This window comes from Triturus cristatus, chromosome 4_2 (assembly GCF_964204655.1).
Source record: "Triturus cristatus chromosome 4_2, aTriCri1.1, whole genome shotgun sequence".
NCBI lineage: Eukaryota > Metazoa > Chordata > Amphibia > Caudata > Salamandridae > Triturus > Triturus cristatus.
The window spans coordinates 894,816,585-894,960,763 of NC_140586.1; positions in this window are offsets into that span (position 1 = coordinate 894,816,585).

Here is a 144,179-nt window from a genome sequence, read left to right on the forward strand (position 1 = left end):
AAAACCTTGAGGTCATCCTCATCACATCTGGCTGTTGTCCCTAAGTTTTCCCGCACCCGTATAGGTGGTCGCTTCTTCTAAGTGCAAGTCGCCCGAGTCTGGAACCTCCTGCCGGTGACACTCGGACGGGTGACTGACCTACTTACGTTTAGGAAGTTGCTAAAAACATGGCTCTCTCGAGACCAACCTTAAGTGTCCTCCCCTCTAGGGACAGCAGCACTCTAGTTCTGAGGTTCTCTAGCGCCGGGACACTCTTCCTGAGTAGCTGTGCGCTTTATAAATACCCCTCATATCATATTATATCAAAGACAGACCTCACAGCGTCAGCCCCACCCGCCTACAAAAAGTCCTGCCAGCCTGCACTACTCAGCATGCACAGTTCAAATGACCTAAAGGGACCTGCACCTCCCTCACCTGCACATTCTTCTTAGCCAGCATCCCCTCAATCAGTTGTAACATTGTTGTTTTTTGTCCACTAGAATCCTAGCTTCCCTTTTTTCTGTGCCAATTTCGATGCTCAAAAAGGTCAAAACCATAACTAGACCCACCATCTTTTCTTCTGCCACAGGTACACCCACATCTGCCATGAGCTCCAACATCTGCTGGCAGTACGCAGAGCAGGAGGTCCCACAAAGAAGAAATTGTCCAGATAATGTGTCACTGAGTCAAAACAAATGTGAACAGCCATTGCAAAAAGGAACTGAACTACTCAAATATGGCAACACAAAATCAAACAGCCCATGGGCAGTGTCTTATCTACGTACCTGTGCCCCCCAAACTGCATACCCAACAGCTCAAAAATAGGCCTGGGCAGTGAACTCTGCTCCGTTCACAGAGTTTGCAGAGTTTTCTGCACTCCCTGCTCCGTGGAGCATGCAGAGTATTAAAAAACTCTGCTTCGCAGAGCAGAGTCTTTTCCTCGCTCGCGCTCGCCAGCATGAAGTTGGCGAGCATGAGCGAGGAAAATCCAACGCCAGACCACTCCCCAGTGAGATTTCTCAACTTGGGTAGTGGTGTATAGTTGTGACCGCTCGTGTAGAGAAACCATCAGTTCACATTAAGGAAGCTGCCCCTCGAGTAGAAAATCTACTTGAACGACAGAAAGGAGCATCCTGTTGCGCTGCACATGTTTTCGTTCACGCAGATTTTCCAGCGTGGGTCAAACACCCAGTGCTAGAAATCAACATGAATGGCGCGGCCTAACATACACACCCGCTTGTTGAAATCCGCGTAGCAAGGAGGAGAGTTTTAGTCACTTTGCAGAGTTCCGCGTAAACTCCGCCAGGCCTACTTAAAATCCTGGGTGAACACAGATAGCAGCCTGAATTCTGACTTGATGTCACTCTTCACCAGGGTCGCCCCCGACTCACCTTGTACACCACGTCCAATGCCAAATCTATTGAAAGATCCTCAGCAATGAAATCTTTAATGATCTGGTCCTCCGGCCAGGTCAGGTGCTGTATCAGTCAAGACTGCCCCTTCTCCCTCTTTGGGACCACCCCAACCAGCAAGACAATCAAACCCTTCACTGGCCAGGCATCGAAAGGGTCTGCTATCAGCCCTTCTAAGACCTCCTTGTCCAGCTTACCTTGCACCACTTCTGGGTGGTCTCACACTGACTTCAATCTCTCTACCCATCTCCATACCCTCGGCCCTTCTGACCCCAGTTTCAAGCCATTGCGAAACCCTGACAAACAACTCCTTATTTCCCCGGTTCCCGCACCATTGCAGGCAGTAAGCCAGTCTGTCCAACCCTATCTAATAGCCATGTAAGGCCTCTTGCGGATTTTGTGGAGAGCTGCAGTCTCACACTTTTCTCATATGCTGATGACACCCAGATTGTTGTCTTCTTGTCACCTCAGGAGAAACAGAGTGCCAACGCTTTGAATACCTGCCTCACTAAAGTTTCAACATTCATGAACGTTAACTCCCTAAAATTGAATGGGGATAAGACTGAGACTCTGTTGGTCGGCAACCAGCCTCACCTTTGGGGACCCCATCCGTGGCTCTTGATGCACCTCCAAGTCCAGTACCTGTTGTCAAGAGTCTCAGATTTTGGCTTGACAACAAGCTCTCAATGAACCATCAGATCATCAAGGTTGCGTCCACCTGTTTCGGAATCTTAAGATGGTTAAGGAACATCCTTGGATGTCTTCCATTCTCAGCTGAAACAGTGATTAAGGCCTTGATTAATTCCATCCAGGACTGAAGCAATATTCTTTATCTAGGCGTCCCTAAGGTTTGCCTCAAGCGGCTTCAGATAGTGCAAAATACAACCATAAGACTTTTACTGCATCTCCCTAAATTTACGTCTACAGCCAGACGTCTTCATGATCATCACTGGCTAGCAATTGAGCGGCAAGTGCAATTTAAAGCACTGTGTTATATGCATAAATGTATGTCAAACTCCGGTCCACACTATCTCCGATTGTTTGAGTTGCTCTACAAGACAAATCGTTCTCTGCGTTCCAGCAATTCTAATCTTTCCATAGTTCCCAGAGTGAGGAGATACCGTCAAGGGGGTCGGGCCTTCTCCTACCTGGGCCTTAAGCTGAGGAACTCGTTACCATCCTCTATGAGATCTTGTTGCTCTCTCAGTCTTTTGCAAACTGTTAAAGACCTGGGTGTTCTGATTCAGTGTGCAGCGCTAGTTTGACTTGTGACAAGCTTAGCATTGGGAAACCCTTATTGGGTAGCCACAAGCTTTTAAAATCTGAAATAATAATAAAAATGAACTGGCGTATGAGCCCTTCCCCCAGTACCTGGATTTCCCCACCCACTCCTCTGTACCCCTACTGCTGCAACTGTCCCTCCTACCCCTTGTGCCCCTGCGGCCCCTCCGCGATGTATAAGCGGGTGTCTGTTCGTACATCTTGAACATTTGTGTCTAAATTTACAATATTTATTCAACTCCTCCTACTTGCCTTCTTCATGGTCTGCCAAATGCACTCTGAATTCCTCATTATAACTCACCCAGGAGTACCCCCTAAAGGTGATGTGAGCATTCCGGATCACATCCATGTATTTGAACCACACTACACACCGTTCCAAGAATTACACACAGTACACGCTGGGGTATATCAAGAATGCCGCCTTCCAATTCTCAATGGTAACCAGTACCTTGGGCCGCTTAACTAGCTTGTCCTCCTCGTACTTGGACCCTTCTTTTGCCCTGATTTCCTATGCAACAGTTTAAAGAGCTCCATATATTCCCCTTACCAAATCCCGCATTTGTCACTTTCATCCAATGAGCGCCCAAATGCTTGGCAGCGTTCGAGTACCGCACACGTCTGTGGCGGCTTGGTGTACCTCTGGCTAATCCCTGGACCCTGACTCCCCTGACCTGCTCATCCAAATTCGTTGAAGCTTCCCTTCGAATCCCTCTCTGGCTCCCCAGTCCCGCTCTTGTCAGCGAGACGCTATTTCCTCACCCCTTTCGGATGTCATGAGATCCAATTCCTGACAACAGACACGCTACATTGATTCGTGCCTCCTATTGAATCCCTACCGTGATGGGTTAACATCTACTCTCCGGTTTTTCCACGACCGAGCCCCTCCTTTCCGTACCTCAGCACTCCCTGAATTTTGCGACCCTGGTCCTGAGGATGATCCTAATTCAGTAGGATCGAAACGTCGTCGACCAGTGCCCATCAGCCTTAACTCTTTCCGGCGCCTTCTATTGTTTGGTTCCCCGAATAATTTCGAAAAATATCAAATGAACAATTGACAAATAGTGGATGCTTTCGGAACCTTTCATCTTGTATATATTTTGTAAATACTGTTTTGCGCCACTTGGCTATGGTTTCTTTCACGTTGTCACTTGCGCCGTCACTCCATTATCACGAGCACATTGTGCACTTTTTTCTTTAGGGTTGTTTTTGGTATTCATACCAAGTAGTGCTGTTACAATCTGTATATATTTTTCACTGAATCTTCTCCAAATACATGACGCCTACGGGCGCGTTAATCAATTTATTTGTAGCCTCTTTTGTACTTGCTTTGTGGTCTGTAATGTTTTGTACATACAATTGCAAAGAATTCAATAATTCCTGCTGAGATATTGTTGAAAGTATTTTGCATTTACCCTGATCTCAGTTGGGTCTATGGGTTACACTCCTGTGGTTTTCCTATATTCTCAAATGCTTGGTGATGCGCATGTAGAGCAATTTCCTCACCTTGAACTCCTTGCTTTCTTTCTTCCAACTCTCTCTAGCCCCTGAAGCTTCTTCCTCATGGTCTGCTCCATCCCTTCCTCAACCTGCCCTGCACTCGCAGCCTTCTCCCGCTTCTTCCCACTATCCTTGCCACCACTACCTATTCTGCCGCTCCCCTGTACCTTCAAAGCTGTCCCTGCCTCATACGTCTTTACACCCCACCCCTCGAACATCCACCCTTTTGTAGTTCCACATCCAAATTCCTTCTGCCCCACTCCTTTAGAAACCATCTTAGGCCCTTCCCACCCTGGTTCTTGCTTACCTCGCCGCAGGATCAGCATTCGCGTGGAAACTTGCCATCCAGCCACACCTGCATCTCGAGGTGCCAGTGATCGCCTGCCTTGTGTCCGTTCCTGGGGAGAACTAAATGATACCTGTTTAGCGTGACTCTCCCACCTGTATCTCCACTCCAAGACTCCCATGGGTGCTCCTGCTCAACATTCTCCCCCTCTTCCAATCACCGTTCTCTAATGGTACATGCTGTCATCACCCCTCACACACTCCAACCATGGAGACCCACCTGAGCCCGGCTATGGACCTGTCACATTTGTATCCCACCAATCATGCTGTGGGTGGTGCTCCGTCTTCTTGCGAGGGCCACACCAGACCCACCCGCGCCGAACATGGTGGATGCACCACCAGACCTGTCACCATTGTTGCCACTGTGTTCCCACGCTGCCATCAACCCAGATGTGACAGACCATGCCAACTCTTCTCCTTGGCGTAGGTGGTCCACAGCAGACTCTCCCAAGTCCACCCCACTGCCCACCTCTGCACCTAAAGGGTCTGCGATAAGGCACGGTATGACGGAGAGCCTGCTGCCCCAGAGAGGTCAAAAATCTCCAGACCTAAACTCTTCCCAGGCACAACCCACTCCACCTCTCCCCCTCGCTGTTGCTCCATACCAGGTTGGCCCTGGTAGGGACAGATCCTGGACCCCCCACCCCACCTGACCTCTTCCCTACCAGCCGTCCCACCAGCTACTTCTGAGACCCCCATCTACCTTTGGTTCCCCGAGTACATCATTATCCTGGGGCCCACATAGCCTGTGGGTCCTCGTCTGCTCCCCCACCCCCATGACAAGCCCCCCCCCCCCGACCCGCTGCCCCACCTTCAACTGACCCACCCTCCCTAAGGACCCACATGCCCAGACAAAAATGCTCTGGAGCTCCCGGAAGTGAAAACCTGGCCCGGGGCACTTACCTCTCGCCCTAAATTGCAAACGTGCAGCCCCCGGCACAGCATGGCCCACACCCACGAGATTCACGACCCCGGCCCAGCAACACCCTTCTGCCCCACTCCATACCTGGCAGACTTAACTTGGGGGTCTTTAGGGTGCGGCGGCGGGCACGCAATGCCTCGCAGGCCCTCTGATGCCCATTGCAGCGACGTCAGTTTCCCGGGGGAGTCGTACTGCCCGCCCATCACGGGAATCCTCATCACGACCCCGGAAAGATTCTCTCAGAGGTTCTCTCTCTCTCTTCTTATGCCGCTACCAGCCACCATGTCTACCTTGCAAAATGGTGGCTGTAGTTTTAGCCCAAATTTTACCCCTAAATATCCCTTCCCCTTCCCCTGCCAAAAAGTAGCCCAAAGGCGGCATCAGTCCTTTTGGACTAGACCACTCTGCCAAATGTTCCTGGGGGGCAGAGGTCCTGTGTCATATGCCCCGCAAGCCTCTATATAGTGCAGGACTGTTAAAACTTGTTTTTATTTTTAAATACTATAAAGAGTTACCGTTTGCAAAATCTGAAAAAGTTTAAAAACGCAAAGTTGCAGGTTAGGCACATTTCTAAATAAATTTCTAAATACAGTATTTCAAGTTGAAACTGGCTCTAAGCTCAGGTGAAGATAGTGTTTTGGCTGATTCAAGAGGGAAAAACAAGAGCCAGGGTTGCCCTCCACTCACATAAATTACTTATACAACAAACCCCTGCTCAAGCACCTTCCACGCAGTATAGTCATTCCATTACACCCTAGTTACCCTATCTGTGTATCACAGTGAACCTATGTGGCACAGAGCCTTGCAGAACAGTGAGTAGTGAGAAAAATAGGTCTCAGCTGATGTAAGCAAACAAAGGCAGCAGGGAAAGATCATTCCAGTGCTAAAGGCAGCCATATTGAAAGAGCTAACCACGCATGCGCGGAACAGCAGAATCAAGCTGGGCAGAGCACGTACTACACTTAAACTGCACAAGGCTGTCATACTGGAAGTGATAGAACTGGGTAAACAAAGTAGGTGATGGTGGGCATCCAAGTCCCATGCTTGGCTGGACCGAAATCAAGCTCATGCTGAAGCTTAGTGAGTTGATTCTTATATTCACATTTGAAATACCGATATCAGTAAAAACACACACTTGATGAGAATAGGCCTCCCAAAGGACAGGAGCAGATAGGACCACTCTGAGCCTCAGACCAGGTGTGAAGGTAAGGGATCTGTCGATACTTCGAATTTTGGCATGACAAAAAATGGTGATGCTGGCATGAATTAAAACAGAAGATATATACAGGATGCGCGTCCTGTATATATCTTCTGTTTTAATTCATGCAGCATGGCATTATGTGTGAGGTCCACTGATGCACAAAAGATGCCGCTTCTAGCAGTCGCCCCTTGGGGATTATCCATGAGTTGTATGCCATTCCACCAAATCATTCAAACCACTTTTACCTGTTTCTTCAGAAATAATCCACCTTGCCTCCTCCTGAACAGGATACTTTCTGTTAAGGGGGGCTCACTGCCCTACTGAACCGTCCATTCATAATCGGTGGGTTTTAGTTCATATTTTTTAAATGTGAGAGTAGTTTCCTGTAGAGTCTGCCGGCTTTGATGGTGCTGGTATGTTCCTGGACGCGATTCTTGGCTTTCCTTGTATAGAGTTCCATGTAAAATTGATTACAAGTGCATTTTAGTATATAAATCCCAAAAGTGGTGTTGCACTTTGAAATAGCTTTTTGGAACCAAGTGCGGCCGTTCTTCAAAGAAACACCTTTTGTGGCATTGGTTAGTTAACACAAACTCCTGACCCCACACAGGTTATGTTATATAAATTTATAAAGCGCACTGCTACTCAAAAGAGTGTCCCGGCGCTGGCATAGGGGGAAACGGGCAGACCGAGGGGTTTAGCTGTTAAAAAGGCATGTTTTGAGCTTCTTCTTAAGCAGATCAAGGCTGTCTATAAGCCGCAGATCTCGTGAGACTCTGTTCCAAGAAAGAGGTCCTAGATAGGGGAAGGATCTCCCACCCATTCCGAGACGATCGAGGCGTGCTACCTTTGCCAGGCGTGCCGAAGAAGAATGATGGGTACGGGCGGGGGGGTAAGTGCTGATTCTGTCATTAAGCTATGATGCCCCTGTCCCATGCAAGGCCTTGTACACGAGGACCATGGCTTTAAACGCCACCCTCTGTTTCACCGGGAGCCATGGACTAAATTCTTCTGATTCTGTTTGTGGACACCATTGGCTTTTGTGCCATAGGTATAAGCTGGTCTTTCAGGTATGTGTTCTTTTAGACGCGAATCCTGGAGGAGGTATACAATGGAGTCCAAGGTATGTGCTGATTTGTTTCCAATGACATTCCTTATCTGGGTAGCTCGGAAGTCAAAAGGCAGACAAATGCATTATACAATAGCATCAGCATTTCAGCATCCTAATAAAATAGGAATCAACTGCAGATCCACAACAGACCACAGTGTGGCACCAAACTAAAATCTCTCTGGTCAGAGCACCATGTTTGATCAGTCTTACGACGGTGCTCCTTCCTTACCCAGAGCAAAGTGCCAAACTCAAGATGGCAAATGAATGCCATTACTAGAACATAACCAGGGCCTTCATTCTAGTAATTGTACCACCCGCCAGAGATTATGTGCATTAGGTGATCCACTAGTCAGTGCCATCTAAAGACTTTTTGGGGCCCTGGGCCAGGCATATTTTGGAGGGCCCTTGTAAAGATCCACTATCACGCTAGTTGTGAAGACAAGGTATCTTTATTGTAGAGTGAAAGCAGGTACCTCCAGCTCAGCTTCACAGCTATCAGCAAATACCATCCTTTTCAAAGGATAACATTCCAGCCTGGCAACTGGCTCAACATTCCATCATATGTGAGATAACTCCACACATCTCCCCCTTATATACCCTTTAACACCAACAAAATTCACAAAATATTATTAAAACAATTCGTTGTCAAGAACAGGGAGAGGAGCATGACATTTGTAAACATTACCAGTGCTCCAAGCAGAATCGTCAGTCAGAATGAAAATATTTTTCTTTACAGATTTCACTCGCATTGGTTTAGAAAATTTGCTGTCACCTTTTATGACAATTCCTCCACGCCGTACAACCACCCAATCTCCTACTTTTGTATCGAGACTTTTTAGACTTTTCTTGGCATCATAATATTTCGTTGCAGCCAATTGACGCTGGGCTACTCTACTTTCCACAGCAGTTCGATTGACCCACACACAATCCTTATCTATCAACCACTCAGGAACTTCCTTCACACCCTGCTCACGTCCCTTAAGAGAAATAAATGGCGAAACACCAGTCATAGAGTGCGGTGTCACTCTATATGACCACACAAGCTTCTTAAGTTCCTCATGACACGACAATCCATTAGAAAGGGATAATTGGATGTTTTCCATTATCAAGCGGTTGATTCTTTCATCTAATAAAATTCGCTTGAGGCCTGAACATGGCAACTCTTTCATGATTGATTCCTAGCTTGCATAGAAATTCTTGCATTTCTTTTGACACTAGTTGGACACTGTTATCCGATATTAAAACCTTCGGAATTCCTTCATTCAAGAACACTCTCTCCATAAATGCAATCACCTTTTGCGTATTCACACACTCTGTGGTTTCAACCACAAACAATTTGGATTGGTAATCGACCAGAGCCATCAAGAACTTGTCACGTGACCCAAGTCTGGAGATCGAGCCCAAAAAATCAATTGTTACTCTTTCCCATGAGCGCTTGGGATACGACATACATGCTAAAGGAGGTTGTCTAACCACTTTAGTTTTAGCGGCCTGGGCACATGCACAACATTCCTAGACTACATCCTCTGTCACCATCCATACCCGGCCAGCAATAAGACTGTCGCACCCTTCTTTTAGTCATATTTCTTCCCAGGTGCCCCTCATGTGCAATGTTCACAATTTTACTCCTTAGCCCAACCGGCGGCACAAACGGACACCTTCTCATTAACCTTCCTAAAGCGATCATCCTCAGTGTGACTTTAATTCCAGCCTTCCGACACACATCTTACTACACGTTGCAAGCCTTCATCATTAGACATAGTGCCCATCCATTCTTGTTCACTAAAGGCAGATTCCTCACTACCACCCTTAGACACCACCTCAATTACATCATCCACAGCTGTATCAACTTCTTATATTGGCATCCTGGACAAATAGTCAGCTACAACATTTTTAAATCCTTTAACGTACTCAACCACAAAGTTATATTCAAGCACCGACAGCATCCACCTGGAAATTCTAGGAGTAACACTACCCTCCAAACCTCTGACTCCTTTGAATAAATGAACTAAAGGCTTGTGATCCGTGCGGACTTTAAATAGTAAACCCCACACAAAATATTTAAAATGCTTTATGCCCCAACAACATGCCAGGGCTCCCTTCTCAAACACCGAATTTAATAATTCAGCATCACATAACCTCCGAGATGCAAATCCAATGATTTTCTCTTCTCAATTACTCACTTGAATTAGAACTGCAACAATTCCAACTGCACTGGCATCAGTTGTAACAAAAGTTTTAGCCCTGACATTAAAATGACCAAAAGTAGGAGCATTCACAATACTACTCTTAATCTGGTTGAATGCATGATCACAGTTGTCTTTCCACTCAGATACATCCCCTTTCTTCATTTGCATCCTCAGAGGTTCAACTATTTTTGTAAACCCCTTTACAAACTTCGAGCAATACTCTGCTAAGCCTAAGAATGACTTTAATTGGTCCTTATTATGAGGAGTAGGAGCATCCTTGATAGCCGAAACAATACTTTTCTTAGGCTTGATACCATCTCTGGATAATTCATGTGCCAGATATGTTACACAGCTTTTCTTTAATTGACATTTTTCTCTTTTTATGGTCAGCCCATTGTTCTCCATCCATTTCAAAATCTCTTCCATTACCACATCATGATGTTCATTATCTTTCCCCACAATCAACACATCATCTTGGCAACATGAGACATCATTCATGTCTTCAAATATTCGTTGCATCACCCTCTTAAACGCCGCTGAGGCAGATGCTAAGCCGAAGGGCATTCTGCAATAGCGAAATGCACCCAACGGTGTGACAAATGAGGTAAGATGTCTTGATTTCACATCTAAATCAATCTGATGATATGCTGCAGACATATCGTTTACTCTAAAGATGATACCACAACCCATAGCTGTCAACTTCTCAGAAATGTTGGGTCGAGGCTGCCTATCTACCCAAATGTTTTTAATGCCCCCTGCGCAGATTAAGGTCAACTCATTGCCAATGTAAAGATCCACTTTCCCGCAAGTTGTGAAGAAAAGGTACCTTTATTGTAGAGTAAAAGCAGGCACCCACAGCTCAGCTTCACAGCTATCAGCAAATACAATCGTTTTCAAAGGATAACATTCCAGCCTGGCAACAGGCTCAACATTCCATCACATGTAAGATAACTCCAAACAACTTTGATTTCTGATAATTCAAACTTGCTTGATTCATTGTGTTTGTATAATATGTATGTATGTGATGTAAAGTGCTCTGACACCCTACATTGGTATGAAAAAGGTGTTGGACTTGTCCCTTTCTGTACGGTCATTCCCAAACTTTTTACCTCCACCCTCCTGTTTTCTGGACCTGTTTTTGTTGACTTTTAGGATCTGTGCATTTTACCACTGCTAGCCAGTGCTAAAGTGCCTGTGCGGTAAAATTGGCTTAAACCCAATTGGCTAGTTTATTTTACTTGCAAGACTCTAGCAAAACAGTACCACAGGAGCTCAGGGCTTGTAAATTAAATGCTATTAGTGGCCTGCAGTACTGATTGTGCCACCCACTTAAGTAGCCTTTTGAACATGCCCAAAGCCTGCAATTGCAGCCTGCTTGTGCAATCTTTAAACTGACAGTTCAACCTGACAATCTGACAAAATAAGCCTATTGCTAGGCCTACACCTACCTTTTTTTTAATTAAATAGTTTATTATTTTCCTTTGAACAAAACATATTGTTATTTGATTACACAGTTTTTCCATATCACATAGCAGTACAGCACATGACTCTACATCCAGCCCTTTGAAGACACTTCTACACAGTTTTACATTTCTAATATCAACGCCCCATACTCTTGCCCCAAAGCCTTTCCCGTCAGTCTGTGTCAGAGGTGTCATCTTCCTGTAGTGGCGGCGGATCGCATATGCCTCCTCTAAATTTATTCCATGCCCCCCATACTTTACCCCATTTACGGGGGCATCCACGCCTGATGAATGCTGATCGCTCCACCAGCATGGCTGCATCCATGTCACTTCCCCATGCGGACAGCGATGGTGCTTCCCCCGCCCCCCATTTTTGGGCTATGTTCCGTTTAGCTATCACAATCCCAAACGTAGCCCAACTCTGAGCTTGGCGGTTGAGGTCATTAGGTTCCCACACATTCAACAGACAGCGCCTAGGTTCCGGCTACACCTACCTTTTAAATACATATGTCACCCCTAGGGTAGGTCCTAAACAGCCCATAGGTCAGGGTGCAGTGTGTTAAAAAAGTTCGGCATGTAAGTTTAACTTTTTGTATCCTGCTAGTGAAACACTCTTAAATTCAGTTTTCACCACTATCTCTCCCATATCATAACATTGGGTTACCTTACTGCATTTAATAAGTGATACCTTTCAATTGGGAGCAGATACGAATGTCGAGTTTGGTTTCTAAACAATTTCAATTTAAACACTTCTTTGAAGATAAAGTCGGATTTAAGTCACAATTCTGAAAATGCCACTTTTAGAAAGTTAGCAATTTCTTGTCCAAAACATTTGATGCCTGCAGCATGTATCCTGGGTCACATAACTATGTGTTGCTGGCAGTTGGTCTTTGTGTATTGCTCCCAGAAAGTGGGACAAAAGGGGAATAGGTGTTGGTATCATGGGCTATCTCTGACTTGATAGGGTATGGAGCTGTCACCTACCACACTTGCACATCACAAAGACTCTGACTGAGCACACTCATAAAGGGCTTGACTGACACCTGTCCAGGGCAGGGAGGCAGGAAATTCCAAGCACCTCTTGGGATGAAACCTTCTAGAAGCTTCTCCTGCTTCAAAGCTGGCACCAAGTATAAATATTGGACCCTCAAAACCCAACTCTTCAGTTCACTTTCTGGACCTGCAGAAGTTCTCTGAGGACTGCTTGCTGTTGTGGCCTGCTGTGTACTTCAGAGGACTGCTTTGCTGCACCCCATGGGGCTGTCTAGCTGCATGAAGCCTGTCTTGAACCATCAGAGCCCTGCCCTTCTGTTTGATGTCTGTTCTACTGCTGAGCCCAGGATTTTTCTTGTGTTAAGTTTTTACTATATATCTATTTTGTGTGCTACATAAATACATTATACATTGCCTCTAAGTTAAGCCTGACTGCTTTTGCACAGGTTAATTTAGAGTCTTTTGTGGTTTACCCTCACAGGTATTGCAGCAGTAGTTTGAGCAGGGATTACACCCTACTCAATCAACAACCAAATTTCTCAAAGTGGAGCTATAAAACAAATGAAATGTATGGGAAAGAGGAGCTATGGAGAAATAAGGGGCACTGTTGGCAGGGGGTAATGGTGGACTTCATGGAGAACTGGGTCATTGGGGTGGGAGGCACCAAAAAAGAGTGCCATACCGTGCACCCCAAAAGCTAAAGCCAAACCTGCGATGGGGATTGAGGTGCCGATAAATTGTATGGCACAAATGTAAACATTCAGATCTTTGGCTGAACCCCTGAAAATAAACTTACTATACCAGACACTTCGCAATTTTCAGCACATATCTACATATCCAATTGGCAAGTGCTGAATGCATGTGTGGCACTGTACTGACCGCAAATATTTCCTTTTGTTGCATTTTCAACGCCTGTGTGAGGTCACTGACAAACTTCTGCAGGAGTCTGGTGAAAGACCCCTGTCACAGCTGAAACGTCTGCTGTTCATCAGTAGCAGGATGAGGGCCAGCAAGGAAGTGACGTTTCAGGCTCTCAACTGCACATGACAAATGGCAGCTGTGGTTTGGGCTCTGGGACAAGGAGAGTGTGGTGCAGTCAGTCCTAATACATAGTGGGGGTGGATGGAGTGCTGGCACGGAAAGGGTGGCTCAGAGTAGGGAATGGAGTTTTGGCACTGGGGCCAGTGAACTGGAGTTCATGTAACCCAGCACAGCTGCACAGTTTTTTTTCTCTCAACCAGCAAGTATTTCTAAAACAATTCTGAAAAAAACATGAATATAGCAAAGCTCTATGTGAATTCAGCTTTTGTGTGAAAATCAGGATGTTTGTGAGGCTTTGATATTGCATACTCTCAGTTTTTAGGTATCGCCTACCAGATAGCTTTGAGGCCTATTGACTTTGCAAGTGCTTGTTAACCTTTGCACAAAAGAGCAATTTGACATACCTTTTCAAAGTAAGTGTTGAGTCACCTGCAAGAAAAAGCTTTGCAATGTACACACTTGAATACAAAAATTCATTTGTTAAAGGTGCACCATAGGAACGAAAAGCTATGCTCAGGTGTAAGATAAAGGAAAGCAGGAAACTCCATGAACCATGAGAAGGACAATACTTGGAAACTACACAAACCTATCTCACATAGTAAACTATCAGAATAATGGTGTGTTCGACAATTGTGTAGCCAGAATATCAGCAGCAAAAGTATTGTGAAGGTAATATATATTTAATATTTTTAACTCAGTATATATGTATACTATATATATATATATATATATATATATATATATATATTCACTGAAAAAAACATAGGTTTCAGGGGCGTTATAGTTAGGAATTGGCTTTTAAAAAACCTTAGAAATTCACTGATAAAACCATAGGTTTCAGGGGCGTTATAGTTAGCTGGACATTCCCCTCGTACAAAACCCTAGAAATTCCCCCGTTACAGTTAGTTCAGCTAACTATAACTCGCGCACCCGCAATGCACTGCTGATGACGTCCCATATTACATCACTCATGACATTGTCAGTGACATCACTGATGACATCACTGATGACATCTCAAATGACATCACTGATGACATCACTGATGATGTCATCCATGTGATAAATTAGTGCATCTTCTCACACCCTAATATAACCTTTGATACACCGACTCAAAATTTCAGACGGCCATTTTGAAAACCATAGATACTCCAATACCAATAACTACATACCCACTCATTGACTCTTAGGTCTACATACACCTCCACTCACTCACCTGTACAGTCACTCATACTTACAGTCACTCAGTACAGGACTATCATATGCATTCATACACCTATATAGACACTCACACACCGCCAATCATCCATTGAGGTACTGACACACCTAGTCAGTCATGCAAATAATTTACTCACCTATACAGTTAAACACACTCAAGTTCACTTACTCATAAAGATACTACCACATTCTGACGCTCTTATACAATTACTGATACAAGCACACACTCATCCATACAGCCACTCTCGCAATCACACACTCTCACATGTAGACAGTTATATACTCTTACACACATATACACTGCGTTTCACATATGTAGTTACTGACACATGTACAACTGAGATATACATTCAATCACTAACACACCCATACATACACTCACCCAACCATACAGTCCATCACAGTTGTACTCTTAAAACCATGCACCCATAGAATCACCCACTCACACATCTATGCACAGAGTCAAACACACCCTACCCACACAAACACTCAGGCACCCATACAGACACTCAGACAACCAATCAATAACCCATACATACACTCATATAGCTATTCACAAAACCATATAGCCACTTATACACCAACACACAGACACATACAGACATTCACACAGTTTAGTCACTAGTCTGCAGTAAGATACATTTAATGACTCTCTTATAGAGTCAGTTACGCACCTAGAAAATCATCCATTCACACACTTGTACACCCACTCATTCTTCAACAGGCCTTTCCCTATATATATTAAACATATTAAAACTTTACAGGGCCTAGCGCGCAACCAAGATGGCCGCGTAGGTGCGAGGCTCCCGAGGACCTCCGCGACCTCCTGAATTAATCCTGGCGATATCCTGTCCTTGTTGAGGGGACTGTGTCGGTGAACCCGAGCTGAGGCGCCACCCGTTTTTCGGGTTCGAATCGGACCCCGGACACCGGTGGGAGCACCGATCGAAGGTTGCGGCCTTCTCCGCGCCGGCCCCCCGGATTGGAGTAGTGGGGCGATCCGGGGACAAAGTGAACAACAGCGGCGGGCAAGGCTGGGCGACTCGCGTACCCCGCACTTTCACTTTCGCTTTTGCGCCCTCCTTGCCCTCAAGCGAGGTAGGGTTGCGGAGCGGGGTGCGGTGGTGTGGCCTTGTCAAGGTGCCCGGCTGACCCGCCGGCTGTGGGTCGTCCTGCGGTCCAGTGGTCGCCCTCCCCCCCCCCGGAACCCGTGAACTGGTTTATCGGCCCGTTTAAGGAGATTGGCACGACGGTGGGAGAGCAAGCATGTCCACCAAACAAGATGGCGACCGGGCGAAGGTGAAGACGACCCGCCGTGGCCCGGCGCACCAATCCAACAGTATGGACCGCTACACTCTCCAGAAGGGATCTCCGGAGACATCGCGCACATCCCCGGCGGGCCCGACGGAGGCATCTGCTCAGCCGGTGGATCTGACCCTCCGGGACGTCATGGGCGCCATCGCAGAGATGAAGGCCTCGGTGGACCAGCGCTTCGACACCCTAGCGCAAAAAATAGACTCGGTCCTTGTGGATGTGAGCCTCGTGAGGGCTGACTTGTCCAAAACGAACGACCGGGTCGATTCCCTGGCCCACACCACAACGAGCCTCACGACGGATGTGGTGGCCCTCCAGAAGGAGGTGCGCCGGCTCGGCCAGGCGAGCGCCCTGATGGACCGGCGACTGGAGGATTCCGAGGGTCGGGCCCGGAGGAATAATGTTCGTATTGTGGGGGTGCCGGAGGGACGAGAGGCGGAGGCGGCAGATCTTTTTGTGGAAGAATTGATCCTTACCCATCTCCAGCCCCGGGGGCTGAGTAAGCTTTTTGCGGTGGAACGTGCTCATCGGGTCCCTGGGGGCAGACCTAAGGCCGGTGCCCCGCCACGGCCTCTCATTGCCCGGATTTTTAACTTTCGGGACAGAGACGCTATCCTGCAGACCTCCAGGCAACAGGGACCGGTCAAGCTTGCTAACATGGATGTGCATTTCTACCCAGACTTTACTCCGGCGGTCCAAAAGCAGAGACTGAGTTTTCTCGGTGTTAAACGTCGCTTACGGGACCTGAACCTTAAGTACTCAATGCTTTTTCCAGCTAAGCTGGGGGTGGAGGTGGATGGTCGCACGCACTTCTTTGACCGGCCCGAGGCGGCTGGGGACTGGCTGGACACTCTGCCTGGAGATCGGGGCCGAGGGGGTGGGGGGGGTGCGGTCAGCGGGGAGGGCCCGCCGGATCAGAATTGAGGGGTGAATAATAGGCCTTGCTCTGGACAACATTCCTTTACCATTTATTGATCGTATATGTTCCCCTCCTATGGAGGTCGTTCGGGGTCTGTTGGGGGCTTCCCTCCTCCTCTGGGGGACTAGTTAGTTTTCATCTATGGGGCGACAGGCACACTGCACTTTGGGGGGGCTGTCTGGGCTCATGCAGGGGTGCAGGGAGGGGGGAGTTCTGTTGGGATGGGGGGGTGGCGGGGGTGTGTTGTTTGTTTGCACCGCAAGGCAAACCCGCTACTGTATTGTTGCTCTCAAGATGCTCTGTGGGGGACGACCGATTGTTTCCACGTACGATGGGGGGTAGGGATTTGACTTTGTTGTCATGGAATGTCAACGGCCTGGGGGATAGGATTAAGCGTGGTGTGGTCCTGCAGTACTTGAAACGTATTTCACCAGATGTTGTCTTCCTGCAGGAGACACACCTTATAGGTAACTCCTTTCATGCTATGAATCGGCGGGGCTATCGTTTGGTGGCCCATTCGGGCTTCACTTCGGGCTCGCGGGGGGTGGGTATCATGATCAAGAACTCGCTCCCGTTGGAGATTGATGAGGTGCGCCATGATGAGAGGGGACGCTACACTGTCCTGGTGGGTAGAATGGAGGGTAGAGTGTTTATTTTTATATCAGTGTACGTCCCGCCTGGGTTACAAGCTACTACATTTGCGGACCTGGGGCGCCTCCTCCTGGACCTTCCGGGTGGCCTGCTGGTGGTTGGGGGGGACTTTAATGCGGTAGTTTCTGGGTCTATGGATCGTCATCCCCCTAGGGACCTCCCCCGGGCACAGGCGTGGCTGTCCGGCCTTTTAGACACACTGGGCCTGGTGGATTGCTGGCGCCTAAAGCATCCCGCACAGCTGCAATACACCTTCCACTCGGGTGCCCATGGTAGCCTCTCGCGGCTTGATTACATCCTTGTCCCGGCGGCCTATGCTGGGAGGGTGGGGGAGGTGAGCCATCTGGCGCGGGGTATTTCAGATCACTCCCCATTGCTGTTACATTTTGATGTCGTCCCGAGGGGGGAGGGCAGGGTGGCTCCAATCAATGCATGGTATTTGCGCGACCCCACCATTCGTGCCGACTTGATCAAATCCTTACAGCGATATTTTGACGAGAATGTGGGGTCTGTCCCTTCGGCCATCTCCCTGTGGGAGGCTTTTAAGGTAGTTCTCAGAGGGGAGGCCCTCTCCCTTATCTCCCATGCCCGGAGGCGCGAGCGGGAGGAAGTGACCCGGGTGGAGGCCGAGATTGCGGAACTGGAGGGTGACCTGGGGAGCGGGGTAACGGATGCCAAGCTGCATGTTCTACACCTCAAGCAGGCGGCCTATAGGGCCCTCGTCACGGAGGCGGCCAGGGGCCTCAGTAGAGAGCAGCAGGGGCGATTGTATGATGTGGGTGATAAGGCTGGCAAATTGATTGCGTGGTTGGATAAGAGGGAGAGAGCGAGTCGTGTGGTTCCTTTGATTGAGAGGATGGATGGTGCGTGTGTCACCGAGCCGGAAGCCATTGTCTCCTGCTTCGCGGATTACTTCCGCGAGGTGTACTCCCCGGTTTCCCCCTGCTCGGAGGAAGATTCCCATGCCCTGCTTCGGGACATCGCGCTGCCCTCCCTTACGGTGGAGGACAGGGATTTGCTGGACGCTCCTCCCACCTCGGACGAAATTGCCCTGGCTATTCGCTCGGTTGCATCCGGCAAGGCCATGGGCCCCAATGGTATCCCCGTCGAGCTTTACAAGCTACACCCGGATGTACTAGCGCCCCACCTGCGCGCGATGTTCCTGGCGGCCCACTCGCAGGGTTCCCTCCCGCCGGACCAGCGTCTGGCCACAATCGTGGTGATTCACAAGGAGGGGAGACCCCGTGAGCGGGTCACATCCTATAGGCCGATCTCGCTCTTGAACGCGGAGCCCAAAATCCTCGCCAAGGTGTTGGCCAACCGGTTGGTCGGCGTGGTGGGCGATTTGGTCCACCAAGACCAATCTGGCTTTATACCCCACCGCAACACGGCTCTTAATCTGCGACGCTTGCACGGGGTGCTCGCGCGTGTCCCGTTTGTGCGGGAGCCGGCCATCTTGGCGTCCTTAGACGCCACCATGGCGTTTGACACGCTTGAATGGCCATACATCTGGGCGATGCTGGCGAAATTTGGATTTGGACCGGGATTCATTAGCTGGGTCAAATTGTTGTATTCGGGCCCATTGGCGCAGGTGGTGGTGAATGGGCGAGTCTCGGCCCCATTCGCGCTGGGGCGGGGCACGCGTCAGGGTTGCCCCTTGTCGCCGCTCCTGTTTGCACTGGCCTTGGAGCCCTTGGCAGAGTGGCTACGGTGGCACCCTTCTATCCGTGGTCTCCGCTGGACCCCCGAGCATGAGGACCGCGTATCCCTCTACGCCGATGATATCCTTTTGTATCTCGCCTCCCCGCGTAAATCGCTGATTGTCCTGGTTGATGTTTTGCGCTCCTTCGGTCGTAACTCAGGCCTCGTCATCAACTGGGCGAAATCCTGCGTATATGTGCTTTCCGGGGAGGCTCCGGCCCTACCACTGGACTGCCCGATCCAGATTGCCTCCCAGGGGTTCCGGTACCTGGGTATATATATTACTCTAGACCCGGAGGCCCGCTATGAGCGGAACTTGCTACCCCCCCTCCAGCGCTTGAAGGAGGACGTTGCGCGTTGGCGGCGTCTTCCGCTTTCGCCGCTTGGCCGAGCGGCCTTGTTTAAGATGATGTCCTTGCCGCGCTTTCTGTACGCCCTCCAGAACACTATGGACTTGGTTCCGGCGCGCTACTTCCGTGAGGTGGAAAGCCTCCAGCGGCGCCTGTTCTGGGACGGGAGGCCGCGCATTGCTCTGGCTAAATTGACGCTCCCGTGGTACGATGGGGGGGTCGCCCTCCCGGACATTAAACGGTATTACTGGGCCTCCCAACTAGCTGCAATTAATCATGGCCTTTACGGGCCCGCCTTGAACCCGGCATTTGAAATGGACAAGATGCTCCTGCCCGGTGGCGATTACAATCGAGCGCTCTACTCTGGCGCGCCCGACTCCCGTCTGACGGGACCGACGCGTGTCATGGTGCGTGTCTGGCACGCGGCTAATGCAGCTATGGGGTGGAAGGACCGTTTGACCCGGGCGTCACCGCTATATGCGTCTGAGAGGTTGGGCTCCCTGTGGACATCGAAGGGCTTCGAGAAGTGGGACACGATCGGAATCAGCACGGTGGGAGATCTCTGGACGAAGGGGGGATTCAAAACTTTTGAGACGCTGCAGACGGAGTTTCAGCTGCAAGGCAGTGAGTACTTTCGGTACCTACAAGTCCGCCACGCGCTGGGCTCCGTCTTTCCGGATGTCGCGTCCATTCCGGAGTCTTCCCCCCTGGAGGACAGAGTGCTGGATGGCCATGTCCCAGACAGCACAATCTCCCTTATATATAAAAAACTGATCAACGACAGATCGTGCCTGCTGACTAGTCTCCGCGAGGCCTGGGTTGCCGACGGGCTGGAACTGGACGACGAGGATTGGATTTCCGCGGTGGCCTCTCCGAAGGAGGTGGCCATCCCGGCTCGCCTTCGCTTCGTCCCGGCTCGCCTTCGCTTCGTCCAGCGGGTTTACGTGACGGGGCCAAGGCTTCTACGTATGGGCTTTGCTGGTGACGGATTGTGTAAGCGTGGCTGTGATGCTTTGGCAACTTTCATGCATATACTGTGGGAGTGCCCAAAGGTGGAGCGATTCTGGCGTGGTGTGCATGAGGTTCTGCGTGTGGTTACGCGTGTCGCGCTGTTGCCTGAAGCGAGGAGATGCTTGCTGAATGTGTGGGAACCAAATGACTATTCGGTCCCGCAGACGCGGTGGGTGACTCTGGGATACATGATAGCTAAGCGTGACATTGCTCAATTGTGGGGATCCCAGAGGCCCCCGGCGGTGTTGGCCTGGAAAGAACATATGGATTGGTGTATGTTTCGTGAAAAGGTGGTGTATGTGGCGAGGGGTAAGCCTGGGGCGTGGGTGAAAATCTGGGGCCCCTGGAACGCCTACCGCGGGGGTATTTGTGAGCCGCCACTGCTACCGGCTGCCTCGCCAGCTCCGTCCCCCTAGCCGACCCCCCTCCCTCAGCCGTGGGCACGTGGTTCCCCAGTCCCTGATCTACTCCCATTCCCCTCTTCAGAGTTTTGCTGCTGGTTGGGATCCCCCACTTACGGAGCACGTGCCGTCACTTTGGATTGCGGGTTGCCTTGCGGGTGTGGTTTTTTTTTTTTTTTTTGTGTTGTTCTGTTTTGATAAAAGGAAACCGTATTGTGGGCTTGGAGTTATGCGGCCTGCGCTATTGATGTCTCCTGCTTTACCAATCTGCACCGCCAAGAGACTCTTACTGTATGTATGTCATATGCTTTTGTCACTCTAGCGGCCGGCCGGGTGGTTGTAGGCCCATACCTGTAACTTTTTCAGAATGCAATAAACGGTTTCAAAAAAAAAAAAAAAAAAAAAAAAAAAAAACTTTACAGAAACACAGACTTACTGGATGATGTAATCAGTGATGTCATTTGAGATGTCATCAGTGATGTCACTGACCATGTCATGAGTGATGTAATATGTGACGTCACCAGCAGTGCATTGCGGGGGCGCGAGTTATAGTTAGCTGAACTAACTATAACGGGGGAATTTCTAGGGTTTTGTATGAGGGAAATGTCCAGCTAACCATAACGCCCCTGAAACCTATGGTTTTTTCAGTGAATTTCTAAGGTTTTTTAAATGCCAATTCCTAACTATAACGCCCCTGAAACCTATGGTTTTTTCAGTGAATTTCAAAGGTTTTTTAAATGCTAATTACTAACTATATCAGGCCTGAAACCTATGGTTTTTTCAGTGAATTTCAAAGGTTTTGTAAATGACAATTTTTAATGTATTAATTGTTATACTGATGTTTTTGACACTGATTTACTACATTTTTTTAACTATTTATTTTTAGATCTATTTTTTTTTATTACATTATAATTACATTATACATTACAATACAAAATATACTTTCTCAGAATGAATTGCTTTAGTTTAAATACTTGGCAAATAGGCAACAGACTTTTAAGTACAGTAGTTACAGTTGTTGCAATGGGCAACACAATTTCAAACACAAAGCAACATTGAGCTCAATGTGAATTTCTAGTTAAATGCAATTAGTTACTTTATGGATTACTTTTCTAACCACAGGACTGTATCCTAGATTCAGTCCTTGGACATCTCCTGTAAACAGTTGAGTAAAAGCGCTTTGGTTACAGTAGTAATTTTTAAGGAATATTATTGTATTTTAAAAGTTGACACTTAGAAACTTTTTCCCATAGAATCACCAATGTTATCCATGGCAGAAAATTCACTTAGCAGGTAAGTAGTGTTATCGTTACTTTTTCTTACTCAGTGGTGGATCCTGGATCCAGCACTGGCCAACCTCCTGTAAACAGTTGAAAGAATGTGTTTAAGTCATACAGATGATTTTTTAGGAATATTTTTAGTTTGTGAAAATAGACACTTAGAAACTTTTCTGGTGAAAACCACACAATGGATTCCTATGGAAGGAAATACAAGTTACTGGTAAGTACGCTTAAAATTACTTTTCAGGGTCAGTGCTGGGCTAAAAGATGCAGCCCTGGGTTCTCTCCTGATAACAGGTGAGTAAATCGGGATTCGTAGTTCGGCTGATTTTAGAGGAATATTTGTACAATGGTGAAGGAAGGGGGCGGGGCCTGAGGTGATGTGTGTAAACACGCCCTGTGGCGCGTTTTAAGTTGGGGAATTCATTCCTCTTCAATACTGAGGTCCCCTGGGGGCCAACTAGCCCACCAGGTACCTCCAGTATGCGCTGAGAGCCCCCCCCCATAATTCTGATAAGCCCCAGGGCGTGGCGGTCCCCGGGGCTGGGGGGCCCCTCTGGGCCCTCCATTATGATAAAGATATTGCCCCCAGGACTTGCCCCCCCCGGGACTAAATAAAAACGAAGCGCAGGAGCCCGCGCTTCGGTTTTTTTTTCGTCAGCGGGATTTGCGGACCCTACGCACATCCCGCGATTTAAAAAAAAAGAAAACTTTTTTTTTGGCCTTGGGGGTCTTTGTGGGACCCCCTGAGCAGGCCTAGGGGTCAGGGTGTTTCTACCCTGCCCCCTTGTCGCGTGTTGCGCCTTTTTTAAATTTTGCTTGTGCCTTGGTTCTACCGAGGCACAAGATGGCTGCCAACACTTCCTGATTCAGAGTATTGGCAGCCAATTAGCATTCAGCTCGTGCTCGGGAGGGTGCGGGGAGGGTGCGGGGAGGGTGCGCGGATCCTCCGAGGCCATAGATGTATATGTACTTTTAACTCTAATTTTCTTAGGAACTACTGAACGGATTTACACCATTTAAGCAAAAGGCACGAGTCTGAACTGAGGACTACCTCTTTGCCAAATTTGGTGTAATTCCGTTCAGCAGTTCGGGATGTAGCTGCGTCAACAGGTCCTATGGGAAAATGCATGGGGAAAACGCGTTTTGGGACCCCCCTTTTTTCTCGGCCCCCGCTTGACGAATCACCATGAAAGGATAGGAGTGGACCGGAGCTGGCCAAAAGTTTGGAAAATTTCGCGAAGATTCGTGAATCGGCGCCAACGTTATTCCAAATAGAATGTTGCGGATTTCCTATGGAAAATAGGTCCTAACTATAACTACCTACTGGCGACCACCAGTTGGTAATATATATATATATATATATGGATATATATATATATATATATATATATATATATATATATATATATATACATATATATATATATATACATACACATATAAATATATATATATATATAGTATATAGTATATATATTCCATGAATAAAATAAAGGTTAAAGATACGTTCTAGTTAGGAATGCTTAATTTATTATTTCCATGCTAATGAAACTTAACCTACACATACATAAGAGATTCTAAAGTTATACTCATAGCTTATATTTAGAATTTACACACCGCCTTCCAATTGCTATAAGTCGCGCACCTTCATATGCTGCAGCGTGGAACATCAAATTCCCCCCTTCGTCACAGACCAATTACTTCAACATCAAATTCACTCATATACATTCAGTGGTGGAGCCCATTACACCAATACTTACACTCAGTTGATCTGTTTTCCTAGGGAAATAAGCTTCCAAACGCTGACATGTAAGGAATACCTTTTACCATACCCTAAACACATTGACTTCAAACCTAAGATATCCCTCTCATAAGGAGATGGATCATTTAGTTGTTTTCTATGATTTTAGTGACTAAACTCATCTATCTACACATTACTTCTTTATCCTAATACTCTTCTTCAAATAATCGACACAACACATTTGTCAATTAATCAAGTATTCTTAATCTAAGACATTTTGCAAGAAACATTAGAAAATCATCATCAGCATTTCAGAACATCATATTTACCTATTCTGGCTAAAGTTGTCCTCTAAGTCAGTCAGGTCAAAGAAGAATTTTACTCAGCAAAGTTAGGCCGCAATTCAGTCTCTCAAGGATTCAGGATAACAGCTGTCCAGCAGTGTCACCGTCTTCTCCGTCAGCATAACGTCAGGAAATCGAGTTCGTCAAAGAAGAGCGTGTTGCGATAGCAATTTGTTCAATTCCCTACCTACTTTTATAATGAAAATAATGTCAAAAAGTATCAAGATCGGGGTTTAGAAAGTCCTGATTGGTCGACTTGGGGTAAGGCGATAAAGTTCTCAGGGTGTCAAACGATGAACTCATCGTACTTGCTGGTTCCGTTTTTTAAATCAAGCATTGTCTTTGGTATTGGCTAGGTTCCCGGAGCGTCCTTGAAGGGTACATGTTCTCCCGGGGTCAGGTCCAGGCCACTGCTGGCCACTGCTGCTAGCGGTGACGCATGCGCACTTCACCCAGAACCTCGTGTTGTCAGGGCAGTCACATTTAACGTCTTGGTCAGCCATCTTGTTTAGGCAGAAATGGTCAACTTAAGCAAAAGAAACACAAAAACGTAATTAAAACATAGAAATTACTAATAAAATGTTATCCTCTTGCTAATACCCATATGTGTGTGTATTTATCTAGCAGAAGCAACACTCAGAGCGGTTTATACTTACGAAATAAAGCACAAATCACAAATACATCACCAAAGCAACATATAACATGCAGTATTCTATTTTCCTTCTATTAATATGCGTACTCAAATTAGTTTACAATTAGTATAGCCATGCAAGGTGCAATTCCCACGTGTAATTCTTTTGTTAATATAATTGGTGAGTTATCACTTCAAACGGATTTATAATATTACAATTAATAGATTATTCGAATTATTATAAACATGCAGAATGGGGGGGGGGGTATACAAAATGTTGTACTACCCGCTCCAGCAATCCCCCCTTTGGTGATTATATCATCACACTAATCAAAAATTTTGTATCCCTTTTACGGAAATTTAAATTGATTTCTTGTTTCGTTCATATTTCAGTTTCCCCTGTTTCTTCTCTTTTTGCTGTTTTATCCATGCTATCCTTTAACTCTTCCAGTTCTATTTCTTCAAATTCTCTTTCTTGTTTCTTATCCCTTCTCCTTAAGTTTTCTCTTTTTATTCTTTTCTGGTATTTATTCTTTCTACAACAAATACAACCTAGTCTAATTATTAATACTAAAGTAATTACACATGTTACTGGAAATAATATCTTACCTATAAATGTACTACCTAATTTTACTACAAAGTCCTTAATAGCTGATATTTTCTTACCAATCTTCTCCCAGACACCTTCAACCTCCAGTGGTACAATTTTGTCATGCAATTCTGTAATATTCTTAATATAAATTTTCAAATCTCTACTTTCGTCAGGAATGTAAGTACAACAATGTTGAACTTTCAGCATTCCACAGACTCCACCCTCTTTTGCCAATAATATATCATGGGCAAGTCGATTTTGCATTTCCATAGCACGCATGGCAACCATTTCAGTATTCACCAATAAGAATCCTCCAGCGGTCCTTGTTGACAAGCGATCCACTACTGTTGAAAGTTTTCTAATTTTATTTGCATACAGAGATATTCCCACTGCGGGTATCAGTGCCCCAAAAATGTCACCCACAATCTCAGTCCAAGATTCTCTCTTACTACGTGCTAAATAGTTACCTAAACTATGTACACCATCTTCTCCTCTGTCCATGTGGAAAATCTTTGGAAAAACCAGGCCAACATAACATATGCCATACCAATGGTCTGGCAAACGATAATATGCCCTGTTCGCACAAATGAAATACAGTCCTGGAAAGACTGGATCTCTTCCACCTTTAAATCCCCATCCTCCCATGATTCGGTATGTATCATGGAACACACTATTTCCTAGAAAATAACTGTCATACGCCATCTGATTCCTTCTTATACACAATTTCCCTTTCTGAGGCCAATCTAAAGCCATAGTTGGACTTGTTTCCCCTCTCAAGTGCGTATCCGTTTCTAAATCCCAAACTGTTTTCTCCACTTTCCCTTCTGAAGCCTTTCTTTGCATTTTCATTCTCCTTTCTTCAACCATATCCAAAAATGTCTTGTCTTCTTTCTTTAAACTGCAAGTCAAGTTATTTCTAAATATATATTCTAAGGTTAATTCTTTAGTCTCTAAGAAAAATTCACCTAATACCTTTGTAGGTTTTACCTTGTTTAGTTTGTTAATTGCTGGTACGTGTGAAAATATAGAATCTACATCTGAAAAATAATACTCTAATTTACCTGTTTGATAAAATAAACTAGCTATTACACTACATGTTATTCCATATGTTACAGGAAGGTGATGATAAGTCACTCCTTCAGATACAGATGCAGGTAATTGCATACATACGTAGCAATACCTTACGTCCATTGTTTTGACATATTCCTACAACAACTTTGAAAACACATTGTTAGAAAAATCTGTTATTGACCTATCTTTATGTGAATAGTATTTATCTATTCTAGTTGGAACTACCTTTTGAACTTTCCCTATATTAGTTATGTTATCACTATGTCCTTCTGATGTATCTCTAGTAACTTTAAATGAAATTAGTAGAGCAAGAATACTCCAAAGAAGCATTAATAATCCTGTACAACAACAACACATTTTGCACCATCTTCTAAGGAAGGTACATCTACATTTGCTACTTTCTATGTTTGCCATCTTCTCTAAAATGAGCCGTGTCTTTTGACTTAGCCTCTTCTACTTCACAACTAGTTTCTAACTCAAGGCTTCTAAGCACCTACGTGGTTCTACCAGTTTTTGTCTTTTTCAGTATTTTTATTATTTTTCCAACATTATCTTCCTTGTGTCATTCAGTTTGGCATCTCATGATCTTTCACTTTCCTTTCGTTTTCAGCATACAGGTTGTCCAGAACATCCGCTTCTTCTCCAATATCGGACAAGATAACTCTCAGGATTTCCGATTCTTCATCTTCCTCAACCCCTTCCGGTACAACCACCTCTGGATTTCCTTGGCTATCCGCCTCTTCCTTCACTTCAGGCAGGGCCACATATGTCCATTCCGGTGATTTATACTTCTGATTAGGTTTTCTTGTTCGTTTGTTTTCTTTGACTACTGTTTGTTCTTCTTCTTTCGATTTTTCCTGACTCGTTACTTCATTCACCTGTTCAGCTCTTGGCGAATTTACACGTGTCAGTCGATATCTCAGGTTCTTTATTATGTTTGGCCACACCTCGTCTTTTGCCGCTCTTTTCAATTTACTCCCTTTATCATTCTTTTCAGTTCTCCAAGCTCTCTTTCTCAGAACTCGGCCTTCTGGTATTTCATCTTCGCTTTCCTCAGACTCTGTTTCAACTTGCTTTTTACCTTCAACGAGATCTTTTTCCACCTCTTTTTTTGTTCTCCCTACTTCTGTTCCTCCTCGAATCTCCGTCACGCAATCTTCCTGCTGACTACTTGTCCCTGCTTCTAACTGGATGTTGGAGTTCCCTACTCCTCCTCGGGGGTCTTCCGCAATAATCTTTCCCTCTCTCTCTGTATCTGGCACCTGTCCATCTAAAGGTGCTGTTTCAGGTGGAATTTCTCTTAATCTTTCATCTGGCACTTCCTTCTCATGGATTTCCTTTAATGTCTCTCCACCGTCCTTTTCTTGTTCTTTCTTGGAAGAGTGTGCTCTTTGTTCTGTCTCTGAGTCTGAACTGGTATCAGAAATCTGTAACCTTTTCCTCAGGGAATTACTTCTGGGGACCAAAATTAACCTTGGCTCTGTCTCCCCCCTTTCAGGGTTTTCTCTTTCTTTGGCTCTCCGTCGTCTGACTCAGTACTGGATTCTGATTCATCAAAGTACTCCTTTTCTCTACAGTCAACTGGATTTGGAATTCTCAAAGTATGACTTGCATGGATCCAGTTCTTCAATCCAGCACACTTCACAGCTGTTGTTGTAGTCAAGATGACTTGCCTTGGTTTTCCCCACCTGGGAACCAAACAGTTTCTTCTTCTGTGTACTTTTATCCTTACCCAGTCCCCTGGGCTTCTTTTCAAGAGTGGTGGCATCCGCTCCAACCTGTTGAAACACAGAATGAACTGCGTCAGCCAGGCTTTTACAGTATTCCAATACCATGTCATCAGTTATTGTCATCAGCTTGTTGACTGGTAGAAATACATGTCTCATGGCGCGTCCCATGAGGATCTCATGTGGAATCAAACCAGTAGTTCTGTCTGGTATTGATCTAATAGTCATGAGTACTAGAGGCAAGACATCGGGCCATTTCATACCTGTGGCTAAACACATTTTCCCTATTCTGTTTTTGATAGTACCATTCATTTGTTCGACTACACCAGAAGCCTCTGGTCGGTAGGCACAATGCAGTTTTTGTCGTACATTCAATGCTTCACAATAAGTTTTATAATTTCATTATGAAAATGTCCTCCTCTGTCTGATTCAATTGTTACTGGGAACCCAAACCTAGGTATAAATTCCCTCAACAATAATTTTGCCACTGTCATTCCATCATTTCTTCTTGTTGGGAACGCCTCTACCCACCTGGAGAATAGGCATACCATCACCAAAACATACCTCAACCTGTTACAAGGAGGCATTTCAATGAAATTTACTTGCATTCTGGTGAAAGGCCCTCCCTCTTGACCTATTGTTCCTAGACTCACCACTGTCTTTCTCCCTGGATTGTATTGCTGACAAATTAGACATCTTTGACAAATACTTTCCGCCACAAGCCTGAACTTGGCATTATACCAAGTTTGTTTAAAAGACCTAATCACGGCGTCTCTCCCTATATGTGCCATGGCAGACATCATGCTATCAGGCATAATTGGTCTTCCATCTCGATAGACACAAACATGATCTTTTTCTCTTGATGCACATCCTGCTTTTACCCACTGTTTTACTTCTACCTCTCCTGCTTCTTCCTGCAATTGTCTTACCTCATCCCATGTTCCCACAGTGTTAGTAAACATTGGGAAACAAGAAATCAACTCTTTTTCCTTAGCCCGATTGATTGAATTCTGATTTTGTGCACAATATTACGCCATATCATTGGCAAATTTGTTTCCAGTGGCAATATAATCACCACTGCGACTATGAGCAGCACATTTTACCACAGCCAATTGCCTAGGCAGCTGTATTGCCTCAAGCAACTTTTCAACCACTTCAGCATTCTTAATGGGAGTTCCACTTGAGGTTAGGACACCTCTTTGCAGCCAAATTTGGCCAAAATCATGGACCACTCCGTAACCATACTGGCTATCAGTTATTATAGTCACTCTCACACTTTTCCCAATCTTCCATGCTCTGGTCAGGGCAACAAGTTCAGCTACTTGGGCCAACCTTACTCCTTTCAAATAGGATGCTTCCATCACTGCTGCGACTGTACATACTGCATATGCTGCACTCAGTACTCCATCATCTGTTCTCAAACAAGATCCATCAACAAACATGACATAATAACTTCCTTCTTTTATGTCAGTTCTTGGTTTTGTACAAAACTCAAGTACATCCAAACAATCATGATCTGCTTCATCTCTTACCTCCACATGTTCCACATCAAGCAACAATGTTGAAGGATTTACATTCACACATCTTACAAGACTCACATTTGTTGCGCCCAAAATGACCTTTTCATATTTAGTCAGTCGGCTGTGCGTCATATACTGAGTACGACTCCTTGTTAAAAGAATCGCCACATCATGAGGCACAAACACTTTCACAGGATGTCCCATCACAATTCCTTCACTCTGTTCCAAACTTCGACATGTAGCAGCTACTGCTTTCAGACACCCATGAAGGGCTACAGCTACTGGGTCCAACATGGATAAAAAATATGCAATTGGTTTCCTCAGTTTTCCATGCATCTGTACTAGAACAGAGTGCGCACATCCATTTCTCTCACTGCAATACAACTCGAACTCCTTATCATAGTCAGGCACACCTAATGCAGGCGCTTCACACAATCCTTCTCTCAACTTCTTGAATGCTGCCAACTCCTCTTTGTTCAAATCAATTGGATCTCTCATATCACTTCTTGTCAATCGTACCAAAGGTTTTGCAATCAATGAAAAGTTTCCTATCAACTGACGACAATATCCAATAATTCCCAGAAACATTCTCACTTCTCTTTGGGTCATTGGTGGACTCATTCTTTTTATGATCCTGATTCTGTCTATGGTTGTTTTCCTGTGTCCTTTCTCAATGCTGTGTCCTAAATATTGGACTTCTTTCTTACAAAATTGTAATTTCGATGGTGACACTTTTAATCCTCCATCTGCCAAATGATTCAGCAAAGCTACCATGTCTACCTCACAAGCTTCACGAGTTTTCGATGCCACAAGTAGGTCATCGATATACTGGACTAGTACTGAATTTTCAGGCATTTCTAAACTCTCCAAAGACTTTTTCAATAGCTGATTAAATATTGAGGTGCTTTCCGTATACCCCTGTGGAATTCGGCACCACGCCAACATACCCTTGCCGAAACGAAATGCAAAAATTTGCTGACTGTCATGATGCAATGGGATGGAAAAGAAAGCATGGCACAAATCAATCACTGTGTACCATTCTGCGTCATGAGGGATCTGATATAAAATCACAGATGGATTCGGTACAATGGGACAACATGGTAAAACAATTTTGTTTATCTTTCTCAGATCTTGCACTATCCTGAACTTCCCACTAGGCTTTTTCAGTCCCATTATTGGTGAATTACATGGGCTACTCATTATTTCTATCAAAATTCCTTGTTTTATCATTTTCTCAATCACAGGAGTAACTCCTTCGATTATCTCAGGTGTCAATTTATATTGTGGGACATTCGGGTAACATACTCCTTCTTTTACAGTTATTTTTACTGGATCTATATTCCTCATCAATCCTACGTCTTCTCCTGTAAAGTCCCAAACTTCTGCTTTTACTGATTGTTTTAATTCTTTTGGTAATTCGTCAGGGTTAAATACAGCATAGGTTCCTGTAACCTCTTTCTCTCTGTTTGCCATTGTCATTTTATACAATACATCATCATCTGGTGTTTCAAAGGCTATTCCATCTGGAGTACAAAATATAGTGCAATTCATCATGTACAATAAATCTCTGCCTAACAAGTTCACAGGACTGGTGTCGCACACTACAAATCTGTGCATTTCAGAAAATGTCCCTATACTAACTTTCACCGGTTCTGTAAGGTAAGTTTTAATCTGTCTGTTGGACACACCAACTACTTGGATCGTTTCATCCGGGAGAGGAAGATTCTTGACATCAGCTGATCTAACTGTTGATCGAGTAGCACCAGTATCAACTAGGAAAGTAATATTTTCATTATTAACTTTTCCATCTACAAATGGGCCTGTCTGGTCTACTTCTAGAGTTGCGCCAAGTACGCACTCTTCTTCCTCCCTTCGGCACCGTCAATAACCCTCTTCTGAATCGCTTTCATCGCATTGCAGCCAATACTGCGAAGCAGCGCTAACGCGTTGCGGCTTATTTACCTGTTCTTCGTTGTGGAATCCATTCTCCTTACTATACTTCTGGCAATTTTTGTTCTGTGGAAAAGGTGGTTTTGGCACCTGATTCTGTTGTGTTATACCCTGCTGTTGTCGTTGCTGTTGACCACTCACCTCCTTCTGCACCTGTGGATTCAAGGATGAATTTTCATCGTTAGTACTTGGTGGATTCTTACACTCGGATTTCCAATGCCCTATCCTACCGCAATTATGACACGGAGATTTCTTCTTAGCTTCCTCAATATTCCCTTTATTTTTCCCAGGATTATATCTCTGTTTTGACCCAGCTTGTTCTGCTATTTGTGCTTCCTGTCTCTCTGCTACTTTTACTTGTGCCCACATAGCCTTCTCTTTTAGTTTCCGCTGTTTTGCTTCAATTTCATCACTAAAATATTTAGCATGTCTCAATACTTCGTCTATTTTCTTATTTTGCCAATCTACCGTATGCTGTTTTATCATTTCACTAATTTCTGGACGAAGACCATATACAAACCTGTATACGAAATGACTCAAATCCTTGTCACTCAAATTTTCATCTCCACTGAATTGTTTAAAGGCTAAAATTAACCTCTCATAATAGGTATGTACTGATTCTTTGCTTTCCTGATGTGTTCTGTCAATTTTCACCCAATCTGTCTCTTTAGGGGGTACTTTGTTTTTCAAAAATGCCATAACCTGTTCGTATTTCTTCATTACCTCGGGGTCTGGCGCTCCTGTCTTTGGATCCCTTGGGTATTCCTGTGTCGGCCAATCTATTACTATTTTGCATTCTGTCCATAGATCTGCTGGTACTATTATGTCAAACAAGCTACTCAGATCAATCCACAATACTTTGGATAGTTTCACAAATCTGTCCACCTGTCTATACCACTCAACGGGTTTTTCATGCAGTCGAGGGAAGTCATTCGTAAATGACAAAATATCCTGTCTAGTCCATGGGACATGCACATATCCTCCTCCCGGAATCTCTCTCATAGGACATTCTGTCACAACCGTCTCTTTCTCTCTCACAGAATAAGCTGAAAATGTTTTGTCTGAAACTTCGTCTCGCTTACGATACCATCTGCTCTTCCATTTGTCCACATCTCCCCATTTTCTCAACAAAATAATTATTTCCTTAATCTGACCTATTCGTCCTGTGGTATTCATGTTTTCAATATCTTTTTCAGTGAAATCTACTGGATAGGGTTTCTGTAGGGCTTTCACCTTTTCAATATCAATACCCATTTCATTTGCCACTTCTTCTAATCTTTCATGAAGACTCTTCGCTCTCCATGTTACGCTTTTGCACAAAAATAACAACCCCTCATCTTGGTACGTTTTTAACTTCTCTGTCGGGATAGTTCCTACTATTAATTCTTCCAGTACCATTCGTAATTTTGCCACATCTATTGACTGAGATTCTTTGTCTTTCTTTTGCAAGCTTCTCAACCATTCACTCAACTCCTCTGTAGACGGTTCTACTGGCTTCTCTACATTTCCTTGTCCAAAATCTTTTTGAGTTTCTGACATTGTCTCTATCATGGTCATATGTTTTTCTGCACAGTTTTGACCTACAAACGGGTTATTTGAAAAATTTGGTTCAATCATAGTCATAGTCTGTCTCCATGGATTCTCACTCTGACTCATTCTTGGTTGTTCAACCGGTTTATTACTTTTATAAGGGACTGTCAAACAATGTTGACTGTCTTTCTGCTTGTCAAAAAAAGGCATTACTGGACCTATCGTTACTGGTACAGTTACCGCTTCCAAATTCTTAGTCAATTCTCTTATTTTCTCGGTTAATTCTAGGGTTGTTTTTGCTAATTCTGCTGAATTTTCTCCATCCAATTTTCCTCCAGACTTCTTTTCTACCTCTATAATGGGATTGTTTCTTCCCAAATCTTGGAACTCTGGTTCCGATTTTATGATTCGTACTGTTTCTTTCATTGGGGCGCTTTGGGTTAATATTTCTGGTTCTGGTCGGTATGGTGGTGAATTCTTGTAAAACATATCATCAAGAACATCATCCTCTGACTCATTCATTCCATACCCTCTCGATTCTACATTATGCCTCTTTTCTACACACTTTCATCCTCCATTTTCTCCTGCAGTTCTTATGGGAAACAAACCCTCAGTCAGACTCGCATTCCGCCACCTTCTCATTCGATCATCATGCGTCTCATGTCCGTATGATCTGCCAAACAGTTACCTATATCCTCTACCATTTCTCTGTCTTTCTCGGTCATGCATTTCGTCTTCCCACTCCGTCAAAGCCTCAAATTGTGTCGGTCTAGGTCTCGGTTCTAAATTCATCATTTTCTCTCTCAAATTTCTCAAAACAGCCAAATTAAATGAACCATGACCTGGAAAAGCCAACACTCCATCCTTTTCGGTATATTTTACCCAGTTATCTAACCAAATACAGGTGTGATATCCATATTTCGCAACCATGAAGGATGCAGGGGTTTTCGGTGGAGGAAGTAACTGTCCTTCCCTAGTTATGATCGGTTTGTCCTTCTTAAACCACTTCTTAATTCTACCAAACCAAGACTTTTTCTCTTTTTCTGGTGGATCGTAATACATTTTCCTTTCTTTCGTGTCTCACTAGTCTCCTTTACAATTGTACCGCTATTCTGTCCAATCACAGCGCGACTCACACTAACGCACCAATCCGGAGCGTCTACGTCACTGTCACAATCTTCAAATCCCAGCGCGACTCACACTAACGCACCAATAGGGAGAGTTTACGTCACCCTGTATTTCTCCACTGCTAACGGAGCGCACACTAACGCACCAATCCGGAGTGTTTTACGATTCTGTCTACCCCTCCTTTACAAATCTGCTCAGTAAGTTTTTGTTTCAATTTCTACAATTCTGTTAGTAACAACATAAAAACACCACCATTGTCTGCTTCGCTAACCAAGGATTAGCAATAGACCTTTCTCACGAGAATTCCGTCTTTCCCGAGAGCAGCGCTTACCTCTGCCCTACTACGGAATCGTTACTTCCGTTGATAAAGTAGCACATCCCTCTACTTCACCCTTCTAGCATTAGCTAACCGTTTCTCCAGAATTAAGACACATAGTTGGAGACCCAATGCTCCTGAGAAATAAAACTAGAGTTTCACAATTAACCCGAATGCCTTTACATCCACGCACTTTCACACAAGAAAAAGTAGTACATTCACACAGAATCCTGTCTTTCCAGAGAACGGCGAACAGTCTGTCCTACTACAGAATTATGACATACGTTAACAAAGCAGCGCTTACCTCTCCTTTGTCCTTCTGACAAGCTCAGAGAGTACCTATTACCTTTCCAGTGATAAGCGTTATCGGAATGCCAGTTGGATCCCTTGTACCTAAGACCAGAATTTCACAGGTAAACTTCGCTATCATACACACTTTTCTCACACAGAAATTGTCTCTAATGGCAACACACGGCGATGTCACCGAATCGAACCCAGACAATGCGTTGTGCAACTTCAATCTTTCACACATTTTCTCCTGTGTACCTACAGGATAACAACAATTCCGTCTTTCCCGAGAACAGCGCTTACCTCTGCTCTACTACGGAACCGTTCTAAACTTCCGACTTCCTACATCCCAGAAGCCGTGCAAACAACATAAAACTCAACACAACTCACCATAGAGTGTGAGTACATAAACCAATATCCATAACCAATAATCAATAAGCTATTTACAAGCAATAATCACCAAACCAAAACAATAAAAACCATCATCTTGCTACCAGTAAAACTGCTGCAGCGTGGAACATCAAATTCCCCCCTTCGTCACAGACCAATTACTTCAACATCAAATTCACTCATATACATCCAGTGGTGGGGCCCATTACACCAATACTTACACTCAGTTGATCTGTTTTCCTAGGGAAATAAGCTTCCAAACGCTGACATGAAAGGAATACCTTTTACCTTACCCTAAACACATTGACTTCAAACCTAAGATATCCCTCTCATAAGGAGATGGATCATTTAGTTGTTATCTATGATTTTAGTGACTAAACTCATCTATCTACACATTACTTCTTTATCCTAATACTCTTCTTCAAATAATCGACACAACACATTTTTCAATTAATCAAGTATTCTTTATCTAAGAAATTTTGCAAGAAACGTTAGAAAATCATCATCAGCATTTCAGAACATCATATTTACCTAGTCTGGCTAAAGTCGTTCTCTAAGTCAGTCAGGTCAAAGAAGAATTTTACTCAGCAAAGTTAGGCCGCAATTCAGTCTCTCAAAGATTCAGGATAACAAAGGTCCAGCAGTGTCACCGTCCTCTCCGTCAGCATAACGTCAGGAAATCGAGTTCGTCAAATTCCCTACCTACATTTATAATGAAAATAATGTCAAAAAGTATCAAGATCGGGGTTTAGAAAGTCCTGATTGGTCGACTTGGGGTAAGGAGGTAAAGTTCTCAGGGTGTCAAACGATGAACTCATCGTACTTGCTGGTTCCGTTTTTTAAATCAAGCATTGTCTTTGGTATTGGCTAGGTTCCCGGAGCGTCCTTGAAGGGTACATGTTCTCCCGGGGTCAGGTCCAGGCCACTGCTGCTAGCGGTGACGCATGCGCACTTCACCCAGAACCTCGTGTTGTCAGGGCAGTCACGTTTAACGTCTCGTTCAGCCATCTTGTTTAGGCCGAAATGGTCAACTTAAGCAAAAGAAAAACAAAAACGTAATTAAAACATAGAAATGACTAATAAAATGTTATCCCCTTGCTAATACCCATATGTTTGTGTATTTATCTAGCAGAAGCAACACTCAGAGCGGTTTATACTTACGAAATAAAGCACAAATCACAAATACATCACCAAAGCAACATATAACATGCAGTATTCTATTTTCCTACTATTAATATGCGTACTCAAATTAGTTTACAATTAGTATAGCCATGCAAGGTGCAATTCCCACGTGTAATTTTTTTGTTAATATAATTGGTGAGTTATCACTTCAAACGGATTAATAATATTACAATTAATAGATTATTCGAATGAATATAAACATGCAGAATAGGGGGGTATACAAAATGTTGTACTACCCGCTCCAGCACATACACAGAGCTACTTATACCTTACATTTTAACTTAAAAACACCACATTCAAATTACTATAAGCCGCACTCCTCTGGACACAGTGTTCTCATCTCCCTCGCCATGCTTCAATAACTGTAACTCATGCCTGCTCAATGCACTGGTTATACCCCTGCATGCGATATCACTTACACCATCTCAAATCACAGCTTTCATAACAAGGATGTCATTTCAATTGAGATGATTTTTCAGAACACACTGTATGGTAGAGTCACAAGTTATAGTTATTGTAGTAAGACGTAGTGCTCTCGCAAGGAGGGAGCAGCTATCTTTGCTTGCTCCCTCCAAGCGGGAGCACTATGTGTTCTGTTTTCCTGCCTGCAGGAGTATGGGCAAGGAAACAGAATAGAAGTCTGCAACCAGGTTGGCTCCCCAGGACAAAGTCACTCAGTTGTTTCCTTATGGAGGTACAAAGATAAAAGGGGGTCCCAAAAAGCGTTTTACCACAGATGCATTTTCTATAGACTATTGTACTTGACGTAGCGCGAAAACAACTGAACAGATTTACATGACGTTTGGCAGGATTACACAGTATGGTGTGCAGATGGTGCATTTTGGGTACTGCAGGTAAGTAGGCTAAGTCTTTTTTTAAGTTATAAGGAGGGTTTCCGGTTTAATGGTATTTATTTTTTAATATTTCCATCTGTATTTATCCACATTTACTTTGTGTTGTGGTGAATAAATTAGTCAGAACTTGTACATTTCCACATTTATTTAACTGGTAAATATGCACACATGCTTTGATGCCCGTGGAGTGTAATACATCAAATAGCCAAATATAATACAACATTAAATCTATATGAAAATTGTAGCATTACACAACAAATATATATTGAGATCTGCATCGATTTAAGGAAATCTGAACTGTTTTTTTTAACTTCCCATGCCATCAATCTGCTCAGCTGTTTTTCTTGAATTCTAAAATAACAGTGTGGAGAGTCACTCAAAACATGCCCAATTTCCTGTATTTTTCTGCTTTAAAATATAAATACAGAAAGAAAACACATTGGTTTCTGCCTGTATTTATCTGTAAAAATCAGTAAAAACTGAAAGCTGGGAGCCTTAGTTATAAGGCATTTAAACTTAGTGATATCTGTGACCTCTGTAATTTTGCAGAATTTTGCGAGATTTTATGACACTTCTGTAGTACATGGAGATAACAAGTCATTATCTGATTGGATAATGACTGTCTTTACAAAGGTGGAAGGCGGCCCTATTGTTTTAAAGCCACTTTGCCAGTGTTCTGGCTTAGGGCCTTAGATATAGGTAAGTATTAGGTTTTATATTTCCCCTACATATTACCACTTTGTTAAAGTGGTAATAGATAGGGAAAAATAATGAGAAGTTTCTATATCTTTAAAATAAATGTTACAGAGTTCCGCAGCACCACCTAGGAAGTATTGAGGTACATAAAAATAAATAAAGAATTATATAAATACATAAAACACTGTCATTCACTATATTTGACAAATATAGTGCGGTACAGTGCATTTACAATTTTTAACATGTTAAATTCTATAAATGAGGAGCACTTCGAAAATACCTAAAAAATATTGCACAGGTACTGTAAAACACATGACAAAAAAAGAAACATTTCCTAAAAAATATGGTACTTACAAGGTTCTAATGCAGTACTCTGTTAAATTCTATAAAAATATGTAAAAAAAATATATAGATACATTTCCCTACCTATTACCACTTTAACCTACTTCTTACCTATGGCTAAGGCCCTAAAACAGAACACAGCCAACGTGTAGTAAAAACAATGTAGCTGCCTTTTTAGTTTCTAAAAATAGCCATTACCCAATTATATACTAGCATGTCATCGCCATGTACCGTGGTATACCACAAAGTTACCGCAGTATACCGTGACCCAATATATAACTAATGCCTAGCTGTATTATTGTATGCCAAACTCTTGCATCACACATTGTGTCGCATGGGCAACGCAATACTTAAGTCAGATTTACAAAGCAACGCAAGGCCACAATGCGTGGCCTTGTGTTGATTGGTAAATGTAGAGAAACGTGAGGCAGTGCAGTTCATTGTTTTGCGTTACTCAGCGCATCATAATCTACATTGTTACTAAATTTCACATGCATCGATACGCCCCTCTACTAAACGCTACTCCACAATACACCACTCCACTCTACAGTATTCCAGTATACGCCACTCCAGTTTACATCAACCACTCTACGCCACTCCACTCAATGCCACACCAGTGTATGCAACTCCACTATATTCTATTTCACTCTATGCCACTCCACTCTACGCTTTTCCACTGTACGCTACTACACTCTACGCTCTTATACTGCATGCAGCTCCACGCTAAGCCAATCCAGTCTATGCCACTCCACTGGACGCTCCTGCACTATACGCTATTCCACTCTACCCCCATCCCACTGTACGGCTCTTCACTCTACGCTATTCCACTGTATGCCACTCCACTCTATGCTACTCCCCTCTACGTCACTCCAGTGTATGGCACTCCATTCTACACCACTTTATTCTATGCTATTCCACTCACTGCCACTCCAATGTATGCCATTCCACTGTATGCTATTACACTCTACCCCTTTCCACTGCACACTACTCCAGTCTACACCACTCCACTGTACACCACTCCAATATATGCTATTACACTCTAGGCTACTCCACTATACACTATTAACAATCTAAGCCACTCCACTGTACAAGACTCCACTCTACGCTATTACACTGTACCCAACTCCACTCTATGTCAGTCCTCTCTATGTTATTACACTGTATGCAGTTCCACTCTATGCACCTTCAGTGTATACCACTCCACTGTATGCCACTCCACCATACACTACTCCATTTTATGCTGTTCTACCCCACACCATTCCACTGGATATCACTCCACTTTATGCCATTCCACTGTATGCCACTCCACTGTATAACACTTCACTGTATGCTGCTTCACTGTGTGACACTTTACTGTGCAGTACTCCACACTACGTCACTCTACTTGATGAGACACCACTCCAATTTAAACAGTTTCCTCAACTCTATGCTATGCCAATTCAATGTATGCCGCTCCACTCTATGCTAATCCACTATACCTTACTCCGGTCTTGGCCACTCCAGTATATGCCACTCCATCGTACGCTATTCCATCGGACACCACTCGACTGTTCGCCACTACAGTGTATGCTTTTACTCTGTAACACACTCCAGTGCATGCTACTCCAGTCTACACTTCTTCACTGTACGCCACTCCACTGTATGCTACTTCATTATACACTTTTCCACTCTGCGCCACTCCACTGTACGGCACTCCACTCTACACTATATACCACTTAATTTCTCTGCTACTCCGCTCTACACCACTCCAGTGTTCTCCACTCCACTCTATGCCACTCCATTCTACACAAGTCCATTGGACGTCCCTCCCTGTATCCTATTCCACTCTACCCTACTCCACTGTAATCCACTCTATGCCACTTCACTGTATGCCACCACACTCTACTTTATTCCACTTTGTTCTATTCTACTGTATGCCACTCCACTGAACTCCACTCTACGCTATTCCATTGTACGCCACTCTACTCTATGCGATTACACTGTACGCAACTTCAATCTTCACCACTTTACTGTGTGGAATTTCACTTTACCCCACTCCACAGTATGACACTCCAGTCTACACCACTCCACTATACGCCACTCAAATGTACATTACTGCAATATGCGCTATAACACTCTACACCACTGTACAAAACTCTACTCCACTCTATGCCACTCTACTAGACTCTACTCAATTATATCCCCGTACACGCCACTGTCCAAATTTGCACTCAACACTATGACCATACACTCTATTGCACGACACTCTATTCCACTATACAACAGTTTCCAACACTGTATGACATAGTACTCCACTCTAATGTATGAGACGCTACTCTATTTCATAACAGTTTTCTCAGCTCTACCCTATGCCACTTCACTGTATGCCACTCCACTCTATGCTAATCCACTAAACCCTACTCCAATCTACGCCACTTCACTGTATACCACTTCACTCTACGCTATTCTACTCTATGCTACTCCACTCTTCTACAGTCCACTGTATGGTGTTCTGCTTTACACTAATCCACTGCATGCTACTCCATTGTACAGTAATCTACCCCGCTACAGTGTCCACCACTCCACTCTATGCCGCTACACTGTACAACACTCTTCTCTACTCTATATAACTCCACTCTATAAAAATCTAGTGCACTTTATGGCACTCTATGACACTCTATGACACTCTATCCCCGTACACTCCACTGTCCAACTCTAGTCTCCACTCTATGCCTGTACACTCCATTGTACAACAGTCTATCCCACTATGTACTTTTCTATGCTCTACGACACAGCACTCCACTCTACTTCATGAGACTCCACTCCACTTTATAACAGTTTACTACCTATGCTACGCCACTGCACTGCACGTCACTCTACTCTGAAACACACCAATATGCTCTATTATAGTTTACTCTACACTATGTTACTCCACTCAACTCTAATCCATTGTACAAGACTTTACCTCACTCTATGCTATTGTGCAACAATCCACACTTCGTAGCTCCACCATTTGACACACTACTGTACTCTATGCAACTCCAATCTACAATACTCTACTACATTGTATGCAACTCTCTGACAATTTACTCCTGTCTATACCCCTACACTCCTCTGTACAACACTGTACTATACTGTATGGCACTGTAAAACAATCTACTCCCCTCTATTCCACCCTACGATACTTTAATCCACTATACAGCACTCTACACAACTCTTTGAATGCCACTGCACCGCATGGTACTCCACTCTACTCTATGACACAGTACTCTACTCCTCTACTACACTGTATGCCGCTCCACTCTACACCACTCTGTACCATTATACTCTATAACACCGTATGGCAATCGACTCTAAAACACTTTACAACACTGTACTATACCGTACACCACTCCATTCTATAAAACTCAACTAGACTTTATGCCACTCTACCCTACTGTAGTTTACAACACTTTCCAATACTGTACTACATGCAACTACATTCTACACACAGCACTCATATTTATGACACTTAACTCAACTGTATGCTATGCCGTTCTACTCTACTGCACTCCACGCCACTACGTTCTTTGACACACCACTCCACTATATTTCACTTTACTCCACTCTACGCTACCCCACTGGAGTGTACACCACTCCAAAATACTTTATCCCACTCTACACCACGATATTATACTCCGCTTTACGCCAATCCACTGTCCCAAAACTCTACTTAATGGATATGCAACTCCCCTCTACCACACTATACTGCACTCTATGCCACTCTGGCACTCTACTCTGCTCTTTACCCGTCCCCTCTAAGCCATGGTACTACACTGTCTGTCACTCAACAACAAGCCACTCCACTCCTCTCAACAATATTCCACTCTACTACATGACATGGCACTCCACTCTAATACACTCTCTCCCACTGTACTCTACGGCACTCCTTTCAACAATACTCCACAATGTGACAGTTTACTTCACTCTACTCCACTCTAAACCACTTTGTGACAGTCTACAACACCCTTCTGTACTGTACGACACCCCAGTCACTGTACAAATCTCCACGCTACGATACTTGACTGTACTGTATGAGACCCATGCCACTACAGCAGTGGTCTTCAAACTTCTTAATGCCACGCCCCCAGTGGGAAAATAGTATCCACAGTATGACTACTAGAAACGGGGGTCTGGGTTTTGATGAATATTTGGAGTCCCTTCCCTTTTGACACCTTCTCCCAGCCAGGATATAAATAGCAAAAGATGTTAGTGATGGCCCATTACAGAGCGGCTTGGTGCTGTCATTTCTTTCTGCTGAAAACAAAGCACTGTTATCAGCATAATGCTTCTTTTGGCCAGAGCCTGGTGCCCCCCTGGGATCACTTGAGGCCCCCCTAGGGGGGCCTACCCCCCCCCCCAGGTTTGAAGACCCTGCACTGTCCCATATATCACTTCACTACACTGTATAATACACCACTCCACTCTACACTCCTCCACTCTACAATACTTCACTATTCAACAATAAAACACGTTTTTATTAAAAATTAAGAACAAACATTGAAATTCAATGAGATACCAAAGGTTAAAGCTTAGTTATAGTTAGAAAAACGTTTTTCCCTATACAAACCGAACTCCACAGTATGACACTCCAGTCTACACCACTCCACTATACGCCACTCAAATGTACATTACTGCAATATGCGCTATAACACTCTACACCACTGTACAAAACTCTACTCCACTCTATGCCACTCTACTAGACTCTACTCAATTATATCCCCGTACACGCCACTGTCCAAATTTGCACTCAACACTATGACCATACACTCTATTGCACGACACTCTATTCCACTATACAACAGTAGTTAAACTACACAAACTTTATAAATTCCATAGTTATAGTTTTCATTTACAATTTATCCACCACCTTCAAATTATTATAAGTGGCACGCCTCGTTAAATATTCTCTTTGGTTCACTAACTAGACAACACTAACTATAACTCACCACGTTACTGTGCACTGTGTACTCACAAATAATGGCACTCCATGGTATGACACTACACTGTAAGAGACTCTCCACCACTCAACTGTACGACATTGTGCTCAACAACATTGAACTGTACGATACTTTACTCCACTGAACACTAGTCTATGGCACTACACTCTACAGCACTCTACTACACTCTATGCCACTATACTACACTCTACTCGATGGCACTCCACTCCACCACACTCCATTTCACAATACTCCAGCTGACGACACTCCACTGTACAACACTCAACTCTACTGTTCCACACACCACTACACTGTTTAACACGCCACTCCACTCTACGATAGTGACTGGATAGGCTCATGGTGATAAGATGAGTTATATAAATCTACAAACTTTAACTTTAAAAATAGCACATCTCCTGGAAAAAACTGAAAATGAGGATAAAGTGGAATGGAGAAATCTCACTCTCTTTCTATTTGCAGAAGAAAGATCAAATTTATGTTGATATCATGTAATCTGCTATTAATGCCTTCTAAACTGTAGCTTCATACCTTTACTTGGAATTTATCCAATTTCATAAAAACAGTAAAAACTGAATTTATATGAAAGTATTTCAATTCAAACTGTCCATCCTTTTCAAACCTTTGTTAGACTGCAACCAAAACATGAAAAAATTTCAACCACAAGAACTGGTACGTGCACTGCAAGGAAAAGTTGTTTTCCTACCATTAGATTTCAACAAAATCATACCCACTCTTGGAATTGAACACAAAATAGAGGAAGCTTTAGGGGTTTTAGTGAATGGAATACCTACAAAAGACAAAAAGATAATGGCAATAATTAATAAGCATTGAAAACGTTCAGAAAGCAAAGCATTACCTACAGAAAAACAACATGTATATTAAAAATGGGGACATTGCTAACTTCTTCTCCTCATGCTAACTTCTTCTCCTCTATATACTTGGAAATAAGATTCTAACTGGATAATTTCAACAGATTACTGAGAAAGAAGTTGAACAGAAATTCAAACATTATAGTGTACAATCCCTACACTCCAGAGACATGATAGGTGATGCTTTAGAACTGTATCACATGTAGGAAGCTAAAGGAAAGCCGATTAGTGTCTAAGGAAAAAACACTGGAAAGTATGTTTATTAATGTTTAGACTCTTGTCTTCAAAATAGAAATACATAAACCTATTTAAACTTTTACAATATAATTATCCCCCTCCTAATCACCACCCCCAATTCTTCCAATACAGGCTCAATCTTCTTATCATACAAAAGAAAGATGTTCTAAACATTTATTCCCCACTGGCAAAGGTGGACAAAATGATATTCTTCCAGTCCAAATTTTTTTATCTGAGTACCGCACTACAAGATTAGGTTCAGCGAATCCATGCTTTTGACAAGTTAGTCCCGATATTTTCACACTAGTGTATGAAAGGGAACTTTTAGCCACTTCTTATGCTGTTGCACATTATGCGAACTACAACTGGGTTTACTAATGTAAGAGCAAAGGATTTTGTTTAAAAGGTGTACGACAAAGATGAAAATCCAAAATATTACTTGGTCAACATTATGGCATGTAAGCGAGGGATGAATGATTATTGGTTTTGAAGACACAGAGAATTGCAATGCATGCTTGGAAATTTAGGGCCACCTACTTGGTTTATTACTTTAAGCTGAGTACTTATGTGACTATTTGGAACGATTTCTTCTAGAAGCAAATACTAATATTTCACACATTAATCCAAAACAACCGCTGAATTATGTTCTTGGGAACCTTCCAACGTTTGTAGGAAATCTCAACCACAAATCTGAAGCTGTGCTTCCCTACTTAACCCACAAATAAAATTTCTTTGGAGAAGCAGTAGATTTATTTTGGCGAAAAGAGAATCAAGCAAGAGGTGCACCACACATTCATACGCTTCTCTAGATTAAATATGCACCTATATTTTGCTACAACTTTGAATAATCAATGCTACATTTTATTTAAATTTATGTCACTTGTGACATACCAAATAAAAGCAACCAAATTATTTCAGCAAATTGTATGGTTTTAATCACATAAGTGTGGCTTATAGTGCTTAAGAAAATATTGCAACAAATCTAAATTATTATCAAACTATCACTTTGGATTGCCAAGACGAATTCTACAGAAAAGAAGAGTCAATAACTTAATGTCGTCTGTGAGAAATGGCACATCACCTAAAACACTTCCAATCTTACAAGACCACAAGTATCACAACAGATCAACTACTACAACCCTTTAATATAACATATGTGGGATTCCAACATGGATATACAAATTATTGTTGCTAGCTCTACAGCAGTTGCACCTTATGTTACTTCCTATATTACAAAGGCAGAAAGAATGTATATGAAGGAAGTATGTGAGTGCTATGGGAGGACATGTGATCAAGGCCCAAGAAGGCGGGGGTTGAGAGGAACATGGCGGCAGGCTAACGCCGGCCGCGAAAAGCTCTGCTCGGTCTTGGAACTACCCGGATTAGGCGCTGTGTCCAGTATGGAATACCTTAGTCGAAATAAAACGGTGAGGAACCGGTGATTCTCTTCCCATGTTTTTTTGTATATTGTGCTCATCGGGTTTTTCTTTCTTTCTTTCACACGCCGGAAAAAATAAAAAAACCTACCTGGCTCCGTTGAGCGCTTGGACCCAGGGGAAATAGTGGATGAGTGTCTACAGGTTGACACGCTCTACACGGCTGGAGCAGAGCGTGAGGAGCGCAAGGGAAGTGAGCTGCGGCGCTGGAGGAAACACAGGATCAAGTTGCTGTGAGAGCCCTGCAGTGCTGTGGAGAAGGATTACAGCGGCGTCCGCACAAGTTTATCCCCATTTGATTCGTTGTGCAGTATATTACCGCAGTTCCTATGTTGGTCGGGAGTCTCGGCACATATGGTCGGTAAGGCGGAGGAAAGAAGGGCTCACTCTGCTTTGGGCCAGTAGTAGAGTAGGTGTACCTGAAAGCTCATGGGCTGCTGTTGGCGTTTTTTTGCAGGAAATCTATATGTGACTCTCGGAGACCGAGTAATGTGCAACCTATCGAAAGTGTCAATCAGTTTGCTTCTATAGGGGGTGTAGGGATGGACTCTGTAATCATTGAATCTACCCCCTCCACATTGCTAGTCTGTTCCAGTAAGTCGAAGAATCATAGAGGGGGTAAAACAGTCAGTCAGACAAGTAAGTGTGGGACGGAGAGTGGAACAGATAAGGAGGATAGAGATCAAGTGAGGGGAGTACGTTTGGCTTCAAGGATTAGATATTTGCTACGCTCACTGCCAGAGAAAGAGCTCTCTGCGGTAGATCAAGCAGTTAGTGTAGTCCCTAAGACTCCGCGACAGAAGAAAAAGGAGAGAAGGGAGAGGAGTAAGACTGGTGAGGTTAGAAAAAGTGGTCTTAACATTATAAAAACTACTCAGTCACTAAAGTCTTATTTTAAGATAATGGAGAAAGAGGCTTCCCTTAGTTCTGTACTTCCTAACAGCTCTACTATATGCTCAGAACCACACAAACATTCTAGCCAGGTTGAGGACCACGCGCACCCACAGAACCATTTGATCATACTTCATGAGGAACCTGTTATGTTAGCAAATAAGTTTGCCCCTTTACTATCGGAACCAGGGTTGTGTAATTTGCTATCGGGTTCAGAGACTGAAGGACACATAGGGGGGGTCTCAGAATCTGTTTCTCAACCGTCGGTGCTCCTTTGTGACGATAATATGAATAGAGGTGGGAATATAGGAGGAAGCCCCTTAGAGGAACAACCAAGGGGGGCTAAGGGTAGAGCCTTCTTTTTTCTTTACGCGAAGATATATTTGCGAAACTGCTCCCCAGGTTCGAAATATCAGAAGGGAACCAGAAGGATAATTTCAGAGAAATGTACGAGCTTGGAGTGTAAATTGGACGATATTTGTACTAGGACGGAGGAGCTCGAAAATAAAGTCGATAACCTCGTGAGGGTCTTTCAAGGACACTCAGATATTATCTCTGAGCTTCAAGCGCAGAATCGGGCTTTACAATCGGATATGGAGAGATTAGAGATTCACGCCAGAAGGAATAATTTGAAGTTCTTGAAAATACCGGAGGGAGCAGAGAATGGAGATGTGAAGTCTCTGGTGTGCAAACTGTTGAGAGAGGGGGTCTTAAAAGATAGACCAGATATCGATCTCGAAAAAGAGATACAGCGGGCACACAGAGATCCATTTAGACAGCATCCAGATAGGAAGGCCCCGAGAAAGATCTTAGTGAATTTTCTTACGTTCACAATTAAGGAGCTGATTCTAGGTCGGGCCTTGATGGATACATCCTTACACATTAACTTCACTAAATATCTTATCCGTTCCGACGTTGGCAGAGCGACTGCCCAAAGACAGTGGGAGTTGGGTTCTCGGATGTCTGACTTAAGAAGCTTGGGAGCACAAGTGATGATGAAATTCCCCGCAGCTCTAAGAGTGGTATGGAGAAATAAGACGCATAATTTCACCTCCATTTTGGAGGTCGAAAACTTCATATCTCATATGAAGGAGGCATAACATTGAGTACCCCATTAATTGTGAAAGTTGTAACAACATTGAATAAGGGTATATTGAATATATGGGTCTAAAGGGTGACACGCAAAAAATATAAAAAAATAAATTAAAAAAAAGAAGAGGGGGTGAAAAAAAATAAAAAAGGGGTATATATAATAAAAAAAAAAAGGAAGGAAAATAAAAAAAAAAATCTAGTTTATGTCTGAGGGATTCTATGACTCCGGATGATGAGATATTATTGACTATAAATAGGGACACAGGCTATGCAAGGCACTCACAATAGATAGAGGTAGACTCCAGGTAGGGGGTAGGGCTTTTCAAAAGGCGGTTTATATCGCCAAGATTCTTGAGGGGGGGTTCCTCAGGGTGGGTGGTGGGAGGTGGAGGGGGTGGGGTATAGGGCAGATAAAGAAAAAAAAATTCCTCATAGAGCCAAAAGTGTGAACAAGGTCATTAGCATGATGCAAGTCTGCAGGGTGGATTTGGTCAAGTCTCTCAATGAGTATAGCATAATTCACTCGCAAATATGACGAGCATCTTAAATAAAATTAAAATAGTGAGTTGGAATGTAAATGGGTTAAGGGAGGGCAGGAAATTTAACAGAATATGTGAATTTTTGAAGAAATCAGGGGTACACATATGTCTCCTAGAAGAGACCCATCTTGAGCTTTAAGAATGCAAGATAGCTTTTAGAAAACAAAGCTGGGTTCAGGACCTTCTTTGCTCCCATCAAAGTGGGATTACAAGGGGGGTAGCGATGTTAATCCGGGCAAATAGTAAGATTAGAGTTGAGAAGTACGATACGGACACCTCAGGCAGATGGTTGACCGCATTGTTAGTGGTAGATAGTCTTCTTTTGACATGTGCTGTTTATTATGGCCCTAAGATTGCTCAGAACATTTGGTTAATTTGAAAGCAAGTCTTTTTGACTTAAATGCCCCTATTATTCTGGGGGGCGACTTTAATTTGTTTTTTGACGAAATTCTGGATAGGACTTCTAGGGCTACTATTACTTCCTTACATAAAATGAAAACAGAACTTAAGAATATAATGAAAGACTTTAATTTATTAGACATTTGGAGGGCTAGAAACGCTAAAAGTAGAGATTATTCTTATTATAGCCACAGATATAGACATCACTCCCGGATTGATTTCTTTTTGATTGATCAGATGTTACTTTCGGTGGTTGACTCCTCCACCTACATTCCAGCTCTGCTCTCTGATCACTCCATGGCGGAGTTAACAATCAGACTCGTAAAAGGAGTACAAATGAGAAGATGGACTCTTGATAGGTCAATAATACAAAGAGACGAAGTAAAAACACGATTAACAACACAGATGGAAGAGTACTTTAGGTTTAACTGCGTTCCGCCGGCTCTCACATTGTGTGGGAGGCCTTTAAGTCCTTTTTGAGGGGGATATTAACTACTCTTACGATCAAGAGAAATAGCAATAACAGAAAAGCAGAAGCGGACTCTCTCAGTAAGATAAAGCAGAAAGAACAACAATTGCAACTAGCATCTTTAGAGCAACACCCTAATTCTGAGATAATAATATACGAAGTGAATTGTTTAAAGGCAGAATATCAGGCCTACCTCGAAAAAGTAATCAAAGATAGGTGGGATGCGAGTAGACTACAAAACTTTTCATATGGGGAGAAATGTGGGCGTCTCCTGGCTTGGAAGGCCAGAATTGATAGAGCCAAAAATCAGATCGCACGTCTAATTATACAAGATACAGGGGCTTTGACATATGATAACGGTCAGATTTTGGAGGAAGTCAAAAAATACATGTCAAGGATGTATGCAGAGTGCGGTGACTTCTCCCCTGAAAGAGCTGAAATTTGGCTAAACCAATTAGAGTTACCTCATCTTACTGAAGCAGATAGGGCCTTCTGAAGCTCAGCTATTAAAGAGGGAGAAGTGTATAACCAACTAAAAAGAATGGCGAAAGGTAAAGCAGCGGGACCGGATGGGCTCCCAGTAGATTTATATCAAATTACCCTAGAATTAATTGTACCGGTCCTCACAACCTTATTTAATAAAATACATCTTTTAGGTGAGGCTGTTCCACAAACTTGGACGGAAGCTAAAGTAGCCTTAATATTAAAACCTAATAAAGACCCTCCGATTGTTGAGTCCTATCGGCCAATCTCGCTGCTAAATACTGACTATAAACTTTTTGCGGGGGTGTTGGCAGCGAGATTGGCTAAAGTTATTAAATCAGTGGTGCACGGCGATCAGAGGGGCTTTATGCCAGGTAGGCAGCTGAATGAACTTACGTTTCAGGCTATTGCTGATATAGATGTCGCCATCAATGAAAAATCCCCTTTGACCATTGTGGCTATCGATGCCGCAAAGGCTTTCGATCAAGTTAATTGGTGCTATCTGTGGGAAGCATCTATATACATTTGTCCTAAAGCCAAAATTCTTGTAAATGGCCATCTCACAGATTGGATACATTTATCTCGCGGTACCAGGCAGGGGTGCCCCCTTTCCCCCCTTCTGTTTAATTTGTATATGAACCTTTTGTTATTCAGTTGAGAGCGGACCCTTCTTTTAAACCCTTTAATATTGCGAATTTAGAGTTAAAATTTGCTCTTTATGCCGATGATCTTTTAATGTTTACTTCAAACCCTGAAGAGGCTATCCCTAGACTTTTTGATCGGGCAGAAGATTTTGGGGCGATCTCTGGTTATAAAATAAATAAAGAAAAGACCGAGCTTATGTAGTGGAACCAGGATGAGGAGTTTCCGGGTGTCAAACCAAAGATGAGGTACCTGGGAATCCACTTGGTTCAAGATATTAAACAGCTATCTAAAAAAAATCTGGATAGAGTCTATAAGGAGGTTTGTCACCTCTTACAATAAAAATGGTCGTTCTACCTAAAATCACTTATTTATTTAATTCTATTCCGCTAACTTTCAACCCGAAAGATATGGCTAAACTACAGGGGAAAATAGGCTCATTTATATGGAATACGAAGTCATCTAGAATATCTTGGAAGAAATTGAGGAGGAAACTAAAACTAGGTGGTCTTGCCCTGCCAGATATACTTGTTTATTGTCACTCGTTTCAATTAAAAAAATTTAGACTAATGGCTGATAAGGCAGATACTTCTGTTCTGGGCTGTCTGTTCCAGGCATTGTTACATGGTATACCCCAAGGTCAGGAATATTTTTTGTTCAAATTCGGAGATCCCAGGTTCTATAAAAAAAAGTGAGACCAAAGATTTTAAGAGCGGCCCAAAAAAATTGGGGTTTCTTCAGAAAAAAAGCTGGGAATTCCCTACTATGCTCCCCAGGCCCCGATCTGGGATTCCCCTGGGACTCCTGAGTGTCTAAAGGTCCAACTAGCTCGCCCTTTGAGGTTAGCCGGTATAACACATTGGAGAGATTTATTAAAGGATTCACAGCTCATTGATTGGGACTCTCTTTCTAGGCTGACAGGGGGAACACTTACCAGGTTTAAGCACTATCAATTATTGGGTTGGTGGGCCACTATGGCATCGATGTCTTATTCATCAAATTCAAAGTTTGATTTAGTCAATAGGAAGGGGACATGGAAAAGAGAGTTAGCCTTTTGGTATTGGGCCATGATGGAGGTAGAAGGAGTGGCAGACGTTGAACTTAAAAAAATATGGGGTGAGGATGTTGATTTAGATCATAATAATCTTTATGACTTGTGGGTGGATTCCTTTACAATGTTGCACGCAGTGGTTAAGTCAGCTCCACTCAAAAGGAATCATTTGTTCACCCTGTATAGAGTATACATTTCACCCAAGAAATTAGCAAGAATTACGAACTCAGAACATCGCTGCCCTCGTTGTAGGTTCCTTGCCGCTGATGATCTACACATGTTTGTAGATTGCCCAATGCTTGTGAATTACTGGTCTAGAATAGGTGAGTTTATTGCTGCAGTATTGAATATACAATTTGTAATTACTCCAAGGATAATTTTGTTTGGGCTAGTTAAGGAATATCGGCTTGTTGACATGGCGTCTAAATTCATTTTTTATGTGATGATATTGGGTAGGCGAGAAATATGCAGGGCTTGGAAGAACGAGAAAGCACCTACTTTCCCAGATTGTTTGAAACATGTTATCTCTGTAAGTGAGTCCGATATCGCCTGTGATGCCTCGAGTGGTGTAAAGATCTGGGCAGCTCTGGTGGCTTGGCGGAACAGATGAAGGTATTCCGATGATTTTACCTGGGCACTGTTGGGGCTCAATCTCCAATATCACTAAGGGCCTTTCAGTGAGACTGGGTTGGAGTGGACCGAGCAAACAGTAAAATGCTAGTGGGGTTAAGCCCTTCTCTTTCTCCCCTTGGGTTTTAAACATCGGAACCGGAACATGTAAATTTAGGGGAGAGGGGAAGGGACTCCCCATCTAGCATGCCCTTTTTATTTTGGTATATGAGGAATACAAAAAAAAAAAAATGAAGGAAATATGGGAAGAAATAGGTGCATAGCAATCCTTAAGTAAACATTTATACAGTTTAAGGGGCAGATTTAACAAGCCCCATGTGTCACATTCACGCCGCCGTTGCGTCACTTCTGTGCATAAACCATGCGCCACGTTGTGCCTTATTTACAACGTGACGCATCTAGGGAGATGCGTCACGTTGTAAAGCCCTGCGCCACATGAAACCTGCATTAGGTTTCATGTGGGCGTTCCGTCGCTCCGTTCCGGCTCGTAAAAGTGATGCAGTGAAATCTACAAGATTTCACGGCGTCACTTTTACGTCCATGCTATGTCAAAACCCAGTGCCTGCTTGAAGCAGGCGTAAGGAGTGACGCAGCATGTTAGACATAGGGCGCACCTGAGCATTAATGGAGCCGCGTCGCGCTTGCGACATGACTCCAGCAATGCGCCGCCCTTACGCCACAGGTTGCGACACGCATCACCCTATCCTTGCGCCACGGTGCGCCGCATTGTAAATGTGATGTAGGGAATTGCGTGTCGCATTTTTTCTGGCGCATCCCTGCTGATTTGCAGAGATAAGCCAGAACTCGTACATCTGCCCCTTAATGCCCAAATGCTATCTCACCATGAGGTGAGTAGCTATGAAGCATGTGACAGCTTGAGTTCCTCAAGCCTATAAGGTAAATCATGGGCAATCATGCGACTTAGTTTAGTCTTGTCATCATCACGACAAAGAATTTAGAAAAAAGCCTGCCTGAAACTGAATAATTTGCCTATTTTGGTCCCACAAACAAAGACATTGTGAAAACGAATATGTTGGATACATATTACCCAAAGAGAAGTCCACTGTTAAAGAAACTATCCCTGTATAAAGGTGCTCAGTTCTACACATATAGAAATAATGTGGCAGAAGATATCAATGTTGGAAAATTTCAAGTTGAAGGTACCAATGTTTGTTTGATGCGTCTTTCTAAACTTGCCCATATTAATCGTTGTGGCCCAGGAGAAAAAAATAATTGTACTATTTAGCACTTCTTCAACTATTTAAACTATGGTGCAAATAGGAAGAAATTATAGGACCCTTTCATTCTTATAAAGATGCATTTCAGTTTATAAAAATTACATTGCATTGCCTCATTTGAGGACATACTAAGAAATGTTTAAAAAAAGAAATACAGGAAAAGAATACTACAAATGTAAAAATTAAACACAATACTGAATCATCTAAAAATACTTCCATTACCAGGACTGGTGACCCACTTGGACACCCAGTTATTGATACTGAAGATGTAGCTGGCAATGACAAGGTTCAACATGCAATGGAGGAAGTGAAAAGGGATATAGATAATATGGATTACTTAATACCTCAATTAAATATGGAATAACTAGAAATATACAAAGACATAAAACAGTCTGTAGATCATGGACTTCAACATGAAAATGGGTTAAGATTAATGTATCACTTATGAAACTACATTGCAAAATGTGAGCGGCCAAAATTTCCTATTAAAGTAATTACTGCTTATGTGCATAACGTTACTACCTCAAATGCATCTTGTGTAGTTACTGCTCCTACTGGCTTAGGATCCCATAACATCAAAGGAATTACCTTACACCGTCTACTGTTGCTACCTGTGGAGGATGATAAAAAATGATAATACTTAAAATTGAATACTGATACATGCCAAGAACGTGGAAGAGTCCTTAAAAAAATAAAAGTTTTGATCATTGATGAAGTGAGCATAGTTTCAATCTTTATGTTGGCATTTGTTCATTTGCATATGCAAGAAGTACTCAAAATGTCTTATGATGTGCTGTTTGTAGGGAAACATGTCATTGTTTTTGGAGACTTATTATAACCAACAGCTGTGAAAGGTGATTTTTAACAAACTTTTACAGGAGCGAACTCGGAATTGTTTGGTAAACATATGAAATGTGAACATTTGTTGAATTTCACATACAGACAATTATCACAGAATAGGAGGCAATCTAACGATGAAGAATATGCCTCATATTTTTTTTGAATTTTTAACTAAAATTCTAAGTTGCAATGTTAAAATTCTTATAAATCTTCAAAGCTGCGTTAGAGTTAGAGTTACAGAATTCAGTAGATAATTTATTCTGTGGCCTTGCATGGTTAATGATATTTTAAGAAATCTACTGTAATTATTGGTGTCTTCTATGGTTTCACATGTCACATTACTTAGATAGTTACATGTATAGTTGGGCATGCACAGCATGGATGTTTTTCCCAGTGATTACCAGTGTACTACCATATGATCATCTTGAACTGAAAACGTTCTAAACTATGACATAGTTCTGTAACAGTAATGTTAATTATGTCTGAGAAACACATAAAAAGGTTTAACTTGATGTTTTGTTTATGACAAACATTCAGATATCACAGTAATACTGTGGTGTAAACTTACCATTTTCGCCCATTGCAGGTGTGTATCAGTTGTAAGGTGGATTCAGGAAAAAAATGTTTTACTTCCAAGCTCCCATGCCACATACTTTAAAAATGTACTTTGAACGTGGTAAAGGATATACAAATCATGTTTCATACAATTTAGTGATTTGTAAGCTAATGAAATAATGTTTTACAAATCCACAAGTAAAAACAAATTCTGTTGTTATGAAAGAAGAAGTAGGTATGCCCCTCTACTTTATGCTACTGTACTCCACTTTCTGCCACTTCACGACATGGTCACCCACTCCAGTGTTTGAGATGGCACTCAACTCTATGACACGCTATCCACTCTACCACCACTTTGTACCACTATGACATGGCCATCCACTGCAGTGAATGACAGCACTCAACTTTATGACACGTCAATCCACTCCACCACATGCCACTCTACCGGTCAACGTCTGACTCCACTGTGCACCACTCCACTCTACTCGCTCCACCGTAAGACAGTACACTGCAATCCATTGCATAGCACGACACTGCACCGTACGTCACTCTACTCTCCAACACTGTACTCACTATTCACTGTATTAGACTTAATAGCAGTATTCCCAAACATACTGCACTGAATGAGACTTCACTCAACGCCACACGAGGGAACAAGACTCAACTGAACAACAATTCCCTGTACGACACTCCATTGTAGTGTACGCCACAGCACTCCACTCAACCTCAGATGTTTAACTTACCTTACACTTACCTTTTTCCAGTATGTTAAATGTTAAAATATTTTTTTTATAACATGAAAAAATAAGGTTAATAATAACACATGCTTTTTATTATTTTCAATATTTGGGTAGTTCTTGAAAAGAACCTTTTTCGTCTTCGTTTTTCTTCTTTGTTTCTTTTTTCAGGATGTTTTGTCATTTTTGTAACAGATCAACATGACCAACAAAACAAAAAGAAGATGGACAGGATAGAGAAGGACTCGACAGGGGGAAAAATAATACTAAGGATGTTGGGGGGGACACTGGTGAGCGATGACATGCTCCTGGTGAATCTTCATGTCTTTCCCATGGGAAACAGCAGTTTCAATGCAGGAAATACCATGCGGGTAGGTTACAATGCGAACGTTACATCACACACGTTGTTACCACACATGTTATTACATCGCAAGTCATTTCAACGACTTGCGCTAGATGGCACGCAACACCAGGGAATGTGTTGGATTTTCATTCCAACACTTTCCCTGCTGTTGCGCTAACTGGAGTAGGAATAGTAATTTATACTATTCCTAAGTCCAGCATGCCATCTAGTGCAAATCGTAGAAAAGACTTGCGATGTAAAGCCATGCGTGATAACAATGCTTGCGGTGTAAAGAGACATATTCCTTTCCCACTAGCAACAATTAATGAGTGATACAGTAAACAATAGGTGGCATTATTTGCATACTGGTCCACAATATCACGATACTGCCTCAACAGGTGGACTGGCACACAGTGCCAGGAGCAGGTACTGAGACGACAACAGTTGGAGTGGATGGTGATGGAGGTCCAGCTGAGGCTACAGGTGTATTATTTAAATATAATTTTTTTTTTTTTTTTTTTTTTTTTTTTTGAAAACCTTTATTTCGAAATTCAGGACACAGCTATTCAGCCGACAGCCCGAAGGTTCGGCAGCATTGCAAGTTAGATACAGTAATGCGTCCCGGAGACAGTACGAAGAGTAATGCAAAGGTCCAATTTTAAATAAACACAGAAAAACACACAACAAACCCCAGCAAGGCAGAACATTGAAATCCCATGGCGAAAGCCCCCAGGGGAGGCAGGACCCCACTCATCTACTAATTATAAGACTGTGTGCGGAGGAAGAAGGGGAACAGCAGAGGCCCAGAACGGGTACCTAAACCAAACTGTGCTGGAAGGTAGGTCAGGGGGAAAGCTGTTCCTCGGGAGGTTCCAGATCCGGGGCAAGACATATTCCCCCCCTATATTGGTTCCACCGCCCCCAGATGGCGTGCCACTTCCGGGGGCGACCTCTAGAGCAGTAGACCGTCTTCTCCCTAAACATGCTCCAATCCATGTTCTCCTTCCACGCGGTCAGTGTAGGGGGACCCGAGGAGCCCCATAATCGCGCGATATCCCTCTTAGCCACCATGTTACCCAGAGTCACCCATTGGGTCTGTGCCTCATCGAGATCAGTGGGCCCCCAAACGTTCAGGAGGCAACACCGCGCCTCCTGCTGTACACAATGCCCGTCACCTCCCCCATAACTGCATGGACTCTCCTCCAGAACTCCACAATGACCCCACATTCCCAAATGATGTGCAGGAAAGTACCCACCATACCACATCCCCTTCTGCACAGGCCATCCTCCGAGAATCCCATGTGGACCAGCCGTGGCCCCGTAACATACACCCGGTGCAGTATTTTGAGCTGCACCAGCCTCAGACGCGACGGGATCGCAACCTCCTTAGGCGAAGAAACCGCTGACTGCCAGTCCTCATTATCCAACTCGAGGCCATCCCTGGTCCACTGTTCTCTCAGCCCCAATAGCAAGTCTGCCCGGACGTTTATCAACTTCTTATATATGAGCGAAATCGTGCTCTCGGGCATATGACCATCAAGGACTCGGTCCTCAAGGGGAGAGGACTCCGGCACCTTCTCACCCTCCACTAGGACTGATCGGAGGGCGTGACGCAGCTGGATATACCTAAAATACTCTGAAGGCCCTAGCTCAAACTCAGTCTGCAACTCCTCGAAAGACTTCACCCTCCCCTTATGCAGCACATCCCCCACCTTGGATATCCCTATCAGATCCCACTTATCAAAGCCCTTCGTATGCCAGAGTCTTCCCAACCTTTCCGATTCAAACAATGGGGTAGCGAGGGTTAGCCTGTCCTTCCAGCCCAGCGAGTCGGTCGCCATCTTCCATACGCGCACCGCCACACCTGTGGGCCCCGTGAGGGACGAGTCTAGGGACCGCGAATACAACGCCCTGTAGTAGTTGCCGCCGCGCAGCAGCCACCTATCCATGGCATACCCAGGGCTGAGGGCAGGGCCGTAAAACCCATGGTTGATCGCGCTCAACTGCGTGGCCCAGTAGTACCGTCGGATGTCTGGGAGCGCAATGCCCCCATCGTACCATGGGAGCGTCAACTTTGAAATAGCTATTCGCGGCCGCCCATCCCACAGCAACGTCCTTTGGAGGCCTTCGACCTCCCGAAAGTATTTAGCCGGTACCCAGTCCAAGGTGTTCTGGAGGGCGTAGAGGAAGCGGGGAAGAGACATCATTTTGAACAGGGCCGCACGCCCAACAAGGGAGAGCGGCAGCCTCCGCCAACCCTCAACATCTCGCCTCAAGCGTGCCAAGGGGGGGAGCAGGTTCCTCTCATAGCGCACAGCAGGATCCATGGATATAAAAATCCCCAAATACACAAAACCTTGCTGGGCAACCTGTATCGAACATGTTCTAGGGATCGGTGGGACCTCGCCACTAAGAACGTACAAGTACGATTTGCCCCAATTAATCACAAGCCCCGAGTTCCTACCGAACGATGCGAGTACGTCACAGACCACTATAAGTGACTTCTTAAAGTGAAATACGGTCCTCGTGATCAGGCGACCACCGAAGGCCCCGTATATCCGGGTATATCCGGGTGCCAACGTATCCACGCAGCCAACGGTTCAGGGGCGAGGGCGAACAACAGAGGGGACAGGGGGCAGCCCTGCCGAGTACCCCTTCCAAGCTGAAACGGAGCAGATGCCCGACCATTCACCACAACATTCGCTAGTGGCCCCTCGTACAGCAACCGGACCCAACTCACAAACCCGCGACCGAAACCAAACTTGGCCAGCACGGCCCATAAATATGCCCACTCCACCGTGTCAAAGGCCATCGTGGCATCGAGAGATGCCACAACAGCCGGTTCACGCAGCGTGCCCGCCCTGGCGATGACGCCATGAAGACGCCTAAGGTTCAATGCTGTGTTTCGGTGCGGGATAAAGCCAGATTGATCCGGGTGGACCAGATCGCCAAGTACTCTAATCAGACGGGTTGCCAGGAGTTTGGCCAGAATTTTCGGCTCGGCGTTGAGGAGTGAAATGGGCCGATAGGAGGCGCATCTATCTCGGGGCTTACCCTCTTTGTGTATGACCACGATCGACGCCAGCCGCTGATCCAACGGAAGGATCCCATCTCCCCGCGCCTCCAAGAACATGGCGCGCAGGTGAGGGGCGACCCTATCCGGGAACAGTTTGTACAGATCGATCGGCAGTCCGTTCGGTCCAGAGGCCTTACCCGAATTCAACGCGCGAATCGCCCCCGCCACCTCGTCAACCGTGATGTCGCCATCCAAATCGTCCCTATCTATGTCAGAGAGGCAGGGCAACTCGAGATCACGAAGGAGATCAGACGAGTCCTCGGGCGGCCTGTCCGACACAGAGGAATAAACCCTATGAAAATACTCCGCGAAACACTCCACAATCCCTTCAGGTTCCACAATCACCTCTCCCCCCTCTCCAATCAACTCTGGCACCACTCTATTGACCCGTTCCTTCCTGTCCAGCCACGCCAGGAGTTTCCCTGCCTTATCTCCAACATCATACAGACGGCCCTGTTGTTCCCTGCTGAGGGTCTTGGCGGCGTCCGTCACCAGGTCCCTATACTCCGCCTGCTTCAAGCAAAGCTCATGCAATGAGGACTCTGTGACCTCCTCCTCCATATCCCCTTCAAGGGCCGCAATCTCCTCCTCTACTTGCCGCACTTCGCAATCCCTCCGATTCTTGGCAGTCACCACCAGGGAGAGGGCCTCCCCCCGAAGCACGGTCTTAAAAGCTTCCCACAGCGAGATCGCCGAGTCCACGGATCCCAGATTGTCCTTAAAGTAATTATCTACCTTCTTTACCAGGGCGCCGCGCATCTTGGGGTCTCGGAAATACCAAGGGTTAATGGGGGCCACCCTCCCTCCTCCCTCCCGACCGAGATCCAGCCGGATCCACACTGGCGAGTGATCAGAGATACCACGTGCCATGTGCCTCGCCTCGGATATCAACGAGGCATGTGCGGCCAAAGTGAGCAGGTAGTCAATCCTGGAGAGGCTACCATGCGCCCCGGAGTGAAACGTGTATTGACTCTGTGTGGGGTGCCGGAGCCTCCAGCAGTCTATCAGGCCAAACGTGTCTAGGAGGTCTGGAAGCCATTTCTGAGCCCCCCCTGTGTCCCTGGGCGGGTATCTATCCAGCAGTCCGGAACCCACAGCGTTGAAATCCCCTCCCACTACCAGCATGCCCCCCGGGAGAGTCAGCAAAGCCCTGCCCAATTCAGCAAATGTGGCGGCCTGCAGGGCCGGCGGGACATAAACTGAAACCAAAACCAAAGTCCTTCCTTCCCACCGCCCCGCCACCGCCACAAACCTCCCCCTATCGTCAACAATGGTGGAGTCCACCTCAAAAGGCAGCGATGCTCTAACGAGGATGCCCACCCCCCTGGACCCAGAAGAGAATCCCGAGTGTGCAATGAATTTATACCCCTTCCTATTCAGGGCATAGCACGTATTGCCTATGAGGTGCGTCTCCTGCAGCAGTACAACGTCTGGCATTGAGCGTTTCAGAAATTGCAAAACAATCCCCCTCTTAATGCGATCCCCCAAACCATTAACATTCCAGCTTATAACACTTAGGCCTCTACCCCCCATCCTCAAACGGAAAGAGGCCCACCCCACACCCGAGGCGCCACCATGGAACAGCCCTGAGGATAATCATCATGTCTTGCAGAAATAAACCCCCCAACAACAAACTCAAACTCCCCATAACTCCCCCCACCCTGCACCCCTGCTGCAGCTTAAAAAGCCCCCCCAACTTGCAGTGTGCCTGTCGCCCTACAAAAACAAAAATCTACAAAAAGTACCCCAAGGGAGGAAAAGAGCACCCCTCGTCCTCCCGCAACCCTCCACAGTTACTGCACTCTATTCAAATCTACAAATATGGTCAAATCAAGTCAGGCCGGCTTTGAGTTATCAGCCCTGTCCATCCCGGCCACTGTCTCCATGCTCAGCTATGTCGTCCCCGGTCCGTCGCCGGGGCAAAGCGTCCAGCCATTCATCGGCCATAACAGGAGAGTCAAAAAAGAATGTCCGATCTTCATGCACCACCCGTAGTCTGGCGGGGAAAAGCATGGCATACTTTAGGTCCCGCTCCCGAAGCCTTCGCTTCACCCCCAGGAAGCTCTGTCGCTGTCTCTGCACCTGCTGGGTAAAGTCCGGGTAAAAATTCACCGACGCATTCTGGAAGGGGACTGGGCCCGTCACCCTCGAAGCTTGCAGGATAGCGTCCCGATCTCGGAAATGAAAGAGCCGGGCGACAATCGGCCGCGGCGGGGCACCCGCCTTGGGCCGTCCGCCTGGCACCCTATGGGCCCTTTCCACCGCAAAAAACTTCCCAAGGCCCTTAGGCTTCAGATGATTGAGGACCAAATCTTCCACAAGCAGGTCAGCCGAAGCCTCATCCGAGGACTCCGGGACCCCGATTACGCGCACGTTGTTGCGCCTGGACCGGCTCTCGAAGTCCTCCAGTCGGCGGGCGGCGAGGTCACTCTCGGCCCTCAGCTTCCGGACCTCGTTCTGCAGGTCCGCGACCTCATCAGTGAGGCCCGTGGTCTTGTGGTCCAGGTCCTTAACGCGCTCGTTTGTCTTGCCCAGGTCCGAGCGGATCAAGTTGACATCCACCAGGATGGCATCCACCTTATGCGCCAGGGCCTCGAATTGCCTCCCCATCGAGGTCTGCATCCCATCAAGCGCGCCCATGACATCCTGCAGGGAGAGCTCCGGGGTCCCAGGCGAGTCCTCCTTCTGGGCATCCGGCGCCTGGCTCGATCCACTCGGCGATGTCTTCAGGAGGGCGTAGCGGTCCATACTATTGACTTGGGAGTACGTTCCCCGCCTGGTGGACTTAGTCTTCAGCCTATCTCCTTCTGCCTTGCCCGACATAATGGACTCCAAGCAGTCCAATGCAGTGAGGACCGTCCCCTCTCAGAGAGAGGTATAAAGAGTGAGCAGGTCCGCCTTGTTCTTCCAAAATAGCCCACCGAGCGTCCCTGGGGTTATAGAACCACCCAGAGCACTACAGTGTCCGGGCAGACAAAGGGAACGAAACCGAAAGTGAAAGAGCGAGGGCCTCCGTCCGGTAGTTCACACCTCACCAGGCCATTGTTGATCAACTAGGAGTCGGGCATCCTGCCAACTCTAGCCCCTGGCATCTCCGGGAGTTAGGCCGCAATCTTTCGCCAGTCATAAGTCCGGTTCCCGGTGGGCGATCCGGTCGCGGGTAGCATCAATCGCCTCCCTGACAAATCAGCAACACGGTGCCATGCATACCATCAGGATTTAAGTCAGGATAGTCGACGGAGGGCGCGAGGGTCTCGGGAGCTCTAAGCTCACGCGGCCATCTTGGTCAAGCGCTAGGCTCCTCCCTCATTTAAATATAAATTTGATAAAAAATATTGGTGAGGTTTGGAGAAAGATGATAGATCTGCTTTAGATATATTGATATACTCTCTCCTCAAGAAAGCCAGTAGGCTCACTTTTTCACTCTGTAGTCCACAGAGAATCCCAACTCTTGTTTCCTCCCCTTGGGGTTGGGTTTGGGCCCAACCCCAAGGGGGTTGGGCTCAAGTACCCCCAACTCTAGTATATTTGCAACCTCAGCTTTGATGCCAGATTTGACCTGGTCTGACAACCTGTATATCTTGTTTTTGACAGGTAAACTATCACCAGTGTCCACATCATGGGAGCACCATGTTGTCAAACCTCTGGTCAAGGAAAAGAGTCCAGCAAACTGACTGGAAAGATTGTAGTAGTCCTTTTGCTGTTGTTGGGACAAAGTCGAAGAGAATACTACTCCGTCCACTGAGTCAACTATGACATTGGAAGACAGTAGGTCTGGGAGAGGTTCACTCTCCTCCTCTTCTCCACCATCGGTCACCATGAGCATAGTAATATCTGCTCTGTCATGATGTAGCTTGAGCCTGTTCACATGTATGAGAGTTACTGGGCGTTTCTAAATCCAAGTATGTGACTTCCCCCTTCTTTTCCAAGATAGCATAAAACCCTGTCCATTTTTCTTGTAGGGCTCTGGGTTCTACAGGCTCTAACACCCACACCAGTTAAGCATCTTGGTACTCCGCAATGGAAGCCCTATACTCGTACCAGTGCTTGACAAGCGGCTGGCTTCCTCCAGATTCCTGTTTGCTTATTTCATGTACTCAACCATTCCGGAGAGACGGTATAGTGCATAGTCCAGTATATCCTATTGTGGCTCTTTGAGAGGTCGCCCTAACCTTCTCTCACCAAACCTAAAGCACCTCTCAGAGAGTGTCCAAAGAGTAGTTCAAAAGGACTGACACCAACTCCCTTATGTAGGACCTCCCTGTATGTAAACAGTAGGCACTGCAGAGAACATCCCATCTCCTTCTGAGTTTATTAGGTAAACCCATAATAATTTCTTTCATGATCCTGTTAAATCTAGGGCAGTTTACTTGGGGATGGTAAGAGGTAGTGAACCCAACCGCCAGCTCCGCTCCACTGACCTCGCCCTCGCCACCGTTCCACGCATCCACGGAAATACCACCAGCGGCAGATCCTTCTCCCACCTCGCCGCCAAGACATGGACCACCCTCCCCATCCACCTGCAACAGACCCAGGACCTGCTGACCTTCAGGAGACTTCTCAAGACCTGGCTGTTCGAGCTGTAGCAGCCCCCCCCCTTCCTTAGCGTCTTGAGACCCTCGCGGGTGAGTAGTGCGCTCTACAAATGCTTGATTGATTGATTGATTGATAAGTCATTCCATATTTCATCACACAATGCTTTCAGATTAGCAGTTATAAAAGTCTGTGCCTCTATTTGACATAACCGCCTGTCGGAACCCCATTCTGGTAAAGATACAAAGTAAGGCTCTAGCTACTGCAGGGGCAGTGACTGGCGTAAGCGGAATTGCTTCTGTCACCTGGTGGCATAGCCTATTGCCACCAAGATAAACCTATTGTCAGAGGCAGTAGGCTGGTCAAGGGGGGCAACAATGTCAATCCTCACCCTCTCAAAAGGAGTTCCCACCATAGGAAGTGGTATTTGAGGGAGCCTTTGACTTGATACCTGCCTTGCCACTGTCCTGGCAAGTTACACAAGAGAAGCAAAACTCATTTACCTTCTCTGACCCAGATGTCGAGCTAAGGGGATGTCATGGGTCAGGTTAAAGAGAAATTCTTCAGTACTGTTGGTGGACCACCATTCTTCTGGTTGCCCCTGGTTTGGGGTCCCTTGCCTCACTGTCCAAGACTCCCTCCTCCTAGTAAAACCTATGGGTACTACTGATATCACCTTCCTCCTGTTTGACAGCCAACTGTCTCAGGCCCTCAAGAGTGGGACAGGTCTTTTGTCCAAGGCTTAAAGCCTCTCTGGAGGGACCACCTTCTCCTTGAAGTTCTGCCGGGTCAGGCCGATCTCTCAATGAAGCACCCTCCTGCTCAGAGACCAGGCCCACCCTCAGAGGGTTAGGCTCCTTCTGGTCCTGTGGACTTGTGAAAGTGGCCTTGCCAGACTTCCTACCTCTCCTCTTTGTTCTAGGGAGTTGGGCCAGAGTTTCAGACTCTGGCACCCCCGACTTTACCTTTAGGCCTCTTGTGTTCCAATGGAGGCACGTCTGGAGAGCCAGTATTGCTGTATGAGTCCTTCTCTCCACCTCTGCCCAGGCAGATGTTTCAAGGTCATTGCCCAGCAGACACTCCACTGGGATGGCAGTGAACACAGCTACTTTCTTAGGGCCAGTAATCCCTTCCCACTCAAAATCTACCATGGCTATGGGATGAGGCTTTATTACATTTTCAGAGATGACCATCTGATGCACCTCATCAGGGATGATATGGCCTGGGGAAACCAGCCTGGTCATACACATAATGATGCCATCTGTACCCTCAAGACCTGGACTTAAGTCCCATTGATTCTTGGCCATGGTCTGTACTTTACCATACTGTCAGGCCAGTGGACCAAAGGTTCAATTTCCTTTCCACATAGGGAGACTAATGTGACTTCAGTGTACTCCTGCACCTGCCAGGGACAACTTCCACCCCAATCCCTACACTGGCAATACCCTTGGGATTGTCACCAGGGGATCATATTTTTGGTGCCTGCAGAGTCACCCCTCTTGTGCCCTGGTTGTCAACAGTCATTGTACACCCCAGCCTTTGTCCTGCTATAGTTCCTACCCTGATACCCCCTCCTCTTTGATTGGGATGAGGTTCTGGATCCCCACCGTGGGCATCTTTTGGTGTCTCTTTGGGCTTCTCTGTCTTTTTTAACTTGACCCCATCTTTCCCCTGGAGAGGGCCTGTCCCGCTATTTTGTGTTCACCAACTTGGGACTTCTTATGCACCCTACTGCGTGCCCATTCATCAGCCATCTTCCCCAGCTCTCTAGGGCTAGACAGCTTGGAATCCACTAGATGCTAATGGGACTCTCTGAGTTGCAATCTGTTAGCATATGCTCTTTTACCAGCAAATTATAAAGCCCCTCATAGTTATCTACTTTATTACCTTTGATCCTTCCTTCCAGTGCCTTCACAGACGTGTCTACAAAATCCACCCAGGTTTGTTTTGGCCCTTTGTGTCGGTTCTTAAGCTTGATTCTGTACTCCTCTGGGGTGAGTCCAAATAGCTCAATGAGTGCCTCTCCCATGTAAACTCTGCCACCTCATCCTCCAGTGACCGCAGTCTATCTACTGTTGGTATCAGTTCCCACAGTAAATACCCAAATGTTGTGCACCCACCCTTCTCATCCTGAGAGCTCTTTCACAGGATGCCAGCCACTTATCTGTCATCCCCCACCTCATACTTAGACACAATTCCTTTTGGCAACATTGGATCATATGCATCTCCTGCAGTCACCTGTGGATCTTTGTTGATGCCACCATGTCCTTGGTATTTTATCCCCAACTTGACCCTCTTCTCCTCTAGGGCCAATTTCCTTTCTTCCAGGACCACCGTCCTCTCATGAATCTCCAAGAGGCAGAGCTGGGCTCCCAAATCCGTAGGTCTCCTCCCAGAAGTGGAGCTTCTTTCACTCCCAGACAGGGAGTTTTTCCATGAACTAGGTGGGGGGAGCACACTCTCTTGGTCCCCCTCTGTTTCAGAAGGGTCATTGCCATTACCCTCACCCCACTCGCAGGGGTGATTGCCTCCTCCAGTTGAGCCTGACATTTTCTTGCCTCTTCCCAGGCTCTGAGGGCTTCCTCCAGATCCTCCTTTTTGTCAGTGATTCCTGGAAAAAAATTCCCATCCCTGCACAGCATCCTCAGCTCATTCATCTTGAGTGTGGAAAGGGTGGCCAAGTCAATTCCCCTGTGCTCCATTATTTGAAGCCTTCTTTGCAGACTTCGCAACTTCAGAAAACAATGTCTTTGAAATTTACTGAACTAGGCACTTGTGAAACTTTTCACTCACTTGTCAATGTTGTAGTTGCTAACTTATTAATCGTCTGGTACAGCTAAACACAAGTTCTGTATCCGACTGCTGCCACCAATGTGAGGATCTCGGTGGATTATATGATATGGCTGTCGGATACACTCGTGAAACCTTCATTGGGTCCAGTCAGGTTCAATAATTTGAACAACCTTAAGCTCAATCCTGGGTAGCTGGGGCTTTTGAGCATCAAGGCCTAAGCAAAGAAACTTAGTGTAAAACATTAAACTGTACCAAACAATGGAATAAGAAGGCCACACAACACAAGAGAAACAAGGCACCAATTGATAAAATGCAGAGTGCAGTTTTATGAATTTTAGAGTGCAAGATGAGAAAAATCAACCAAAGGGTTCCAGATATATATTATTTCAAAGATTTTATCACTTTTAATTGTAACCGCAAACAAGCATTGGTCAACAAAAAGTTTGTAAACTTTTCAAAAGTTCTAGAACGTTAGTACTACTATTCTGGCCTGGCTTGGGTGACCAAATCCGACAAGATGGAGGACTGGAGGCAAATGGGGTGAATTTGGACAGTTACCTTGCCACTAGAGCATTTTTCAGTCTAGTTCTAGCCTTTACATCACAACCACCCTAGGTTAAAATAGAGTGGTCTTGATGCTCAAGGATGCTCAGGTTTTGATGTAGTCGACGGGGTTGCATTTGTAGTAGTTCCTTGGTCCTCGGGTGATGTGGGGCGACTTTGGCCACAGAAGTCAGTGCCCCACAAATCCCTCTTTCTGGGTTTTGAAGGTCAGCAGTGGATGGGCTTCTGATTTCCAGTCACCATGGTTAAAACGAAATCCTTTAGTGGGGGCTAGTGTCCCTCTGAAGCAACCAATCAGGACTTTGACTATACTCCCGGGTTCAGCAGATTTGGGTGCAACTTTTGGCTGTCAAATATCGGTCTCTCAAAATTCCCAACAGCAGCTAGCAGCGATCCTTCTCCAGGGGCTAGCAACTTTAGTACCTGGTGCTGGTTCCAGGAGGTCAGCCACTACTTTGCTCTGGGGATCAACTTTTCCCCGAGCTAGGAGCCACAAGCACAGCCCAAACTTCGCTATCCCAATTTGCAGCAGGTGCAGTCCAGCAGACGGTGCAGCCTCTCTTTATGCAATGCCAAGGGCAGCAGGGCATCTTCTAAAATCCAGTGTGATCTAATATTCCAGGGTACCAGGGGTATCCATTTTATCCCGTAATAGTGCCCTGGGGGGACCACGCAGTTAATAGCTAAGGGACTATCAAGTCCCCTCCTCTTCAGTGACGACTTTCCGGCAATCTGCGGCACTCGGCAATCCCACAGTGCACCATTCTGGCCACTCTCAAAATGTCAGAACCCTGCCTCAGATCTAAGAAGCTCAGTAGCCCACCCTAGAGGTGTGGTTCCCTGGGAGCTCACACCCACGGCAAAACTGGTTTGGGCACTGGTCTTCCCTCTCTGTCTCCAACTTGTGTACCTAAGCAATGGGCAGCCACTCGGGTGTGTTATCGCCATTTGTCCATCAATGGCAGCCTCTGTGAGAAGTTGGCCTGGTATATGCTGTCCTCTAATTAAAGGAGGGCACCTTGTACCAGTCCAAACAACCCTTATTGATGATTAGGTTAAAGATAACCTTCATTGAAATCTATCCTAGTGGTAGCTGTGGAGAGCAGCCTTCAGGCTAAGTCTCTAAGGAATGTAAAGCAGCTTGGTTTACCAGATTATAACCTCTTGAATGACCAAATGAAAGGAGAACCACACAAGGTATATACATAAAATATAGGCATTTATTACTAAACACTCTCTACTAACCTCTTCATGAGATTAGGGAGCAAGATATACAATATTAAAGCACTAGAACGACAGTAAATAGCACAATACACAGTGGGCCCCAGGGGGAGACAAAACCATATATTAAGAAAGTGGTATAACAACCACGACTTGACTAGACACAGTGCCTAGAGCACGTAGAATTGCTGGGACCCCAAGGAACCACCCAAGGTAGTGACACAGGGGACCCACGGGGGATGCGTGCAGTGTGAGAACACAGCCGCGAGCTCTGTACAATCCCATGGGAAAGTTGCGTTTGAAATTTTAAAGCTTAAGGACACTTAGGAGAGGACTTTGAGAAAACTCTTTCAAACTTAGAAGGTTCTAAGGCCAACACCCTTGTGAGCACCGGTGTACTCGTGTTATCTCACCCAGGGAAGCCGGGTGCATAGGTGTCAAATGGTGTCAGGAATCTTTGTTGTTCTCAATGGTGTGATGTTGCAAAGTGCTGCTGCTTTGAAGAGGAAAAGTTCTGCTGTGATCCAAGCATGGATCGGAGCTCAGAAGAACCTGAAAGCAGAGGGGACAGAGCCTGGGTCACTTGCCAGTGACCAGGGGCACGATAGACGAAATGCCCACCGATGTCGGGTGTTTCAGGTGCGAAGAGATGAAGCTTGACTCTGCAGCCACAGGGACCAGGAGACGTCGACGACAACCAAAGTCCGCAGGTGAGCTGTCCCACAAAATATATCGAGTGCTGGGGGGTCGGTGTCTGGATTGGAGACCAACAGGCCTTGGCAACTGCAACTCACGCGGTTAGAGTAAAGATGCTTCGGTGCGGACCAGCAAGGTCCGGTGGACTCCCCAAGTGATGGAGAGTCAGGGCACAACTGGAGCAACCAGGTAAGCCCATTGAAAGTTAAAGTTACCTTCTCAGGGACCCATAGGTCAACGGACCAGGGATCGTGAAGGGACCTCGAGAGGAAACACAAAACACCAGCCCACGGAACACTCGTGGAGTGTAGGCCAGTGATCTTCGGTGGAATCACTGCTTGGGTTGGGACTACATGTAGTCCAAAGCACAGCCTCAGGAATCGCAAAAAGCATATCCTGCTGCAAATATGCACGGTGTCCAGGGGTTCGGGTTGCACGGTCCCCGCGAGGGCTGTGGGTCTCAGGTTTGCTGAGAGCACTGATCGGCCTCGGGGAAGCTTACAAACCCACCTCCTGTGTTGCAAAATCTTCAGAGTCCGTCGGGAGCTGCGTAGATGCAAACCGGTCAGAGGCGTTGAGGTGCCTGCCTTGCAGGGGAGTAACTCCTGTACTCCAAGGGAGATTCTTCAGTTGTCCAGCAAAGCGTAGATCGTCGAAGGATGCTTGGTTTCTGTAGCAGAGTTTAGTCCAGGTAATATCTAAAGACCTGTAGCCAGGGGTTCCTACTTTATACCCAAGGAAGGGGTGGGACAAACTCTGGGGGACCCACCTATGGGAGGGTCAGGACAGGGCGTGGCTACACCCATGTCCTTAGTCCAGTTTCACGCCAGAGCAGGGGCTGATAGCCCCTGCAACCGGTTTGAGCTGGACTATGCACACGGACACCAAATGTGCCCCCAGTGCAGACATCAGAATCACTCTCAGAGTGCACTCACCCAGCCCCAATACAGTAAAGCCTGTCTGGGAGGTGGTCACACCTCCCTGTGACAGGAAACCTGTTATCCAGCCGTCCCCTGCCGGAGTTTCGTCCAGCAGCAGGAGGGCAGACTCTTGTCTGTGGCTGGCAGCATCCATTTTGTGATGCCAGGGCTTGCAAAGCTGGTACCAGGTGTACCGGTGCTGTCATATTTCTCCCTCTAGTAGGGTGTAATCATACCAATTACTGGTGTGGAGGTATGATTCCAAGGTGGTTGACACCAAACACGACTTGTTTCCATGCAGCCATTTTAAAGTTAACATTTACCGTGAGGTTATAATGCACTTAAGAGTATATGGTATGGCTGCATCACAAACAACCCCGGAATAGAGGTTCTGAAGGCTGCAGAGGGGCTCTTCTCATGCAGGTGCACCCTCTCACATAAAACCCAGCACCCTGCATTCAGGATTGATAAGGCCTGCCATAGGGGTGACTGATAGGTTTATATGTGCAGTGATATGGATAGATAGGATGAACCTATATCTAAGTAAGGGGTGCTGTAGCAGACCTGTTGTGTCATTTTTGAATGGTTCTCCCAGGGGTGGCATAATATATGCTGCAGCCCCTGAGAGGCCTCTGGGGTACCTATGCCCTAGGTACATAGTATACCATATACTAGGGCCTTATAAGGGTACCCCCAGAATCCACTCTGAAGTGTACCTAAAGTACATGCAATCAAGTTAGAGAGAAAGCAGCTAGGCTGGGGTCCTGGATAGCAGGATCCCAGCCAGACTAAGTCGAAAACAGTGAAACATCAGCAAAAAGTTGGGGTAACTATAAGAAGCAGATCCTACTCTCCTCCAGCCTCCCCTTTGAAGATCGCCTTTTGGGCTAACACCGAGAGTGGCTTCCTGAGAAGGGGGGACGATACCTCTCCTATCGGCATCCATTGTTTGATCCTTTCCCGGGAGTCGTAAACACCACTCCAAAGGTGGGCAGAGCTCTGCCTGTGTGCCCCAGCCCATTTGAGGCTACTGGACCACTGGGGCAAAGTAGCAATTTTCTACAGGTTGCTTAGCTTTAAAAGTAAAAATAAATCTGATCGGGGCATGGGGGTCAGGTTTAAAGCCAAATTAATTTGATACCTTACAGTACCCAGTTGGGTAGTCCATTTAGTAGTTAGCCAGGCTGGGGTGCCAGTCAGTAGCACTGTGTTAGCCAACGAGGCTACTATCTTTTTCCCAGCCAAATGACAATTTGAAGGTTTTGCTGTTAAGATATATATAAATATATATATGTCCTTCTTGGGAATTTTCAGCTCCCTGCCAAAGGGCTTTAGAAGCCTTCCCTAGTGGAGACTTGCATATATTGTTAAGGGAAGTGGTGGCTTCGCCATTGATTTTAATGACAAAGTTGAACTAGCAGTGTGACACTGCCCTTCCATTCAGCAGTGGCAGCCTGGGAGTCATTTTGTGCCTTTGACACAATTACATGCCCGGGGTAGAATATGCTGGGTACTTATTTGCAAGTCAGTCCTCACCAACTGGGGGTAGCCAATTAGACTTAGACTTTGAAAGGGTAAGAACACTGGCACCTAGTTCTGATTAGCAGGCCTCAGTGCACTCTGAGAGTTGAAAAACCCGCAGCATCAGTCCAAAAACTGGGGGTGAACATGCAAAAAGAGGCATTTGCTTACTATAAAACCCCAGCAGATGTACCTTCTTACCGGGCCTCTCACTTTGCACAATATCCTGTGCATTTTCTATCTGTTTTTTCTGATCAAAAATAGCCGGCAGCCATCTTGCAATGGTAAAAAAAAGCATATCGGAGATGGGCATGCATAGGCAGCAATCTTGGAATGCCTTTTCCTAATGAGAAAAAAAACATTAGTAGGTCGCAGTTCATGCATGCCTATGGAAGCTGACACATGATGTTAAACAAGCAAACATTGGCAAAGCCAATAGCTCTGTGCGTGAGTATTGGCTTTGTACAGAACCACAATAGATGTTTTTTGCAGGGCCGATAATTCCAGAGTTTTCAGAAGGATGTGGACTCTTGTCCGAAGGAGTTTGTTTTCAGTTTTTACTCTGCCAGTTTTGTGTCCAGAGTTGTGCATCCAGCAGTCATATCGACCTGTCTCCTTAATTCTTGAAGCTGTATCTAACTTGAGGAGTCAGATTTGTCTTGAAAATTAAGACTTTAAGAATTTTGGTCTTTGGCCCATATTTGCTTTGAGTGCAGTGTCCTAAAATGGCTGAATTCCCTCAAAGCAGTTCAAGGTGAAGTAATCTTTCAAGTTTGAATAGGTCACATCCAGGGTTCTTTCAAAGCTCCAATCCTTAAAGCAAACTGACTGTTCCTGATGCCAGGAGCAAAGGTTTTATTTGAACAACCTCACCAAAGACAAAGCCCCGCAACGCTCCAGTCCAAGAGCTAAGAAGGTTGGTGTTAGCTCAGCTCCCACTCGGTAAAAGTTAGGCTTCTTGGAGCTCTGCAGGAAGCTTTCCAATGAGAGTTCTCAATTCCAGCTGGAATACTACACACCCTGTCCAGAGGGGTATGGGAACTCCACAGCAACCACACACTGCTTCCTAGGGCTTCTAAGAAATGTAACTAGGACCAGGATGCAATATGGAAACTAACACAGTGCTTCTGTGGGTCTCCTTTTCACACAGGTATGTCACATATGCAAGCCTGCTGTTGTTCAAATAAATCATTTTACGTAATGTGGAAAATAATTACATAGACCTTTTCTTTTCAACAAACTCAAATTATATTCTATTTAACATGTAAAAAATAACCGTGGGCAATGAACTCCGCTCCGTTGCGGAGATTTGTTCACTACGCATTACATTGAAAGAATTCAGACTCTACCACATAGTGGAGTTAGCTACCACACCCACAACCCTTTGATAAATTAAATTTACCTTTAAATTCTGAAAAGCATACAATCAATTCACAAAAGTGAACTTTGAACCAGGCAATGAGAGAGGTGATGATTTTGGGGTCACCCCTAACCCAGGGGAAGGGCAAGCAGATACCTTGAAGACAAAGAGCAAATCATGCTGAATGATTCAGTGGTGGTCCCATCCTCCTAGGACCACCCCAAGAAAACTTATGGGCAAAAATACAATGCCAACCAAAGCATTATGGGGCGAGGTTCTATAGTGCAGTGAATATTATAGCATTAGCTCTCAGCTGTGCCCGAGAGCCTGCCCCTTGAGGAATGTTTTTTGATATTGGATACCATTGGATACCAAGGAAAGGGCAATGTAATTCTTTTTTGCATTACATAAAACTATTTGTTTGAATAATAACAGGTCTGTATGTGACACAGACATATTAGGGCTTGTAGGTACTGGGCTTCTTAATGTAAAGGTATTTGTAGCGACACCGTATCCCACCACATCCTCATCGAGAGACTTCACCACATCGTAATTCAGAGAGACGCCCTCAGGTGGATCGCCTCCTTCCTCACTGGAAGAACCCAGAGAATCTGCCTTCCTCCTTACACCTTCGGACACAAGAACATCATCTGCAGCGTCCTTCAAGGCTCATCCTTAAGCCCCACCTGCATAAACACCTACATGAAGTCCCCGGCTGACATCGTCAGAACCCATGAACAAAAACATCATCTCCTACACCGACGACACTCAGCTCATCCTTGTGCAATCAGAAGAGGCCTCCACCACGAGGAACAAGTTCCACAGGTGTTAGACGGACATCGCCGATTGGATGAAACACAACTGCCTGAAACTCAACACCGGCAAAACATAGGTATTGCTCTTCCGAAATAACACCTCCCCGTGGAACGACTCCTGGTGGCCTTCAAAACTAGGACTCACACCTTCAGACCAGACCCGCAACCGCAGCATCATCCTATATTGTAAGCTCAACATGAAAAAACAGATCAACTCAGTCTCCTCCGCCTGCATCCTTGCTCTTCACATGCTCCTGCTCCAGCGGGAAAGGGCAAATTTACATATCTTCCCTGCGTCACAGATCCGTCATTACATTAACTCATTCACGCACGCATTCATTGGTGGGGCCCATAACACCAACACTCATACGTCTCACTCGAATCTGCACACAGGAGGAAGAGAAGCGCTGGACATGTGGGGGGGTACCTTATTACCTATAGAAAGAGATATTAACAGTAATTACATATTATACATCTGTCCTTGTAGAATCCTAACTTTAACATCAAGGCACTCCACCACTTGGTCGATGGACCAATTAGTTGGACTGGTTGATGGTGATTTAGACCCAGCTAAAACACATTTAAAGTCTCTGAACCCTTAAAGAATCACAAACTCGCTCTTTGTTAATAATTGTTTAGTTTATCTAATTAAATTCACCTTCATTAGCATAATAATCATTAATTTTCAATCAGACTTTTGATCAAATTAGCATAAATCAGTATGACATTTATATTTACCTAATCTCGGATTTTAGCGACCATTCTTCCGCAACTTATTAGCCCTGCATAAATCAAAACTCTTCCGATATAACCCTCCAATCGAATGCAGGCTACGACCCAAATCAGTCCGGAGAAAAGTTCTTTCGCACAGCACGACACAGTCCCAAAGATCTCCGAGGACCTGACACTCGTGCAAGCAAATCAGTCAATGGGATTCGGATCACACTCCTGGAGCGCATCAACCCAACACCCTTCCACTAACCCCCCTTTTATAATGAATTTTGGGTAACATGCTACATTTGCTACAATCAATCAATGGCTTTGATTGGTCAAGCCATCAATTTTGCATTTCAGATGGTATTCACAAAGATCCTTTTTGCTCATGCTCTACTGAAGATGTCATCCCATGGTTCGGACAGTTCTCATACGAAAGGGTCCGAAGTATCCATATTACGGCTGCTGGGGACAGTTGTCCTTTTTTTTCTCTGTCAGTCACACTAGTTGAACTTTGGCAGTCCTCCACGTTCCTATCCTTGACGAGGAACACTGTGACTCGGTCAAAAGACGCCTGGAGATCTTCAGTGCCATCCGAGTCTGCGCAGTAGACATCGCGCTCACACGTCGGTGGCCACTTCTGAGCTCCATTTTGGATATTGCGGCCTAGTAGGCCCGAATGCCAACTTTAGTGAAACAAACATAAATAATAATTAATATAAGGAAATTAAGATTCTAATGTTTAAACCCACACTAATCCTTTTATATAATAGTATTTTCCTAGCTTATGGCAACATTTAAAGCGATATGACTCACCATTCTGTCCCAGCAGGAACGCAAAACATCACAAAAGCAATATAACTATGCAATTTTTTATATCAACACAATCTACCGTTAATATGCATACCATAGTTATTTATTAGGGTTACTTGCCATGCAATTTGCATTTAGTCCCGCGTGAAATTTGTGTTTATTAAGGTTTGAGGTTGGTTAATTAGACCACGGCAAACAATTAATATACTTTAGTAATTAGAAAAGTTACATAATTAGTATTTTCATGCAAAATAGAGAAGGTATACAAAATTTCGTTTTAATATCACCACAAATCTCCCTAAATTTCAATTTAAATTTTTATGTAAATGATGTCTCAGTTCCCTTACAACATGTTATTTTACATCACTGTTTCCCCCATCTCATCCTCCTTTGCCTTCTTATACATACTTTCTTTCCATTCTTCTAGTTCTATATCTCACATTTCTCTTTCCTTTCGTTCTTTCTCTCTTTTTCTGGTTACTTCTCTTTTTATTTTATTTTGTAATTTTCTTCTTTTTCTACATACACAACCTAATCTCAATATTAATACTAATATTACCACACAAGTCACTGGAATTAGAATCTTGCCTATAAATGTACTGCCTAATTTAACTAAGAAGTTTTTAATAGTAGAAACCCCTTTACCAATCTTCTCCCAAACACTTTCAACCTCCAATGGAACAATCTCCTCATGCAAGTCTGTTATATTTTTAATGTATGTCTTTAAATCTTGACTCTCGTCAGGAATATAAGTACAACAATGTTGCACTTTCAACATTCCACAAACTCCTCCCTCTTTGGCCAAAATAATATCAAGGGCAAGTCGATTTTGCATTACCATGGCTCTCATGTCTACCATTTCGGTATTTACCAGTAAAAACCCTCCAGTGGTGCTTGTCGATAAACGATCCACTACTGTAGATAATTTTCTGATTTTATGTGCTTTCAGAGATATTCCAACGGCTGGTATCAGTGCTCCAAAAATATCCCCTACAATTTCTGACCAACTTTCCCTCCTTCTACGAGTTAGTTGTCTACCTATCTCATGCGCACCATCCTTTCCCCTTCTCACATGAAATATCTTTGGGAAGACCAGGCCGAGGTAACATGTGCCATACCAATGGTTCGGCAATCGGTAATGAGCTTTGTTCCCACAAATAAAATATAACCCAGGGAATACCGGATCGTTTCCTCCTTTAAATCCCCATCCTCCCATGATTCTATATGTATCATGGGCATTCACTCGCACCTATAAAATAGTTATCATACACAGTTTAATTTCTTCTAATACACAATTTCCCTTTCTGAGGCCAATCTAAAGCCATAGCTGGACTAGTTTCTCCCTTCAAGTGTTTTTCTCTTTCTACGTCCCAAACCATCTTCTCTCCTTTTCCCTCAGGTATCATTCTTTGCATCTTAATTCTCCTCTCTTCCACCATGTCCAAAATGGTCTTTTCTTCCTTCTTTAGACTACAAGTAAGATTATTCCTAAACACTGCTTCTAAAATCAATTCTCTAGTTTCTAAGAAATATTCACCCAAAACTTTACCAGGTTTTATCTTATTCAATTCAGGAACTACAGGTACTTGTGAGAAAATGTTATCTACATCAGAGAAATAATACTCTAATTTCCCTGTTTTGTAAAACAAACTTGCTAACACACTACATGTTATTCCATAAGTCACAGGAAGGTGGTGATATGTAACACCTTCTGACACTGATGCAGGTAATTGCATACAGACATAGCAATGTCTAACGTCCATGGTTTTTACATAAACATACAATAACTTTGAGAAAACGTTGTTAGAAAAATCTGTTATAGACCTATCCGTATGTAAGTCAGTTCTGTCTATCAATCTAGTTGCATGAGTATCATGAATCCTTTCTACATTCGTCCTATTCTCAATATGACCCTCTATCATTTTGATTGTACTTTAAATGAAACTATTAAAGCTAATACATTCCATAGAAGCATTAGTAATCCTGTATAACAACAACACACCTTGCACCATCTTCGAAGGAACACACATGTAGATTTTCCACCTTCTGTGTTTGCCATTTCGGAAATGATTAGTGTCTTTTACTTAGCCTCGTCCACTCACAACTAGCTTTGTCTAAACCCAAGGCTCTGAGCGCCTACTTGGTTCTTTCCAGTTAATGTCTTATCCAATAATTAAATCTCTCTTCAAATTTCCTTTGTCACTTCAGTCTGGCATTTGGTCGTCTTTCACTTGGTTTTCACAATCCTGGTTCAGAATTTCCTGAACATCTGTTTCTTCTCCGATATCGGACAAGATAACTCTCAGGATTTCCTAATCTTTTTCCTCCTCAACCACTTCTGGTACAGTTACCCCTAGACTTTCCTGGCTGTCTGCTTCCTCTTGTACTTTAGGAAATGCCACATACGTCCATTCCGGTGACTTATACCTCTGGTTGGGTTTCTTAATTCATCTTCTCTTCTCCAAGTGTGTCTGATCAGTGTCTTTTGAGTTTTCTTGGCTAGACACCTTTTTCACATGTTCTGCTTTAGATGACTTCACTCGTGTCAATCGATACCTTAGTCTTTTTACTTTATTTGGCAAATTTCCTCCTTTGCTGGCCTTTTCAACTTATTTCCCTTTTCACCTCTTTCAGTTTTCCAGGCTCTCTTTCTCAGGACTTGTCCTTCTTGTACTTCTCCCTCACTATCCTCAGATTCGGTCTCAACTTGACTTTTACCTTCTGTAGATTCTTCTTCCACAACTTCCTGGTCCCGATCTAACTTTGTCCCTCCTCATGTTTCTTCCACGCAATCTTCCTGCTGACTAACTGTCCCTTCTTCTACCTGGATGTGTGGTTTCCCTACACCTCCTCGGGGGTCTTCCGCAACAATCTTACCCTCACTCTCTGTATCTACTTCCTCACCTTCTACTTCTATGACCTCCGGTGGAATTTCTCTTGTACTTGCATTTGGAGCTTCTTTCTCAAGAATTTCCTTAACAGTCTCTTCAATATTTTCCTTTACAATCTTCGGTATTTTCTCTTGTTCAGGATCTGACTCTGAGCTAGTATCAGAAATCTCCAATCGCCTTCTTAATGGCAAATTCTCTGGTTCTATAACTTGACTTGGTTCCAACTCTTCCCTTCTCGGAGTTGGTCTTGCTCTGGTTTCTTCTGAGTCCGACTCGGAACTGGTATCGGATTCTCCAAAATATTCTTCTTCAGGTCTATTCACTGGACTAGGAATTCGCAGAGTATGACTTGCATGAATCCGATTATTTACACTGGCACATTTCACAGCCGTTGTCGTGGTCAAAATTACTTGACGCAGTTTTCCCCAACGTGGGACCAGACAATTTCTTCTTCTATGTACTTTGATCCTCACCCAGTCTCCTGGACTTAAATCATGAGCTGGCTTCTTTTCAAGGGTGGTGGCATCCGATCCAACCTGATGAAACACAGAATGTGGCCAAACACATTTTTCCCAATCTGTTTTTAATGGTGCCATTCACTTGTTCCACCACTCCAGATGCCTCTGGACTGTAGGCACAATGCAGTTTCTGTTGTACATTCAATGCTTCACAAATCAATGTTATGATTTCATTCTTGAAATGCTTTCCTCTATCTGAATCGATCGTAACTGGGAAACTGAATCTAGGAATTAATTCTGTCAATAGAAGTTTGGCTACTGTAAACCCATCACTCCCATCGTGAAAACAGACAAACCACCACTAAGACATTTCTGAGCCTATTACATGGGGGCATTTCAATTAAATCAATCTGCATTCTGGTGAAAGGACCTCCTTCCCGTCCTATTGTTCCCAAACTCACCACTGTCTTTCTTCCTGGATTGTATTGTTGACATGTGAGACATCTTTGATAAAGGCTCTCCGCTACAAGCCGAAACTTAGCACTGTATCATGTCTGTTTGAAAGCCTGATCATAGCATCATAGCATCCCTTCCTACATGTGCTTGCCCATGATACATCCGTGCCATGCTAGAGATTATGCTATCAGGCATGACTGGTCTTCCATCCGGATAAACCCAAACTCTGTCTGACTCTCAGGGTGCGCATCCTGATTTTATCCACTGTTTCTTTTCCTCATCTCCTGCCTCTTCCTGCAACTGTCTCACCTCTTCCCACGTATTTACGATGCTAGTAAAAAGTAAGGGACATTTACTTTTCCCTGTTTCTGTTTACCGAATTCTGGTTGCGTGCACAATACTGCGCTATGTCGTTTGCGAACTCGTTTCCCGCCGACACATAGTCAGCAGTCTTCGAGTGAGCAGCACACTTTACCACTGCTAATTGTTTAGGCAGCTGTATCGCGTCTAAGGGTGGGCGACAATTTCCGTTCCGCTCGCGGAACTTGCAAACTTTTGACATTTTCGCGTTCCGCGCGGAACGTGAAAATGTCGAAACTTCCGTGATCCGCGGCGAAACGGATATATGCAGTGCAGGATTCATTCTGGCACGATGCTCCTGTCATTAAACCTCAACAGGAAGCACTTACAGATATAAATATAGCAGGTGCCCGAGTTGAATGTCAAATTCAGTAACGCATTAATCATCACAAAAGATTTGTGAGCACGGTGGAGGCTAGGCAGGTGTGCTTTCTCCCCATATCTACCGTCAACAATTTGCTGTAATCCTTGATGGAGCTCTGTGCACCCCTGAGTTTCTCGAGCGCAATCCTCGTGTAGTTCCTGATACCAGGAGGTTCTGTCTCCTCATCTGCTGCTCTGATCGGTCTCTGGCCCTTTATAAACAAGAAGCATGTGAACTGCATGGAAGCCCCGCCCGTTTGGCCCCAGCCCACACACCAGCGATGTACAACGTCTTCCCGCCCTTTCCCCCACTATGATGGACAGCTCACTCGAGGGACACCGGCGCCCGTCGGCGCGGTGGCAAAGTTACAGACACACATGGTCACGGGAGACAACTCTTCTGGCCCTTTATGCAGCTGTAGTGTAGGAAAAGCACTATACATTTACCCAACGAGGTAGCACTTACTGATTAGCCAGTAGAAAGTACTCCAGTTGAGTAGAGGTATTGCACAAAACGGTGGCATCCTCTTGGGTAAATATGCAGGGCAGTATTTATTCTGGCACGATGCTCCTGTCACAAAAATTTAACCTCAGCAGGAAGCACTTACAGATATAAATAAAGCAGGTGCCCGAGTTGAAGGTCTAACTCAGTATTGCATTAATCAGCCGAAAATCTCCGCGAGCACGTGAAGTTTCGCGTGTTCGCAGAGATTTTTTGCCGTTTCCAGGGATTTCTTTAGAATCTGATTAAATATCGATGGACTTTCGGTATACCCCTTTGGGATTAGGGACCATGCCAAGGTACGTTCGCCAAACCGGAACGCAAAAATCTGTTGGCTGTCAGGATGCAGTGGGATGGAAAAGAAAGCATGACACAGGTCGATGACCATGTACCATTCTGCATCACGAGGAATCTGGTATAGGATCACTGAAGGATTTGGTACTATGGGACAGCATGGTACAACAATTGTATTCACGTTTCTCAGGTCTTGCACTATTCTGAAGGTTCCTTTAGGTTTCTTCAGGCCCATAATTGGTGAATTACATGGACTGCTCATTATTTCTCTCAGAATACCCTGTTCAATCATTTTTTCTATTATAGGAGTGACTCCTGCAATTATTTTGGGTGTCAATTTATACTGAGGAATATTTGAGTAACTTATTCCTTCCTTTACAGTAATCTCTACAGGGTCTACATTTCTCATTAATCCCATATCCTCTCCTGTGACATCCCATACCTCGGTTTCACTGTTTTCTTCAATTCCTGAGGCAATTCTTCTGGGTCAAATACAGCAAAGGCCTCAGTAACCACGGGTTGCAGATTGGCCATGGTCATTTTGTACAGTACATCCTCATCAGGAGTTTCAAAAGCTATGCCATCAGGAGTACAGAAAATCGTGCAATTCATTTTACACAACAAATCTCTCCCTAACAAATTTACAGGGCTGGTATCACACACAACATGTCTGAAAATTTCCCTATTTTAACTTTAACTGGTTCAGTAAGAAATGTTTTTATCTGTCTGTTTGAGACTCTGACTACTTGGATTGTGTCATCCGAGAGAGGAAGATTTTTAACATCAGCTGATCTAACAGTTGAATGAGTAACACCAGTATCTACCAGGAAAGTAATATTTTCATCATTTATCTTTCCGTCTATAAAAGGGCTTGTCTGGTCTACTTCTAGAGTTGCGCCAAGTACGCACTCTTCTTCCTCTCCTCGGCACCGTCAATAACTCTCTTCTGACTCACTTTCATCGCGGTGCAGCCAATACTGCGAAACAGCACTAGCGCGCGGTAGCTTTGTTACCTGTTCCTCGGTGTAGAATGCTGTCTCATTACTGTATCTCTGATAGTTGATGCTCTGTGGAAAAGGTGGCTTTGGCACCTGACACTGTTGGGCAACAACCTGCTGCTGTCGCTGTGGTTGACAACTCACCTCATTCTGCATCTGTGGATTCAATGATGCACTATCACCATTAGCACTCGGGGGCAATTTACACTCGTATTTCCAGTGCCCTACCTTTCCACAATTATGACATGGCCACTTCCTTTTGGCTTCTTCTAAACTAATCTGTCCCTTTCCTTTTCCAATATTAGGTTTTAATTTTACATGGCCCATGCCATTTGCTTGTTCAATCAGTTGGGCTTCCTGTCTTTCCGCTATCTTAACCTGAGCCCACATGGCCTTCTCTTTTAACTTGCGTTGCTTGGCTTCAATTTCGTCACTAAAATATTTTGCATGTCTCAGTACTTCATCTATCTTTTTATTCTGCCAATCTACTGTATGTTGTTTAATCACTTCGCTTACCTCAGGTCTCAACCCATACACAAATCGATATACAAAATGACTTAAATCCTTCTCACTCAATTTTTCATCACCACTGTATTGCTTAAATGCCAATAGTAATCTCTCATAATAGGCATGTACAGATAATTTTACTTCCTGGTGAGTTCTATCAATCTTTACCCAATTTCTCTCGGAGGCACTTTATTCTTCAGAAAGGTGATTACCTGCTCATACTTTCTCATTACTTCTGGGTCAGGGGCACCTGTTTTAGGGTCCCTAGGATACTCTTGAGTGGGCCAACCAATTGTAAATTTACATTCCGCCCATAGATCTGCCTGTACAATTATATCGAACAGACCATTCAAATCTATCCACTGTACCTTTGATAATTTGACAAATCTTTCTACTTGTCGGTACCACTCCACGGGCTTCTCGCGAAGTCTGGGAAAATCATTTGTAAATGACAAAATGTCCTGTCTAGTTCAGGGAACATGCAGATACCCTCCTCCTGGGATCTCCCTCATGGGACACTCTGTTACCACAGTTTCCTTTTCTCTTACCGGAAACACTGAAAAGGTCTTATCTGTTGTCTCATCTCTTTTCCGAAACCACCTACTTTTCCACCTATCTACATAACCTCATTTCCTTAGCAAGGCAATCATTTCTTTGATTTGAGTTAGTCTTCCTCCAGTATTTACATTTTCGATATCCTTTTCAGAGAAATCTACTCTATATGGTTTCTATAAGGTTCTTATTTTTTCAAAAACAATACCCATTTCGCTTGCTGTCTCCTCTAGTTTATCATACAAACATCTAACTCTCCAGGTGATACTTTTACATAGAAACATTAACTCTTCGTCCTGATATGCTTTTAATTTTTCAGTTGGAATCGTCCCTACTATTAATTCTTCCAGTGTTATTTTTTGTTTTGCCACATCTAAAGGTTGAGGTTCTTTATCTTTTCGCTGTAAACTCCTTAGCCAGTCACTCAATTCGTCAAAAGTGGGACCTACAGGAATTGTTTCATTCCTTATTCGCTCTATGCCTCTCTCTGGGGTCTCTGGGGCTGATTCTGTAATCATTAGCGTTTTACTTGCTGGGCTTTGATTCAGTGTCAGATTTTTAGGAGTATAAAAATATATATGCCTATTGGCTATTGGTCAACCATCACTATCCTCTCAATCTTCAAACACACTCATATTGCACACTTTACTCTCCCCCTAACTGTTGGGTCTGTAAGAAGCACTTATAATGAAACGAAATAGATAAAAAATCTGTATTTTAATAATCAATATAAATTCATCACTAATGTATTATATAAAACACAATAAATCATACACATAAAGATCGTATACAGTTAAAATGATAAAAGCACCACACACTTTATCACAATTGTTTCAAAACATTTTCCATACCATAAAAAGGAGAACAGTAATTGACAAGCAATGTGTCATACATCTGTCAATTTGGATTTGTTGAAGGCAGTGTCAGACATAAGTTACTGATCCCTGTCTTTCCCTAACTGTACCAAATTTAACACTTGTTTTTTAAGTGTTAAATTTGGTACGGTTAGGGAAAGACAGGGATCAGTAACTTATGTCTGACACTGCCTTCAACAAATCCAAATTGACAGATGTATGACACATTGCTTGTCAATTACTGTTCTCCTTTTTATGGTATGGAAAATGTTTTGAAACAATTGTGATAAAGTGTGTGGTGCTTTTATCATTTTAACTGTATACGATCTTTATGTGTATGATTTATTGTGTTTTATATAATACATTAGTGATGAATTTATATTGATTATTAAAATACAGATTTTTTATCTATTTCGTTTCATTATAAGTGCTTCTTACAGACCCAACAGTTAGGGGGAGAGTAAAGTGTGCAATATGAGTGTGTTTGAAGATTGAGAGGATAGTGATGGTTGACCAATAGCCAATAGGCATATATATTTTTATACTTGTATTTCTGGGTACTCCAGCCTTTGGCTTTAAGAGTCCCCTCTCCTTGTTTTCAAGATTTTTAGGAGTACTTAATCCTGAGGTTCCTACTAATTTTCCCCATTAATTTTCTCCCGAACTTCTTGCTTCTGGCTCAATTGGTTTAATACTGTGGTATGGAACGGTCAAACAATGCTCGCGATCTTTCTGTTTATCAAAGACCGGCATCACTGGTCCTATAGTTAGAGGCATAGTTACAGCTTCCACATTTTTAGTCAATTCCCTAATTTTCTCATTTAGTTCCAAAGTAGTCCTAGCCAATTCTGCTGAATTTTCATTTACCATCCTAAAGGGTTGTGATATTCCAGACTCTCTAAAGGGATCATTTTTCCCTATATCAGGGGGTGTTTGTTCAAAGGGTTTACTACGTGGAACTTCTTTTACTGGCGCACTCGGCGTCAGCAACGTTGAATTTAGTTTGTTTGGGGGAGGACTTTTATAAAACATGTCTTCAAGCACATCATCCTCCGACTCATTCACACCATACTTTTAGCCTTCTGACCCTGTATTGTTTCTCTTCTCTGTACATTTTCTACCACTGGTCTCTTCTGCATTTCTTAATGGAAACATTCCATCAGCCATATTCGCACTCCGCCGTCTCCTCATTCGGTCATCATGATTTTCCTGTCCACGCGGTCTACCAAACGTGTAACTATACCTTCCGCCACTCCGCTCTCGTTCTCTTTCATACATCTCTTCTTCCCAGTCCGTTAAAGCTTCGAACTGAATAGGTCTAGGTCTCGGATCTAATCTCATCATCTTTTCTCTTAAGTTCCTTAGTACTGCCAAATTAAATGAACCATTTTCTGGAAAAGCTAAAACTCCATCATCTTTTGTATACTTTGCCCAATTATCTAGCCAGATACATGTATGGTACCCATATTTTGCAACCATGAAGTTGGTGATTTCAGTGGAGGAAGCAACTGTCCCTCTGTAGTCACAATCGGCTTATCCTTTTAAAATAAATTCTTGATCTTCCCAAACCATTACTTTTTCTCTCTCTCCGGTGGATCATAGTACATCATTTTCTCTTAAATCTGTAGTCTCGACTTGCTAGACTTCTTGAATCGGTCTATTACAACTATTCTGTTCGCTGTCCAATCACAGCGCGACTCACACTAACACACCAATCTGAAGCGTCTTCATTACTCAGTAATTCTCCAATTGCAGCGCGATTTACACTAACGCACCAATCAGGAGCGTTTACGTCACACTAGCAATCCTCCACTCCTAGCGCGGCACACACCAGCGCACCAATCCTGTGCGTCTACGTCACTCCACAGCTTGCCAATCCCAGCGCGGTCTTACTTACGTCAGCGTTTCTCATTACTCCGGTTTCTGCTGACCCCTCCTTTACAAAATTTATCGGCAAACTTTTTCTTACGTTCTTTTCAATCAAACATCGATTAGTAACGACATAAAAACACCACCATTGCCTGTTTCGCTTAACCAAAGGGATAGTTTTGTCCAATTATACAAGAATTCTGTATTTCTCGAGAGCAGCGCTTACCTCTGCCCTTCCACGGAATTATTCAGTTTTGCCGATAAAGTAGCACTTCCCTCTACCTTACCCTTCTAACAAGCAAAAAGGCTAACCGTTTCTCTGGGGATAAAACACATGTGGAGACTACACTGCTCCTGAGAATTAAGGCCAGAGTTTCACGAGAAAACTTGTTGCTATTTCACCCACGCACTTTCACGCAAAAATATCCCTAACGATAACACACGACGATGTTACCAATTCGAACCCAGACAATGCGTGGTGCGACTCCAATCGTCACACGTTTTCCCCGTGTACCTACAGGGCAACAAGACAATACACCGTGCCACTTCACTTGCCACACGTTTTCCCTGTGTACCTGCAGGGCATCCAACTTCCTACATCCCGGAAGTCTTCAAAAACGACATAGAACGCGACGCGACTCAACATAGAATGTTAGTACATGAATCAAAATCAATCAATCATCCATCAGTCAATAATCAATAATCAATAATCACCAAACCAATGCAATAGAACCATAACCCTGCTACCAGAAAAAACTGCTCCAGCGGGAAAGGGCAAATTTACATATCCTCCCTGCGTCACAGATCCATCATCACACTAACTCATTCACGCACGCATTCATTGGTGGGGCCCATAACACCAACACTCATACGTCTCACTCGAATCTGCACACAGGAGGAAGAGAAGCGCTGGACATGTGGGGGGGTACCTTATTACCTATAGAAAGAGATATTTACAGTAATTACATACTATACATCTGTCCTTGTAGAATCCTAACTTTAACATCAAGGCACTCCACCACTTGGTCGATGGACCAATTAGTTGGACTGGTTGATGGTGATTTAGAACCAGCTAAAACACATTTAAAGTCTCAGAACCTTTAAAGAATCACAAACTCGCCCCTTGTTAATAATCGTTTAGTTTATCTAATTAAATTCACCTTCGGTAGCATAATCATCATTAATTTTCAATCAGAATTTTGATCAAATTAGCATAAATCAGTATGACATTTATATTTACCTAGTCACGGATTTTAGTGACCATTCTCCTGCAACTTATTAGCCCAGCATAAAACAAAACTCTTCCGATATAACCCTCCAATCGAATGCAGGCTACGACCCCAATCAGTCCGGAGAAAAGTTATTTCGCACAGCACGACACAGTCCCAAAGATCTCCGAGGGCCTGACACTCGTGCAAGCAAATCGGTCAACGGGATTCGGATCACACTCCTGGAATGCACCAACCCAACACCCTTCTACTAACCCCCCTTTTATAATGAATTTTGGGTAACATGCTGCATTTGCTACATTGGAAATGGCTCTGATTGGTCAAGCCATCAATTTTGCAAATTCAGATGGTATTCACAAAGATCCTTGTTTCTCATGCTCTACTGAAGATGTCATCCCATGGTTTGGACAGTTCTCATGCGAAAGGGTCCGAAGTATCCATATTACGGCTGCTGGGGACAGGTGTCCTTTGTTTTCTCTGTCAGTCACACTAGTTGAACTTTGGCAGTCCTCCACGTTCCTATCCTTGATGAGGAACACTGTGACTCGGTCAAAGGACGCCTGGAGATCTTCGGAGCCATCCGAGTCTGCGCAGTAGACATCGCGCCCACATGACGGTGGCCACTTCCAAACTCCATTTTGGATATTACGACCTGGTAGGCCCGAATGCCAACTTAAGCGAAACAAACATAAAGAATAATTAATATACGGAAATGAAGATTCTAATATTTAAACCCACACTAATCCCTTTATATATTAGTATTTTCCTAGCTTATGGCAACATTTAAAGCGATATGACTCACCATTCTGTCCCAGCAGGACCGCAAAACATCACAAAAGCAATATAACCATGCAATTTTCTATATCAACACAATCTACCGTTAATATGCGTACCATAGTTATTTATTAGGGTTATTTGCCATGCAATTTGCATTTAGTCCCGCGTGAAATTTGTGTTTATTAAGGTGTGAGGTTGGTTAATTAGACCACGTCAAACAATTAAAATACTTTAGTAATTGGAAAAGTTACGTAATTAGTATTTGCATGCAAAATAGAGAAGGTATACAAAATTTCGTTTTACCTGCTCCACCACTCCGCAAGATTTTCAGTTGACTCCGGGTCGACACTAGATGTACCATCACCCAAGCCCTGGTCACCAGCCTGCTGGACTACAGCAACGCACTCTATGCAGGAATCAACTCGCAGTTCCTGAAGAGACTATAGACCATACAGAAGTCAACGGCAAGACTCATCCTCGACCGCCGCAAGCAGACCCACATCACCCCCACCTCAGGAAGAGATGCCACTTGAAGATGCTGAGCCATACCTACAAGGCTGCACATAACTGACCAAGGACCAGCATACATCAACCACCGCCTGAACTTCCACCAACCCCCCAGACACCTGCACTCCGTGTCCCTTCACATCGCTCACACCCCTCACATACGTCAAAGCCGTAGCGGAAGTTACTCCTTCTCCTACCTCACGGCCAGGGCCTGGAGCGACCTCCCTCTTCACCGCTGGACCTCACCCTCGCCATGGAATTCAGAAAAGGACTCAAGAACTGGCTCTTCGACTGAGCCACCGCAGCATGGCCCTCAGCACTGGATGCCCTTACAGGTGATTAGCCGTGCTTTACAAATCTGGTTTGATTGATTGATAGTGCACAAACGAATCACCGTGAGGGTCTCTACTCACTGAGCAGGAGCGGAAGGTCAGGATCAGTGTCTTGTGGAACGCTGTGGGCGTGGTGGCTGCCCGGCTGTCCTGGGGGAGGGCGTTCCAGGTCTCTGCTGCTGGTAGGAGGATCAGTGGCCCTGCATCCACCGAAGGGTAGAAGGGTTGTAGTGTTGATGGGGAGCAGTCTGGAGAAGTCAATTCTAATACTGATCCTCTCCATGGTCCTCGGAAGGACTCCTTGGCCACCAAAGGCCTCTTTGCAAATGATGTTCCATACCTCAGACGGTTCAACATCTGTGTTCCACACCTGGCAAGACTGTAGGGAAATGACGTTGCTTTTAAGTAGACCAGTTCCAAGAATTTCTGAAATGGATTTAACAAACATTAGTTGGATCGACATTAACAACGAGAAGCTAAACAAACCTAAAACATGGCTAGTTTATTCTATATGCCATCCTCTGCAGGAGTATAGCTATCAGCAATGCATCCTGGGATTTATAATGTAAAAATGTGACTCCCTTCTCTTTAAAATCAAAGGCTGTATGGCCATGGTGATGGGTCTAACCTGCTCTGGGCCGCCTCCGTTGCCCCCGTCCCTACACTCAATTAGGGCCAGTGCGGAGGTCTGGGGCACCCCCAGGATGTCTCTGAGCTCCAGTGAAGGGAACATGTTTCCTGCCACCCCAGCACTCTCAGGGACCCAGTAACTCTTAGGGTTAGCTTCCATAGGGTACAGAAGCACTCCCCAAGAAAACAATAATCTAAATATTCCTTTGCCTGTACTGAAGCTGGAGCAGCCTGTGTTCCTGTTCAGCAGGGGACTTGCATACCCGTTGGAAGGTAATCTTAAAAATAACCATAGTCCCCATGCTGAGAATCCCAGAATCCCACACGTGGATTCAAGAGTAGACAGCCACCGACCAGACAGTCCGCAGGGTCGGCTGGGTATGGGTTGGGCCCTCTTGTCTTGTTACTTTCTGAAATGTCCCTCCACAAAACGTCTGCACGGCGGGCCCAGGGCCCGCAAGCCACAGCACGCTGTGTGACACCCACACCCTTGTGCAACGCTTGAACGTGATTTTGCAATGTCAACAATACGGCACTTCGAGGGGGCGGCTGGGTAAGTGCTCTGTTCTCAAACAATGACATAAGCGCTGTATCCAAAGCGATCATGTTTTTATTTGATGGTCGTGACAACAAAACTATTTTTGCCGTCGCTAAGCATGTTAAATATGCGCCGCAGATTAGAGCGGGCGCGTTTGATGTCTGCTATGGGAACCCGCCGCGGTGCCCCGACTCACACGTGGCGTCACAGCGCTGGAATCCTGCGCTGCTATTTGAAGCCATTTTTTTAAAGCTTAGAACCATATTGTGTGTAATGTCCACGGTTAAAGGCACAAACCCTTGGTCGACAAAACACTACAAAGGCAACTCACTTGTTGTGTAAAATATGGGAAATATTTTGTATTTATGTGCAGTATTTTATGAAATGACATAATTGTGCAAAACCAGCACGCATGATCCGTTTAAACCAATCTCAGAAATGTTACTGAATAGCATGAACATGTGTATAAAGTGTGGGGAGATCTGTCAGCGGTCTGGTGTGACAGCACAGCTGTCTGCCAGAGGTATTGTTACCAATTCTTGAAACTATACATAGAGATTTTGGTGGGCTGTGTCTCCACCCAGAGGCGAGTTACTCACCCATTGTATGATTCCACCTTCCAAGAAGGGCTCCCATTGGAATGCATTAGGTCATATTTTAAATCTTAAAAGTGCACTCAGGGTTCACGCTGCTGGTCACATTCTTTTTCTCTTACATGCTCCTATGCAGAAAGCAATCCGTTTTTGCTACTTTTTTTCCTAGCACTGACAAAGCCAATAGGGAATGGTTTACACGATAAACAGCATTTTTGGATGCAACACATGTAAAAAGAAATTGAGAATGCCTGTGTTTTAACATGTGCACATTCAAGCCAGGCCTTTACCAATGCTTGTTAATGATACAGTTGGAGATACAATAAAAGGAGAGGAATAATTGACAAATAAATATTTGCCATAGTCTGTTATGGAAGAGAATTACCAATGGGACATACAAAACAGATTATTCTTAATAACGAGCATTGGCAAAGCCAATAGGTAAGACGTTGGCTGTCAGCCTTCTTGGTTTGTTTTATCATGGTTTTTGTAAAGCGTTATTGTTTGGGGAAGCTGCTGGGCCTTCGCCAATACAAAAATACAAAATGGCTAAAAGCGAAAATAGTGTTATGTTACACTTTGCTGTAGTAGTCCCTGGCACTGAAGGAAACTACGTGGTGTGCGGATGTGCGTCTTGTGAAAGGGCAGAGTCCCGTCACTCACAGTGAAGTTGGCCAATGGCTAAAGAGGGCGGACCCTCTCACCCAGGAAGTATTCTGTAGTGAAAATGCGAATGGTACAATAAGAGACCAATGGATGAAGAGTACAGGTGAAAGCTTCTACATTAAGGATATTATGTGTATAATTTTAGTAAAATCAGAATGGGGGATAGATATAAACCTGCCGTGAGCACAAGAAATAGTCAAATATTTAGCTTTTATTCAGCAGGTATTGAATGCCCTATCCAAAAACCTCAAACATATGCTGAGAGTTGACATGATGAACAACATAGTCAGCGACAGGACCAGTGATGTAAATAACATATTCAGTGGTGTCATACACCTGTGCATTACAACAAACAAATGATGGACGGAATGCTGACAATGCAGACATTCTCCCCCAGTCAAGAGATCTGGGTTAAATCCATCGTTCTTTTGCCCACTACGCCACCCCAGTTCAGACATGGCCATATGCAAATCAGTCTTGACCCTGTGCCTCATGGGAACAGTCCAGCCCGAACTGCCAAGCCATGTCTTCCCTGGACCGGAATCAAGCATCCTAGGACCGGTTTCTGGCTATCAGCCGTCATCAGCCAGGATAGCTTGACTCCAGTGGCGTAGTGAGCACGGGTCCCACGTCTGGGAATACCCATCCCACTTAGGGCGAAAAGCATTACAACAAACAAATGATGGACGGAATGCTGACAATGCAGACATTCTCCCCCAGTCAAGAGATCTGGGTTAAATCCATCGTTCTTTTGCCCACTACGCCACCCCAGTTCAGACATGGCCATATGCAAATCAGTCTTGACCCTGTGCCTCATGGGAACAGTCCAGCCCGAACTGCCAAGCCATGTCTTCCCTGGACCGGAATCAAGCATCCTAGGACCGGTTTCTGGCTATCAGCCGTCATCAGCCAGGATAGCTTGACTCCAGTGGCGTAGTGAGCACGGGTCCCACGTCTGGGAATACCCATCCCACTTAGGGCGAAAAGCATTACAACAAACAAATGATGGACGGAATGCTGACAATGCAGACATTCTCCCCCAGTCAAGAGATCTGGGTTAAATCCATCGTTCTTTTGCCCACTACGCCACCCCAGTTCAGACATGGCCATATGCAAATCAGTCTTGACCCTGTGCCTCATGGGAACAGTCCAGCCCGAACTGCCAAGCCATGTCTTCCCTGGACCGGAATCAAGCATCCTAGGACCGGTTTCTGGCTATCAGCCGTCATCAGCCAGGATAGCTTGACTCCAGTGGCGTAGTGAGCACGGGTCCCACGTCTGGGAATACCCATCCCACTTAGGGCGAAAAGCATTACAACAAACAAATGATGGACGGAATGCTGACAATGCAGACATTCTCCCCCAGTCAAGAGATCTGGGTTAAATCCATCGTTCTTTTGCCCACTACGCCACCCCAGTTCAGACATGGCCATATGCAAATCAGTCTTGACCCTGTGCCTCATGGGAACAGTCCAGCCCGAACTGCCAAGCCATGTCTTCCCTGGACCGGAATCAAGCATCCTAGGACCGGTTTCTGGCTATCAGCCGTCATCAGCCAGGATAGCTTGACTCCAGTGGCGTAGTGAGCACGGGTCCCACGTCTGGGAATACCCATCCCACTTAGGGCGAAAAGCATTACAACAAACAAATGATGGACGGAATGCTGACAATGCAGACATTCTCCCCCAGTCAAGAGATCTGGGTTAAATCCATCGTTCTTTTGCCCACTACGCCACCCCAGTTCAGACATGGCCATATGCAAATCAGTCTTGACCCTGTGCCTCATGGGAACAGTCCAGCCCGAACTGCCAAGCCATGTCTTCCCTGGACCGGAATCAAGCATCCTAGGACCGGTTTCTGGCTATCAGCCGTCATCAGCCAGGATAGCTTGACTCCAGTGGCGTAGTGAGCACGGGTCCCACGTCTGGGAATACCCATCCCACTTAGGGCGAAAAGCATTACAACAAACAAATGATGGACGGAATGCTGACAATGCAGACATTCTCCCCCAGTCAAGAGATCTGGGTTAAATCCATCGTTCTTTTGCCCACTACGCCACCCCAGTTCAGACATGGCCATATGCAAATCAGTCTTGACCCTGTGCCTCATGGGAACAGTCCAGCCCGAACTGCCAAGCCATGTCTTCCCTGGACCGGAATCAAGCATCCTAGGACCGGTTTCTGGCTATCAGCCGTCATCAGCCAGGATAGCTTGACTCCAGTGGCGTAGTGAGCACGGGTCCCACGTCTGGGAATACCCATCCCACTTAGGGCGAAAAGCATTACAACAAACAAATGATGGACGGAATGCTGACAATGCAGACGTTCTCCCCCAGTCAAGAGATCTGGGTTAAATCCATCGTTCTTTTGCCCACTACGCCACCCCAGTTCAGACATGGCCATATGCAAATCAGTCTTGACCCTGTGCCTCATGGGAACAGTCCAGCCCGAACTGCCAAGCCATGTCTTCCCTGGACCGGAATCAAGCATCCTAGGACCGGTTTCTGGCTATCAGCCGTCATCAGCCAGGATAGCTTGACTCCAGTGGCGTAGTGAGCACGGGTCCCACGTCTGGGAATACCCATCCCACTTAGGGCGAAAAGCATTACAACAAACAAATGATGGACGGAATGCTGACAATGCAGACATTCTCCCCCAGTCAGGAGATCTGGGTTAAATCCATCGTTCTTTTGCCCACTACGCCACCCCAGTTCAGACATGGCCATATGCAAATCAGTCTTGACCCTGTGCCTCATGGGAACAGTCCAGCCCGAACTGCCAAGCCATGTCTTCCCTGGACCGGAATCAAGCATCCTAGGACCGGTTTCTGGCTATCAGCCGTCATCAGCCAGGATAGCTTGACTCCAGTGGCGTAGTGAGCACGGGTCCCACGTCTGGGAATACCCATCCCACTTAGGGCGAAAAGCATTACAACAAACAAATGATGGACGGAATGCTGACAATGCAGACATTCTCCCCCAGTCAGGAGATCTGGGTTAAATCCATCGTTCTTTTGCCCACTACGCCACCCCAGTTCAGACATGGCCATATGCAAATCAGTCTTGACCCTGTGCCTCATGGGAACAGTCCAGCCCGAACTGCCAAGCCATGTCTTCCCTGGACCGGAATCAAGCATCCTAGGACCGGTTTCTGGCTATCAGCCGTCATCAGCCAGGATAGCTTGACTCCAGTGGCGTAGTGAGCACGGGTCCCACGTCTGGGAATACCCATCCCACTTAGGGCGAAAAGCATTACAACAAACAAATGATGGACGGAATGCTGACAATGCAGACATTCTCCCCCAGTCAAGAGATCTGGGTTAAATCCATCGTTCTTTTGCCCACTACGCCACCCCAGTTCAGACATGGCCATATGCAAATCAGTCTTGACCCTGTGCCTCATGGGAACAGTCCAGCCCGAACTGCCAAGCCATGTCTTCCCTGGACCGGAATCAAGCATCCTAGGACCGGTTTCTGGCTATCAGCCGTCATCAGCCAGGATAGCTTGACTCCAGTGGCGTAGTGAGCACGGGTCCCACGTCTGGGAATACCCATCCCACTTAGGGCGAAAAGCATTACAACAAACAAATGATGGACGGAATGCTGACAATGCAGACATTCTCCCCCAGTCAAGAGATCTGGGTTAAATCCATCGTTCTTTTGCCCACTACGCCACCCCAGTTCAGACATGGCCATATGCAAATCAGTCTTGACCCTGTGCCTCATGGGAACAGTCCAGCCCGAACTGCCAAGCCATGTCTTCCCTGGACCGGAATCAAGCATCCTAGGACCGGTTTCTGGCTATCAGCCGTCATCAGCCAGGATAGCTTGACTCCAGTGGCGTAGTGAGCACGGGTCCCACGTCTGGGAATACCCATCCCACTTAGGGCGAAAAGCATTACAACAAACAAATGATGGACGGAATGCTGACAATGCAGACATTCTCCCCCAGTCAAGAGATCTGGGTTAAATCCATCGTTCTTTTGCCCACTACGCCACCCCAGTTCAGACATGGCCATATGCAAATCAGTCTTGACCCTGTGCCTCATGGGAACAGTCCAGCCCGAACTGCCAAGCCATGTCTTCCCTGGACCGGAATCACTACGCCACTGGAATCAAGCTATCCTGGCTGATGACGGCTGATAGCCAGAAACCGGTCCTAGGATGCTTGATTCTGGTCCAGGGAAGACATGGCTTGGCAGTTCGGGCTGGACTGTTCCCATGAGGCACAGGGTCAAGACTGATTTGCATATGGCCATGTCTAAACTGGGGTGGTGTAGTGGGCAAAAGAACGATGGATTTAACCCAGATCTCGTGACTGGGGGAGAATGTCTGCATTGTCAGCATTCCGTCCATCATTTGTTTGTTGAAACGCTTTTCGCCCTAAGTGGAATGGGTATTCCCAGACGTGGGACCCGTGCTCACTACGCCACTGGAATCAAGCTATCCTGGCTGATGACGGCTGATAGCCAGAAACCGGTCCTAGGATGCTTGATTCTGGTCCAGGGAAGACATGGCTTGGCAGTTCGGGCTGGACTGTTCCCATGAGGCACAGGGTCAAGACTGATTTGCATATGGCCATGTCTAAACTGGGGTGGTGTAGTGGGCAAAAGAACGATGGATTTAACCCAGATCTCGTGACTGGGGGAGAATGTCTGCATTGTCAGCATTCCGTCCATCATTTGTTTGTTGAAACGCTTTTCGCCCTAAGTGGAATGGGTATTCCCAGACGTGGGACCCGTGCTCACTACGCCACTGGAATCAAGCTATCCTGGCTGATGACGGCTGATAGCCAGAAACCGGTCCTAGGATGCTTGATTCTGGTCCAGGGAAGACATGGCTTGGCAGTTCGGGCTGGACTGTTCCCATGAGGCACAGGGTCAAGACTGATTTGCATATGGCCATGTCTAAACTGGGGTGGTGTAGTGGGCAAAAGAACGATGGATTTAACCCAGATCTCGTGACTGGGGGAGAATGTCTGCATTGTCAGCATTCCGTCCATCATTTGTTTGTTGAAACGCTTTTCGCCCTAAGTGGAATGGGTATTCCCAGACGTGGGACCCGTGCTCACTACGCCACTGGAATCAAGCTATCCTGGCTGATGACGGCTGATAGCCAGAAACCGGTCCTAGGATGCTTGATTCTGGTCCAGGGAAGACATGGCTTGGCAGTTCGGGCTGGACTGTTCCCATGAGGCACAGGGTCAAGACTGATTTGCATATGGCCATGTCTAAACTGGGGTGGTGTAGTGGGCAAAAGAACGATGGATTTAACCCAGATCTCGTGACTGGGGGAGAATGTCTGCATTGTCAGCATTCCGTCCATCATTTGTTTGTTGATACACCTGTGCAGCACTAAACATGGTCTGCAGATGAATGCACGCCACGTTGAAAATTCCCAATTCCATTGCATGTACTCACGCTGTCCGAGATGCCTTACGTTGCTAGCTTAAATGCAACATTTTAGGCATTTTAAATCATAACCTTGGCTTCCTTTAGACTGATATTTGTACATGGAATATAAAAAACCCAACCACCAGCCACTCAACCATACCATAAAGAATAGAATACTGTGGGTATCCACCTAAGGGCAGGGGAAGTGTGGCAGAATCCCCTCATTTCTGGGGTTGCGTGATAAATTCCGCTCCACCGGTGGAGTTTGCAGAGTTTTCTCCACTTCGCATCCACGTTACGCTTGTTATGTGGAGTTCCGGCAAAAAATCCACCAACCGCCATGTGATGGAGTTTTTTCTCTCACGCAGCTCGCCAACAGTAAGTCAACAAGCGCGAGCAATAATTGACGGCCCCTAGAATAATGTTCGGACACTTGGGCAGAACTCAGCAAGATTTTCTCAACGCTGGCGGTTGCAACCATCCTCACTGAGAAAGCTGCCACTCGGGTCGAAAATCTACTCGAACAGCAGCTAAGAAGTAGCGCCCCCCGGCACATTGCATGGTACAGTCTGCACTGCTTTTGAAGTGCAGAACAAGCTCTAGGCCCCCAAAATCAGTGTGATGTGTCAATTCTGCACGTTCGCACAACTCCTTGGAATCTTGCTGAGTTTTTATGTAACTCGGTGGAATCCCACGGAGTAAAACTCCTCGAGTTCCGCTCAACCCTACTCACTTTCCAAGTTTTTGATCCAAAGAAGTGGACAATCCCACCACTTGATTTATGTGCACTCACTGCTTAATTCGAGCCAGCGGTTGCAGATGGAGCCTGATCAGCACACAAGGTAGTGGTGGATAATGTGTCTCCTGCGAAGCACATTATGTAACACACAGATGACAGGTTTTTATTCTATGTAAATGGGTAAGCGAATTACTGCTTTTAGGACAGAGATCCTTTTGTTACTTGCAGTCCATAAATCCAAATGAAGGACATGTGGCCCCTACACCTTGTAACCCTCACTGTATTATGTAACACATCCTTTATATTAACACACATATGATTGACTGTCAATGTACAATCTGTACGTGTGACGTAAAGCGCTCCGACACCCTGCATTGGGGCGAGTAGTGCTAAAACGCTATAAAAGAAATAACACAAAATATTGGTGTTTACATTGTTATTCGTGTAAATACTGGTGCGACCAACACGTCTGACATCCTTACATTGCATGCACGTGTCTTATATACAGGGACTGAAGAAAGCCAAAAGCACTTCTCTCTGAAGTACCCGTGAAGTGATTGATGTGAGCCTGTGCTTCCGCTCCGTTGCATCTACGTGAGAGGCTCGCCCTAGCTCCCGGCCAGGATAGGACAACAAAAAGAGGCCGCGTGGCCCTGAACTCTGGCTTTTGTTATGGGCGAAGCTGGAATCCGATAAACCCCTCCCGCACCTGCTCAGAAGGATAGCAGACGCCGTGCAGGCGTTCAGACACCGTGCAGGCGATCAGACACCGTGCAGGCGATCAGACAAGTGCAGACGCTCCCAGTGCAGGCGCTCAGACCTCGTGCAGGCGCTCAGACCTCGTGCAGGCGATCAGACCCAGTGCAGGCGCTCAGACACAGTGCAGGCGCTCAGACCCAGTGCGGGCGCTCAGACCCAGGGCAGGCGCTCAGACACAGTGCAGGCGCTCAGACCCAGTGCAGGCGCTCAGACACAGTGCAGGCGCTCAGACCTCGTGCAGGCGCTCAGACACCGTGCAGGCGATCACACCCAGTGCAGGCGCTCAGACCCAGTGCAGGCGCTCAGACCCAGTGCGGGCGCTCAGACCCAGTGCAGGCGCTCCCAGTGCAGGCGCTCAGACCCAGTGCAGGCGCTCAGACCCAGTGCAGGCGCTCAGACCCAGTGCAGGTGCTCAGACACACCGTGCAGGCGCTCCCCAGTGCAGGCGCTCCCAGTGCAGGCGCTCAGACCCAGTGCAGGCGCTCAGACCCCGTGCAGGCGCTCAGACCCAGTGCAGGCGCTCAGACCCAGTGCAGGCGCTCAGACACACCGTGCAGGCGCTCAGACACCGTGCAGGCGCTCCCCAGTGCAGGCGCTCCCAGTGCAGGCGCTCAAACCCAGTGCAGGCGCTCAGACCCCGTGCAGGCGCTCAGACCCAGTGCAGGCGCTCAGACCCAGTGCAGGCGCTCAGACCCAGTGCAGGCGCTCCCAGTGCAGGCGCTCAGACCCAGTGCAGGTGCTCAGACACACCGTGCAGGCGCTCAGACACCGTGCAGGCGCTCCCCAGTGCAGGCGCTCCCAGTGCAGGCGCTCAGACCCAGTGCAGGCGCTCAGACCCCGTGCAGGCGCTCAGACCCAGTGCAGGCGCTCAGACCCAGTGCAGGCGCTCAGACACACCGTGCAGGCGCTCAGACACCGTGCAGGCGCTCCCCAGTGCAGGCGCTCCCAGTGCAGGCGCTCAGACCCAGTGCAGGCGCTCAGACCCCGTGCAGGCGCTCAGACCCAGTGCAGGCGCTCAGACCCAGTGCAGGCGCTCAGACACACCGTGCAGGCGCTCAGACACCGTGCAGGCGCTCCCCAGTGCAGGCGCTCCCAGTGCAGGCGCTCAGACCCAGTGCAGGCGCTCAGACCCCGTGCAGGCGCTCAGACCCAGTGCAGGCGCTCAGACCCAGTGCAGGCGCTCAGACACACCGTGCAGGCGCTCAGACACCGTGCAGGCGCTCCCCAGTGCAGGCGCTCCCAGTGCAGGCGCTCAGACCCAGTGCAGGCGCTCAGACCCCGTGCAGGGGCTCAGACCCAGTGCAGGCGCTCAGACCCAGTGCAGGCGCTCAGACACACCGTGCAGGCGCTCAGACACCGTGCAGGCGCTCCCAGTGCAGGCGCTCAGACCCAGTGCAGGCGCTCAGACATCGTGCAGGCGCTCAGACCCAGTGCAGGCGCTCAGACCCAGTGCAGGCGCTCCCAGTGCAGGCGCTCCCAGTGGACCCAGTGCAGGCGCTCAGACCCCGTGCAGGCGCTCAGACCCAGTGCAGGCGCTCAGACCCAGTGCAGGCGCTCCCAGTGCAGGCGCTCCCAGTGGACCCAGTGCAGGCGCTCAGACCCAGTGCAGGCGCTCAGACCCAGTGCAGGCGCTCAGACACCGTGCAGGCGCTCCCAGTGCAGGCGCTCAGACCCAGTGCAGGCGCTCCCAGTGCAGGCGCTCAGACCCAGTGCAGGCGCTCAGACACCGTGCAGGCGCTCAGACCCAGTGCAGGCGCTCAGACACCGTGCAGGTGCTCAGACCCAGTACAGGCGCTCACACCCCATGCAGGCGCTCAGACACCGTGCAGGCGCTCAGACCCAGTGCAGGCGCTCAGACCCAGTGCAGGCGCTCAGACCCAGTGCAGGCGCTCAGACACACCGTGCAGGCGCTCAGACACCGTGCAGGCGCTCCCCAGTGCAGGCGCTCCCAATGCAGGCGCTCAGACACCGTGCAGGCGCTCAGACCCAGTGCAGGCGCTCAGACCCCGTGCAGGCGCTCAGACCCAGTGCAGGCGCTCAGACACACCGTGCAGGCGCTCAGACACCTTGCAGGCGCTCCCCAGTGCAGGCGCTCCCAGTGCAGGCGCTCAGACCCAGTGCAGGCGCTCAGACACCGTGCAGGCGCTCAGACCCAGTGCAGGCGCTCAGACCCCGTGCAGGCGCTCAGACCCAGTGCAGGCACTCAGACACCGTGCAGGCGCTCAGACCCAGTGCAGGCGCTCCCAGTGCAGGCGCTCCCAGTGGACCCAGTGCAGGCACTCAGACCCCGTGCAGGCGCTCAGACCCAGTGCAGGCGCTCCCAGTGCAGGCACTCCCAGTGGACCCAGTGCAGGCGCTCAGACCCAGTGCAGGCGCTCAGACCCAGTGCAGGCGCTCAGACACCGTGCAGGCGCTCCCAGTGCAGGTGCTCAGACCCAGTGCAGGCGCTCCCAGTGCAGGCGCTCAGACCCAGTGCAGGCGCTCAGACACCGTGCAGGCGCTCAGACCCAGTGCAGGCGCTCAGACACCGTGCAGGCGCTCAGACCCAGGGCAGGCGCTCAGACACCGTGCAGGCGCTCCCAGTGCAGGCGCTCCCAGTGCAGGCGCTCAGACCCAGTGCAGGCGCTCAGACACCGTGCAGGCGCTCCCAGTGCAGGCGCTCCCAGTGCAGGCGCTCACACCCCGTGCAGGCGCTCAGACACCGTGCAGGCGCTCAGACCCAGTACAGGCGCTCACACCCCGTGCAGGCGCTCAGACACACCGTGCAGGCGCTCAGACCCAGTGCAGGCGCTCCCCAGTGCAGGCGCTCAGACACCGTGCAGGTGCTCAGACCCAGTGCAGGCGCTCAGACCCCGTGCAGGTGCTCAGACCCAGTGTAGGCGCTCAGACACACCGTGCAGGCGCTCAGACACCGTGCAGGCGCTCCCCAGTGCAGGCGCTCCCAGTGCAGGCGCTCAGACCCAGTGCAGGCGCTCAGACACCGTGCAGGCGCTCAGACCCAGTGCAGGCGCTCAGACCCCGTGCAGGCGCTCAGACCCCGTGCAGGCGCTCAGACACCGTGCAGGCGCTCAGACCCAGTGCAGGCGCTCCCAGTGCAGGCTCTCCCAGTGGACCCAGTGCAGGCGCTCAGACCCCGTGCAGGCGCTCAGACCCAGTGCAGGCGCTCAGACCCAGTGCAGGCGCTCCCAGTGCAGGCGCTCCCAGTGGACCCAGTGCAGGCGCTCAGACCCAGTGCAGGCGCTCAGACCCAGTGCAGATGCTCAGACACCGTGCAGGCGCTCCCAGTGCAGGCGCTCAGACCCAGTGCAGGCGCTCCCAGTGCAGGCGCTCAGACCCAGTGCAGGCGCTCAGACACCGTGCAGGCGCTCAGACCCAGTGCAGGCGCTCAGACACCGTGCAGGCGCTCAGACACAGTGCAGGCGCTCCCAGTGCAGGCGCTCCCAGTGCAGGCGCTCAGACCCAGTGCAGGCGCTCAGACACTGTGCAGGCGCTCCCAGTGCAGGCGCTCCCAGTGCAGGCGCTCACACCCCGTGCAGGCGCTCAGACACCGTGCAGGCGCTCAGACCCAGTACAGGCGCTCACACCCCGTGCAGGCGCTCAGACACCGTGCAGGCGCTCAGACCCAGTGCAGGCGCTCAGACCCAGTGCAGGCGCTCAGACCCAGTGCAGGCGCTCAGACACACCGTGCAGGCGCTCAGACCCAGTGCAGGCGCTCCCCAGTGCAGGCGCTCCCAGTGCAGGCGCTCAGACCCAGTGCAGGCGCTCAGACACCGTGCAGGCGCTCAGACCCAGTGCAGGCGCTCAGACCCAGTGCAGGCGCTCAGACCCAGTGCAGGCGCTCAGACACCGTGCAGGCGCTCAGACCCAGTGCAGGCGCACAGACACCGTGCAGGCGCTCCCAGTGCAGGCGCTCAGACCCAGTGCAGGCGCTCAGACACCGTGCAGGCGCTCAGACCCCGTGCAGGCGCTCCCAGTGCAGGCGCTCAGACACCGTGTAGGTGCTCAGACCCAGTGCAGGCGCTCCCAGTGCAGGCGCTCAGACCCAGTGCAGGCGCTCATACCCAGTGCAGGCGCTCAGACCCAGTGCAGGCGCTCAGACACCGTGCAGGCGCTCAGACACCGTGCAGGCGCTCCCAGTGCAGGCGCTCAGACACCGTGCAGGCGCTCCCAGTGCAGGCGCTCAGACCCAGTGCAGGCGCTCAGACACACCGTGCAGGCGCTCAGACCCATTGCAGGCGCTCAAAGTGCAGGCGCTCCCAGTGCAGGCGCTCCCAGTGCAGGCGCTCCCAGTGCAGGCGCTCAGACCCAGTGCAGGCGTTCAGACACCGTGCAGACGCTCCCAGTGCAGGCGCTCAGACACCGTGCAGGCGCTCAGACACCGTGCGTGCGCTCCCAGTGCAGGCGCTCAGACCTCGTGCAGGCGCTCAGACATCGTGCAGCCGCTCAGACACCGTGCAGGCGCTCAGACACCGTGCAGGCGCTCAGACCCAGTGCAGGCGCTCAGACACCGTGCAGGCGCTCAGACCCCGTGCAGGCGCTCCCAGTGCAGGCGCTCAGACCCCGTGCAGGCGCTCCCAGTGCAGGAGCTCACAGTGCAGGCGCTCAGACACACCGTGCAGGCGCTCAGACCCAGTGCAGGCGCTCCCCAGTGCAGGCGCTCCCAGTGCAGGCGCTCAGACCCAGTGCAGGCGCTCAGGCACCGTGCAGGCGCTCAGACCCAGTGCAGGCGCTCAGACACCGTGCAGGCGCTCAGACCCAGTGCAGGCGCTCAGACACCGTGCAGGCGCTCCCAGTGCAGGCGCTCAGACCCAGTGCAGGCGCTCAGACACCGTGCAGGCGCTCAGACCCCGTGCAGGCGCTCCCAGTGCAGGCGCTCCCAGTGCAGGCGCTCAGACCCAGTGCAGGCGCTCAGACACTGTGCAGGCGCTCAGACCCAGTGCAGGCGCTCCCAGTGCAGGCGCTCAGACCCAGTGCAGGCGCTCCCAGTGCAGGCGCTCAGACCCAGTGCAGGCGCTCAGGCACCGTGCAGGCGCTCAGACCCAGTGCAGGCGCTCAGACACCGTGCAGGCGCTCAGACCCAGTGCAGGCGCTCAGACACCGTGCAGGCGCTCCCAGTGCAGGCGCTCAGACCCAGTGCAGGCGCTCAGACACCGTGCAGGCGCTCAGACCCCGTGCAGGCGCTCCCAGTGCAGGCGCTCCCAGTGCAGGCGCTCCCAGTGCAGGCGCTCAGACCCAGTGCAGGCGCTCAGACACCGTGCAGGCGCTCAGACCCAGTGCAGGCGCTCCCAGTGCAGGCGCTCAGACCCAGTGCAGGCGCTCCCAGTGCAGGCGCTCAGACCCAGTGCAGGCGCTCAGACACCGTGCAGGCGCTCAGACCCAGTGCAGGCGCTCAGACCCCGTGCAGGCGCTCAGACCCCGTGCAGGCGCTCAGACACCTTGCAGGCGCTCAGACCCAGTGCAGGCGCTCCCAGTGCAGGCGCTCCCAGTGGACCCAGTGCAGGCGCTCAGACCCCGTGCAGGCGCTCAGACCCAGTGCAGGCGCTCAGACACCGTGCAGGCGCTTAGACCCCGTGCAGGCGCTCCCAGTGCAGGCGCTCCCAGTGCAGGCGCTCAGACCCAGTGCAGGCGCTCAGACACTGTGCAGGCGCTCCCAGTGCAGGCGCTCAGACCCAGTGCAGGCGCTCCCAGTGCAGGCGCTCAGACACAGTGCAGGCGCTCCCAGTGCAGGCGCTCAGACCCAGTGCAGGCGCTCAGGCACCGTGCAGGCGCTCAGACCCAGTGCAGGCGCTCAGACACCGTGCAGGCGCTCAGACCCAGTGCAGGCGCTCAGACCCAGTGCAGGCGCTCAGACACTGTGCAGGCGCTCCCAGTGCAGGCGCTCAGACCCAGTGCAGGCGCTCCCAGTGCAGGCGCTCAGACCCAGTGCAGGCGCTCCCAGTGCAGGCGCTCAGACCCAGTGCAGGCGCTCAGACCCAGTGCAGGCGCTCAGACCCAGTGCAGGCGCTCAGACACCGAGCAGGCGCTCAGACCCCGTGCAGGTGCTCAGACCCCGTGCAGGCGCTCAGACCCAGTGCAGGCGCTCAGACACCGTGCAGGCGCTCAGACACCGTGCAGGCGCTGCTGAAAGTACACCGGACGAGGTCAGCATATTCCTGTGACTTCCGGGGGAAGTGGGAAAGGAGCAGGGCACTCCGCTGAAAGGGGCCAGCCTTGCCGCGGGGTAGAAGGCGTCTACCCTCTGAAAGTAGAGCGAAGACTGCGTCTACCCGTGACTCGAGCCCTGGTGGGTCTCCTGAAATCTGGCCTGGTTCTGGCATTGGTGGGCTATGCCCGATGGCCCGGTGTGCAGAATGAATGTGGAAAGCCGTGGTTTGGCAGGATTCAGAATCCGTGTCTTGTCGGCGATCCTTGCGCTCAAGAGAAGTAGGTGGGCGAGCGCGAGGTCCCTACACGAAGCTCCTGTTTGGAAGATGCGAGAGGTTCACCTTTGACTTCGACACAACACAAATGTCTGTCAATGGACCAATAGAATCTTACTTGCGTGTATAGGGTTCTGCGAGCCTTTGAAATAACGCACCAGTTAGCCCTGGGAGCAGAGTGGAGCAAACAAGATGGTTAGAAAGCACATGGGAGGCCGGGCGGAGGCCTCGATTCTGGGGATGCACACACTCAAGGACGCAGGTGGGTTCATGCGCTTGCTGCAGAGACCCTGGTCTAACTTGTAGGTCGCTGGTTCTGATCATGAAATCAGGTCACTGCGTTATGTGCCTGGTATAAAGTCCCAGATGTGACCTGATTGGCAGAAGTCAGGATCCTCGCATGGAAAATCAGTTTTCTACGTTTTTACATCATTGATAAAGTGAATGTCAATGAGTTAAGTAATAATATTATGAAGTGTTAAAACCAATCCAGAAAATCCTTCATGTGTCAATTAACTATAAAAAGTTGCACAATGATACCTTGAATATAAATACTATTGAAAATGCATGAGGTTTGAATAATATTTCTCCATCCACCGCACAGATGAATTAAACCCCGTGCCACAGAGAAGATTCAAACCTTTGAGTTCATCGAGGAGAGGTTCATGTTGAGTATGGCCGAGAGGCCCCATTCTGGATGTGTGCTATGAGCACGCAGCACATAGTGCCAATATCGGCAACTGTTGTCACATTACACATAGTAATTACATAAATAAACCACACAACACTTATTGTAAGTGGAGAAATATTGCTGCAGGTTTATTAGCATAACCAACATGGTGGGTGTTGGACTTGGCCCTTCTGGCAGGTTCACCCCTGGACTTTTTGGCTTTTTATTGGTGACTTGGTGTGGTAATTTTTTTGGTTTCTGCGCACTTTCCCTGTGTCCCAGGGTAAAGTGCGTGCGTGGGCTGAGTGCATGTGGTGAGATAGGCCTGCCCTCCCATAGGAATGCATGGGGAATGTATGTGTCCCTAGTAGTTCCTGATGCGTGGGGTGTGCAGGCCCGAGTTTGGTATGTGCGGACTCGTGGGAGTGAATGCTGCGCGATGATGTGTGCGGCGTGCATGTACCTAGTGTGGAAGTGCCACTTCTAGAAGTGGGCACTTCTGTGTGCAGTGTGTCTGTCGCGTGATTGGCTGGTCGTGTCATGTGACGGGCTAGGGATTCCCCAGTGTCAGGATGAGTCACCCAGTGGTGAATGGGGAGATCAGCAGCTAGATGGGTGGGAGGAGTCCACCTGGGTCCTGAATAGGACAGGGTTTTCCACACACAATGCTGGCCCCGCCCCCTGTGGTGCGACTGACGACCCTAGCCCTGCCAGTGAATAGAGTGAGGGGCTGAGCACATCAAGGGTGCTCCCCAACCAGCTGCGACTGGTTTTCCCCCTCACCCTGAACCCAGAACAAAGGGTTTGCCTGTATAAAAATGGGGCTGTGTCCCCACAGAAACGGTTCTTTGCCAGGATCCTGCCTGAGGGGGGCTGCTGCTGCTGCTGCTGGACCAGAGGACCGCCACCTGGACTACCTCCCTGCCTGGAGGCCCAGTGAGCTGGCTCTGGGTCCAGCCTTGCCCCCACCCCTGCCCTGCTGCATGCAGGAGAGAACTTGCCTGGACTTTTGCTGATTGTGTGCCCTGAAGCGCTGGGAGCGCTTTATTTTTCACCTCTAGCGCCTGGAAGCGCTTTCCTTTTCCTTTAGCGCTCAGGAGCGCTTTTATTTCTAAAAAGCCGGTGCCCACCCGGCGTGTGCCCCGTTCTCTGCAAATCCTAAAGTCCCCTGGCAGGTGCCCACCCTGCCAGGGACATTGCCGCAATATCGAGTGCCCACCTCGATTTATTGGATTAGAATAGCGCCGGTGCACCCCCGGCATTTGCCCCGTGAATCGCCCTCCGGCGCCCGACCAGGAAGTCAGGCGGGCCGGGGGCGGGCCTCCGGGACAACCGGAAAAGGAAGTAGGAGGGCGGGAGCCTACCCCGCCTCCTACTGAAGCATCGCGGCTGGTTTTGGGGGCCCCGGAGCAGGCAGGAGCCTACCCTGCGCCCGGTGCCCTTGACCCGGAGGAGAAGCGTCCTACCCAGGCGGGAGCCCACCCCGCACTGGGACGAGCTGCCGTCGTGTCCGGGGCCCGTAGGCTCCGCATTTGCTGAAGATCTCCGGCCCCGGGAAGAGAAGGGACGACGCCGCGGAGAGCCGGTGAGTGGGGGCGTTCCCGCCGGTCTCTCCTCGGTCCCCCACGGGCGGTGATTGAGCCAGACCCCGGTTGAGGCTCTGACATCGGGGGCAGTGTCCGTGAGCCCCCGAGAGGCTCCAACGCGGGCAGAGCGTTGTTGGGAGCGCGAGGTCGCTCCAAAGCGGGGCCCATTGTTGTTTAGAGCCTGCGAGGCTCAGGGGGCATTTCTCCAACGTTGGGGGCATTTCTTTTGGGATTGAGTGGCCCCAGGTGGCAGCGGGCCACTCCCACCTTGCCCCTCAAAGTTGTTTAGAGCCTGCGAGGCTCAGGGGGCCACAAGTGTGACATATTAGAGCCCAGGAGAGGCTCCAACCCCCCCGCCATATTGGTTTAACAAGGCACAGTGGTGCCACAGCATCTCTCCAGTTGCCCAGCACTTAGTGGGCAACTGCAACGTTTAGGTTGTGGCCTCGGTGTTCTGGCTTGCGCAGCCTGCGCCGGCGCGCCCTGACTTTTCTGGACGCAGGGCGTCCTTGCCCCTACTAGGCCAGTTGGCCCAGGGACTGCCACAGGTAGTGGCTTATGTGAGTTCTTGCGCAATTGTGTTAACCTGCACCTCTGAATGTGTTTTTATGCGTCATGTGCTTTGCTTTACACCTCTGAATGTTATGCATCATGTGTTTATGTGCTTAGACCCCTACAGGTATTGTGATACTTAGGTGGTTGTTTTCTCCCTAACACAGGTGGTGCTAGTGAGGTCCTGATTCCCTGCGCAACCTTTTCCTAAGGTGGTTAGGGTTGCGTAGGTGGTACTTTCTGGTTACCAGTAGTTACTGGTTGTGTGCTACATATGTTATTTTATACTACAGTATTATTCCTATGTTCTAAGAGTGCTAATTCCGGACAGCGGTCCAGGTGGCCCTGTCCCCTGTATATATAATCCCTTGTAAATTCTGCCCGTGCCTGTTGGCACATTGTAGAGTGTGTGTTTTTATCTAATGTGTTGTGTATAATACAAAGGCTATTTTTATAGAATACCTTGTGTGGAGTTTCCTTTGTGGTGGGCCTTGGGTGTTGTTGCTGGGTGCGCGCGCAAACGCTTTACACATCGCCTCAGAGATAAGCCTGACTGCTCGTGCCAAGCTACCAAGGGGGTAAGCAGGGGTTATCTTTGGCGTGTAACTTCCTAGCCCTGACTAGAGTGGTGGTTTCTGCCTGACTTTGGCGCAAGCCTTAGCCAACCAGAAATCCCATTTCTAACATTGGTGATCAGCGGTGGGATTTGGACTTGCGTTTGCGCTGTACCGCAGCGGCAACTGGCCGCACTACAAAACTCTGCATTTAGATAAATCACATGGTATAGGGATTATTGTTTTAAAGATTGTTTTTAATTGTCATTTCTTGGGAAATGTGTTTTTGTGCACTGTGAGTTAGGTGTCCCTAGCTCGGGAGGGTAGATCATCCCCCTTAGTGCATTGTGTTTCTGGATTCACCAGAGGGTGGGATCCAGTGGTGGCAGCGTAATAGTGTCCTGTACATTTGTCCCCCGCCCTGCGCCCAGAGTTGGTACCTGTGTCACGTGGTGGTCAGGTTGAGGAATCAGGGGTGGTAGAAACTGCCTTACCAGTCCGAGGGGAGGGTTGTGTGTGTGGATGAATGGTGTGTGGCACTAGGCAAGTGAGTGTGAGTTCTCTGGGTTAGAGAGCTTGCTGAATCTTTTTGTGAATTGTGTGCTCCTGTGTGAAACTCAGACCCCTAGGTTCCCTGTATAATTGTTACCATAACGTCCGCCAGAATGGAGCCTGCTTGTGATCCCTATGAGCTAGCTTGGCGCCAGAGGCAGGAGTTAGAAAGGTACTGTACAGAGGAAGAGTCAGAAGAGGAGGTAGAGGATGACAATACCTGGACGCCAGTAGAGAGTGAGGACCCCATAGGTAGGGCGTCCCGTGCTGGGTCCAGCGTAGGAGGCAGCGCCTCATCCCTTTCCCTGTCCCCAGAGGAGTGGGAAGATAGGAGGAAAGAAAGGGAGCACCAGCTGGCGTTAGAGAAGCTCAGGTTAGAGCATGCTCAGGCGATGGCGCAGCTGGAGGCCAGGAAGCAACAGCGAGAGACTGAGTGGGTCTTGGCGCGGGAGAGGGTAGAGGAGGCTGAGAGGGCCTCCACCAGAGGCAAAGTAGCTCTGGAGGGTAGACTATCCCCTGCGCGCAGTTTTAATTTTCTGGACTCCCCAGGGAGGGTTGAGTCCAGTGGTAGCAGCCAGATAGATTCCAGTGTAGGAAATCCCAGTCCCAGTTCCCCCAGTCTGGTACCTGTTCCCCAGGAGGAGGAGTTAAGGTTGAAATTCAGGGGCAGTAGGAAACTGTCTCACCAGACTTGGGAGGAGTTTGTGGATGGATGTGAGGAGGCAATGTTTGATTGGATTTCCACAGCGAGTGATTTTGATATACTGTGTAATCTGGTTCTCAAAGAACACCTGCTCAGTTGTTGTGTGCCAGGGTTGCGCCAACACCTGTTGGGGTGTGGATTGGCTGAGCCATTTGACCTTGCGGATGAGGCAGAGCGCTGGGAAAGGGCTAGAGGTTCTCTAGAGTCATTAGGGAGTGACTCCAAAAGTAGTGGGTCAGGTATCTTCCAGCCCAGCGTGGTGGAAGAGGCTCAGTGTAGCCCAGCTAGGTCCCAGGATAGCGAGGAGGGTGTAGGGGCTCACCGCCTGGCTCAGTGGAGCAGGAGTGAGAGGGTGACCGAGGGTCCCCGGACGTACGAAACCCTGCCTCAGGACTTGGATGGTTCCATGAGGGAACACCAAGTTGGGGACCTAGGCTGTCCTGTTAGCCCATTTGAGGAAGATCTCCTGGTGAGTAGAGGACCTGGAGCACCTGTAACCAGGGCTCCTGTGGTTCTAGAGTCTGGCAGTACCGCTCCGGTAGGGAGGGTACAGGAGTCCAGTGTGAGAAGTGATTGGGGGATGAGTTTCCCAGTGGAAGAGCCTGTGGGTCAGGGACTACCCAGTTGGGCTAGGATCCCGTGTAGTGACCAGGGTGGCACCACTTCTGTTCTGGGGGATCTCCGCGCACTGTCAGGTGGACAGGGGACGGGAGATCAGCGCCAGACAGACAGTCGCTTGACGTATGTGTCCTTTGATAGCCTCAGGGGGATGGAGTGGAAATCCCCAGAAGTCCTGGCGTGCCAGGCAATTATTCCACCAAAGGTTCTAGGCCGGAGGTTGGGAGGCCAGGTTCAGGATCAGCCTGACCTGAAGGGTGGGACGTCTGTAATCAGCGTCCCGACCAGTTCTTCTTCCAGAGGTACCGCCCCAGTTGGTAGGGAGCAGGGCTCTGGAAGGGGGTGCAGAAGGTGGGAGAGCCCACCTCTGCCCCCGGTACAACCTGAGGGGTTAAACCCTGGGTTGGAATGGCGTTCTAGGTGTACCCCTCGCCAGAGGAGGAGGAACCCTAGGAGAAGAGGTAGGGGGAGGAGAGCTTTCCCTGAGACTCCTGGTCCGCCTGAGGGTGTAGACCCTAGGCTGGAGAACCAGTGGCAGTCTAGTCCTGTCTTTCAGAGAGGAAGAGTGGAGAATGGCCGCTATGTGCCAGGGGTTACTACCCCCCACTCTGTGGTTAGGCAAAGACCGGTGGCACCTGGGTGGCCTAGGGCCTGGTCTTGGCCGCGGACAGCTTGGGAGTACCAGTGGGGTAGCCCAGTTGGTCCAGACAGTGGTGTTAAAAAGAATTCCATGGGTTCACCGTGGCGTAGAACCGGAGGGTGTCCATGCAGTTGCGGGCCCGCGTCCGTGTTCTATCGCCCCAAGCAGGGAAGTCCATCACGGTGGTGATTGGTCTGCCCTGCGTTTTGGCTGGAAGGGGGTTGTGTTGGACTTGGCCCTTCTGGCAGGTTCACCCCTGGACTTTTTGGCTTTTTATTGGTGACTTGGTGTGGTAATTTTTTTGGTTTCTGCGCACTTTCCCTGTGTCCCAGGGTAAAGTGCGTGCGTGCGCTGAGTGCATGTGGTGAGATAGGCCTGCCCTCCCATAGGAATGCATGGGGAATGTATGTGTCCCTAGTAGTTCCTGATGCGTGGGGTGTGCAGGCCAGAGTTTGGTATGTGCGGACTCGTGGGAGTGAATGCTGCGCGATGATGTGTGCGGCGTGCATGTACCTAGTGTGGAAGTGCCACTTCTAGAAGTGGGCACTTCTGTGTGCAGTGTGTCTGTCGCGTGATTGGCTGGTCGTGTCATGTGACGGGCTAGGGATTCCCCAGTGTCAGGATGAGTCACCCAGTGGTGAATGGGGAGATCAGCAGCTAGATGGGTGGGAGGAGTCCACCTGGGTCCTGAATAGGACAGGGTTTTCCACACACAATGCTGGCCCCGCCCCCTGTGGTGCGACTGACGACCCTAGCCCTGCCAGTGAATAGAGTGAGGGGCTGAGCACATCAAGGGTGCTCCCCAACCAGCTGCGACTGGTTTTCCCCCTCACCCTGAACCCAGAACAAAGGGTTTGCCTGTATAAAAATGGGGCTGTGTCCCCACAGAAACGGTTCTTTGCCAGGATCCTGCCTGAGGGGGGCTGCTGCTGCTGCTGCTGGACCAGAGGACCGCCACCTGGACTACCTCCCTGCCTGGAGGCCCAGTGAGCTGGCTCTGGGTCCAGCCTTGCCCCCACCCCTGCCCTGCTGCATGCAGGAGAGAACTTGCCTGGACTTTTGCTGATTGTGTGCCCTGAAGCGCTGGGAGCGCTTTATTTTTCACCTCTAGCGCCTGGAAGCGCTTTCCTTTTCCTTTAGCGCTCAGGAGCGCTTTTATTTCTAAAAAGCCGGTGCCCACCCGGCGTGTGCCCCGTTCTCTGCAAATCCTAAAGTCCCCTGGCAGGTGCCCACCCTGCCAGGGACATTGCCGCAATATCGAGTGCCCACCTCGATTTATTGGATTAGAATAGCGCCGGTGCACCCCCGGCATTTGCCCCGTGAATCGCCCTCCGGCGCCCGACCAGGAAGTCAGGCGGGCCGGGGGCGGGCCTCCGGGACAACCGGAAAAGGAAGTAGGAGGGCGGGAGCCTACCCCGCCTCCTACCGAAGCATCGCGGCTGGTTTTGGGGGCCCCGGAGCAGGCAGGAGCCTACCCTGCGCCCGGTGCCCTTGACCCGGAGGAGAAGCGTCCTACCCAGGCGGGAGCCCACCCCGCACTGGGACGAGCTGCCGTCGTGTCCGGGGCCCGTAGGCTCCGCATTTGCTGAAGATCTCCGGCCCCGGGAAGAGAAGGGACGACGCCGCGGAGAGCCGGTGAGTGGGGGCGTTCCCGCCGGTCTCTCCTCGGTCCCCCACGGGCGGTGATTGAGCCAGAGCCCGGTTGAGGCTCTGACATCGGGGGCAGTGTCCGTGAGCCCCCGAGAGGCTCCAACGCGGGCAGAGCGTTGTTGGGAGCGCGAGGTCGCTCCAAAGCGGGGCCCATTGTTGTTTAGAGCCTGCGAGGCTCAGGGGGCATTTCTCCAACGTTGGGGGCATTTCTTTTGGGATTGAGTGGCCCCAGGTGGCAGCGGGCCACTCCCACCTTGCCCCTCAAAGTTGTTTAGAGCCTGCGAGGCTCAGGGGGCCACAAGTGTGACATATTAGAGCCCAGGAGAGGCTCCAACCCCCCCGCCATATTGGTTTAACAAGGCACAGTGGTGCCACAGCATCTCTCCAGTTGCCCAGCACTTAGTGGGCAACTGCAACGTTTAGGTTGTGGCCTCGGTGTTCTGGCTTGCGCAGCCTGCGCCGGCGCGCCCTGACTTTTCTGGACGCAGGGCGTCCTTGCCCCTACTAGGCCAGTTGGCCCAGGGACTGCCACAGGTAGTGGCTTATGTGAGTTCTTGCGCAATTGTGTTAACCTGCACCTCTGAATGTGTTTTTATGCGTCATGTGCTTTGCTTTACACCTCTGAATGTTATGCATCATGTGTTTATGTGCTTAGACCCCTACAGGTATTGTGATACTTAGGTGGTTGTTTTCTCCCTAACACAGGTGGTGCTAGTGAGGTCCTGATTCCCTGCGCAACCTTTTCCTAAGGTGGTTAGGGTTGCGTAGGTGGTACTTTCTGGTTACCAGTAGTTACTGGTTGTGTGCTACATATGTTATTTTATACTACAGTATTATTCCTATGTTCTAAGAGTGCTAATTCCGGACAGCGGTCCAGGTGGCCCTGTCCCCTGTATATATAATCCCTTGTAAATTCTGCCCGTGCCTGTTGGCACATTGTAGAGTGTGTGTTTTTATCTAATGTGTTGTGTATAATACAAAGGCTATTTTTATAGAATACCTTGTGTGGAGTTTCCTTTGTGGTGGGCCTTGGGTGTTGTTGCTGGGTGCGCGCGCAAACGCTTTACACATCGCCTCAGAGATAAGCCTGACTGCTCGTGCCAAGCTACCAAGGGGGTGAGCAGGGGTTATCTTTGGCGTGTAACTTCCTAGCCCTGACTAGAGTGGTGGTTTCTGCCTGACTTTGGCGCAAGCCTTAGCCAACCAGAAATCCCATTTCTAACAGTGGGTTATCTTACGGGCGATCCGATCCCAGGGCAGGCCAACCCCTAGCAGCCTGCCTGTCTGATAAGCCTAAATTACACCATGGCAGTCGCCGGTTGGTGCATACCAAAACTTGGGAGGGGCCACCCCTCCCATTCGTGGACCACCAGTCCACGTGCTTACTCACGCCCCCCCACCCCCGAAAGAGGTGGGCAGAGCGTATGCTGACAGCCCCCGGTTGCTCAGACCCACAACCGCCCGTAGGACTAACGGGGCGCCGTAGTTCTTCCAGGGGACAACTCTAGACATCTCTGGGTATCCTGGCTTAGTACCATGCTGTGCTGCTGCATGAAGTACCCCTTGGTATCTGCAGACTCTGGATCGCCCTGTAACTCCTCCTGCAACACAAAGTAACATGTTAGAAGCGTAACCCCCCCCTCCTTAGTACCTCCGTCTGCTGGGTAAGCGGAGGGGCGGGCAAGGCGAGACGAGAGGGACAAGAGGGCGAGGAGGGGGCGGGGACAGCTTATATACCCCTGCCCCTTCCCCCTTCCGCCAGAAGATCTCATGCCGGACGTCTTCCCTGGCCCAAGCCAGGAACTAGACCGGCTGCCCACAGTGCCATCATGCGGCACTAAGGCGGCCGCCCTTTTAGGGGGGTTGCTGCGCAACCCCCCCGGGCAGCCTTGCATAGTGCCAATATCGGCAACTGTTGTCACATTACACATAGTAATTACATAAATAAACCACACGACACTTATTGTAAGTGGAGAAATATTGCTGCAGGTTTATTAGCATAACCAATATGCAAACATGGTGGGTTATCTTACGGGCGATCCGATCCCAGGGCAGGCCAACCCCTAGCAGCCTGCCCGTCTGATAAGCCTAAATTACACCATGGCAGTCGCCGGTTGGTGCATACCAAAACTTGGCAGGGGCCACCCCTCCCATTCGTGGACCACCAGTCCACGTGCTTACTCACGCCCCCCCCCCCCCGAAAGAGGTGGGCGGAGCGTATGCTGGCAGCCCCCGGTTGCTCAGACCCACAACCGCCCGTAGGACTAACGGGGCGCCGTAGTTCTTCCAGGGGACAACTCTAGACATCCCTGGGTATCCTGGCTTAGCACCACGCTGTGCTGCTGCATGAAGTACCCCTTGGTATCTGCAGACTCTGGATCGCCCTGTAACTCCTCCACAGCCTTGGGAGTGGCCACCGTCACTACCAGGGCCCCCCACCAAGGTAGCCTGCTTACTTACAACCCGCTGCAGCCAAAGCTTCCCCAAGTCCAGTAGGAAAAGGTCCATGCCTAAACTAGAGAGGTGCACCCCATCTCCCTCCAGGCACCCTGTGGATTTGGCGTGAAGGAGCCCATGCCTGATGAAGCCAAAACCTCTTTGCTCTGTGAAACTGCGCATGGCTCGGTTAACTTTTCTTCTAGACACCTCAATGGCTTCCCCTGAACGAGCTCCCCTCCAAACAGTACGTGGTGTCATCTCAGACCACCACGATTCGCATGACCCCAAGGTGTTGCTTAGCTGGCATAAGGTGTCCCTCATTGCCTGGAGCAAGGCTCTTCTGCCCAAAGAAGTCAGGTCGTTCCAACCCAGGTGAATCACCGACAAGTTCGGCGGGGGGCACCCGCCCCCGAGAGTCTGCCTCAATTTCCTTGTCAGTTCACTCCAGCGCATGCCTGGGAAGCCCAACCACGTGATGTCTGTGGCTATGAAGCCATTCCGCCACTGACTGACCTCCGCCCACCGAGCCAGTCTCGCGATGCTTGAATGGCCAATTACCCACACCTTGGTTCCTGCTAAATAAAGAAATGAAGTTTTTTGAACGCACTTTATTGACCAATACCACACAGCAAAAACACTACAAATATACATAAAAATTTCTTCATAAAGTTTCTTCACTGCACACAAGGCTGAAGTAGCGAGGGTGACCCATAATCCTACTGCCAGTACAGGCAGCGCCCCGGGCCGAGGTCCTAGTCCCTCACTTAGGGCCGGATGTAACGTTTGAAGCACTGTGACTCCCAGCGCCCTACATTCTTGATCCCTTCTGCTGGCATCCCTTCCAGGAAAGCCGTGGTGGCCGCCCCTATTCTAAAGGAGTGGCTACTGAATTTCTTATTGCCGTCCACCTGCCCTGATAGGCGGAGGCACGCCTGCATGATGTGGTCCACCTGGAATCGCGTGACCGGGACCCCATCAGGATGGACCAGCAGATAACCCGCTGTCCCTGGGCGAAGGGCCAAGTAAGCTCTGAGCCTGACCACTGGGCAGTATCTGTCGTCCCCTAGGCTATTCAACACAATCATCCTCCCCCGCCCTCCTTGGTCTGTCTTGGACTGTCTCAAGCCAATTCTGATGCTGTCCGTGTCCAGGTGTACGTCCTTTACATTCAGAGCCACCCCTGAACTGTCTGCCTTAGATCTTGCCACCAGTTCCCTGATCCTGAAAGCCCCAAAGAAGGCCAGGGCGAAGCAGGCCGAGAACAACGCAGCTTCATAGCCTGAGTGCGTGGCCCTAACCATGCAATCTATCATCCCTTGAAGGATAGGATACTCAATAGGTGACCTGGCGTCTGGCACACGCGGCTGCAACCTGGCCCACCCTTGCAGTGCCGCTTTGATCACAAAGGCTTTAGTGGAGTCTGGCTGTCCTAATAACTTGGCATGGTGGCTGATGGCGAACAGGTGACCCAAGATCCATGAATGCGTCTTCCCCCCACCTTTGGCCCACAAGAGGAATTGTTGCACCGTGAGTTCCTATCCGTCCTGGTCCCCTTCCCAGGCTCCGGTGATTGCGCAAAACTTCGCTAGACAGCTCCTGTAGCGTCTCGCTGTCCTAGGAGCTAAGGACTGTTCCCCTAGTTCCCTCATCCGCACTCCCACTTCAGCAGCAGCCACAAGTGTGGCGGGAAAGGGGTCCCCTCTTCTCTCGCCTTCGGCCAAGCCTCCCGGAAACGGCGCCACTGAAAACGAGAGAGAGAGTCAGTGGCTACATTCAACACCCCTTGTATGTGCCTGGCCCTACACTCTACATTGTTTCTTAGGCATGCCCTCACCAGTTCGTGCAGCAGACACAATACCAGGGGATAAGAGGCTGAATGGGTGTTTATGGCCTGTATGACGGCTAGGTTGTCTGACCAGAACAGGACCCTCTTTGCTGCCAAGGCCCTGGGCCAAAGATGGAAGGCTACAACAATGGGGAAGAGTTCCAGGACAGTGATCTTGGACGTAACTTTCTTCTTATGCCACGCATTAGGCCACCTCTCGGCACACCACTCTGTGTCCATGATCACGCCGAACCCTTCCCGACCGGACGCATCTGAGAAGAGCGCTAGCTCTGCGTTGCTGCGCCAAGGGTCCCGCCAGATGACCGACCCGTTAAAGTCGTTAAGAAAGTCCGCCCACATCAGTAGGTCCTCCCGCATGCCCCTGCTCAGCTTGACCATATGATGTTTCTTTTTGGCCTGGGAAGTAGCTCGGGCTAACCTACGCGCAAAGACCCTACCTGCGGGATGATTCTAGCAGCGATGTTGAGTTTACCCAGCAGCCCCTGAAGGACACCTAGGGAGACTTTTTCTTTTCCTCTCGTAAGCTCGATCTGCTGTCTCAAGTCATGCACCTTGTCACAAGGGAGCCTAACTTCCCCCGCGACCGTGTCTATCTCGATGCCGAGGAAGGAGAGAACTTGCGCTGGACCCTCAGTTTTCTTGGGGGCCAAGGGAACGCCGAGTTGCTGCATGAGGGATTGGAACTTGGAGAGGGCTGTCCTGCACTCTTGGGAGCCATCTACCCCTATGAATAGAAAATCGTCCAAGTAATGAGAGACCCCGGTCACCCCCGAGGATTGCTGGAAAGCCCATTGTAAGAACGAGCTGACGGCCTCGAAAAAGGCACAGGAGACTGCGCACTCCATGGGCATACACTTGTCAAAATAGTACAGGCCGTCCATCTTGAAGCCAAGCAGGTGTTGGCTGGTAGGGTGCCCCGGTAGCAGGCGGAAAGCCGATTCAATGTCCGCCTTAGCTAACCAGGATCCCTTGCCCGCCCTCCTGACAAGGTCCAGAGCCACGTCCAGCGTACAATAGGACACAGAGCAAGCACCCTCCTGCAGCCCATGGTTTACAGAGTCCCCCTCCGGGTAAGATAGGTGGTGTATCAGACGAAAGGTTCCAGGCTCTTTCTTGGGTACCAACCCCAGCGGGGAGACCACGAAGTTCTGAAGCGGAGGATCCCTGAACGGACCAGCCACCCTCCCCAGTCTTAGTTCTTTCCAGACTTTCACATGTAATACCTGCGGAAGGTCTCTGGTGGATTTGAGATTCTCCGCTTCCCTACTGGATGGTGCGCCCACGAATGGGATGGTGAATCCCTCGGAAAACCCTTTCATCAGTAGCGCGATGGTTGGGATACAGCCTCAAGAGGGGTAGCATTTGGCCAAGGTTGACCGGAGATGGGCCCTTGCGGGCGTGGGATGCGGACGCGCAGCAGGGTAGCGAATGAGGAGTGTCTACATATCCACTGGGGGGGGGGAAGGGAGCGCGCTGAGGACTGGCACAAGAGGGCTGGAGATATGTGGAGAAGGCTCAGAGAAGGGGGTCCGTGCAGACTCAGCTGGCCTGCTTAGAGGACTCAGCCGGTTTCCTGTCTTGTTTGCCCTGGCACGATGCTGTGACGACCTCCGCACTTACTACATGCGTGCTGGAATTTGCATTTGAACCCCCACGAGCATGCACCAGCATTAAAAAGGTTGCATGTCCCAGGAATGACTCTTCTGCCTCCCCCTCTGCCACCTCCCCTGCGCGCCCCCCGAAAGGACTGCCTGAACGGTTTGGTGTTGGGCTGACTGCTCCCAGGCTGAGCACTCCCTCCCCCTGTGCCCTTGGCTGGAGCGACTGGGTTCTGTGCTCCCCGGGAACCCATGTGGTCCATCCACAACTGTACTTCTTTCTGGTCCCACTCCATCTCAGGGCATATGGCCATCTTTTTTCGGAATTCTCTGTCATAGTTCAGCCACCCTTCTCCCCTCCACTTCTGTGCCTCAGCGTGAATCAGTCTTTCATACACTACCAGCGCCTGGCTTTGCTCCAGGAATTTCTCTAAAATAATAGAGTGGAGGATGGAAAAGGCTGACAGCCAAGAGTCTATGGTTTTATCCGGCCACTGCTGGAACCTAATCTTTTTGTCTTCCTCCTTCCCCCCCTAGCCTGCGCGCATCTTGGCCATGTTGGCCCAGCAAAAGTAGAGAAAATATGTCCAGGAATTCTCGCCTCCATATGAATTCCTTCACTGCAGTAGGCACCTCCCAGGCCAGTGAGCTGTGCCCTGACAGTAGTGGAGCGTGTGTGATGGCCTTTTTAGGTGCTGCTGAGAGCTGCGTTAGCCGTGATCTCAAGCTGCTTGGTGGTGGAGGAAACGGCCGGAGTGGAGGAAGTGCCCGGCAGTGGGGAGGCAGTACTCAGAGGTGCCGCTGGCGACTCAACCCCAGTTGGATCCCATTGCTCCCCCCCTACTACAGCGTGCCCTAGTGCGGCGATCCCCACCTGTGGCACCTCCAGCCTGGCAGGTGCTACAACTCTGGCAGCTACCACCTCCGCACTCTTGCTCACGTTGCTGCCAGAGACGTTCACTGCCGCGGGTAAGTTAAGTGCCTGACTGCCCTTCCCTTGGGTTGCCCAAACATTTGCCGCCGAGGACATTCCCCCACCCACGCCTGCTGCTGGTGAGGATGTCCCAGGAGGGCCACCCCTCGAGAAGCCAGCTCTGACCTCTTCCATGAAGCTCTTCAGGGTATCAGTGAGCTTACCCAAGTCCTCATTGGTGGCAAAGTTAGTTTGAGATGGGCCTGCGGACGAAGGAGGGGCGGGTCCGACCGACACAGTCTGAGAAACAGCTACGGACGCGCCTCTAGGTGGTAGCGCCGGGCGACTCTTGTGAGGTGGCACCACGGTGGCCCTGCGAATCCGCTTGGACCGGGATGGCCCTGCCTCGTCTAGTGAATCTTGGCCCGAAGGCGTACCACCGGAAATGACCCCCGAATCTCCGAAAGTTGCTGGCTTTCAAGAGGTCCGCGGCCCATGCCAGGCCCTTCGTCTTGGCCAGTTCGATAATGACCGCTAACTGCGCGTCCTGGGCGGTGCCTTGCTGCGTTCCCTCCACCTGTGACGTCATGGAGAAGAGAGCCGGGGTACCCTCGCTGTCCATCACTCGGGAATGGGACACCTGATCTCTTACACAAGGCTAGAGCGAGTGTCTTGTCCGTACCCCCGATTTAGGTCCAAACCTGAAGCGAAAATGAAAGAAATTAGCTGAACAGCCCTGGTGTGAAACCCCGTGCCAAGGAGAGATCAAGTGACTAGCACTGCGTGCCCCCTCTGTCCTCACCGTCCTTAAGCACACACGAATCCCTAGCGATGGAATACCTCGACTTAGAGGATCACCGGAGGATCTGTGTGAGAAAGAGAGAGGGGTTAGCAATTAGAGAACCGCCCCCAAACATTCCGGCTGTTCATGGGCAGATACGTAGTTCACGGAGGGGAGCAGCAGATGGACCCGGGAGCACAAGGGGGTGGCGCGCCTACTGAGGCGAACCCCGAGGCCCCCCCTGGCAAATTCGACCAGCCTGGCCGGTGTGCCGCATTCTCTCCCCAAGCGCTGCTCCCCACCAGGAGAGCAGGCAACTCCCGGGCAACGGCCCAGCTTAGCGGCCCTAGTGATCGCTCAGTTGTGACTTGCCATGCGCCGTCGCACTGAGCCCGAGTCCCCCCACTGAAGAAAATCAGGCCGAGCTGCGCCGATGACCCCCCGTGACGAACGCTCACCGCAGAGCAAGGATCGATCACCCCCGCGAATGGGGCCACCCACTCCGCGCAGCTCCCCACAGGTGCTCTGCCCCATGCTGAGTTATTAGTAAGGCCCTACCGCACCCACGCATCAATGGGAAAGGGGGGGGGGCCGGAAGTAGAGCCTAGCTTATATAAAAATAAAATGCTAGAACCACCTGCGCGCAGTACCTAATACCCATCGGCCGTAAGTGGTGTAACCAGCCAAGGTATTGTTTTATCCGTTTATTATTTCTAACGAGATTCATGTAGCGAGGAAATGACCCGTATCGGATAGCCCTTTAAATATCACCCGATGCGTTACATGAGGACACAATCATCATAATTGCTAGGCACTGGGAGATAAAGTGATTTGCCCCGAATCACAGGGGGTTCCGCGTCATAGCCGGGACTCGATCCCGGTTCCCCAGACTGGAGGTCGACCAACCTGCCCGTTAGGCCAACTCCTCTCGGTCGGGCGCACCGGCCGATCCGTCATCCCCCCACCACCGTTGGCCCGGGCACTGAGCAGCTGTCCCGCTGGGCGCTCAAACCAGGAGGCGGAGGGGAGGGGTGAGAGTGCAACGCCCAGTAACATCGGATGCGTCCCCAGCCTGCGGTTGACGAAAGTAGAGGCCCGAACCCGAACCGGAGGGGAGGCCAAGCGCTGATAAGTTTTTAAAGCCGATGCCCGAGGGAGCCACGAGGTAAGCCCAGGATCCCGATTAACATGCGGCGTCGGCCGCGTAGAGAACTGCACAATGCTTGCTACGCTGATGCCCAGTTCCCCAGCCCTCCAGGCTGCATAAGTCACATGCCAGGGCGCGACCCGAGACTCGAACTGTTGGAGCCGGCCTCGTGGCGTGGTCCTGTTCCCCCTCGCCAAGCCGCACGAGGTCCCCTGCACCTCGGGGCTCCTCCATTTTGGATTGTACGTGACTCTGCGCACCAGCCTACGTGACCCCGCTCAACCCGGCCTCGGCCCCAGCAAGCCCCGACATCAAGGCACCAACAACTGGCCAGGGGGTATCACGTGAACACTTCCCCACTCCCGGCGGAGGGCAGTATCGATGGGACCCCCGACCGTCCTCCCACACCTAGGTGCGATCGCCCCACAGCTCTCCTGGGCCTGGCACCTCTCCTGCTGAGCATCTGGCCGCTCCCGACCCGGCCTCTCCGCCCCCCCCGGGCGCAAGGGTCCGGACATCAAAGGGCTGCAGACCTATATCTGGGGCGACCCTGCAACAGGACAGCAGTTGTATCCCGGAGTCAAGAGCCCTGCTGATCAGATCGCGGCTGACCCTACGGAGAAAGACTCATCCTGGAACCACGCTCTGAGCCCTGCTGACTACGTCGCGGCTCCACCGTGCTTAAAGACCTTCACGAACTTTTGGGGCCCTACTGACGCTGTCGCGGCCCGACCTTGTTGAACTTGCCATCAGAGCCCGGCTGACCTCGTCGCGGCTCGACCGAAGCGGACCTACCACCGGAGCCCTGCTGACTGTGTCGCGGCTCGACCCAAGCGGAACTACCACCCGAGCCCTGCAGACACCGTCGCGGCTCTCCACGTCCGAGCTGCTTTGAGACCAGCACCTGCCGCTCCGATCGCCGGAGCCTCCTTCGGCCTAACGCAAGGTCTGGCGCAGAGCTTCCCCGTACCAGGCTGGTACTAAGACTGTCCCGCTACCCTGTCCCTACAAAGACATCGAGACTCTTTCTGGATCTCTCGATCCCCCCTGTAAATATTTCGAATGTGCTACTATTGATAAAGTACCTAGATAAGCAACTGATACGGAGTCCTGTGTGGTGGTGTTACTGGGCCTAGTACGATCATAGGAGAAAGACCTCTCCTAGGAGGCTTCTCAGCGGCGCTCGGCTATAACTTTGCGGTAGGAAGGTGCCCCGGAGTGGGCCCCCTGACTCCCCGGTGGTCCTCCCTCACACACGAACCCTTACGATTAGCACAACAACGACCCTACATCCCTCTCGGGGGGGAGGAAGCCAGCAGCACCAGACTAGTCTGAGGTCCGCATAATGGGGGGGCAGGCAGACAGGGGCGAGCGTGCCCCAGCTCCCGGGGAGAGTCCGCGACCACTTGCTCGCTCCATTAAGGAGACGATCGCCCCAACTGCCGTGCATCGACCCTGCACCAATGAGGCAGCGAAACAAACTAAACGGAGCTGCCGCGGCGCATGGAGGAGAGATCCGGCACCCTTCCCAGAAAGCCGCCCCCCAAGTGCTGTGGGGACACCCGCACACGTGGTGAGCCTCAGAGGCGATGTCAGCCTCTAACGCCTGTTGCGACATTCTTAATGTTACACAATGAGTGCATACTACGAGTAAAATTACACACATGACCACAGGATGCCTCCCCCGGAAGCAGCAACCAGCCGACCCCTCCCCCGCAACGCATTCCGCGATCTACCCCGCCGCGAACCTAGTTACCTCCACCAAACCGGAGGCCCCGGAAGGGGAGCGGGAGAAACGACTTGCCCCCCCCACACTCGCCCCACACACGACCCATGGGGGTTAGATCCGCGCACGGCCCCCCCGCCCGTGGTACTCCGACCACAGGGCCCCGTCGCCTGGTACTGCCCAGGGACAGGGCCGGGGCGAGAGGAAGGTCACCGGCAGACTCACCAATAAAAGTAGCAGCGGTGGGGCGCACGACGGACACCTGCGACGGCGAGACGATCGAGCAGCGACCTGCTCAAGGCGAGACGAGAGGGACAAGAGGGCGAGGAGGGGGCGGGGACAGCTTATATACCCCTGCCCCTTCCCACTTCCGCCGGAAGATCCCATGCCGGACGTCTTCCCTGGCCCAAGCCAGGAACTAGACCGGCTGCCCACAGTGCCATCATGCGGCACTAAGGCGGCCGCCCTTTTAGGGGGGTTGCTGCGCAACCCCCCCGGGCAGCCTTGCAGAGACAAACTGTGACATCAAAAGTGCTATTCTGGTTCTCAGCCTGCATTTGAAAGTCAGTGTTGACTGCTTCGTGTCATTCAATGACGTCACTCTATCCAGCGCATGTAAGTCATTCTTGAGAGGGTCAATAAAAAATTCAAAATCTTATGCCTTGCTGCAAGTCCATCCTTTACACAACCTGCCCTACGTAACTGACTTAGGGCTTGATTCAGAGTTGTACCGCATGGGTTACTCTCTCACCAACCTGGAGGATATCCCGTCCTCCCTGGTACCAGTTCCATAGGATATCGTGGAATTGTAATACGGCGGACGGTATATCCATCACATTTGTGACGGAGTAACCCTATCCGCCAAACTCGTAATCAGGCCCTTGGGTCCTGATTCTGTTCTCGGCGGACAGGTTTCTCCATCACACCGGTGACGGATATCCTGCCCTCCGAAATATAAATCCCATTATACCCTATGGGATTTATATTTCAGCGGACGGGATATCCGTCACCGTAATGACGGAGTAAACCGTCTACAGAGATCTAAATCAGGCTCTTAGTTACCATCTCCAGAAGACAAAGAGAAGCAAAGGCTCACCTCACCTAGAAGACCTGAAGTAAAGCTTTGTCTGGACTGGCAGCCTCACACTCAAGCTCTCTCCCGAGGCTGGTGTACGGCCCCAGCCTGTTCACTCCTTCAGGGACCTTCAACATCTCACCTTTCCCCTTCTTCCCTAACTGGATTACAAGACCAAATCCAGAGACAACATGGCTTCGATCTCACTTTCCACTGTCTGGTACATTGCTCATCACATGCCACTGCAAATGATGTCTCTCCTTTTCAAATGATTGTTTTCATGGAATTGATTGATTCTTGTTCTTAGGTAAAGGGATCTCGAAAGGCAAATGACATACAGAGGTACATGAGGAGGACTGGACAATTATCATGAAAGAAGAACATTGGTTTTTGTCTTCACTAGGGCACCTGTCTCTACATACAAAGGTGTGTTGTGGGAAGAGAAAAAAGATGGCGGATCTATTTACGTCCACTGAAAGGATGGCATGCAGGTGTTCCTCTGGAACCGGCCCATGACCTTCAGAAGGGCGGTGTCATGGGCGGTGTTTGGAGTCCCCAGGGATAGGCGGATCTTGGGTTCTTTCCATTGATGGTAACCTCACACGGCCTCCTCGGAAGGGATGCCACACTAGTCCAATGGCCATCACTGACTAGACATATTTCAGGCGGCATCACAAAAATAAAGGCATGGGTGGTTCCATTTTGCCACCTCACCAGGGACAACCTGGCAAACCCTGGAAGCTTCTGGTTGGTCGGCTTCCATGATCCTTGCTGCTCCTTACTGGCACCAGCGGGGGCCGCCTTTCACCGTGGCGCCAATCTAGATTGAGAAAATTAGGTGTTGGCAACACTGCCATGCCCTGCGTTGCCTGCATTGTCCTTGGTCTGTGGGAACATCGCAACGCCCACGGGTGCAGTGAGTCATTCGGAAGGAGCGTGAGGGAAGGCAAAACATGACCAAGAAGTGAGTCAGGCTGGGATCCCCTGCCTGCCAGGGATGGGTGACTAATGTGGTGCGTGCCCCTCCCGGAGGTGGCCCCACCCTCAGCCTTGTCCTGTCGAATGTTCTCTTGTCTTTCCAGACATTTAACCTTCTTCCCTCTGGCTGAGGTCCAATGTCCATCACAAAGCAGCCTCTTGGTTAGGCCTGGACCCTAGGGGCCACTCTTAGGAGAGTAGGATCATCAACAGGTATAAACCAAGCAGGCACATGAGGGTCGACTCTGTTATCTGACACAGGAGGGGCCATTCACTCTTAGCTGACATATGAGGATCCACTCACTCTTAGCTGGCACAAGCGGGGCCACTCACTCTTAGCTGACTCAAGAGGGTCAATGACTCTCAGCTGGGATATGAAGAGCCACTCACTCTTAGCTGACTCAAGAGGGGCAGTCACTCTCAGCTAACACAAGAGGGGCCATTCACTCGTAGGTGGCACAAGAGGGGGCACTCACTCTTAGGTGGCTCAAGAGGGGGCACTCACTTTTACCTGACACAAGAGGGGGCTATTCACTCTTAGCTGACATATGAGGATCCATTCACTCTTAGCTGGCACAAGCGGGCCACTCATTCTTAGCTGACTCAAGAGGGGCATTCACTCTCAGGTAACACAAAAGGGGCCATTCACTCGTAGGTGGCACAAGAGGGGCCACTCACTCTTAGCTGACTCAGGAGGGGGCACTCACTCTTCCCTGACACAAGAGGGGCTACTCACTCTTAGCTGACACATGAGGGGGCCTTCACTCTTAGCTGACATATGAAGAGCCATTCACTTTTAGATGTCACAAGAGGGTCCATTCTCTCTTAGCTGGCACAAGAGGGGTCACTCACTCTTAGCTGACATATGAAAAGCCTCAAACTCTTAGCTGGCCACAAGAGGGGCCCTTCACTCTTAGCTGACACAGGAGGGGCTACTCACTCTTAGCTGACTCAAGAGGGAGCACTCACTCTTAGCTGACACAAGAGGGGCTACTCACTCTTAGCTGACACAAGAGGGGGCATTCACTCTTAGCTGGCACAAGAGGAGCAATTCACTCTTAGCTGGCACAAGAGGGGCCATTCACTCTTAGCTGACACAAGAGGGGCCACTCACTCTTAGCTGGCACAAGAGGGGCCATTCACTCTTAGCTGACACAAGAGGGGCTACTCACTCTTAGCTGACACAAGAGGGGGCATTCACTCTTAGCTGGCACAAGAGGAGCAATTCACTCTTAGCTGGCACAAGAGGGGCCATTCACTCTTAGCTGGCACAAGAGGGGCCATTCACTCTTAGCTGGCACAAGAGGAGCCACTCACTCTTAGCTGGCACAAGAGGGGCCATTCACTCTCACCTAGCGGTGCCCATCCTCAATGCCAATGGCATTTACTGTAATAGAAAAACAGATGAACATTATTTTTCACATGCAAGGAGCGTATGTCTTAGTAGATAACCAGTACAAAAGGGGGTGGTGATGGACGGAGCATCAGAACCAATCAAACACTCACACCCAGTCAACAGATCTGGGTTTGATCCATCACCATTTTTTAGCCCACTCTGCCACCCCAGTTCAGACATGGCCATATGCAAATCAGTCTGACCCTGTGCCTCATGGGAACAGTCCAGCCCGAACTGCCAAGCCATGCCTTCCCTGGACCAGAAACAAGCTTCCTAGGACCGGTTTCTGGCATTTCAGCCGTCTTCAGCCAGGCTTGCTTGAATCCAGTGGCAAAGTGAGCAAGGGACTCACGTCTGAGCATACCCTGCCAACTTATGGCGAACAAAGCAGTACAAAAGGGGGTGGTGATGGACGGAGCATCAGAACCAATCAAACACTCACACCCAGTCAACAGATCTGGGTTTGATCCATCACCATTTTTTAGCCCACTCTGCCACCCCAGTTCAGACATGGCCATATGCAAATCAGTCTGACCCTGTGCCTCATGGGAACAGTCCAGCCCGAACTGCCAAGCCATGCCTTCCCTGGACCAGAAACAAGCTTCCTAGGAGCGGTTTCTGGCATTTCAGCCGTCTTTTGTACCGCTTTGTTCGCCATAAGTTGGCAGGGTATGCTCAGATGTGAGTCCCTTGCTCACTTTGCCACTGGATTCAAGCAAGCCTGGCTGAAGACGGCTGAAATGCCAGAAACCGGTCCTAGGAAGCTTGTTTCCGGTCCAGGGAAGGCATGGCTTGGCAGTTCGGGCTGGACTGTTCCCATGAGGCACAGGGTCAGACGGATTTGCATATGGCCATGTCTGAACTGGGGTGGCAAAGTGGGCTAAAGAACGGTGATGGATCAAACCCAGATCTGTTGACTGGGTGTGAGTGTTTGATTGGTTCTGATGCTCCGTCCATCACCACCCCCTTTTGTACCGCTTAGTAGATAACCAGCACCCAAGAATAGGACAGACAGCATGGATCTCCCCAACCTATGTCAAGAGCAGAGCTTAATACAGTGTGCTTTTATACCGCACATCAATGAGCTACTCTGTGATGAAGAAAGCATAGAAGGCACCAGAGCCATATGCAGTGTGTCTGCACATCTGAGAGGCAAGGAGCTTCTCTCACTGACAAACCTTCCACCACCCCAGAGCCTGAAGCATTGTGTCTGCACCCTTAGGAGCAAGGACCTTCTCTCACTAACACACCTACCACTACCCCAACACCTGAAGCAGCGTGTCTGCATCCTTAGAACCAAAGACCTTCTCTCACTAACAAACCATCCAACTCACCATAGCCTGAAGCAGTGTGTCTACGTCCTTAGAAGCAAGGAGCTTCTCTCACTAAGAAACCATCCCCCACCCCAGAGCCTGAAGCAGTGTGTCTGCATCCTCAGAAGGAAGGAGGTTCTCTCACTATCAAACCACCAATGGCACCAGAGCCTAAAGCAGTGTGTTTGCATCCTTAGAGCAAAGACCCTCTCTCACTAACAAACCATCCCTGAAGCAGTGTGTCTGCATCCTTAGAAGCAAGGACCTTCTCTCACTAACAACCCATCCAACTCACCATAGCCTGAAGCAGTGTGTCTACATCCTTAGAACCAAAGACCTTCTCTCACTAACAAACCATCCAACTCACCATAGCCTGAAGCAGTGTGTCTGCATCCTTAGAGCAAAGACCCTCTCTCACTAACAAACCATCCACGGCTCCACAGCCTGAAGCAGTGTGCCAGCATCCTTAGAAACAAGGACCTTCTCTCACTAACAAACCATCCACCGCTCCACTCCCTGAAGCAGCGTGTCTGTATTCTTAGAAGCAAGAAGGTTCTCTCACTAACAAGCCATCCACTACCTCAGTGCCTGAAGCAGTGTGTCTGCATCCTTAGAACCAAAGACCTTCTCTCACTAACAAACCATCCAACTCACCATAGCCTGAAGCAGTGTGTCTACGTCCTTAGAAGCAAGGAGCTTCTGTCACTAAGAAACCATCCCCCACCCCAGAGCCTGAAGCAGTGTGTCTGCATCCTCAGAAGGAAGGAGGTTCTCTTCCTAACAAACCGTCACCTGCCCCAGAGCCTGCAGCACTGTGTCTGCATCCTTAGAACCAAGGACCTTTTCTCACTAACAAACCATCCACCGCTCCACAGCCTGAGGCAGTGTGTCTGTATCCTTAGAAGCAAGAAGGTTCTCTCACTAACAAGCCATCCACTGCCTCATTGCCCGAAGCAGTGTGTCTGCATCCTTAGAACCAAGGACCTTCTCTCACTAACAAACCATCCACCGCTCCACAGCCTGAAGCAGTGTGTCTGTATCTTTAGAAGCAAGAAGGTTCTCTCACTAACAAGCCATCCACTGCCTCATTGCCCGAAGCAGTGTGTCTGCATCCTTAGAACCAAGGACCTTCTCTCACTAACAAACCATCCACCACTCCACAGCCTGAAGCAGTGTGTCTGTATCCTTAGAAGCAAGTAGTTTCTCTTCCTAACAAACCGTCACCCGCCCCAGAGCCTGCAGCGCTGTGTCTGCATCTTTAGAAGCAAGAAGGTTCCCTCACTAACAAGCCATCCACTGCCTCATTGCCTGCAGCAGTGTGTCTGCATCCTTAGAAGCAAGGAGCTTCCCTCACTAACAAACCTTCCACCACCCCAGAGCCTGAAGCAGTGTGTCTGCATCTTCAGAAGCAAGGACGTTCTCTCGCTAACAAATTATCCACTGCTCCAGAGACTTAAGCAGCATTTCTGTATCCTTAGAAGCGAGGACCGTGGCTATTTTTGATCTGTACTATTCCCCAGCGAAGATAGCTAAATGGGGAACAAATCGTGGGGATCTATGTCCCAGATGCGCCTTGAGGGCAGCCGATCTTGTGCATATGTTATTTGATTGTCCTGCACTAGTCTCTTTTTTCAAAGAAATACAATGTTTTTTGAATTCAGGTCTTGGAGTCTCTGTTAATATCACACCTCAATTAGTGTTATTTGGATATGAGTTTGGGGTAAATATTAGAAAGCGCTCAACCCCTGAGAAAGGGTTTTTGTTTATATGTATGGCTATTATCCGCTGGTATATTACCTCCCAATGGCTCAGTCCGGATGCATCGTCTTTTTCTATATGGAAGGCTAAACTATTATCCCTGTATAATTTGGAAATTGCTTTGTACAAACATAAAGGTAAAAGAAAAAAAGAATTTGGTTTTGCATTATGGGCCCCAGTAATGAACTGGGTCTGATTGTTCTATTTTTGTTCTTGTGTACTGCTTATGTAAAGAGAATCGTTTTCTGACTGTAAGTTTGATATCATCAATGCTGATTTAAATAAAATCAATAAAAAAATTTAAAAAAACAACAAACCTTCCAACTCACCATAGCCTGAAGCAGTGTGTCTACATCCTTAGAAGCAAGGAGCTTCTCTCACTAAGAAACCATCCCCCACCCCAGAGCCTGAAGCAGTGTGTCTGCATCCTCAGAAGGAAGGAGGTTCTCTCACTATCAAACCACCAATGGCACCACAGCCTAAAGCAGTGTGTCTGCATCCTTAGAGCAAAGACCCCCTCTCACTAACAAACCATCCACGGCTCCACAGCCTGAAGCAGTGTGTCAGCATCCTTAGAAACAAGGACCTTCTCTCACTAACAAACCATTCACCGCTCCACTCCCTTAGGCAGTGTGTCTGTATTCTTAGAATCAAGAAGATTCTCTCACTAACAAGCCATCCACTGCCTCAGTGCCTGAAGCAGTGTGTTTGCATCCTTAGAACCAAGGAGCTTCTCTCACTAATACACCTACCACTACCCCAACACCTGAAGCAGCGTGTCTGCATCCTTAGAAGCAAGGACCTTCTCTCACTAACACACCTACCACTACCCCAACACCTGAAGCAACGTGTCTGCATCCTTAGAACCAAAGACCTTCTCTCACTAACAAACCATCCAACTCACCATAGCCTGAAGCAGTGTGTCTGTATCCTTAGAACCAGGGCACGAGTCGGGGTACACGCGGGTGGAGTCCACTAACTTTCTACACAGGGTGGACGTGCCAAGAAGTTAGGCCCCACTGAAAAAGATCGTGATATTCGTCCTGGTGTAACTTCCAAACACCGGGACACATTCAGCAGCGCCTTCACGTTGTTGTCTGCTTTTAATCATAACAACGTGCATCCAGGGACGGAACGGGACGGGGCTTTCATATTTCTGACTCCCGCTGGGCCCATATCAAAGGCCGAATTTGAAGGGTCATCAGGCCTCCTTTTTAGGTCTTGCCTACGCAGCGCGCATGCACTGCGTAGGCAAAAAGACCTTTAGCGTTCGCTTCGACTTTTCAGCCAAAAACGTGCACGCGTTCCATTACCTTCAATGGCGACACGTGCATGTCTGGAGATTCACTTGCGGGAGCGAGCGGCTGGTACCATATGCTATCAATTATCGCGGCGCCAGCCGCTCGCTCCCGCAAGTGAATCGCGCAGGCCCCCTCCTCCTGCTGCCGCGCGAGGCGCGCGCGCTTGTTTATTATTTTTATTTTTGTACTTTCCATTTCTTTTCCATTATCGGGAAGCGTTTTCTATTATTATTGTTTCTTTCTTTTGAAACTGGGCTTCCTTTTGATAAGCCACCTCTAATAGTCTGTTCTCTTTGCCATCACCATTTCTTACAGGCCGCGCCACCCGGGGGCCTGGTCATCTAGCGAAACAGGCTCTGACACGGCCGCACCTCAGGTCACTCAGTGGAATGCGGATTCCTTAAGCACTCCATTCGTTTCCCTGCGCCGTCTCTTTTACATTTTCACTCCGCTCGTCACTTTATAATGCTGCTCATGGCTGTTCAATCTGATTCTGCCATCGGAGGGAGAACGTCACAAGCACGCGTCCAAGGTAATAGATACGTCTTGCAGTCGGCGGCTTTTCCTTATTGTTTGTAGCAAAATTGTTTAAACTGTACAATGAAACAGTTTCTGCACTGATATCCTTGGGGCATTTCAAGTTTTCTGTAGCGCTTATGCTTGCAGGTGATGCTGGTTTATTTCTAACTGTCCACTAAGTCTGCCATGATGTCACTGTCAGCCCTCATGGCACTCGTGTTACCGACGACCACATTTCAAGTTCTTTGTGGCGCTTGTGCTTGCATGTGGTGCCTTTTTATCTCGGACGTTTCACTAAGGCTGTTGTGATTTTACTGTCAGTCCTTTGATTACGTGTATTATCGGCCATTACATTCCTTACATTGATATTTATCGCATTCTTACTCCTGTGTCCCGCTTTTAACATGCACTCCAGAGCCACTTTGAGTTGTTTTTTTTGGGGCAGATTTATATAGCGCTAACTCGACCGAAGGTATTGGAGCGCTTTACATGAGCACCGGTTTGTTACAAAAGGACACGTTCATTTTTTGGGGATGCCTGTTGGGATGTTGGGATGACTGTCATGATTGCGATATGAAAGTGTAGAGGCACGCGGTTTTTAAGCTGCAGCTTTCCCCTCCTCGTTGTGCTCTTTGAAACTTCCATTTGCATTCCATATGGCTGCATTTCATTACTCTTTTCAGACATTATCTTTACATATCGCATTCAACTTCTGTTTTCGTCTCTATTAGGGGCGCAACGTTTGTCTGTACTATATTTGTCTTACAAGCCATCTTTTTCTCCCTCTTGCAATATATCACGTTGACTAGTCTGCTTGAGTGTAGGTGCGTATTTACTCCCTATTACGTATTCACTGTGTTCGTGCGCCATCACTTTATTGTCTTGTCCTTTTTTGTTCTTCTTTACCTGGGCACTCTTTACTCCTGCCTTTTCATTCTTTCTTATTCTGAGTGTGCTTCACTTGGTCGTTTCTTGCCCTGACCGCACCTTGTCCAGTTTAGCAGTATATGTGCACCCACCATGATGGTTACGGGGGTTGGACACACGTGTTCTATCTGCTTTTACTCACGTTAACATCCACCAGGTGCCCTTGCAGGGGGGGGCGCATTTCATCTAGTTTTCCATGACGCTAAAATGGATTTGCGCCACATGCTATTACCAGTATTATTTTGGGCCACGGCCAGGCCAATTGTATATTTTACAGCATGGGTACTCACAAACTTTCTCTCAGGGCCCAAATTTTCAGTGTGGTTTGTGGCCGAGGGCCGCACCGGTGGGGGCTGGTCAGTGGGGGAAGGGCTACAGTAAAAAAACAAGCATTGGCATAGCCAATAGGTCTCGACTTTGGGACCTTTTAAGTATTTAGTTATGCAGCGCAATATCCTTACTGCAACAACATTAACTGTTGCATGGCTAAACACTTATAAGGTCCCAGAGGCGAGACCTATTGGTTATGCCAATGCTTGTTTTTCGAGTCTCCTGGCTGGCAGCAGTCAGGAGCCTCACACCTAGGTGCAAATGCAGCAGAAGGGAAACAAAAGCTCACACCTTGTTCGCACTTTGCACATACTTAAGAGAGGCAGCTTTTCACTTTCTTTGTTCATTCCCTGTTTACAAGACATGCATGCACTGTAAGAATGTCAGATGTGTTGATCTTTCCCAGTATTTGCACAAAATGAATAGCATTTATTATAGGGGTTACTACCCCTGAGGAGGCGTAGTAATACTTTATATATCACCATTTCTTCTTTTAAAGCACTATGGGTAGAGAAAGCTTTACGCCGACAAAGGGCAACATTGGTTTATGTGAAGCTTACAAAAGTGTGAATCTTCTGCCTGTCAGGAGGGTTTGCAAGTATACTCGAAATGTGCTCAAATGTACTCATGATAGACCTGCTAAACATATATGTGAGGGCTTAAGATCTGATGTCACTTCTTGTGATGCCACTTGCTGTGACCTCACGCCCTGTGATGTCACATGCCTCACGCGATGCAAGTCACGTGCCATGATGCTGCTTGCATACTGATTAATTAGGTTAGTCCCCCCACTTCTGTGTTTTAGGACTTGTGCCCTGCATAGAACCAAGGACCTTCTCTCACTAACAAACCATCCACAGCTCCACAGCCTGAAGCAGTGTGTCTGTATCCTTAGAAGCAAGAAGGTTCTCTCACCAACAAGCCATCCATTGCCTCATTGCCTGAAGCAGTGTGTCTGCATCCTTAGAACCAAGGACCTTCTCTCACTAACAAACCATCCACCACTCCACAGCCTGAAGCAGTGTGTCTATATCCTTAGAAGCAAGTAGCTTCTCTTCCCAACAAACCGTCACCCGCCCCAGAGCCTGCAGCACTGTGTCTGCATCTTTAGAAGCAAGAAGGTTCCCTCACTAACAAGCCATCCACTGCCTCATTGCCTGAAGCAGTGTGTCTGCATCCTTAGAAGCAAGGAGCTTCCCTCACTAACAAACCTTCCACCACCCCAGAGCCTGAAGCAGTGTGTCTGCATCCTTAGAACCAAGGACCTTCTCTCACTAACAAACCTTCCACCACCCCAGAGCCTGAAGCAGTGTGTCTGCATCCTTAGAACAAAGGACCTTCTCTCACTAACAAACCACCCACCGCTCCACTCTCTGAAGCACTGTGTCTGTATCCTTTGAGGAAGAAGGTTCTCTCACTAACAAGCCATCCATTGCCTCATTGCCTGCAGCAGTGTGTCTGCATCCTTAGAAGCAACGAGCTTCCCTCACTAACAAACCTTCCACCACCCCAGAGCCTGAAGCAGTGTGTCTGCATCTTCAGAAGCAAGGATCTTATCTAACTAACAAATAATGTTTCTGCATCCTTAGAAGCAAGGATCTTATTTAACTAACAAACCATTCACCGCACCAGAGCCTTATACAATGTGTCTGTAAATTTGGAGGCTGGGAGCTTTTCTCTCTTAAGCACCAGTGACTAACACAGTGTGTCTGCACAGATGAGAGGCAGGAAACTTCTGTCATTAACATGCGACCCCCGAACTAGTGACTGATCGAGTGTTTCAGCAATCTCCAAAACAGGAAGTTTATCTCGCTTGCAACCTACCCCGCGCTGCCGGGGAAGCACCACTCCACTGCTAAAAGAGGAAAAATAACATGATAATAAAAGCATTTTATTCTCATTTTATTTTTCCCCGTCTGGCAGCTGACGATGCAAGTCTTCAGCGGGGCGGGGCATGGCAATCCTGTGAGACAGGCATGGCGGGGAGGAGTGATGGGCACTGTTAAGTGCACATGTCTGTTTGACCGGCCGATTTAGGTGCCAAACAGATATGCTCACTTAGGCATCTCCAACCCTGTTGTGCTGCAAAGCCGAGTTGGAGAAACATTATAGGCTCCCAGGCACTGTTTGAACGGCACACAAAGTGGCTCAGACCAATCCCAGTGCTTCTCTCATGCTGGGAATAGCTGGGAACACATGCATAGTATTCCAAGCATGAGAGAAGCACTGGGATTGGCATCTGGGAGCCTGTGCAGTGTGGAGCCAGAGTCCAGGATCAGAGGAGAGAAGCAAGGCAGCGGCCGTCGGAGAGGCAGGTAAGTGTCATTTCTAGGTCTTGCCTGAGCCAGCGCATGCGCTGCTCTGGCGAGACATTTAGTGTTTGGGCTTTTAAAAGTGCTACCGCAGCTTTTTGCCTGGCATCGAGTGTGTGATTACGCGCACACTGATGAGCAGAGACGCCATCTGGCTTTCCTCTCTCATCATGGTGCGCGCACATCGCACACCACTTGCCAACCGGCTTTCACTTTTGCCTTTTAGCAAGTAACACGCATCGCAATCCTCGCATCACAGCGCTCCTCCCCACCACAGAGCGTGCCCCGCGCCTCCCGCTGGCTGCTGCTGCTCTTCATGGCTCATTAAGCAAATCGCTCGTGGGCAGCGCGCGATCGCGATCACTTTCAGTTTCACGGCCGAGCGGCTAATGCTTGTTTAAATAGCTGCTATATGACTGCTATTGGTGTAGCCAATGGGCAACAAAATAGATGATTGCTGCCTCAACACAGCCCAAAGCCACCCAAAATAACACTGCTAGTTATCCTCCTGCAGAATGGGGTGAGCGTAATTTCCACTGTGTCACCTGTTGTAAAGAGACCTGGTCAGGTGTTCGTTACCTGACATGTAAATGACACGGTTTATTCGTAAAGGCCTCTGAGACGCGCCAGTCTGTCGGCAGAATTTTTACATTTAAGTGGCTAACCTTGATAATATATCCCTGACTTTACCCAGCCCTTCTGGACTCTCAAACCTTCATTCGACTTACTCGGGCAAACCTTACTGGCCTTTCAAAGTTCGGAATGTGACTGACTCCGTCCAGCCCTGTAGAGCTTGTGGAGCGACGGTGTTTGCCCGGCCCTTCTGGACTTTCAAAGCACGTCGAAAAATCTCCAAATCTGCCCAGAAAGCAGTTTGCTAGTTTGACATTCGCCAGATCTGCCCAGTCCTGCTAGCCATTCAGAGCTGAACACATGATTGACTCGGCCCAGCTCTTCTGGCCTTCCGTTCCGTAGTTTGCCGTGCACCTGACCTGTCCTCCCTTACCTGCCTTTCAGAGGCAAGTCGGAAAGCCTTTAGATTCCATCGGGTCTGATCGCATCAGCACCTCTGCAGAATATAGTGCCCACCGGCTTCTAGCGCCTCTCCTCCAGGTGCGTGCTTTAATCTCCTGTGTGACACCTTCTTGCAGAATGTCTCGTGCACGTGCGGTGGAATGAAGCTCATCACGGTGTGAGTTCACATTTCACTGAAACCCAGGGTCGTTTCTAGGTGTTTTGCCATCCTAGGCAAGAATTGAAAAATGCCGCCCCCTCCCCTTTACTAACATCACTCTCTCCCCCTGTCATCCAGGCTAGAAGAATTAATGCATTAGATCAAAAAATGTGCCTCGTTATGCCACATAATTTGCCTTTTTTTGACCCATAATTTAGCCTACTCTCCGCATAATTTGGTTCCCTCTGGGGCTTAATTTCAAGTGGCCCTGAGTATAAATAACACCAACAATCAAAGAGCACATGGCAAAACAGCTGAGTAGGTTAACCGTTTGCTGCAGAGATCTGCAGTGTTAGCGGGTCACAAATTGAAATATTTGCACAGTCTACTCAGTCTTTTATATTTCCAATTTAAAAAGGAGTGCCTTTGTGTTGAGTAATAGTGACCTATTATCTAAGCCCCGAGGCACAATTTAATTAGCGATTTGTTTTGTAAGTGGGTGTATAGAGCACAAACATGTAGAACATCACAGCGCAATACAATAGTTGCCTGGGTACATTTGAGTGGTAAATCAGATAGAGCTGTCAAACTGACTGTAGAACCAGGTGGATTGAAGAGTTTTTTTATATGATTTTATTCACGCAGGTCAAGCATCACGCGCTTCATATATAGCCGCTGCTGATATGTCTCGCCGCATAAATCGTGACAAACAACCCGAAAAGCTAAAGCGCAAGAGGCAGAGCACAATGTGAACTTGTTTTTATTGCAGGTTAGAAAATAAATGATGGCTATTCGTATTTTTTTCACTATTTCCAGACCATAATAAGACCGGAACCTGTATTTTGGGGTGAAAAAACAGAAAGACAAATTCAGATTGATGTGATGTGATGGAAAAAATAAGCCTTTTGGCACCATATTGAATATGCTACTTACCAGTATGCATCTGTTCTTGGCATGTAGGGCTGCTGACATTAATATCTGTGCATAGATCGCCGCCTAGTGTTGGGTCCGGATGTTTGCACGTTGTTGTCCTGGAAGAGTCTTCGAGGTATCCTGGGATAGGTGACTCCTCCCCTGGACTACAGTGCGCATGGGCATCCTCTCCATCCTCAGATTGTTTTTCGCCATTGTGGCAGTGATGGAGTAGATACAGAAAAGTGATGACCATGCTTACAGTAATTCTGAGAGCTGCAGCTGCTACAGGCGCCGGGGAGGAGGGAGGGCGATATGAATGTCAGCAGCCCTACATGCCAAGAACAGATGCATACTGGTAAGTAGCATATTCAGTTCGAGGCATGTGGGCTGCTGAATTCATATCTGTGCATAGAATGTATAGCAGTGCCCTCTATTAGCGGCGGCTACCAGTGCCAGCTGCAGCGGTCTGAAAAAGGGTTTTGAGAACAGCCTGTCCTACAGCTGCCTGCTGTTTTGATTGCACATCTACACAATAGTGTTTGGTAAATGTGTGTGTGGTGGACCAGGTGGCTGCTCTACATATATCATGCAGGGGAATATTTCCTAGAAAAGCCATGGAGGCCCCTAACTTACGTGTTGAGTGGGCTCGTGGGGGAATAGTTAATGTGCGTTTTGCCTTTTGATAACAAATTTGAATACACTTAACTATCCATCTGGCTATCCCTGCTTTGGAGATGGCGTTACCCTTGTGGTGTGGGGCAAAGGCAACGAACAGTTGTTTTGTCTTCCTAAAGGGTTTAGTCCTGTCGATGTACTACATGAGGGCCCTCCTTACGTCTAGTGTATGGAGTGCTCGTTCCGCGACAGTTTGTGGGTTTTGGAAGAAAACGGGCAGTTCAATAGTTTGGTTCATGTGGAACTGCGAGATTACCTTGGGCATGAATTTGGGGTTGGTACGTAGTACGACCCTGTTGGCGTGAACCTGTATAAATGGCTCTTGAACTGTTAGTGCCTGGAGTTCACTAACCCTTCTTAAAGAAGTGATTGCTACCAGGAAAGCTACTTTCCAGGTGAGGAATTGAATCTCGCATGAGTGGAGAGGTTCAAAGGGTGGACCCATCAGGCGTGTGAGGACCAGGTTGAGGTTCCACATTGGAGCCGGTGGGTTGCGTGGTGGAATGACTCGTTTGAGTCCTTCCAAGAATGCTTTGATGGCAGGCACTCTGAATAGTGAGAGGTGCTGCCTGGTTTGCAGATAGGCTGATATTGCCGTCAAATGGACACGTATAGAGGTGTACGCCAGATTGCATCGGTATAGGTGTAAGAGGTAACAAATGATGTTTTGGATGGATGCGTCCAGCGGGCTAATGTCATTATTACTGCAATAAATGACGAACCTTTTCCATTTGGCTGCATAGCAAGCTCTTGTAGTGGGTCTCCTGGCCTCCTTGATGATGTCCATACAGTCAGGTGGCAGGTTGAGGTAGCCAAACTCTAGGACTTCAGGAGCCAGATTGCCAGGTTCAGCTGTTGCGGATCTGGGTGCTGAATCTCTCCATGGTTCTGCGTCAAATGCGCGGGTTTGATCCGCAGCCTTTGATGCGGCACCACGGAAAGTTCGAGGAAGGTGGTGTACCATGGCTGGCGTGCCCACGTAGGAGCAACTAGGACGAGTGTCAGGGAGTGTTGTCCGAGTTTGCGAGCCACCAGCGGTATCAACGGCGCTGGGGGGAAAGCGTACGCAAATCTGCCGGACCAGTTCATCCATATCGCATTGCCCTGCGACTGCGGATGTGGGAACCTGGCGGCAAAGCTTTGGCATTTTGCATTTTCGCTTGTGGCGAAGAGGTCTATCTCTGGATGACCCCACTGCTGGAAGTACGGTTGGAGTACTGATGGGTGTAACTCCCACTCGTGCATCTGGTGGCTGTGTCTGCTGAGCAGATCCGCCATCTGGTTGTCCTTGCCCGGGAGGTGCTCTGCCATGAGGAACATGTTCCTCTGAATGGCCCACTTCCACATGCTCTGAGCCAGATGAGACAACTGTGGAGAGTGTGTTCCTCCCTGCTTCTGTATGTAGTACATGGCAGTCATGTTGTCCGTCCGGATCAACACGACTTTGTTGCACAGATGTACTTTGAATGCCTTCATGGCCAGGAAGATTGCCATCAGTTCCAGAAGGTTGATGTGCATCTTCTTCTGTTGTGTCGTCCATAGTCCCTGCACTGTGTAGTGGAGTACATGAGCTCCCCATCCCTGGAGAGACGCGTCCGCTGTCAGTACTATTTGTGGAACAGGCTCTTGGAACGGTCGGCCCTTGCAAAGGTTTTGAGGATTCCACCAATGCAGAGAGTTGTATGCCCGACCGCTCACCAACACTAGGTCTTTCAACTGTCCTTGAGCCTGATTCCACTGACGTGCTAAGCACTCCTGAAGCGGGCGCATATGTAATCTCGCGTGTGGGACTATGAAAATGCAGGAGGCCATCATGCCTATCAACTGCATGAACACTCGTGCTGGAAGTGAGTGTTGGGGTTTGAACCTGGAGATCAGCATTTGCATGCTGTTGATCCTCACTAAATTTGGCTGAGCTGTGGCCGCCAGAGTGTCTATAGTCGCACCTAGGTACTGTTGTACGTGTGCGGGCTGGAGATGGGATTTTGGGTAATTTAGTGAGAACCCCAGACTGTGAAGGAGGTGAATGGTGCGGGACATGTGGCTGGCACATTGCTGGGCTGACTTCGCTTGAACGAGCCAGTCGTCCAGGTAAGGGTAGACGTGTATGTGCTGCCTCCGTAGATGTGCCGCCACAGTAGCTAGGCACTTTGTAAACACCCTTGGTGCCGTTGTCACGCCGAAGGGAAGGACTCTGAATTGGTAGTGCTGTCCTTGAACAGTGAACCTGAGGTATTTTTTGTGTGATGGGTGAATGGGTATGTGGAAATACGCATCCTTGAGGTCCAGTGTGGCTAGAAAGTCTCCCTGCTTGAGCAGCGGGAGGACTTGCTGGAGAGTGAGCATGTGAAAATGCTCGGAAAGAATGTATCTGTTTAGGGGTCTCAGGTCCAATATAGGTCTGAGTGACCCGTCCTTCTTCGGTATTAAAAAGTACAGGGAGTACACCCCCGTACCTTGCTTGTGGACGGGTACGACCTCTATTGCGCCTTTTAGAAGCATGCTTTGCACCTCCTGCTGTAAGAGCGTTAAGTGCTCTGAGGACATAGGACGGTTTCTTGGAGGAATTGTGGGTGGAGTGGAGGTTAGCTCTAGACAGTAACCGTATTTGACAATATCTTTGACCCACCTGTCCGTGGTGATGGAGTTCCACGTGGACAGGAACCTTTGTAGCCTTCCCCCGACAGGTGGTATGTGGTCGGGAGGAAGGGAGAGGGCGTCACTGCTTGTTCTTGGGGGAGGACCTGGTGTTGCCGTAGCCGCGTCCTCTTCCCTTTGTACTGGAGCCACGATATCCACCCCGGGTGTTTTTATCGTAGGTGGTTTGTGTATTGCCCTTGTTGTATGTCTGCTGTGACCCCTGTCCTCTACCTGCTCCTCTATTGCCGGGGCGACGAAAGGAGCTGCTCCGAAAGGACTGAGTCTGGAGAGCCCCCATGGACTTTGCGGTGTCCGTGTCCTTTTTTATTTTCTCAAGGGTGGTGTCAACCTCCGGTCCGAATAAATAGTCGGGGTTGACAGGCTGGTTGAGTATATTATTTTGCACCTCAGGTTTGAATCCGGAGATTCGCAACCAGGCATGTCGTCGCAGCATGACGCTTGTGTTAATGGCCCTGGCAGCCGTGTCTGCGGCATCTAGTGCACACTTGATGGAAGCATTTGTGAGTAGCTGTCCCTCTCTGATAAGAATTTCTGCACCTTCTTTGTACTGGTCAGGGAGATGTTGGAGTAGTTGCTCCAATGTGTCATAGTGCGCTCTATCGTAGCGAGCGAGGAGCGCTTGAGTGTTGGCTATGCGCCATATGTTGGCAGCCTGGGCGGCAACTCGCTTGCCGGAGGTCTCTAGCACCTTGGACTCTTTGTCCGGGGGAGGAGCGTCACCTGTCGTCTGCGAGTGTGCCCTCTTGCGAGCATTCGCTACGACAATGGAGTCTAGTGGTAATTGGCCTCTGATGTAAGTAGGGTCCCCAGGCGCCGATCTGTATTTCTTATCGATCCTGGGGTTTATCACTCGTGCCCTGGTGGGTTCTTTGAAGATGTCCTTGGCTGGTTTGAGGACCCCTTTCAACATGGGCAGAGCCTTTACATGTCTTTCTGAGGATGCGAAGGTGTCCATAAGAAAGTCGTCCTCGATGGTGTCAGAGTGAAGCTGCACTCCATGATTATTTGCGGCACGTTCGATAAGAGCGTTGAACGCTGCAGTGTCCTCTGTGGGAGATGTTTTCGCCCCATAGAGTTGTGGGTCCTGTGCATCTAGAGGTGCACCTGGATCTACAGGGTCGCCCCAAGTTTGATCAGGGTCCTGTTGGTAATCAGGGTCTATGTCTCCGTGGTAGGGGACTTGGTCATCCATGTAATCCCCCAACACATCCGTGTCGGAGTGTGTGGGAGAGAATGATTGTGGATCCTGGTAGGGCGAGTGGTAAGATTCGCTTAGGAGAGGTTCTGAGTCCACAGGCAGCTTCCTTTTTAGCGGGATCCGGAAAGGGTCCAAAGGTGGCTCCGAAGTTATCCTCCGTTCGTGGATAACCATCCTGCCGGTGTTGGCGTCGATGACATGTGACGGAGACGCCTCAGCAGGTGTAGTTGTGGTGTGGGTGACCCGTGTCCTGAGTTGGAATATTTTTGGGATCGTGGACGGAGGCAGGCCAAAAGTAATGTTGGCTGGCGCCGAAGAGGCTGCTGGAGCTTTTATTGGGCCGGAGCCCGACGTGTCCTGGAGGACCGTTTTGGTTTTGCTGCTTTGTGCTGCACCAGGTCGCACTTTGAGCGTCTTTGAGGCTTTCGCGCCGACCAGGTCTGTCGAGGCGGTCGTCGACTTTTTCGGCGCCGGCGGGTCATCGAGTCGAGGGGCGGGAATTGCCGTCGACGTCTTCGATGCATGAGTCTTCGGTGTTGCCGTGGAAGCGATGTGAGACGCAGCCGGCAGTGTGACCTTTGGTGTCGATGGCGTCGACGCCGGGAACCGATCAGGTTTGTTGGCACCAAAGGCCTTTTTCCGCATGCCGACTCCGACGTCGGCCACTTCAAGTTCGGCACCGAAGTCTGGCTTGGTGCGCTCGGTGCCGACGCGCTTCGCTGGCGTCGAAGGTGTGGAAGGCCTCGATCCGACCAGCGCCACTTTTGGTTTCGGTTTCGATTGAACCAGTGCAGCTTTCGGTTTCGGTTTGGAAGAAGGGAAACCAGCCGGTTTAGGTAATAATGGCTGCCGCTGAACGTCCGAGGCCGGGCCCGAGGGCGGGGCCGAAGAACTGCGGGATAGGTCTCGGGTAAGGCCCGAAGGCGATCCCTCGACCGGAGCCATAGACTGTGGCACTGGGCTCTCTTCAGTCTGAACGGGTAGGCCTTGCTCGTCATTGGAGCTACTCTCTTCGGCCCCTAAGGCCTCATCGTAGTCTCCTACCTCGGTGTCGTCTTCATCTCTGCGAAAGAGTGATTCGTCGACGTCGTTCGATCCGGAGTCATGTTCGGAAACGGGACTGGAGGGTAGGATCTCCAATTCTTCGACATCTTCGGTCTCGGCGTTGAAGATGTCTGCCGGGGCCGGTGCCGCGTGCTGCGCTTCGAGTCTTGCCGCTCGTCGATTCCGTAGAGTCTTCTTGGAACGGAACCGGGCACAGGCCATGCATGTCGATTCGTCGTGATCCGGCGAAAGGCATTTGTTGCACACTGGATGGACGTCGATGTGGGGATATTTCGCATTGCATACCGGACATCTCTTGAACGGTGTCCTCGATTCCATCGTCGATGTCGTCGATGGGCAGGTAAGAAGCGAAAAGTCGGTGCTGAAAGTTGTTAAACTAACAAAGGAGTATCGAAACCGATCGAGAAAACAGTACCGACGCGAACTAAAGGCCTTTTGGCCTCGATAAAGTTTTTCCTAACTTGAGCTAAGATAGCACATCCGAACCCAATGGCGGAAAAAAACAATCTGAGGATGGAGAGGATGCCCATGCGCACTGTAGTCCAGGGGAGGAGTCACCTATCCCAGGATACCTCGAAGACTCTTCCAGGACAACAACGTGCAAACATCCGGACCCAACACTAGGCGGCGATCTATGCACAGATATGAATTCAGCAGCCCACATGCCTCGAACATTTTTTTATGTGTGGCGTGCTATTAGCCACCTGTTTGCACTGCTTAAACACAAATGAAATTTGTGAGTTATAAAACAATTACCTGACACGTTTATTTTATTTCCTAGGCACCAGAGCAGCCGACACAAACTGTCCATCTACCGCACCCTGAGAGAGAGGGTGGTGCGACGTGCGCGACATAGTCACCGTCACTGGCTGCGGCCTAAAGCACCGCTCGGGGACTGGCCAAAAATGATGCCCAGGGGACCCACACACTGGTACCGCCGGCCCGCTCCACACACCACTATGCTAGGGTGCGCTGTTCAGCATGTACAAGCAGGTGCGCTTGCACTCACATACAGGTGCTGCTGCCTGACCATGAGGCAAAAAAGTTGCAAAGTGCAGTACAACTTTTTATGATGTAGCCCCTCTCTGAATGACTTTTTGTGAACCTAGGCCCTTATTCCTTACTGCTCATACAGATTGAGTCTCCCAATAAGTTGCAGTGATCTACGACATGAATTCTGGGAAGAAATTATGTTTGACACTTTAAGAAAGAGCTTATTGTGCTGTATGTTGTGTCCTTTCCCCATTAGCTCCACTTCTCCACGTTTTTCTTTCTATTTTACTTTCCCATTTGTCACTTGGAGCACTGCAAAGTGTTCCTTGCAAACTTAGTATTGTTATTTAAAAAGCAATATATTTGTAGCTTTTCTTACTTTTTTTACGTTCACTTACATGTGTACTCTTTTCCATGTGTCTGCACGAGAATGATGACATTATTTATACTGCTTTTAAAGGTTATGAAATTGGTTCCCTGTGGTTTCTTTACAATGCTGAAATTATAAAAAAGAAGGATAACATACGTAAAGAACTTCACCTGCTACTTCTGTGAAATGAATGCAGACTGTTCCAGTATGCATTATATGCTTGCACAAATAAAAAAAAAATGTTCCCCCTTTTGCTGCCCTAGCCCTTTTGCCGCCCTAGGCAGCCGCCTAGTCTTGCCTAATGGTAGAAATAGCCCTGCTGAAACCCCAGGAGTTTTCCGCAGTGACACCGCCCCGACCTTCTTCTCTGTCCTCTCACACAGCTGGGGTGCGGCAGATACGAGGCAGAGCACCGAGGCTGCATCACAGCTCGGAGGGGTAATGCGCCTTCTCCAGCGCACTGGACATCATCTGCAAAACAGGAGTTTTCATGCTCTCCAGGTCGATTAAAGGAGTAGCACTAGTTAGGGAACAATGGCACTTACAAGTCAAGCGCCTAAAAACATTGCGATGTTAATTAATGCCGTGTTCGATCCTGAGACCCTTGCATAATAAACGGCATACAAGGATTCTGGATTTTTCCCCCCAACTAACCCAAAGCAAAACGAGACAACCGTGGAATTTAAAGACAAAAACGCGAGGGAGTGTGGCAAAAAAAAAAGACTCAGGGGCATATTATCAAGCACAGCGTTAACATTATCGCCGCTTTAGCGGCAGAAAACTGCCGCTAAAGCGGCGAAAATTGGGCTTGATAATATGCCGCAGAGAATTCCAATAGAAGCCCATATTGACACCAGAACCTGGGCTTCTATTGGAATTCTCTGCAGCATATATCAAGCCCATTATCGCCACTTTAGCGGCAGTTTTCTGCCGCTAAAGCGGCGATAATTTTAATGCTGTTTCTTGATAATATGCTCTTAAGACGGCACGGGATAAACTGCATTGCCAAAGCAATAGGTCACCTCTGCTAAATAGTGTCTTTTGGAGAAGCAGCACAGCGCCGTCCACAAAAAGACAAAATTTGAACCAAGGTGTGATGATGCGACTGCAATTCCACCAGGGCGCGTGATGACGTTTTTTTTTGGCGCGAAAGGGAACATTTAAAACCGCATTGGGGGTGAGAGCGATAACGGAGAGGGAAATGCAGGGGACAAGAATGGGAAAATCATCACACAAGAGAGAAAGCCCCCCAGGGCCGGCTTTAGCACTGGTGGTGCCCTGTGCAACAATGTTTGTTGGCACCCCGCCCCACACTGACCACCTCACCACGGATTCCCTCACTACCACCATTTGACAATGCCCCCCCTCCCAAGTCTCCATAACCACTGTCTCTCTGATTCATTTAGTTTTATAGCGCCACTCATACCAGTTTAAGGTGTCCGAACACTTTACATCACACATACATTGCACAGAGACAATCATAAGTGTGTAAATCCGTGTATAGGAAATGTTGCATAAGACAG